Below are 113,161 nucleotides of genomic sequence, written 5' to 3' on the forward strand. Positions count from 1 at the left end.
AAGTATCTTCCGACTATTCTCCATTTTCACCTGTTCAGTGGCCAGAGAATGTGGTTCTTAAAGTGGCACGTTAGATCCCTCCTGAAAATTCTTGTTGGCATGATTAGTTTAATAACGGAAAAAATATTTCCCCTTCATAGCCTGTACCCTTGTGTGTTAAGTTTCAATCGCAAGACTTAAGACAAGAAATGTCCCCGATGACTGTTTTATTTATTTATTACTTTAGTATAAACACTAGTCTAGAGTAATGTGTATTTTGTTGCGACTGTTATTGGATAAGGTGTGGTCTACCAGCTTTTAGGTAGTATACATTTTCTTAGTTCATGTGGCTCAAAATAATCCAAAATTCATCGCTCATTATCAATTTCCCGGGGATATTTGTATCGCCAAATAACAAATGGTGATTTCAAGTCTATTAGTTGTTTTACAAGCTTTAGCAGTTGGTTTTGGCAACGACCCCTTATTTAGATCTAATTAAAAGTATCGCTTCAATTTCTGATAGCACGTTGGTATAACGAACAATGTGTTTTCAAAAGTTGTTCGTCTCGTATAAAAAGAAAACATTGTGCCTTGAAATTCCTTACTACTTCATTAGTCAGATATCTTGTATCTACCGCTCGTTTAAATCCTCGGGTGATTCGTTGACGAAACCAATTCGACCCCTCTCTTTTCTTCAACTTCTCGCTTTGGTAACAACTATGAAGTTAAGCAAATATATTTGTGAATATATAATCGTGCTAGTTTTAGTTATTTCATATATTTTTTATACACTGACGTGCATGAATGTCTCTACAATCGCTTAGTTTATGCGTACGGACTATTGTAGCGTTACAATATTACATACTTCATATTGTTACTGTCCATTATTGTATTCTTAAAATTCATAAATAAAACAATTTTTCTTATCACATTTTTCTTGTTTTCAATACCAGTAATGAATATCAAAATAAACTAGCAGTATTATTAAGGAGGGTTAGAAAGAGTCCAAACAAGCCTGTTCGTGCGACGCTCGGGTGATTTTTGGCCGGAATTAATCCAAAACTCAAACACTTCAACTATTCAAAGAATTCCCCCGAACCATTGTAAAGTTTTTTAAGGCCGAGAAAAACTTATCAAAAAATATCTTTTGGGCATAAATAACAGTTAAAGAAAGGGTGGACACCGAGTTAAAGGTTTTCAAATTAAGAGTGAGGAGGAAGCAGAGAAAATGAAAAACAGTTAACCATGATTTTGACCTAAGTAACGAATTATATAACCATTAGGCAACCAAAAGCTTACCAAAAATAATTAGAAATGAATTATAGTAAAGCCAATTTAGAAAAAGGAAAATTGCGGCAAATCAATATTAGAATTTGTGGCTATTTCGCCGACATGGATAGGTTCATATTTTGCAAAAAAGGGGAACAAAACCACTTCGTCTAGACAATTAGTTTCCGGGCTCGGAAGTTCAAAAGTAAAATTGGAATATGGTTAATTTACATACAGTTTTACAGTTATATCGAGTGTTACAAGCAAACGTCTTTAGCTTTTTTGTTAATAATTAAAAAAAATCTTTACGGTGCGTTCATCATTTAAAATCACTATTTTTCCGGTTTAGTCAGAAATCATCGTACTTTTCAATTTTTGAGTTGGGGAGGTATGTTAGAGTCCAGCCTTAATTTTCATAAAAAGGGTATACTTAAAAATTAAGGTACTAGCAACCTCTATCGTGGAAACGTGACCAGTGTTGCAGTCTAAGACCTAATTTTTCAATTTCTTTTATGAAATAATTTTCTTTTAATCGTATTAGGCTAATTAAGTATCATAAAGTGGTATAGCTGGTTGGATAGTCGAAAGGGATTTTATTATGAAAATCCCGTCGGTTTTAATCGTTTGTTCAGGCTGGACCTGAAATTGGAAACAGGATCGAATAAGTTGTATTGTGTTAATCGGGGCTGTTAGTGTGTCGGTGGAGAAAAGAAAACTGAAGAAAGAAGATTTTACTTTCTATAAGTAAATCTTTTAATTAGTGATCCCCCTGTACTTCATATTAGCCGAAGATATTCACTGCCCTGAGCAATCCATCGATGTGAGAAATCATATTTAAGAACTCCCTTATATGTATCAGTTCATGAGCAGGAGTACCATCTTGCATAAAACGAAACATTGTCTTAAGGCTAGAAGAACATTCTCTAAATACAAAAGTTTTTCACGAAGTTTAAGTACCATTCCCCATTCAGTTTTACCGGAAGTTTTCTGTGTGGGAAAAATGACTATTTTTCCAATTAAATATATCTCTCCTTACCAGTGCGCTCATCTCAATACTAGTGAAGAGTTTAGAATATCAAAATTCGTAGAAATATTGAAGTTATTGATAATGACAAAAAAAGTTAGTGGACTTTTTGTACCTTGGTACGACACAGGACCCACGTGTCCACTACAGAACAGGGAGGAACGGAGATTTTAACTGAATTTATCACACCACCACCACAAATACCCCACCTCTATAGGAGCAACTTCAAGCCAACAAATCAAAAACTGTGAGATTTGTTCCTAGAATGGAACATCTAACAATAACAATAACATAGAAGAATAGCACAGAATAATTTTAAAAAAATGTAAACATCCTTTGGAATGAAAAGATTTAACATTTTTATAAGACGTGTTTAGCTGAACCCCTCTGTTCTTCCATCCAATTAACACGTTATGCTCATTTGTCCCAATGTTTCTGGGACACCCTGTGTATATATAAGTTTGACGTAAAACAATGAAAGTTATAGCGACACATCACTGTAAAGATAAATTGAACGTTACAAAATCGTACTAGATTTCTCTTTCGATAGAAGGGGACGTTGCCGTACAGAGCAGGAAAAGGCATTATTTGGTGGGCCCTCTAGTATGTGCCTAAAATCTATATTGATGAATGGTGACCGAAACTTTAATTCTATTTTGAAAGGGTGTCCCAACAAGGAACCCCAAAGGAACTGGCTGGAATACCAATATTTTCAGAGCAAAATCGGAAAATCTGCAAAAAAGTTCAGACTGAGTACTTCTTTACAGTATTAATAATGTAAGAATTTGGCTCATCTAAAGCCGGACCCGGACAGTCTGAGATGACTGTCGGGCCTGTAATGTGAGTGTGGTAAATAAGCTGCATTCGGTTACGTGCTTTCGTCGACGCCGGTTTCGAAATTTGTATTTGTGCCTGTAGTCGAGAGGTACCGGCGAATTGTACGATCGAGATTACCAACAATTTTTCATTTAATAACGAATGGATTGATTTTTTTATAAGTTCAGTAAGTATTAGCGCAGATTTTAAAGTGTAGATGTTTTTTTGAACAATGTTTTGGTTGTTTTAATAAGCATAATTATTTTATAATAAAATATAAAATCGGACATATCAATGATACCTGAAACGAACCTTTGACAAGATCTAACTTTATAATATTACCATAAAATAGGAACAGGTTTGTTCTTTTTTTAAATTTATTTATTTCTTTTTTTCACTTTATTTATTTATATTTATACTCTATAGATAGTCGACTATTGCGCTTACGAAAGGGCTTCAAATAGCGAAATTTAAATTTTCTTCCTGAGCTTTCAGATGTGCGGTTAAAAAAAGGCAGGAGAACTGGAAATTATTGAAACTGTCATAACTTTTTCTTAATACTTCATCATGCAGTATATTATTACGTAGTGTGGCAAAAAAAATTTCAACGATGTAGAGGGCGATCCATTTAGCTTAGAACCATTTTACAGATACCGTAATACATCGGGCTCCATAAAAATCTATCAAGTTTTCTTTATCGATTATCTGTCCATGAACTTCCCTCTAGGAATTGCTTCAAACTCAATTAAAAAAAGGAAGGAAATTTTGCCATTTCTTCAATCCAGAAAGATTTCAGAGGTCGAGAGATCCACATTGATCCACACAAGAGGTTTCTAGAAGTATTAGGGTGTTTTAGATCCCGAAAATTGGCAGTCATCAGATGAACAGAAGTAAAAAAAGTTTATATGCTATACAAAAAATTTCAAGCAATGGAAGGTGCCTGTTATATGGCCGGGTATTGTCTTTCCCGTAATAAAGGTTTGAATACACCGGATGGTGCATCGAAAGAAGTGTTCGTGTTTATCTCCATTGTTTCACGTGTAATCCCATTCTTCTAACGTGCATAATTACTTGGACAAAACAAAATGTAGAAAACTGAGATATTCTTTGCTGAAATTTCTATATTTTTGTATTGAAATTGGAAAATAAATAACCTCATCAAAACTAAGAATGTCCTTTCTTCTTTGGTAAAATTCTTAAAAAATGAAATATACTCGACAGCTGCATATAACTTGACTCCTTGGCTAAAGTCTTCAATCGAATTTCGCTAAGTTTCCAACCGTATTCCCTACTTTTTCCATAAAATTTTACAAATAATAACAGCCACGAACTATGTGATACACAAAGAACGAATGATCGACCATAAGCAAATCATAACCGCAGACTTAACAATACGTACATTCGCGTCATTCGCAACATTGTATGTATGATTGGTAATCGCGTTTATGTTCGGAGTGTTCGCTACCTGAAGAGCTCTTAGTTGAGTGTAGGCTTTATACGAGATCTAATTTTTTAGGTTTGAGATTAAGATAAAGTCGCAAACATTAAAAGTCACCGTGTATATATTAATATTAATCTAAATTGGCAAATGCTTCATTTCCTAGATACGGAGCGTTGAAATACAACATAAAAATAATATTTTTGAAAATTGTCCTGTACGCCTCTGCCTTCGCGAAGTCAAAATTCATTGATTTTTTTAACATTCTGCTTTAGAACTGCAAAAACATTAAAAAATTGCACAAATTAGATTGAGGCTTCCCTACGGTGTTAAGCGTGGCCGATCCCATTGTTGATTTCATACTCATTGCTGACTTTTGTCCAAGCTTTTGCATGTTAAAGAATAATGCACGATTTACCTTAATGTTTAGATCCTCAGGTCCCATCTAATGCCCTTGACATGATATCTTAAATACACACGAATCCGTTTTTACCGGGTGAGAATCTGGGTATGCTACTCCATTGTGACCTGGATTTTACACCTTTTTTCACAATTTTATTGGCTGCATTATTTTGCGCGTTTATTGTTTTACTCCGTGCCTCGACACCATTAGGAATTTAAATATTTGCTCTAAATGCAACACTTAAGTAGCCTGTTTGTTGTTGCAGATTTCCTGTTAAAATTTAAAATATCCGTTTGGTAATGCTGTCAATTGTTCTATTGATATTATTTAAAAAAATCTAATTAATTATGAAAAACACATTCGCTTTTTAAAAAATTACTCTTTTTAATCATCTACCAGGCGACGCAGAAATAGCTATTAGACTAGCCAAGCAATTACCCCAGTTTAAAATGTTACGAATTTGAAATTTTAAGAGTTAAAACACTAATAATGTCAAGTCTATAACTTGTACCCATGAATTACCACAAAGTACGTTCAGGCCTTATTTTCTCTAAGAATGCATGAGAATCCTAACACATGGGCTTCATATAACATGGAAGGTACTGCCAAACCTCTTAAAGCTGCATTCAGGTTAGTTTTGAAATGTAGTATGTGTTCAAGAGTTTTTCGAGTGAACCACCCAGTACATCATTCTATAGTTGAATTCTACAATTAATTACGAACGTTTTGAATAAAAATATGTTATATTTCTTATAGAGAAAAATCCACTAATCTCAAAATGTATGAAACTTTAAATTTTAAAATAGTTTTGAAGTCTAAGTCGTGTTGACCCCACTCCGGTTTTTAAAGAGTAAAATGGTATGCGGCTCTAAATTGAACCTACTGTTAACTTTTTAACGAAAAACTTTTTTAAGAACTTTTTAAAAATTCAAAAGTAGCATTTAACAGAACAAAAAATGACATATTTTGACGTTTGTCTATTTTTTAAATATTGGTAGCCAAAATAGCTAATTTTTTAAAATTGCAAAATGGGTCAAGTAACACCTCAAATTGTAGGTCTTTCAAAACTATACTCAGTGGTGTATTGCGATTCAAAATCTTATCGATTAGTTTTTGAGAAAAACAGGTATAAATTTGGTAAAAAAATGCAATATAAACTAAGTTAAATAGTACGTAAACAATGAAAAACTTATATGTTGATAAGAAATTGGTTTATTTTCAATTTTGTGCTCACAAACAGTCTTTGATTATTTTTATTTATTTGTTTTTTTAAGACTAAATTGTAAGCACAAAACGCGAAACAAACCAATTTCCTATTAACAAACATGTTTTTTCATTGCTTCACATGTTATTTAACTGAGATTGTATTGGGTTTTTTAATGAAATTTATACGTGTTTTTCTCAAAAACTAATAAATAGATTTTGAATCGCATTACACGATTGAGTGCAGTTTTGAAATATCTTTAATTTGAGGTGTCACTTGATCCATTTTTCAATTTTTAAAAATCGGCCATTTTGTGCTACCGATGACGTAAGCAACAAATTTAAAAAATAAACAAATGTTAAAAAATAGTATTTGTTTTCATATTTAATGCTGCTTTTGAATTTCTTAAAAAGTAATAATATGTTAAAAAATTATCAGGGGGGACAATTTAGACCTGCACGGTATGTGCCCTGCGTTGGTTGCGTGTGTCCCAATTCTGTAACCGTTACTGAGGCCGTTACTAATGGCATCCGGACATTTACTCAATATTCGAAATTCTCTGATTTTAATACACTTTTGGAGTTCTTTATTCTTCCTTTAAAGGTCTAAAAGTTTTGCCAGTGTAAAATTTCTAACATTTGCAAGGAATTTTATATTTATATGACTTTTTTTGTGTGTTAATTTTCGTTGGTGGTCGTGGTTTTGTAAGGCTTGAATTTAGTGTTTTCTATCCTAAACACTGTGCCAACGGTGAATTTATGTCCTGTTCGTGTGATTTGGTCTGATGTAGCTGCTACGTATGGTATAAAAAGGTTTGTAATAAGTCCATTTTAATTTTTTCTCACCAGAGGTTGTTCAAACTTGTGGAAATATTTGGAGTACCACTTTTCATAGACACGCAATATACACATAATATCGCAGATTTATCCATTCGAAGCAGTATAGATAACCTAAACCCTACAAACTAATATTAGTTTCTGTTTATTAACGAATCCTTGATAACTTTTTATAGTGGAATGCCGTTAAATCGTTAAATCTTAGTTTATTGCACAGGATTCTTGCAAAACAATATATTATGCTGTTTTGAAGTCTGTGATTAACGAAACCACTACTGATTAAGTTTAATGGATAAATCATGGCTTTTAATAGATGTAAAAAAGTTAAATTACCAATTGATTCTCATACAAGAAAAATCTACAATATTTAATGTACGTTATGTTGTTGCAATTGCTCAAAAATGTAAATACCTACCTACTTACATAACAGATAAACGGACATGCATCTATCATATTACTATCAGATCCAATTTCATGAGCGATGCAGAAATCTTTAGATCGGAAGTTAAATAGACCCTATTGCAATAAATAATAATACACTTCTCAATTGAAGGGTTACATGAATAGGTTATTTCTCTGAAAATTTTAATGAAAAATTTGGCCTCCCAGTTCGCCTGACATGAATTGCATTGAGCATATTTAGACCGATATATCTAGACCTTTAAATTTGCTCCAACGGCCCCCAAACTTTAGAAGATATGTACTGTGAGCAATTTGAGCACCTCAAAAATGTATCAATAATTTGATTAGGAATCTTTCATACAGAGTCAGAGCCCTAAGAAGAAGGAGGAGAGGTTCTACATACTGCTAAGGTTTTTATAAAAATGGGACAATTGCCATCAGAAACTTTAAACTTTGTTATGTTTCAAGAATTTATAATTTATTATTTTTTAAATGTCTTTTCTGTATTTGAGATCTTATTTAATTCTTTAATTTCATTGTATTCTAACATCCATTTGTAAAAATTAATTTTTTGCAATGGATTTCATGTTTTATTTACTAAAAAAATCAATATTCTTAAATACTCACTTTAATTGTTGAGGAGTGTACATAAATATCAAGTAAAATTTAGATGAACTTTCAGTATTGGTATTATAATGCACGTTATGTACCTACCGCTCAAAAATGCGGTTCGATATCGTATCAGTTGATTATTAACAGTCAATTTGGGTCATAATCATAAACATGAATGCTTTCACAAGTGGCCGAGGATGTACACGGTGGTCCACGTAAGACGGTCCACTACTTTACCTCAAAAACTGTAAGATTTAGAAAACAAAAGGTTCTCAAAAAGGGTAGTTTCCAAAAGTTTATAAAAGTTATTCTGTTTTTCATGAATTTTTATTTTTTAACATTTTTGAAGTTACAGGATTGTCTAGAAAACCTTGTACACACGTATAATATGTATAGTTAAGAGTTCTGTTAAGTTCGGGCGCTTAATATGCAGTTTCTTTTATATTAGCCAGCAGAATTTTAATGCAAAATATTTAGCAGCTTTTTTCTCATTTTTCCCCTGAAATGGATATTGAATAAAATTACAGATAAAAACCTAAAATATGTCCTCATTTGGTGGAGCGTAGGTAATGTGAAAACGTTCAACTTATTTTGCTACATTCATCAAAGATAATAAACTTGAAACAAAACTATTCTGTTCCATATCGAGACTTATGAGAGTCTCAATTATGCAGTATAAGCTTTGCTATCGGCCTCAGTTACTACCACTGAGACCGAGACCAATATAGTCTCGAAGTTGATCGCGAAGTAAAACTTGTTATAGTCTCAATTTTGGGTTCGATTTCATACAAGATCGATACCGATACTAATCTCGTAGTCTCACGTTGCTTTAAACTGTGCATCGTGGAGCGTTGGAAAAAACTAAAGCGGAATACTGCTAACAAAAGTGACGCTGATTTTTTTTGTTTTTGGATTTTTTCGATAAAAATCTACGAATGCACAACTCTAATACGAACAGATATAACTTCTCCAGGTAAACCCCATATTACTTCATTGTTAATTGACTAACAACAACAATTATCACTATGATAATCATCCGTTTAGAACAAATAAAACTTTGATGATTTGCGGTTATCAGGTTAAGCAGTGTACAAGTTCGTTAGATCTTACAGTAGGTTATCTTGGAGGTTGGTATCTTGGAGTTAAATTGAAGTATCTCTGGATAAAACTTTAGGACAAATCCGTGGGAATATACAACATAAATTGAATTGTTTACACAGAATGATATTTTTCCTTTAGAGTTCAATTTGGTGGTGGTGGAATAATGGTATGGGCAGATATTTCTTTAGAGGTAGACAACTTGTCACAATTCGTGGTGGTAATTTAAAGACTAATTAAGCAATGTTTGGAAGGACATGTAGTGCTATTTGCGTCATTTGTCGGTAAAAATTTTTGATCAATACACAACAATACTCATCCACACGTCAACGATAACGCGAGTGTATTTGAATGAAGTTCGTATTCCGTTATTATCATGGCCTCCGAGGAGTTCAGACTTGAACCCGATAGATTGATAGCATGAGATATTTTGAGCCAACTTATTTGTCGTAATCATGCTGAGTCTCAATCCACAAATAAGTTGAAACAAGCACCTCATGACGAATGAGAACAAATGCCTCTGGAAGAATTTGTCGCGTTGATCGGTAGCATGCCCATTGCATGGACACCGTGATTAGGGCTCGCGGAAGCAATACACATTACTAAACTTCATGTTTTTCATTTAGAAAAATCTTACGTGAAAAAATGTTTTTTTTGTTAGCAGATTTGCAGACTTTCTTCTCTTTTTCATAATGTTGTTTTTTTTCTTATTGTATGAAAAATTTTAACTTCCTAATATTCATTTTTATTAAACTTTCAGCTAGTGACATTGCAAAATATTTTTTAATGCTTGTTTTCTGGAAAAAAATCGAAGTCTCCGGTTAATCTTGCATTCTAATATACTTACCAGTGGAGTTCTCTTCGGGTTTTTTCAATGTTTTGCCTGGTTTGATAAATACAAGACACTTTTTCTATTTCGTGGTCACGACAACTTTGCCGGATCGTTTTGGGGTCAAAATAGTATCGAAATGAAAGTCCTTTCTCTAACGTTTTTTTAAACCTCCAATTGCAAAACTCGTCACTTCGAGTTTCACAAACTTGGATTGGTGCGACAATGAGCTGCTTTATGAAACTTGTATCTTAATATACTATTTTCGCACAAATCAGTTTAAAATCTATGTCGCTTGACGATTTTCATCAATAATCTTTGCAGAATCGATCTCTTAGGATTACGACAATTTATTCGTGCGCTGGAAATAAGTTCTACATACATATGTTAGATGTACAGTGGCAAACAAAGACTTAAAGGTCATCAATATTTTCTTAACTAATTAGATCACCACAATATTGATCAAGTTGCTTAACTCACGTAAATTGGCTTATATTTAAAAAGGTTTTATTGATACCTTGTCATACCCAACAATATAACGAGTTTTTAAAATTAGTAATTTTTATAACGAAATGTCTATAACAAGAGTAATTTTTATAATTCAGGTTATATAGGGGTAAACAAAAAGTTTTGTCAAATCAATGAATACAGTGGATAAAAGAGTGTTTAAGCAATACCTTGTACGGAAGATTTCGAAATCTGAGGTTCATCAATTAAGCAATGACTCAAGCAAAGCCCTATATAGAGAGAGCAGTATAGAGTTCGAACACACCGCATAGATGGCGCTACCATACTAACACACCCCATCTTCAAGTAAAGGATAAAAGAAAACGAATATTGTGTTCCTTGAATAAAAATTGGTTCGCGTTTTTTTTTCTAAATACTGTGCAAAGGAAATTTTCAGCAAATCTACTTACATCGCATTTTTGTCAACCCTGCAATTATTCAATCTCAACGATTTACAGTTATTTAATTTGCCTTGTGTAGTGGTACAAAGGTTAACAAAATCAATCTATCCGAATTTGCCTTGCTCGAAAAAATTCGTTAAGTCAATTAAGGTTTTTTTTGGGTTGTTGTTGCACGATCTTGCTTGCGGGGTTGTTGGCTTATATGGTGTGAATAACGGTAGTTCGAAGGGCACAGAATCAGGTATTTTCCGTTAAAATGCAGAGAACACCTTGAATTTCCAAATAAATAGAAATTTAATGCGTTAAAAGCATCGAGGCTAGGAAACGATATCCTGCAGTGACACAAAAAAAATGCTTTAAACGGGGTTTTTCCCATCGCTTCTCTTAATTTTTTGTTACTCTTCGAACACATATACATATGCATATTTCAATTCCAGTTTCAATGAAAATTGTCACAATTCCTCATCAGGGATATTGTGTTATGTTTCGCATGGTCGTAAAAATGTTCCTTTTTCTTTTATTATTTTCCATAAAAGAAATTATTTGATTTTCGTGAAATTTGCTTACACTTATCGTGATTTCTGTTTACATTTATCATTATAGGGCCATTTATATCGATTTTATGATATTTAAACAAAATTTAATTTTTTTGTCAAAACCTATTGACCAACTGTTTGATTTCTGTTAGATAACGTTGCCAAACGCGATCTTGATTATGGGAGTTAAATGAAGTGAAATCATTTCTGTCTCCTTTAAATTATCTTATTGTAAAGGTCTTTGAAGTCCCACGCATAGTATCATGGTACACTGAAGACGCCTTACGCCTTCAAGGTGCACCATTGATTTCCTCAAAGTTAAGATTATACGCTATTACGAAGATTTACAAACCTGAATTGAGACTATTGGTATTTTAACCTTGACTATAGCCGTTCTTCCTGGTTCATCATACTGCACAGAAGTCTGACGAAAAACAATAGAAAAAGAGATAAAGCTGCGATTAAAAAAAAATACCATAAGCCGTGTTTCTTTTTCTGTACGTAGAAATCTATCTTATGGAAAGATCAAGATAAATAAACCAGGTGTGTTACCGTTAAGACGATAATAACGAGCACCTTGAAACACGGATCGTCTCGAAATCGGGGCCAGAGCGGATGCAATTGATGAACTCAGTATATATTTGATATGTCAACCGTACTTGTGACTTGATCTGAAGTGATCGGTTCAAGATATTAGGTCACCGATGATATTTTTTAATAAAAACCTAAAATTTCGACCCTCTGGTCTTAAGAAGTGTGACGTTTTATTTCGTGGTCGATAAATGGTAAACAGATAGGCGTCAAAGCTGTAAGCTAAATTTTTGACCTTTTAACTTTTGCTTCAGTACAATATTTTGTGTGCCAAACAACACTTGAACTGTGCTGCTTATCGATGTAGAGTCTGTTGGACTGATATTCTACAGAATAGTGCGGGAAAGAGTGTCAGGTAATACTTACCTGCAAATTACGTTGTGTCTATCCTTCTTGAAAGTATCTTTCCAACACTCGACAGCTTATCCGAACCCCTCTTAACATCGTTAGTGCAGCGGCAATCGCGTGCGGGAAAGTATCATTTACCGCACGTGTTAGGAAAATTCCATTTTTTAATTAAAACTTCCTTCTCATGAGTAACACTACGATAAAAATATTTCAATTTCAGTTTTGTTGATACACAGAGTATTTGTACAGGGTGTCTCAAACTCGATTATCCCTATAACTGTTTTATGAAAATGGAAAATAATATGAAAAGTTTAAACTATGGGTCTTCAATAGAGTCGGATGACCTCCGTTTCGACCTGAAGAAGTTCAGTTCTAAAATGTCAAAGGCGCGAATTATGAGGCCAGCAATGATATTTTTCCACACAATTTTTGTTAAAGAAATTGTTCCTTATGTATTATCGTTTAAAAGTTATGAGTAAAAACATTTAATTTTACAACAAGAAACAAACAAACAATAATAAATTAGATTTTATAAAACTAAATAATAAAAAGAAACAAAACAAATATTAGATTTCATTTAGCATATTTTCAATATAACTTTCCCCCGTCTGCAAGGCATATTTAAAGTTTTCGCCATTTTTGTCTCAGTAGTTTTTCTTAATATTCCTTTCGTTAATTCATTGCAAGCAGTTCTTATTTTCTTCTTTAAGCGTTCCAAATTCTTTTAAGGGCTTTTATAAACTTTATTTTTAAGAAATTCCCATAAGAAAAAAACCATGGGAGTTAAGTCAGGGGATTTTACTGGCCATTGCAGAGACCCATTAATGCCAATCCATTTTGTCCGAATCTGTTATTTGGGTATTGCTGCACAATACGAGGTCTAATAAACTAAATATGGAAATAAATCGAGACTGGTCTGATATTTCTGGATATACTCGTATATTTTTGCGATTATTTTTAAGAGGTTCTTGCTTATAACTTTTAAACGATAACACATAAAAAATTTTTGTTTTAACAAAAGTTGTGTGGAAAAATAAGATCAATATAATTTCGTCAAAATGCGGGTATGTTTCTTGACAAAAATATTGACGACGTCATAACTCGTTACTCCGACACTTTAGAATTGAATTTCTTCAGGTCGAAATGGAGGTCATCTAACCCCATTAAAGACCCATAGTTTAAATTTTTCATATCACTTTCCGTTTCTATGAAATGGATATAGGGGCGTCGAGTTTGAGACACCCTGTACAGAGACCAATTTTGTAGTTAATTTTTGTCTCGCTCTATAGCTGATTACATACATATGTGCTAGCAGATGCTATCAACGTCAGAATGCAGCCTATCCTTTTCTGAGCATATCTTTTTTCATTCTGCTCTGTAACTGCATTATTAAACGATATGCATAATTTAATGTCAAACCGTACCAGTTCACATGAAACAGATCTGAAGTTGCATGAGGCGAGATTGGCCATGGAAAATATAGGAGGAGTGTTGAATGGGCACGACACTGTCATTGTTGATGGGCTGTAATCAAGTCATTATTGATAGACTGCAATAATCTTTAGAGTGAGGTACATTAAGATACAAGTTTCATAAGACAGCACATTGGCGCACGAATCCGGGTTTGTAGAGCGTGAAGCGACGAATGGGCAATGGATGAGTGCGCCAATGGCTTTGGAAAACCTGCATCTTATATCATCTGTCCCACTGAGGTGAATAATTATAATAAAAATTCGAAAATTATTATAGATTTGAAACATTCCCACGGAAAAACACGTTTTTGGACATAGTTTTTTGAAATGTGCTATTTAATTCATAGCCAACACAACGGAGAAAAAATGATCATAGCAGTGTGGTAATATAGCTCATAAACAAACTGCTCGCAATGTGCTAAAGTAGCTAAATCCGATTCGAATAAAAAAAAAACGGATAAACGGATTTTTTCGTTAATCAAACCGAATTTGACCTTTTAAAGGAGGCACTAGTAGAGGTATAATGAATCTTGGAACAGTAAATTCAGGAATAACTTACGAAGTTACTTACTTCACTGTTAAGTAATAATGCATATCAACCAAGTTTACAGAAATGAAGAAATTTGGTTAACGAAGTGCACGTCAACGCAACAATTTGGCCAAGAGAGCTTTTTAGGTTTTACAAAGATCTTAAGTACTAAAACCGTGGGCCAATACATATAGGCGTACCAGGGATAAGAGGCAATTATCGGCTGGTTTATTATCGATATTATAAACAAAGGATTGATAAAATAAATTATTATTAATATTTTTAATTCGTAACAATTAGATGAATAACGAAATTGTTCTTTTGTTGGAGTGTTACCGTTATTCTAATTTAATGAAATTTGGATGTGCGTAAACTCTAGTTCTTACAAAGCAAAAGGTGAAAGTTTTATTATACGGGACAAGCGTTATTTGGGAATAATTGGTACTAACATTTAGTCATGCTGGATATGCACTCATCAACAGGATCTAGGGACAATGACGAAAAATCGCAAGAAATTATTTATTGCCGTATAAAAGCACTTTTTGTTAGTAAATAAACGTGCTATTATCAGTTGCATATTTAAAAGTTCAAAAAATGTTCAGACTGACAAAAAGACAAAGAATGTGTAAAAATATAAAATTTGGTATAAACAGTATTTTTGCTTTCTCTTTAAACAAATAGCGAGTTTTCACGAAGAAATGTATAGGGCTATTGGGATGCTTAAGGATGGCGCAACCCAACAACATCTTGATCTTCATTTGCAAAATTCTCAAAGTGCGATTAGTGGATTATGGAATCGGTTTCGTGAAACAAACAATGTACCTGAGAGGCACTTGGGCCTGGTAAAACTAACAACCCAGATTCAAGATCGTTTTAAAACTTTTTAAACCAGAAGAAATTGACTTCAAACAGCACCCCAGTTGGTATCTGAATTACAAGTTGCACATAATGTGACGATTAATATTCAGACGGTCAGAAGCCATTTTTCTTTGAATCTTCATGCTGGACGTCCTCTCAGAATTCCTCCCTTATCGCGTGGAAATCGAGAAACAAGAGTCGTGTGGTATGAGAAATACCTGAATTGGAGAAATGAACAATGGAGCACAATTAAATTTGTTGCGATGAATCTCGATTTGGTCTTCGTCCAGATTTAAGGCGAACTATGAGATGGCAGAGAACCTGGAATGGTAAAATGCCTCCAAACTGCTCAAGAAATATAGAGTTATCGTTGAAGAACAGTTATGGTTTGGGGTGGAATTAGCATTGGTGGTAGAATTGATCCTTTGGAGCGCTTTTTAAATATCCTTGACTATCGTGATAAGATTTTTCAGCCTGTAGTGATTCCCTATGCAGGAGCCGTTAGACCAAGTTTCATATTTATACAAGATAATGTTTGTCCACTCACTGTAGGCGTAGTTCAAAATTTCTGTACCGAAGAATTTATCGATTTTTTGTCCTGGCCAGCGCAGTCTCCGGACTTAAACCCCATCGAGCACACACAGCAGAGAGCCGCATTAAACAGTAAAGAAGGCCACACAAATTATTATTATTTTTTGCGTTGTTTATTGAATTTATGGTGAAATTTTAAATTTCAAGTGTTTCGTTGTTGCAATATTTTATGTTCACTTTGAAAGATTTAATTTTTTATTTTTGTAAAACTTAATAATTTAAATTAATTTATGAGACATGTTAGAAATACTACATATAAGAATTGTTGGACACAGAAAAATTGTTGTGATTTGTCATTATTATCCCTAGACTCTGTTGATGTGTGTATTTACGTATGACCCAAAAAATTGGTGGTTTACGGACCTAACATAAGGGTACATTAAGAAAGATGTATGACAAATTTCTCTAAGGTACGAAAGACTGTTTGATTCAAAATTAATGATAGCTTCAGGGGTATTGCCTACATGATGGAAAAATGAGATATACTGTATTTTTGAAATCATGTGACCAATAGTTATCCCTTTTGCGGACTAAGAAATTTTATGTTTTTTATTAACATAATTCTTTGTTTGTGGATCAATTAAGTGTTATGCAAAATAGTTGGTTAGTACAATAAATCGACTTATATATGTATGTTTCGTGTTACACGAATCCGTATTTTACGAGTCATTTAGATCATATAAACACGTACATAAGTCGTTTATGTATGTACTTTTTCTGAATGAAATCTGGTTTCATCCCGCAAATATTTATTTTCCTGCCTCAAATTTAAGTTGAATAAAATAAATCATACGATATAATGGTTTTATTACATAGGTTTAATGTGCATCACAACTAAAACAAACTGAGATGATCTCCTCTAAAAATGGAGTTTCCTTGTAATATGAGAAGCACAATGACGTTTAGTGTTACCAGCCAAAAGTTATATTCATTAATGGAGCTAAAACGTAATAAAATTGCAACATCTATCTCATTCTTATACCGTGTTATATGAGCTTCTTTTAGTAGGTTAGACGAACACGATCACAATTTTTCCGCCGTATTTTATGAATTCGTTTCATATGAACCCGTGTTATAGGGGGTCTACTGTATTGTTTTCATATATTTCATAGTTTTTTTTGTCAAAAGCTCCATTTCAACTGTAAGTGGACTTTAAAATGGACATATACAAATGGGCATAATTTGTTTTGCCAGCGAAATTTAAACCAGCAGATGTAACAACCTATTTTAAAAGCAATAACAAACCGAATGGGTATATTTAGGAACTGCATATCAGATATTGCCAACGGTTTAATGTCAATGGCTTCCTGAGCCTCAAAATTTATGGATTCCCTCTGGTTACCGGTCTTTGCCTCAGTCAGCTTATTATAACGAAAACATCCTGCATACGTCTTGATTCACGCTGTGCAATGCTAAATACACATTCATTACATTTAAATTTGCTTATTTTTCTGTCAATCACAAATTTCATTCTGATTTGTAGACCTGCCTCCGTTCCTAAGGTCGTTAGCAGTGCGTAACAGTATACGTGTATGTTTATTTTGGTTTACGTTACGTAACGTTGTCGTGAGTAAACAATAAAAAGGTCAGATGTTACAAATCCCTTTCAGAGTCACTTTTCACATACATAAGTGCGAGCGTTTGCATATACCTACGTATAGTTTTTGAGCATGGGGCAATATGCGACATGTTGGTAACATGCCCAAAATGATTGTAGTAGGTATGCCATGAAAAATGGTGTTAGATAAAATGTACCCAAATTATGAGATTTGAAAGCTTGCATACAGTGGAGGCCGTAGAATTAAGAAGGGCATATAAAAAATAGAAAATATAATTCATTGGAAATAAACTTTAAAAATTACAACAATTTTTAATGACTTTTATTAGGTTCTAAGAGAAATCAATCATGCAAGTTTTGAGAAAATTGCAATAATCAGAACTAAAAAATACATTTTTTCATAAAAAAGTCACCAAACCCCTCTGGCATGTAATTAAGAACAATGTATTTAAACATAACAATATGAAGAAAACAAACAAAACTTAAAATGACCAATAACGAGCCGGATAGACTTTATTCTTCTCTACTTCCAATCGATGATTTGGCATAGACTTAATTAGTGTTTAACAACATTCCTTAGAAATAGAATATCACACTTACTTAACAGCATTAAGAAAATCTGGAATATTTTCGATGTTTTGTTGTCTCAAAGCCTTCTTTACATCGTTTCACAAATTTTCAATTGGATTAAGATCCGGCTTACAGGAAGGCCGTTTTAGAAGAGACACGAAATTCTGATCGAACTAAGCAACAAACAAACACGAACACTAGCTGCCCTATGCTTCGGGTCGTTATTTGCTGAAATTTCCAAATTGCAGGCAAGTTATCTTCGGTATGCGATAGCATTACAGTTTCCATAATATTCTTATATTGAACCTGATTCATATTCCCCTCAATTTTATACATAGAGCCTATCCCGAACCAGGAAAAACAATCCCAAAACTTGAATCGATCCACCTCCATATTTCCCTGTGATTATAGTGTACTTAGGATTGTATTTCTGGTTTGGAGGATGTCGCATATACTGTCTCCCATCTGATTCTACACGATTGATTTTTGTTTCATCGGGCCAAAGAACTTATTTCCACTGGGACAAGGCTCATGCCTTATGGTCCTTCGCAAGTTCTATTCTATCAGTGTGATTTTTTTTTAATAATCAGTTTTTACGTACAACTCGTCCATATAAATTGGCTTCATTCGGACGACGTCTAATTACTCGAACGGATAACACTGAGCTTTTATTTTCACATTTTTTTGGAAAAATATTTTTTTGGATATCAACCGCCGTCACTATAGGATTTCGACGAGAAAATTTAACAATTTGTCTATCTGTTCCAGGGTCCAATTTTTGAGTTCTCTTTTTGCGTCTTTTGTTTTGTTTAGTTCCATGTTGCCTAAAATGCTTAATCACATGAAAAACCATTATTTTAGAGTAATTTAAGCTTATTACAATATTTTTATGCGACATTCTAGAAGACCACAAATTAATAATTAATTTTCTAAGTTCTGATGTGCAACTTTATAATTTTCCCATTGTTTTCTACATTTAATTAGTTCTCAAAATCTAAATTTTCTCAAAACTTTCAGAAATTATCACTAATAGATATGCTACACTGACAAATCAACAGCGTTTTTAATTTAGTGTCCACTCTCTATCAGTACTTGAAATGCGCCGATTGATTTAGTATTTTCATAAAACATGGGAATCCCCTAACTTCTCATAAAATAAAAGCTTCGGGATTCCCACAGATACCTTCAAAACATAGATTCTTACAGTGTTGCCAGATTTTCCCGACATATTCTAATTTCAAGAAAATAAATAGACATTTTTAATTCTATGCCCGTCACTGCACATAGGCTATGGGTAATTAGTTTTGATTATTCCAAGAGCTATTGACCGATTAACCATTATTTTAAACAATTGGTAATATCGAAAAAAGAGATGACCAAAAAGTGCGCATATAATGCTTAGAATGTAAAGTAATATATTCACTGCCTAAGTATTAAAAGTGACGCTACAGTCTGTTTTATGTCATGAATCACTTTGTTACTTTCACTTTTTTCATAAATAACTTTTTTATAAATTAGATAAAAACGGAACGCTCGATCCCAATTGGAGAAGACATTATGTGTTTTGTCAAGTGAAAAAGGAATATCGCTACGGCAATAAATTTCGCCTCTTTTACCTTTTAAAACAAATAACTATTATTTTTAAGCTTTTTTACATTTTTTCTTTTGAAATCTCATATTTAAGAGATTTTAGGAACGACAAACCATCATTCCTTAATTTCAAAATCTGTCAAATTAACGATTAAATTTCTTCTATAAACTTGAATAAAAATGATGGAATATGTTCTCTAAACCAAACAACTCTCCGATTGTCTATAAATCATAATTTAAATGTGTAACATCATGACCATCATGGCCAAATATATACATATATGTGTGTGTGTGTGTAACATAAACATCACTATTGAAAAATTTACAATTCTTTTAGTATAGTATTTAACATACTGGAATGTGCCTACAGAAAGGACTACTTTTTGTATTCTCGAGGTTATTGAAATTTCTCTTAGATTTCTGATTAGCTGTTGGCTGATTATGAAAATGAACAAAATCGTGATTTATAGATGGAGTAAGTTAAGTTCTAATTGACCCCTAGTTTTAACTTTACCAGTTTCGTCCTTATTGGCACTCATCAGTGATGAGATAGATGATGAGATAGATGGCCATACGCTAGTGATCTAGTTAAAACCGTCGTGTGGTGTCGCGTCGTTGTTCCCTAATTGTAAAAAATAGTGAAACTTTTGAGAGATTTGAGAAATATGCGTTTACGATGGTTTAAGAAATACTCGTACAGTGTATTCTCGGATAGGTGAAATGGTCCTTGTCTTAGACTCAAATTTTGATTTTTTAATATTGTACTTTCCTATTCAATTAATGTGTAAAAGAACTGATTCTCTTGTTGGCCCAAATAACAACACAGTTACTGAAACACTATTTTTAGTTGTTACAGTAACAATAAACTTGAATATTATTAGCCATTAAAATGTTACATGGGAGGGCCCCTGTGTGATGCATTAGACGCCATATCCATTAAAAACTCTCTGATTAGGTGCCGAGGTTGTGTAATTTATTGGTTTATTTAGATCATCTAATGATATCATTGTTTTTACATGAAAAGTTAATTTATTCTAAGTTGTCTAACGAGGAAGTGTTACTAAATGTGTTCTGAAGCTGAGCAAACCTATAGGAATGGTTTTCACTAACGATCGCACGTATGGGTTTTTTGCTAAGAAAATACACGATGTGTAGTGAAGGATGTATTTTAAAATTTAATACAAGAACTCACAGTACTCTATTTGCAGCCTAAAATAAGAACTTCATTTGTGCAAACTCTCCGCGTAATGTACCACAACATCGATTTTTTACTTCTAATTTTTGCAAAAATTTTTTTTTTGCGTTGGTAAATTGCTTTAGAGATTCAAAAATTTATATGTAGAGCGAGATTTATTTGCAAAAACAGGTGGAAATCCATGTACGAGTATTTTTGAGCAAAACTTAGTCGTATTATTCGAATAATTTGTACTCTGTGTTGCTTGGCAAATGATATAATACGATATTCGGAGATTTTACGGTTTATTAAGTGCTAAAAACTGGTTTTAGTGGCCTACATTTGCCGCCAAGCAGTAAGTACTTACCCTGAAAAAAACGTTTTTAGACATTTTTATAAGCTTTTGCAACTTAGTTGAACATTAGCTTAAACTAAATTTTAGTTTTAGCAAATTTCGCATAGAAATTCTCCCACAAGCAATGTTGTTAACAAAATGTCTCAATAAAATGAATAATACTGTCGTCCACCAGTTTAGAAGACATATTCGTATAGAAGCATGTACAGGGTGTCTCAAACTTGACCCCCATACCTATATTATGGAAACGGAAAGCAATATAAAAAATTTAAACTATAGGTCTTCAATGAGTTTGAATAGTCCCCTATTCGACCTGAAAAAGTTCATTTCTATGTTGGAGTAATGAGTTATGACGTCATCAATGATTTTTTTAAAGAAAAATACTCAAATTCTGACAAAATTATATTAATCATATTTTTCCACACAGCTTTTTTTAAAGAAATTTTTTCTTATATGTTATCGTTTAAAAGTTATAAGCAAGAACGTCTTAAAAATAATCGTAAAAATATACGAGTATATTCAAAAATATCAGACTAGTTTCGATTTATTCCCATATTTAGTTTATTAGACCTCGTATTGTGCAGCAATACCCAAATAACAGATTCGGAGAAAATGGATTGGCATTAATGGGTCTCTGCAATGGCCAGTAAAATCCCCTGACTTAATTCCCATGGATATTTTCTTATGGAGATTTCTTAAAAATAAAATTTATAAAAGCCCTTCAAGGAATTTGAAACACTTAAAGAAGAAAATTAGAACTGTTTGCAATGAGTTGGCGAAAGAAATGTTAAAAAAAACTAGTGAGACAGAAGTTGTCGAAGACTTCGAATGTGCCTTGTAGAAGGGGGAAGTCATATTGAAAATACGTTAAATCAAATATAATATTTGTTTTCTTTCTTTTTATTATTTAGTTTTATATAATCTAATTTATTGTTATTTGTTTAGTTCTTGTTGAAAAATTAACTATTTTTGCGATAACAAAAATGAATTATTTCTTTTTTAAAAAAATGACATCTTTGATATTGTAAAGCGTGATTTTTTGTAAAAAATTGTGGATTTTTTCTTTTTTTTTCATTATTTTTCGTTATTCTTCATATAAGTATCTGCAATATTTGCAAGCTTTCGGAACTGTGGAGTGAATTGGGGTGATGGGTGGGGTAAAATAAATTAAAAACATAGTTGGATAATGAATAAATCATTTAATGAAACTAACCTAACCTGCCCGTAACCAAACCCATCAACCCCTAAACTAACCTAACCAAGCTAATCTGACCCAAATAAAAATAAACTATCATAATTGAAGTATAAATAATTATTGGATATTGAATGATGATTAAAAATTTTTTAAATTTTTTATTGTTTTCATTTGTGCAAGAATGGTTTGGTTGAATTCGTTTAGGGTTTGGTGGATTTGATTACGGTTAGGTTAGTTTCATTCCATGATTTATTCATTATCCAACTGTGTTTTTGATTTATTTTACACCACCTAGCACCCCAATTCACTTCACGGTTCCAAAAACTTGCAGATACTGCAGATACTTATATGAAAAATAATGAAAAATAATTTTAAAAAAAGAAAAAAATCCGCAATTTTTTGCAAAGAATCACGCTTTACAGTATCAAAGAAATCATTTTTTCAAAAAAGAAATTATAAATTTTTGTTGGGCTAAAGTGATATGGATCCGAAAAAAAATTTTAAATGGCGATCAATAAATTTACAATACTGAATTATTTTAAAAAATCCGCCCGCTTCCAAACTTTTGGATGGTAGTGGAGGTATAGGAATGTCGACTTTGAGGCACTTTGTAAATCCAAACCAGCGAATGGCCGACGACGGTTACACGTACACATGAAATGAAAAATGTCTTGATGTTGATATTGAACCTACACCAGATACTATACAAATAAAGAACATTAAGTAAAAGAGATAGAAAGGTATTATGTAAGAAATAAATAGAACCATGAACTGCTTCGTATTTTCCAAATTCGGCAATTGTTAATACATAGATAAATACATAAATATGATCAAAAAAGGTGGTAAATATGTAGCAATATTGTTGAAATAATTCCCCGTATATTTGAAAACATTGCTTTATCGATTGCTTCACATAATCAGGAGAAGCGTTTTGATGAATTAATTTCTTTAAAAAATAGCTTGTGAAAGAAGTGAATAACACAACTTATACATAAAACACACATTTTTCGCTACTCAGGGCCCTTAGAACGGAATCATCAAAACATTTTCAACATTCAAATGTAATTTTTTTAATAAACTTTTCATTTTTTGCATAAATTCAACCATTAAATCTAGATAAATAACTTTGACATTACTTACGAAAAACGTAAATTTTGTATTAAAAAAGATATAAATTTGAATTTTTCAAATTATTTTCTCTTTAAATACAGACAAGTGAACAGAGACAGCTAAGTGAAACATGTAAATTTACTACTTTTCCAAAATAAAATTAGTTTTAATGTTAGTAACAGTTTTAACGGGATTTAAGCTATAAATTTATGTGTTGAAAACCAAAAGGGTTTATTGATTTAGAAAATTTTTATATCTTTAAAAAATAAAGCAAATTAATTCATGTTCGTGAAAAACAACTCTGTCTGAATGTAATTGATGTTTTGTCACGGACGCTCCAATAATAAAGGAATCGAGGCCGACTTTTCGAAATTTGATTCGCTTATCTGGAGCAAGCAAAAAGATGAAATACCAAAGAATATGTATTTATGGATAATTGACTTTATTAAAAAAGTAATATAAATAAATCGTTGAAAACGTACTTTCGAACCAATTTCGATCTTGGATGAAAAAACATACCTCACAATTTAATGAACCAAAATCGGTGCTTTTTGCAACCAATTGCAGTATCGAATTATACACTCGACTTGGGTCACCCAGTACACTAATTAAAACGGCACTTGTCAGTACTAATTCAATACCTCCTAAGGAAATGTATTCCTAACCATAGGACTTAAAACTGGTTTATTTTGTTTTATGTTCGTTTCAAAATCGGTCCCTATGAACTGATATTTAAAAAAATACACTATTCCTGATTTATGATTCAATTTGCAGCAAATTAGTAAGTGTCTGACAGTGTAGAATTTTATTGGTGGTACCTATTGACTGCAAAATGTGTAAATGAAAGGTGTGTTCATTACCGTATTAGGTAAACTTGAATATAGGATTGAAATTTATTTCAGTCTGAAACTGCACTATGAATAACAAGTTGAATTGCTGAAACTGTAATTTCGATAATACACCTTTGTATTTCCTATACAAGATAATGCATCGTAAATTTAAACCGCTGGGTTCCAGGGCTTTGAAGTGATTTAATGACTGAAGCGACAAAAAGCTACATAATGGTTTAGCATTTCGCAACAAACATTGAAATTCAAAGAAACACATAAAATTCTCTATATTTCATTACAATTGGATATTTTTAGTCGCATGTAGTATAAATCGGCATAAAAAATAATGTCATCAGATAAATTTAAATGAAGTTAGTAAAACGTGCGGTTGACTGAAAATATGTAGTAAATGCATCTTTATTACTTAGTAAATTAAGGATAAATTATATCCCGAGACCGCCAAGTTTTTGCAAACTAGCGCTTGAAAAATGGATTAAGACTAAATAATTGGATGATGAAATTCCAAGACCGAAGGTCGGAGAATTTTGGATCAAGAATTGATACCATGTGCCTGACATAAAAAATTTGCGAAAAATGCACCGATGTAGATTTTGCGTGGTAAAATGTTAAAGTCGAGGAGTATATGTCAAGGTTATTTCTCGAAAAATAACCATTTGTGTAACCATTTTGGAAATGCATTATTTTATGCAACAAGTAGAATCATGCAAGACGAGTAAAGTGGGGGCCCTCAATATAACATAATTTACACAAATCAGCATTCTCAAATGAGTTTTATACATGACTTCAATGTTATTTTGCTGTACGACGAAGAAATGAGCAAAAAAGAGCATACGTGCTTTTTGCAAATTTTTACTTAAAAAATGGTTGGGACTTAAAAATTTCGAAGACGAAATACCGAAGCCGCAAGTCGGGGAATTTGTCACTGAGAATCGAAACCATTTGCCTAAATTCAATTTGCCCAAAAATGTACAAAAAATTCGATGAAATCCCGAGTCGGCAAATTGGGCGATTTTTTGTTAAATATTATTTAGTCGAGTTTACTGAGCAAGCAAGGCGAGTTTCCGTAGTATGACACGAGTTACACAACATACCATTTCCTAACAATTTTCATACATGATTTTTATCAAATTTTACTATGCGATGAAGAAATAGGTACGATAAAAAGGGCAGAAATTTCAACTCATTCACGTTGTGTCCCGTATTTATACATAGTTATACAGCGTGATTTTTTTTCGATGATTAGTGAAATAATCTCGGAAACTAGCAGAGTTACGAAGTCTGTTAATAGGAAAAAATTGCAGCTTTAGGAGATCAATTTAAAGTCACCTCTGGTTTCGTGGAAAAATCAATGCCTTATTAGATATTTATAATAGCAAAAACCAAGTTTTATCGATTTCTTTTAATCGATCTAGCCTTGTAATTATAGGTTCTAGGGAAATTATGTAAATACGAATATTGTAGATAATTTTGCTCTGAAAAATTAGTAGAATTGAAGTGGTCTGGAGTTTTTTGTCACCAATTGATACTAGCTTCTTTTTGTTCTTCAGTGAACAAATGTATCCAACGGGACGCTAATTTTTTTACAGTCAATTCTTCATGCAAAATTTTTTGAATTCAAATCTTTGAAATCCCTAATGAGGCCTCAATATAGCGATATGTCACATGACGATTTTCCTTGATATGCTTGCGCTTGACATTCAGTTTTTGGATCACCATATATATTTACTTCTAATTTACTTACAAAAAAAATAAATATAGCCATGGTGGAGCGTTTTTGCTAAAAAATGTAACCTACATTTTTATTGAATTTCTACAATACTTTATGAATGTACTGTAGGTGTTTACATGTTGCTTTGGAATATCCTGTAACAGGGTATTCCAGTAAAGTTAGCGAGGTAAGACAGTCCATGGTTGATGAGGAACATACAACTAAGGTATTTAAAAAATGATGGCACTTCCGGTTAGACCGGAAGTAGATGACGCCTTTCTTATTATAAATGTCCTATATATTATTGAATTTATCTCAGCTTCAATATCAAGCTTCTAAAAATATTTGATACATTAGACGCATGACATCGGCTGTCATATTAAACCAAATTTTGAGATTTCTCCTAATTATAGTTTTCTGTAATAAATTGATGACTTAACTCGCCGACCTTAGTGGGACACCGTGTATATCTATATATTTATTTTAGATCTTCTCAACGATCGAAAATGAACGAGAACTCTCTGGCATCAAATTCGTCCTGCTTCACTTGTTGAAACACGGAAGTTTCACCCACTATTAACCATGAAAAGTAGTGTGATTTGCCATTTTGTGTGCCTTTTAAGTATTGTGGCAGGTTAGTATCTACTTTAAGGGCTCATCTATAGAAGATTTATACTGCATAACGCACAAAACAGAACACCCAGTAATATTAGTTTAATTTAAATAATTTTTGATATGCATTTTTGTTTATACAGAGTGACAATTTGAAAACTTACGATAGTTAAAACAATCGAAACAATCTTTGTATATGTAATATGGAAAAGAACCCGAATGCTGTATCAAATCCTAACTTACTCCCCCATCCATCTTAACTAAATTATCTTAAATGACGACACATTTTTAGGTTTTTTTTTATCAAATGTAACTTTCTGAGGGAGCGTTGAAAAGCATTAATTAAGAGCTTTAGGATAAAGCGTCACAAGCAAGGAACTGTCATTTAAAGTTATTTAGTTGGGGTTGCAAAAGGGAGAGTGTAGGTTTAGAATGAGTTAATTACTGCATTATGGTTTTAAAGCATATTTAATCGTGTTTCAGCACATTTCCTAATATACAAAGTAAGTGAGAATAGTATGCAATTTCACCCCTATTTGTGTATAAAGTCATATTCCGAAATAGAATAAAAGAAAAAAAAGGAGATTGTTCCATAAAAATGAGGAAAAATACATTTGATTTATAAGATAGTCATTAAACGTAATTCTTCACCTATAGCAGTGATCGCGATTCGAGCCAATGTACTTTTCAAGTTCAACTCGGAAATTGAATATTACTTTGAAGCGGTACGCGTAAACTGAAACTTTAATTATTATCAATCATGATCGCGTTTCAGAGTTATCTTAGATAAAAATACCAAAATAAGCAATTACGTTAAATCTTTCGAATTTTTTATTTTTTTTTCGACATTTCCATCGCCCCTTCCATCCAAGCTTTTAAACTTTCTGACATTTTTTCTTCTACGTTTAAAGACAGTACACAAAATAACATTTATTACTTTTAATTTAATTTATTGCTGAAATTAATTTCTCAAAAAATGGATTCCCTTTCTGTATTACAGAAACGATTTCAAGGGATTTTTATATATTTTTTTGTTCCTCAGATATCGCCATTGTAAGGTTTCAAATTGTCACACTGTAAGAATGCTAGAAACTTTCAGTTTTCCAACCATATTCACACATTTGTTTTTACGCTATCAAAGTTTTTTCAATATTTTTGATATGACATATTTTATTGCCATACCGCACCTTTAAAAGAACTTCTCTTATTTGTTCAGTATGACTATAGCCAGAAGGCAAGCAAATTTTTATCAACTAAGTGAGCTTAAACGAGACGAATTTATCGAGAAATAAATTTACGAGAGGTTGATTTATCCTTTAGAGAAATTGCTACCTAGATGATCAAAACTTTGAATACGATAATGAGTTGTTGTCGAGCATGATTCCAGGAAGTTCGAACACAAAGGAGAGATGCGAGACATCACCGAAAAACCACCGAACATCAAGATCGCAGCCCACGATTTTTGACTTTAACGGACTGATTCACTTCTACCAGACTACATGCAAATCAGTGCATTAAGGGAGACCTATTTGAATATGAATATTTACCGCCGGATAAAAGCTTTTAGATTTATTTCATTCTGTCCTCTTATTGTGCTACGTCTTACCCCTGAACATTGGTGAAATCGACTGGAGGAAGTGGTGTAGAAAGCAATTAAATGGCCCTTGAATGACACTTGAAATGAGATTCGGTGCTTTTCAGTGATGGAATCCAGATTTTCCAGAGAACAAATAAGAAAGCAACGAGGCAAAAAACGCAATTCTCAATTTTTAATATACAGTGTGTCAATTTCAAAACTTTGGATTGCTTATAACTCTGAAGAATGAAAATTTTTTTAGAACATTCCAAGACTGTTTCGGTAGAATGGAGGGGAAGCCGATTTTATATTATATATAATAATTTTATGTATAATAGTGGTTGCAAGTTTTTACGTGTACCCCTAAGGGGGTAACTAACTACCCCAGCTCTCAAATTTGAAATTGCAATAGCTGTCATGATATTTCATTTTAAAGGTCTTTGTAAACTGCGTATAAAAAACTAGTTTCAGTACAAAAATTTCAATTTTTGAGAAATTACATTATTTGTAATACAGAAACATCATATTTAAAAAATATTCACAAAAACAGTTAAAAATGTTCGTTGTTTTTTCGAAACAAAAAAATAGTCAGAGTTCAACTTCTCTCACTTTTTCAAATGTTTCAGGGGTAATGGATTGACATACTTCGGTAATTCGAGGCTATAAATCTTGGAAATTGGCTGACTTGATTTTGTAAACGACTTATTTAATGTGGCGTTAAAAAAAATTGCATGGTATTAAATCTGGTGATCGCGGTGGCTACTCTAGTTCTCCTCTACGACCAATCCGTCTTCTTGGATAATTGGTCTTGTTTGTAAGGCGTAATGCAGTAGAGCACCACCCAATCGAAGATGTAAAAGATTTTCATCTAATTACAGATCTTTATCGATAGAGTTAAGGTACCTACCCCTTTTATGGGTACACGTAAAAACTTTCAACCCCTATTAAACTGATTCTGCCAAAGCGGTTTTTCAATGTTCTAGAAAAATTTCAATCTTTGTTTGAGTTCTAAGCATTCAAAATTTTGAAATTGACACACTGTAGAATCGTGTGCACCAGAATGTTATAGAATAGTGTCGACAGCTACATGATCATGGCAGCAAATCACCTTAGATCTTCATCAGAGGCAATATGATAGGCCAGCATTATATCCACGAAGTACTGGAACTATATCTTTTACCCTATCTCAGATCATGGCCCTCCCTAATCTACTTTTCAACCGGACAGTATACAATCACATGTGGCCAGAGTTACGTTCGACTACTTTCAGCAAAATGAGATCGGTTAGTTATTTTGCCCACCCAGATTTTCAGATTTTTCACCCATGGAACATATCTGGGAGATTCTAGGCTGAAGATTGTAACATTTGACCCATCGCCTACAAACCTTAGTGGCTCTTTGTAATGTTATATAAATAGCTCGGAATAAAACCCTTCGGGACATCGATCATCGTATTAATTGGATGCCTGGAGGTATTCATGAATGAATATGAACTAGTGGATGGCCGCTTCATTATTAATTCTTAGTGGGTATTTAACACTAGAATTTTTAAAATTTCTTAATTACGTAGATACTTATTGTTTTTTAAAACGCGTCACTGAACAATAAAATGTTCATTTCCGGCAGATAATCTTCCATTTATTTATTTTCAAAACTCATCTAACTTTTAATGAAATTATTTGTGTGAAATTGATTAAATACCTAAAGCGCAGTTTTCAAAACTGACGCGTTGTTACATTTTTATTGTCTTTTGCCCCATCGTGACTATCTAAAAATTGGTTTTTCAACGTCTTAACCAATAGTTAAAGTAAAGATAGCCATCTGGAACACCTCCGCAATGAACAGAAACGCTTTGTCTGATGGTTACCATTCGCTGCAAATTTTTTCATCTTTTGTTTAGCAGGACATTGAAGATGCTGTCCTTAATGGTTCGCCTTGAACAATACCGAAATATAAGTCGAAACTTTGTTAACTGAAGGATTGCTTCTATTGTCCTAACTAGACTAACGAGTTAACTAGAGATATCTAAAAACTATAATTTTTTACTCAACTGAACCAAAAATGTATCGTCTTTACAATTTACCTGGGGGGCGGGGCGCATCAACGAGTTCTTTTATAAAATATCTTTTTGATCATTGTCACAAATTATTCACCTTATTATACAGATCGTTGCCATTCTTTTAACCTTCGGTCAGGTACCGGCTGAAAGCTTTAACAAATGCATTAGCGTTACAAATTCGGACGATAAACTTAATATTTATGTGACATTGGCTCCACCTGAATCTGACCATAATCTTTGTTTTCCGTTAAGGTAAATTTAAACGGATTCCTAAAATCGCAGGTATAAATAATAATTATGAATAAAAAATCCTGAAAGCCACAAATTTTTCCATACCGGATTAGTTACACAGGGTGTCTCAGAAGTGAGGGGTCAAATTTTTAGCTCTTTTTCTGCTAGGTGTGTCATTTAACAGTGCAACAACATAAGAGTTATTTTGATTTTATCCGGTTCAAATGATCATTTTCAATTTTTGGTATCGAAGACTGTCTGGTAGGGTCAATTGTAAGGAAAACCCACAAAACACTAGTCCGCATTTTTATCGAAAAGTTTTATTAACAAACTTTTGTTGTAAACCCTTCAAAGCTTTCAAATCCCAAGTTGGGTCAAATTTTGCAAAAATGATTTTGATGAAGATATTTTCAGCTTCAAACTTATCTTTTTTATAATACGTTATGTTTTGATTCACGGCTTTCTTTATAGTCTAGAAAGTCGTGCTTTGACACCTTTTATGTGCTCGTATATTCTATATAATTAAATTGAGAAACAATGTCACCCTTTTTTATTATAACTATCAATTATTATTTAATTATTTTTCGGTAAAATCTGAATTTATTACGATTTTATTTATTGATTTTTAATTATATTAATTATATCAATTAAGAACTTCCTACTATGATTATGCATTTTTTTCGTTGGAATTTAGCACAGTAAGTAACCGTAGGAAAAGTAGGTGGCAGCCCTCAAAAGTAATCGAGAGTTCAAGTAAAAATAGAAAAACGATGTTAGGTGACCCGGCGACCCGTGTTTCTGCTTATTGACTTCATCAGGCATGTATGCAAATTAAGGAGAGACACCATTCTGCGCATGTCTGAAGACATCTGAGCGTACGGGTGTGGCTTGTAAATGATAAAAAGAAAAACTAGAAACTACATGCAAGAATCAGCTCAGCCTTTTGTGGAAACTTCAAAAGTTTCTTCAATTTTGTGGATCATTTCGGGAGAGTCATGATATGTTCGCCATGGATACCTGCTGTGACTTACCCAGGCAAGAGCATACATCCCTGGCTGTCAAGCAAGTTTTTAAAAAAAGAGCCGAAGAAGTTTCTGGACTAACCAAGGAAATTGGTTAAAAATTTCACTCAAAATGTAATAGATATGTGTAAACAAGTGAAAAACTAAAGAAGTAAATTAAACCAGAGGCAAGAAAGCCCTTAGAAAATCAAGAAAATATAACTTAAAAGTCGCTTGTTTATGTCAAGGAATTTTGAGGTAAAATGTGAACAATAGTTTGTTCTATAGTAAAGGAATTATACAAAGTGTCCTAAAATGTCTTGCAACGTTGCGAGAAACGAACGCTATGGAGTGTTAAAGATGCTGTCATCATTCACGCTGGATGATGTTCGTTGAACTATAGAGATTAATAAACTTTAATTATGTGTTTATAAATAGATGTAAAATGACTGTATTCTTATAAATTAGTGAATAAAAATGAAAAAACTTATGAAAGTATTTAAATAATTAAATCAAGAAGGTAAAAAAATATAAACGAATGGAAATGGAAATTTCTCGTAACCAAAATGCCATGTTGTCAGACATGCCCATCAATATAGGGCAATCGTTAAAGCTATTAGTAGCTTTTTCTAATTTTGATTAATTAAGTGACACATTTTCAATTCCGTTGGCGTTTTGAAAAACATTTCACTTTCTCAGGAAATGAAAGATTTCATTTCCTAACACCGTTAACGAATTCGTCATCATTCCCCAATGCTCAAAATAATTTACCTTTAGTCAAATATTTCTTTTATTTTTAGAAAAAGTTATCAAAATTAGTAATAAATTGATATTTAACAATTGAAAGACAGACGATCTTGTGTTTCTTAGATACTCATTCGTTAAAGAAAACATCGTTTTTCCTAGCTGGTTAAATAAATAACTATTATATGATATACAGATTGGCCTTTTATTGTGAAAAAACAGATCTTATATCTCTTTTGGTATTAAAGTTGCACACAAAATTATTTTTGAGTATACAGTGGTCCAACTAAACATGCCACGAAAAGTCATTTTTCTTTATTGGACTTCCCATATATTTGAATTTCTTGTAAAATTTTGCATCTGGTGACCTAAATTTTTTTAGTGTATTGCACTGTTGCCAAATTATTTAAAAAAATTCAAATCTGAAGAAATAGAAGGTCCTATAAAATTAGCAGAAACTGTGTAGGAGTATAACAGATGAAAATAAAGCATTTGAGATCAGACTGGATAATGACTCACTTTATTGCTCTAAGACCCGATTGTAAACCAAAATTTAAATGAAATACAAACTTTAAGCTCAACATTACGATGGTGATTATATTTTCTGTTCATTTTGAAAATTTTTCATTTCGGTATAAGTTTAATAAAGAAACTTTATCGCACTAGACAAAGTCTAATTTTATGGTTCTTGGTATGCATAAACCTAATTTTAGACACGAAAAAAATGTCCTTAAAACTAGTGGAAATGTTGGAATTTCGTTGGGTTTTTAAGACCTGTAAATCTTCAAATTCAAATGTGGAAGTCTTATCGTGGACAGTTCAGATGACCTCTAAGTGACGTTTCAATGTAAAAAATTAGAATTTCCCCGTTGTTGGATTGTTTAATATTCTGTTTATTCACTGTTGTATACAAGTTATACAACAATTTATATAGAGTCAAATAGCAAACTGGAATAAATACAATATCTACATATTTCAACATATGCGAAAAAATTACCGATGTCAATTTTTTCAATTTTAGTTTCTAAAAATATATCCTGCAAGTAAATATTTCATCTCTAAATTCAACTTCCTTTGGGTGACAGTTGCACAAATTTCTCCAGTCCCAGTCTTTAAATTTTTAAATTAGAAATATGTATTTATGATACATCATTTGAAAGGTCTTTTCGTTCTCTATCCAAAATTGCTATAGTTTTAAACTTCATTGCAATGAATTATAAGAAAAAATAAATTCTCTACAATAAACTAAAAACTTAATAACTAATACCATTTCGTTATTAATAATGTAATAAAATAACAAAATAAATTAATCTCAATGTACCTCGACTTAACGTTTCCAAATCGCTGGATAAGGAGGCGGGAATTGCTAGAATGGCCAGCATGATCACTTGATCTTACTCCATTAGACTTCTTCCAATGACGATATGTGAAGAGTATGGTGCACAAAACTAAACCACGCTATCTAACTGACTTAAGAAAAATAATGCTTGCGATTAGATCGGTTACGTCTCAGATGTTGATTAACGTTAAAAGGCATTTTTATTTATGATTAAAATACTGTCAAGAGGTTCGAGGCTTGCATTTTTAACATCTCATAGTACAATGAAATTAATTCTTTTTGTTATTTTATTACATTGTCCATAACGAAATGGTATTAGTTATTAAGTTTTTTGTTTATTGTAGAGAATTTCGTCAGTTATATGCATTTTTTTCTTATTATGCAATAAATTTTACAAACTTTGCAATAAAGTTTAAACCCATAACAATTTTGAATAGACACTGAAAATACCTTTCAACTGAGACATCACAGACCAATACTTCCAATTTAAAAATTTGTAGGTTGTAACTGTCACCCAAAGGGGTTTGAATTTAGGAATAAAATTTTTACGTTACAGGATGTAATTTCAGAATCTAAAATTGACATATTTCAGTATTTTTTCGCATATCTTGAAATATACAGATATGCATTCAATTTATTCCATTTTGCTGTTCCACACTGTATGAATACTTTATAGAATAATCAGAGGTGACGGTTTTAGCGTAGGTTTTATGACATATCACAGTATAGTGCTACTCACTTCCATACCTCTCCCTAATCGAGCAGCAGACTACCAAATAAATTGAAATAATTTAATTTTGAAGCTGCTGCATTCGAAAAGCAACCAACAAAAGGGAGTTATGCATGTCCACCAAACTTCATTAGATTAAGTCACCGATGCTATTACTTCAGCACAGAAAAGGCCACTTGGCAGGATGCCTTCTTTCAGTGCCATTCAATGAACAGCAACTTAGCCATTATTAGGAACAGTAACCAAGATAAAGTTATAAAAAGGGCTTTAAGTAGAAGAACTATTGGTAAGTAGTTATTATTTGATACCTTCAGTGTTCTAACATATTGTATAATTTATTTTCGGGCTAAGCGCTTCTGAGTTTTGTTCTTTTACAAGCGTATCATGCTTTTGCTAGGTGACAAAGATTTCGTGTTTGCAAACAAAATTTATTCAATAAAACATTAGGTATAGTATATGATAAATATACAGTAGGTTTTTGTTACCTCGCATATATAATACTGTACTATCCCATCTTCAGGGGTGTTACCCCTATATTCAGTTTTAAACATGCCCTGAAATTTTAAAGCCACCTTCAACACATTGATTTGTGCAGATCTGACATTTCAAAATTGTCCCGCGTATTGTTTAAAGCTGCAAAGACAACATTTTGAGCATTTATTTTAAACTTTATTATTTTATTTTCGTTTTAAATTTTGACGTTACAAATGAAATTTTTAATTCTAATTGCGAGTGTTGCTGTATTATTATATGTGTCTATCAATGTATTGAGGTGCGTTTAAAACTGAACATAGGGAGAAACACATTGTACAGAGTGTTTGGTAAACGGTTTGAAAAAAATTTTTCGGTTTGTCAAATCATCTACCAAACACCCTGTATATTCAAAGATGAAAACCCCACTGTGTATTCGGTGATAATATCACTTTCTTAATTGAAAACGAGCTCGAGTTATCTTTGAAAATTCAACTGAATGTCCGAGATGATAAGTTCACCATTCAATGTTTCTTTAGACATGCAGTTGAATTTTCATGACAACATATCGGTGTTTGTTAATGAATGCACGTAAGCTGGAACTTTCTATTCACATACTTTTTTGTTGGTTTGCATACAGATATTACAATTATTTTTCTAAGAATCTTGCCGAATCTGGTTATTTATTGGCTTAAAATAATTTGTAACTTTGATATATAATTTAAGTACAGGAATAAGTCTTTAATATGGAAAACCGTTTAAGATCCGCTTGAAAGATGGTTGGGCGGTTTCTTTGATTGGCATCGAAAACAATGGAAATGGGCGGCTTCAGGGAAGCCGTTGAGCTACAAAGGCTTCGATAAATTTGTGAGTCAGGACGAAAAGAACCTACAGTGGAGTTGCATCGTAGTTGATCCAGCTTTAGAGTATCGGTAAATGTTCACATTTCGTAAAATTAAGTAGTTTTTAAAAGTTTGTTCTTACTAGGTGGAATGCACGCAGTTGCCTGCAAGAAAAATATTACATATGTCAAAAGAAAATTTCCCCAGTAGCTAGTAATATGTCGAGAAACAATCTGCATCAGCAGTACAACACGAAAAACCTGAACGAAATTCCTGTGCCAAATATTTCCAGTACTCTTGTTCCACTTAAAGCCAACCAGAGAATACGATACGCTTCAGACCCTTTTCACGTGAATATTTACTCTACGGCAGAGAATAGTCAGGCTGGTGTCAGTTACAAGAAAAAAAAACGGATGGATAGGAAAAAGAAGAAAAATATACACTCCTCGCCAATATCGCAGTTTTCTAATGGTACCTTATATGAGAATAATGTATCAGCTTTAGTGGCTCAAAGTGACCAGCCTTATAGGAGAAGGAGGAAGAAAGGTATGACTTTTAAATATGCTGAAAATGACTAATTTTATTAGGGTTGTATGGTGCAGAGGAAAAGCATCTGCTGCAGCAACCCGAGATTTTTACAACTTGGAATTGATTGAAAAAAAACGTAGTTTCTGTGTGTGAAAAATAGTTCAAGTTTCGAATTTTTAGCATTTTAGCGAATTTGTAGCAAAATAGGTACAATCTAGAAAAATTGCAAAATAGAAATTTGCAAGTAAATCTTCATACAAGGTTCCATGATTATTACAAATAGATGGAAAACGAAATTGGGCATAAATAGTTACAAAATAAAGCAGATATTTACAGAAATTAAGCGAAAAATTAGATTTGATTTTGAAATGTAAATAAAAATCTGCATATGAAATAAATGAATTAAAAACTTTCCCATTATTTTTGGACAGAGTGAAGGTAAAATCACTTTTTGCAGGTGAAAAAGCCTTTCATTCGGTCCCTTCTCAAACTAAATTTGATCGGAATTGATAACATACATATGAGTACCTACCAAGTGGGCGTTTAATAAGAACCATAGCCCCGTAATATTATAGGTCAGTCCAGGTGTTTCAGGTGGTGTTTTTCAATTAGTACCTATTATAACAGAAACAATCAATAGAAATGCACTTTTGAATGGAAAAGAAATTCAGATTCTTTTTGCTTGCTTGGAATCAAGAAATCAACAAGACTTCTTTTCGACAGAGTCAAACCGGGATACACCTGAACCACCTTCAATAAATAATGACCTATTACTATACCTTACGTACTTACATACTCGGGATGGAAAGCAGCAAGAGGCTTGGACGAGTTGCCTCGACAATGGTGAAGCATACTAGTAAACGAGGTAGACATTGTCTACATTGTCAGATATCAGACACTGTCTAGATAAAATCTGCCAATATCTGCTCAGATAATCAAATTTATAAATACCTTGACAAATGACTGGTATACAACACCTACATACATGCAAATGTATGTAGTTAAAATAAGATATAATTGTAGGTGATCTTTTGCTTTTTCCGTTTTGGTAGTTACCCCGATGTTAAATAATGACGCTGTTGATATTCATGACTTTCGAATCTACAGAATGTTCGATCACGAGAGGAAAATATTTCAAAAGATAATTATATAGCTCACGTTCGAATCGATAGCTGAGACGATTCAGACGTGCCAAGTACGGAGATAAAATAAACAAATTAGTTTGTTTGTTTCCTTTTTTTTCTTTATTTTCTCCTCGACTCTGTACTGTTCACAAACTACTCAACAGATCGCACTGAGACTAATCACCAAGATAAGACACCCCGAGAAACCCCTCCACAACCCATCCAAGGCGTATCTATATGAACGGATACGAACGACTATAACAACGGAAAGACTATTACAATTATAAATTAAATGGAAAGACAACCACTATAACTGGACCATAGTTAACCCTCTTTGCCTAACAAGACAAGAAAGACGATCCCTCTTCCTCTTCCCTTCCACCACATTGTTGAAGTATTTCCAGGAATTGTAACCTTTTTGATTTTTTTATGTCACGGGCAAAAATACCAATGAGGCCGATAGCCTTTTCTTAAGTGAATAAAGATGAATGTTGATTAATTAATTATATAGCTCATTTTAAGTAAGAAATGTCATATAACTAATGTCCGATTTTCAATCCTTTTAGAGATATTGAAAAATTACATTAAATATTCATAGTCTGCAGACAATTTATTGATTGTCAAAAATTTAGCAAAATACATTTTATATGTGCGTAAATAACATAAATCGAGTTTAACTAATTAATATGTTTAATGCAAAACCGATTCAAAATGTCCCGCCACCTTTCGAATACATAACGTGTTTTATCGAGAATTAAATTAAAAGCGCGGCCAATTTCCTGCGGTTTTTCACCAATAGATTCGCACGATTCCTAGAGTCGTCTTATCAATTCCTCTCTGGAATTGATAGCTTGCGAATACACTTGAGATTTTAGGTGATCCCAAGCTTAAACATCCAGAGGTATGAGGTCCGGTCTTCGCGGGGGCCGAAGGAAACGAGGAAATTGGCCAGTTTCCCTCAAAATTCGATAAACTTTTACAAATGTTCTACGATTGGGAATTTGGCGTTCTGAAAATTGACGTTATGATCTAATAGATTCAAGCGCATCGCCATTAACAAAACTCTTCGTAAAAACCATGTCCGCTTATTCTTCGCTAGTAAACATTATTGTAAATAAAAACATGCTTACTTTGCCACTCTTATTGTTTTAATTTGATGAATTAGGAGATAACGCACGTCGACTTTACCCTTTTTCAGTAGATTTGCAACAATATCGTTAAAAATCAAGAAAAATATAAAATCTGAATATCTCCAAAACAGTTGAAAATCAGACTATTAGTTATACAACATTTTGTTATTGAAATTGAACTAGATAATTGTTCCTTGAAATATTTTCTTCTCATCAGAGAACACTCTATGTATGGGTCATCCTGAAAAACGCTAATTTCCGGTCTTGCACTGTAACTAGTTTTTTCAATTGAACAAAGAATTTGTCTCGATTTTTGATGAATAATTTTTTGTTACAGTGAGACAAGACGAAGAAAACAACCATAATTTTAAAATGTACTACACGACTTACAAAGAAGATGGACATACTCATCCGTTGCATCCAAATACTATTGTGGAAGAATACAATATCGTAAAATCCGGCTAAACATCAAGAAAATATTTTTGAATAATTTATTTAAATAGTGCTACCATTCTCTAAGTTTTCAGTGTGAAAAATTTACTTATACACTAATAACTATTTATTTTTCGATCCAAAATATCTCGGTAAATGCTGTTTTAACGACACGAGATTGATGAGCACCCGTCTCATCAATTTCAACAGTTGATGATATTTTTCATGTGTGTGTCTTTTACTTGCTTGATAAATAACAATTGCTGTTTGAACACTCAAATTTGTGAGTAAATGAATGAATGATATAATTTTATATATGTATTAGTATTATTTCGTTATTAAAAATTAAGAATAATATGAATAAATCACTAACAGTAATGGTCAAAATGGCGCATTTTCAGTCATGTGGGAGAACTACTGTTTCGGAAATCTCTTTGCCGATTTTCATGAAGAAAAGGGATTTTGAAAGTCCATTACGTTATTTCAAAACTGTTTACAATCACAGTTCAGGTTACAATTCAATTACTAGCGGATTTTCAGTACACAACAATATCTTTTCAATATTTTATGGGGCGAAAAAAAATTAAATATGTAGGTATGTGTTAAATAAAATGTTGTTAAAGATAAAATATAAAAACTTTATCAAAGCCCCTGTAACTTTTCTTGCAGACTGCAAATCAAAAAAACCCTCAAATAGTTCCGAGATAACACAAAGGGCTTCTAAATGTTATAATGAAAGCTCTATTTTTAATATATGCAGTCGTGGGAACACCATTAATATAGATATTGCGGTTATGCATCATATTTTTAGTTCTTATCTATTTCAATTAACTGTTTTCAATGTAAACCAGTCTATGTCACTGATTCGACAAGAAAAATCTTGTCAACATCATTTATTTTATTAAAATAGAGTGAGGTATTTTCCAGACACAGGGGATAACTAAATAAATAACAATAACTTTTTAAAAACCCTCCCATAATTTTGTTAATTGTAAAAAAAAAATGAAATTTCATTATAGATGTCCCGAAATACCGATCAAAGCCACTAAATGACATTACTTCAACAGTGCTAAAATACCCATAGCTAACAAATTAAGTGACTTAAAACTTAATAATTTTGCATGGAACTTTTCTTCACCCTTTACCTAATTTTTTTCACAATAAGTGTTCATTAATGATTCCAGAAGAAACTGATTTTTAGAATATTTTTATTTCATGAAAATACGAACTCCCTAAAACTATTGAAAAATGTACCATTTTGACTATTTTTGTGAATAATTTACTACATTTTTTCACATTTTTACAAATAATAAATTGCCAGGTTTCGTATTATAAACCGCTAATTAATCAGATTTAATTTCGCAACTGGTTACATAATGAAAGCAGGTACATATCATAATTAAGTTAACAAATGGCACCTAGTAACATTCACGGTCGTAGTTCTATAAACATACACGCGTAGCTTGAATGTATTAAATGTGTTAAAATTTATGAGTATTTGATATGAATATGAATATTGAATATATTGATTTTATGATCTAGTAGCAAATTTAGGAAAAATCGTATATAGAAATATTATTCTATGTAAATCATCCCAAAAATATCATCATTTGTTACGCGAAACTATTCTTTTCCTAACTGATTACATAAATAGGCGTTATGAAATAATTGCGATTGAGGTTGTTAATATAATTTTTCAAATATTTGCAATAAAATCGGTTTGAAAACACCTTGTATTTTTTTGCGATGTTTGTACCTACATATATTTCGTAACAATTAGTGCTCGCTGTTCATCGAAATTTACCCATGGTAAAATACCCTTTACCTAACAACCTGAGGAATGATTTTTAGATTGTATCTATCCCCTTTGGAGGTTTGTTCTCCATCGGTACCAAACCCCAAAAATAATGCAAATTCCTAAATTGTATCATTTATGCATCCGTTTTCCTCTTATTTTGTTTGATTATCTAGGATTATTTGATTTTCTAGGATCTGTTAGTATGAGGGCAATAATCAGGCATACAGGGTGTTATTTAAATATGTTGCCAAATTTCAAGAGGTGTTTCTTTGAGAGATTTTAAAACAAGAAAATTGTATAAACATAGGTCCGGTAATGCTTCGTTTTCAAGATACTAATCTTTTTTTTTAAATCGTTTTTTCGTAAAAATCTTAATAATCCTTTGGCCGATTTTATTCAGATTTGGTAGTGTTATTTATGGCTATTATTGTTATTTATGCGCCACTGACTTATTTAAAACTTTTATATTTTTTTCGCATTAATCCATTAAAAATTCAACTTGAATATTTTTGCTGGGTTGAAAATCGTTACAGATTTTTATAGCCTTAAAACACATATTAAATAACCTGCGTCTTTGTGTACTCTCTATAATTCTTTTATGCTGCGCCACCCTGTAAAATAGCTCGCGAAATAAAAGTACAGGAAAAAGTAAATAAAGTTGCTACTAGCAGGTGCGCGAGGGAACAAATAAATATAACAAGAATAAGATCATAATTGTTTGGTGCTTTCGGCTAGTTTTTACTATAATTTTTCCTCCACTATAACGTTAAGAACTATTTTAAATTAAGTTTCGGTTGAAAAGAAATTAAAACTTCACTGGCATCGATTTTTTTTAAATTTAAATATTTTAATTTGAAAGTAGATATTTCGTTTTGTGCAAACTTAGTTGTCATTAACTTTACACGTGACATTAACAGTATCCTTTGTGAATTCAAGGTGTCCGGCATACACAAACCTTTCGGAAATTAGATGGTTGGTCGACCACATAAACTAGAAGTATTAAATAACAGTTTTCACGTACCAGATAAGGTGCAATCTAAATACAGGGTGATTCTTAACCTGTGTTTAAATTAACTGTTCGAAGTTATTTCTATAATTTTCAATGTACAGTTGGGTTAAGGCACAAAAAATTTAGGGTTCATATTATTTTAGCCCAACAAAATTTAATCATTTCTCTTTTGAAAAAATAATTTCTTTTATATTGCAATGCGTGATTCTTTGCAAAAAATTGTGGATTTTTTTCTTTTTTTTCATTATTTTTCATATAAGTATCTACAGTATCTGCAAACTTTCAGGATCATGGGGTGCTGGGTGAGGTAAAATAAATAAAAAAACATAATTGGATAATGCATAAATTATGTATGAAACTAACCTAACCTAACCTAACCGTAAACAAATCCATCAAACCTTAAACTAACCCCCAAATTCGTGTTTATTGGCGTTCTGTCGTGCCACACATTTTGAAATACGCTGTATAAACATAAGGCACATGTGATATAAGTATAAATAATTATTAAATATGAAATGATGATTAAAAATAATGTTTTTATTTTTTATTGTTTTCATTTGTGCAAGAATGGTTTGGTTGTTTAGGGTTTGGTGGGTTTGATTACGATTAGGTTAGTTCAGGTTAGTTCAGGTTAGAATTACAGAATTTATTTATTATCCAACTATGTTTTTGATATATTTTACCCCGTTCAGCACCGCAATTCACTCCATGGTCTCAAAAGCTTGCAGATGCTGCAGATAATTATATGAAAAATAATGAAAAAAAAAAATCCGCAACTTTTTGCAAAGAATCACGCATTACAATATCAAAGAAGTAATTTTTTCAAAAAAGAAATGATTAATTGTTGTTAGGCTAAAGTGATATGGACTCAACATTTATTAGGTAAAAACGACCGGTTACTGTGACAAATTAAATGCATTTTTAATTTTATGTAATTCAGGTTCTTTTATTTTTATACAGGGTATTTCAAATTCGACCCTCACCATTGGGATCTCGGAAACTAGAGGAGATACGAAGAAGTTTAAATGGGGGCAAAGTTGCGTAATCTAGCGCTTGATCGAATACCATTTTCAAAACTTTAATTTTCCGAGTACTTTCGAAGATATCCGAGAAAAACTAAAAATTGGAGAATCCATTTTTACTTTTTTTAGTGTTATTTGACAAGGAAGATTAAATCCGTAAGCACATTTTCATTGCCACTTTTTCTCAGCTACACTATAACATATTCAGATTTGCCATCCGACGTTTTGTCTTTCGGGTACCATTATCAACTTTATTTTTTCTTATGGGAGCCTTATTGGATTTTTCGACAGAAAAATAGTGCGTTTCATTCTGATTTCATTGATATAAAACTTCTTATAATTTACTTTTTTAAAGGCCGAAATATTTAAATAAAAAGAAATATTACATAGTTGGCCTTGACTTCATCGAAAGACTTTCTTTTGTTCGCATTATATGACAGAACTCCTCAAACGAGATTAGAGCGTGCGCAGATTTACAATGAAAATTAGCTTCAGAAGTGAAGAGAAACGAGATATGTTAAGACTTTATTACAAAGGGGGTGTAAGAATTTGTACGCAAAATGTGCCCCAAGAGATATCATGTTGAATTTTTCACCAAAGGTTCCTATGTTTACGAAAACCTACCTGCCAAAATTTCAATCCCCTAGGCCTCACCGTTTGGGATTGAGAAGGGGTTAAAAGCAAAAACTTTAAATTGCGATATCTCTGGAACCGCTTATCGTACAACGTGAATTCAAATATATGTTTCTAACATACCCTCTGTTAACGTTACTATTTTTTTTCAGATTTTTCAAGTAAGGGCAAAGGACTGAAAATTAAAAAAATAAAAGTTTTTTTATTATTTTTGTCTACTTATTGGTCTGGTACACCAATCATAATTTTACACCGCGTAGAGGACATTACGAAGCACCTACTCAATTTTTTTCAGATTTCTAAAAAGGGTACTTGGCACCTAAAACCGAGAAAACCCGCCAACGAACCCTTGCATTTGAGTTTGATAATTTTCATAACATTATCAATTTTATTAAAGAAGTTATAAGTTCCCCCTACAATAGGTATAATCATTATATAAGCATATAAATGAAAAAAATGACCTACACACCAGATTGAAATCAACCTATTTTTGACTTTCGAGGGAAGTCAGCGACATTCGGTTTCTGAAAGTAGAGTATGAATGAAATTAAGTCGGATGCTAAGAAATTGTCGAAGACTTTAGTTATTCTATGCTATATGGGTTATGTAGTATCTATGCCAGCTCTGAAAGGAAAACGGAAGCAATTAACCAGTGCCCCCATTTAAACTTCTTCGTATCTCCTCTAGTTTCCGAGATCCCAATGGTGAGGGTCGAATTTGAAATACCCTGTATACATTTAATAAACTGGTATCTTCAAACCAAAAAATGTTTTACTATTTTTTTTCACGATTAATCATTATATGTTCTTAGCTATAATTTCTCAAATTTATGCGTATAAGTTAAGAATCACCCTGTATATCTCTGTGAGCTTGCAATTAAATTTATTACGCAATTTGGGGAACTAAGCAATTTTTCAAGATCAATAAAATGCCGGCAATAGCGGGACGCCGCAACCTGGACTCCGAACATTCGCCATGTCAGTTGTCAACAGCAAACTATCAAACATCAAGATTCTAACCTCAAATTGTATCCTCAATCAATAACACATCGTTCAAGATCCTCAACAGAGACGCCGACCGTCAGTCTTTGGAATATTTATATTTTCTATTTTACCTTTAAATATTATTAAAAAAGTATCATGTCAGCAGATTTCTATATAAGATACTACGTAGGCCATAAAGGGAAATTTGGGCACGAGTTTTTAGAATTTGAGTTCCGACCCGATGGAAAACTCCGGTACGCCAACAATTCAAATTACAAGAACGACACAATGATCCGTAAAGAAGTGTATGTGCATCAGTGTGTTATGGAAGAGCTGAAGCGAATCATTGTTGATTCAGAAATAATGCAAGAGGACGATGCTCTGTGGCCCCAACCAGATCGCATTGGAAGACAAGAGTTGGAGATAGTGATTAATGATGAACACATCTCATTTACTACATCCAAAACAGGATCTCTGGTAGATGTAAGCCAATCCAAGGATCCAGAGGGACTACGTTGCTTTTACTACTTAGTACAAGACTTGAAGTGTCTGGTATTTTCATTGATTAGTATGCATTTTAAGATCAAGCCCATATAATTTGTATGCATTATGATCAGCAAACAATATATTTTAAGTTCTGTTTGATTTTCAATTTGAATTTAATTGTCTGTATGTATGAAAGATCTTGACAAAATATATTCATACAATTTGGCATTGATTTTAATTTAGTCCAAACCATCTGAATGAAAAATTTCCAAAAGGTTATTGTTATTTTGTATGAGGTTTCACAGATATATATGTCTAATATAATGATGCACAACATGGAAAGCTTGAAAGTCAAAAGTTATATAAAATCAACTAAATTAAAGAAAAGTTATGTTATAATAAGACCATATTCATAGTGTTTGCAAAAATCAATTGAACTCGTCATTTGAGAAAGTACTTGTTCAATTTTTGACCATTTTGATCTTATTATCAAAATCTCATAATTAAATCTAAACTCATTAATTCCTGGAAAAACAAAATTTGTGTGGTAATTTTTTAACAATTTCTTTTGTATACTACAGTTTGCAATAGAACAGTTCATATGATGCATGAACATAAATATTGTGTAATATTTGCTCATAAGAACCTTTAAAGCTTTCCTGTATTACAAAACCATCCCCTATGCATTGTCTATTGCAATATGTTGCATGTACTTTAAAGGCCTTCTTATACACTTATATAATAAAATATTGTTTTATCTATTATTTTTACCCCTGCATCCAGAAGAAGCGCATGTCAAAGGCTCTATTGTTTCTAATTACTGTTTGAAATGCATCTTGGTAATCTGTTAGAATCAGGAGCCAGTGTTATGCAGTCCATTCAGCAGTAGTATTTACCTAACTCAAGGTATTGGACAAACGATCATAGATAGAAAAAACTAAGTCAATTACTACAAGTTTGATTTTTGAGTTTACTCTAATGGGCCAAAGAAAATTGGACTATCACAATTTTTTTTTCATATACAGAGAATTTTTGAAACTATACTTAAGTTTAATTAACTTAAGTAAGTTAATAAAAAACTGAAAATGACGCTTATAGAATTGTTTTAGATATAATCTAATGGTGTACTTTTCTAGTTATTGAGTGCAAGAATAACATTTTTTTATATGTTTGTTATAGTCTCCATATACTGATAAAACGAAGAGAAATTGACGCAAAAGGGCCGCTGTGTACACAATACATATATTATATACAATACATTGGAGCATGTGTGAAGTTCTAATTATTAAACACAGTATTTTACAAAAATCATTTTTAATAGTTTTTAAACACAAACATATAAAATATCTAGATTTCTTAGATGTCATAGTCATCAGGATGGTAGACTTCAGAGAGAAGACGGTATACATATGATGGCGAATTCCCACCTCTAAAAAAATATTATGCAGACAGAATGTTAAAAACAACGATAATAGAAGTCTTGCACTATTTTCTAAATGACAAGTTTTCAGTAATAAGGCAAAGCAACAAATAAATGATATCTCTTTAAATAAAAAGAATTTTCTTTTTTCATATTTAACGCCTACTTTACTATATCTTTAACAAAATGCCTATTTACCCAATAAAATGATGTCAGAGCTCGGACAATCGTTAATAAAAATTTCTAGTCATCCTGTATATTATCACTAATAACCAAGGTGTTAAAAAAATCCCCTTTTGACCATATACATCATGGGTGACATGGGAATTACAAGCCAAGCGATTACTCCGGTTATTCTTTAAAAAAATGTTAGCAATTTTTAAATTTTTGAGGTAAAAACAGTAACTTGGTACTTCTCTACAAAAAAATACAAGACCATTCAAATTCGAGGCCTCATCCATTTTATGCGCAAGTATTTTCAAAGATTCCTTTAAGAAAACCAAACCCGAAAAACATTCTTTGCCCATTATTTTATATATTTTATATTTTTATTAATTACCATGTAATTTGTACACCCGGAATATCTTTGGTAGTTCATTAAACTTGTGTTGAAAATGAAGACATCTTTACTTAAAGGTGCGTTCAACAAGGTAAGTCTAATATATGTATTAATGTATTAATTATCTGTATAGATCGTACAGAACGAGAGATGTTTTATTCTTCTACAATTAATATTCATCATTATTGTAAAGAAAAATTTACTTTCTTTTTGGTGATATTATATTTTTCAAAAGCATCTTTTGATGGCATTTTGAATTCAAATATCAACTTATGTTACATCATTGTAAAGGAAAATTGATGCTTTTTCCGAATATACAAAAAAACCTGGAATTTATAAACTGGATTATAGAACGTTAATGACGCACAGTAAAAAGGAAATTTTCTCAAATTTGAATTATTATATAAAACAGATACAAAAAACTCTATTACTGAGTTATGCAAGACCTCTATTTAATATTGAGCTTCTTACTGATGTGTGATAAATACGGTGACCAATTCGGGAGGTACATAATCGAACACCGTATTGGCAATTTCAGCTTTATTAAGTACTTGACCTGAAGAATACGGAATAAGGCTTGCCGGGGAGGCAGTCGCATTGAACGCTTCGTGATCATTTGAACCCAAATAGACTGGGGTAAATTTATACATATGGGATAAAACCATAACCTGAAAAAGTTTGATCAGTATACATAGGTAAAGAACGAACTAGTGTAAACCTACCGGAATTGAGTAATGTTTAGCCGCTAATGCGACAACATGAATTCCACTCGCTGCTCTTAGACCACCATTAGCCAAGACTGTATGAGTTCCAATGATCACTTTATTTACTCTGGACATCATGCCAAAAACTGCGGAATCTGGTATTACTGTCGTTTGAATATTATTTTTTGCCAAGCTAACAGCTAAGGAGTGACCCTGGAAGTTTGCAATATTGCTCATACAGGGAGTTTTAATGACAAATAAACAAGGTATATTAGGGTATTTCTTACCTGCAATAAAACCCTAATCTGTAAATTTAATGGTTTCGTATGCCGAGACAAGGGAAATTATTAATGAAACAGTCGGTACTCTATCACTTATTACTAGTAATTTCTCCAGTACAGGGTTATTTAATGAGGACTAGACAAGAGCAACAATTACAAGTGAAATCAACTTAACATCAAATAAAGTGTTCAATTTTTCTCTTGTTAAAAACACACACAAAGAAAAACTGTGTCATAATTTTTAAAAATGCAATTTTTTTTTGTAAAAATAAGAAAGAATTTAATGTATTGCTAGGAAATAATATCGGTAGATGTAGATGAGCATTTTCTCGATTTAAAACCGCACAAAATCAACGTTATTTGTAACATAAAAATATATCTTTGCAGAACCAAAAAAAGTAGTAATCAAAGGATCACATTATCATAATTTTTTTAATACACACAAATGCACAAACACAAATCCAAATTAAGGTAAACAAGCGAACGAGTGTACACCGTGCATGAGTGCCTTTTTCACTTTAAGTTTCACCAATGCGAGGCTGTTAAAAATAGAGTAATTATTGTGTAATGATAATAATTTAATTTACCGAACATATTTGAGAAGAGAATTTCAACATCCAAACCCAAGAAGAATTTAAGAACGTTTTGTAAAATCTAATCAAGTGGCAAAAAGGAGCGCATATTTAAATTTTCAAGTCAATATTTTGAAAACTGATGAAGCTCTAAAGTAAAATCTTTAATAAATCTACCTATTTGATATCCTGTATTTCAAACGCATTGTTGGAATATAGTTCATATAGTAAACTAATAGATGATTTTTTTTTAATTTGAGTATGTGAGTAAAGTATATTACTTTAGTTCTATACACCTTGTATAGTGAAACCCTAAAGATGAATTTTTTGTGTTGAAACATTAATAAATGAACGCGCATGGTAGATCGATTTTTTAGGAATGAAAACTAGTTTTAAATTTTTAAATCAAAATTCCAGTTCCGTATTCAATATCATTAAGTTGGTAACGATCTCAACCATTGAAAGCCAAATAATGACACAACTGGCATGACTGGAAAACTAAATAATCTGCAGATTGGCAAATCATGCTAGTTTGCGAATATTAAAAAGTTATAAATCTGTCCAACTTTCTTTTTCTATCACAAACAGAATTTGTGAAATATGAAAAATTGAAATTTTTGTATTATGAAATATCTCACTCTTAAAAATTTGGTAATTTTGTAGGGATTTCTTAAATGAGTTCTACAAAAAGCAAGTTTTATCTTATTCAACTGGCCTTGTAACTCTCACCGTGTCGCAAATAGTGGGCACATTTGAAAAAATGGCCCGGTGTTAATTCAACCTACTTACCAGATATAACGGAGCGCCTTCCACTACAATTACGTTAAATGACCTTTTCTTTGAAGCAGACTTTAAAAACATTTTAACGGTCTTCGACGTTCCGAAAGTGAGTATAGTTTCATTGCTATGAATATGTTCTGATGCTTGGGCTGCAATATTTTCTGCACTGCAAAGCAACTCAAAATTAATAAAATTCATTTTTTGAATTACTTTATGGTTTAATTTTTTTCCCCAGAATACTCACCTGGTTTCTAGTTCAGTTTTATATTCAGATAAATGGTCTAACAAAGCTTCCTTAAGGCTCGATAAATTCTGGGTATAGTCCAGAACATTCGAAGACGCCCCTGTTACTAGTTGATGCAGTGAATGTGATTCGCCTTTTTTCTATCAAATATTGATTATTTTATATACGAAAACATAGCAAAAAATTTAGTATCTACAGAGCGTCTGTTATAAAATGGCGTCTAAGATTCTTACAATTATTTGGGGTGTCGTCAAGAGAGTTTAGTATTTGTAGAACAACCTCAGTTCGTAAAGAGGCTAAGAGAAAGGTTTAAATTTATATTACGGAATGTTATGTAATGGAGAGCTTTGAGGCATGAAGTGATATTTGTGTAAGAGCTTGTATGGCGCGTAGCATGTTTCTTAACATGAAAGCAATGAATATATTGAAGGAGATATGAGGAGTCAAGAGGAATTGAGGATTGCTCAGGAATGAGCAGGTTAATGGGTGCGTAAATATTTTTTCAGGATGACCGCATGTTACAAAAGTAGTAGCATAATTGACAGTGCTGCATTAGCACATAGAGATGTAGTCGAATATTAATTTTCGGACCTAGACATAAAAGACGAAGAATCACTGGACGGATGGTATTTTAGGAGCGGAATTGGAGATAACGCGTTAGGCTTTGGAGATGCTTTTTTTATTTCTCTTACATTTTTTGAACTTGCGAAAAACGAGAGTACCCAAAAATGCAAAAAGAAATATTACAACTCCTACGAAAAAGTGTTTTTATTTTTTCTCAGGACAGATTCTGAGAGTTTAGGTAATTTTATGCCTTGTTGATTCTGCCATGACGGTTAAATGAGAGATCCGATTTTTATTTTCAGAACTTCATTGTCTTCAATATTAGGTATAGTTTGTTAAGACCTCATCTATATCATCATTGAGCCATTTAAGTTTTCTGTTTCTTATTGACATTGATTATAGGTAATCTAAAAAATTTTGATATTTGTGCAATAAATATTAGTTCAAATAGGTAAATGTGAAGGGAAGATTACAGATAGTTATTTTGCAAATTTTATAACAGTTAATCTGTTGATGGCACTATAGACAGGTTATTTTAACTACTTTCATAGGCTTTACAGTGTGACCCCCAACAATCTATTGTATATCTTGACGTCATTTTCCATATACCCTGGATATCAGGCATACCTTTGAGGCGACTTCAAATTCTTCTCTTATAACTTTCAAAATGTGTCTCATAATGTTTGTGGCAGTCGCTTCTATTGGCAAACTTTGTGAAATACATTTAATTCTTCTTATAATTAATTCCATTAGCTCCCTAAAAATTATTTTCAGAAAATAGTAACTATTTTAAAAGTACATATGATATACAATCTGAGTCAAAATTAATTTATCAGCTGTTAGGAGTATACTACCAAAAATTAGTTAAAAATCACATACAATTGCATATGCAAACATTTACCAAATAAATCACAAAGAAAACTCAAAATTTAAGATATGAAAGTCATTTCAATGATTTTTGATGTTATGTCACTATTACCCTTATTATGAATTAGACAAGCTTGGGATAGTGTTAATTAAACACCAGTCGATATAAAAAAAAGTTTATTATATTGAACTTTTAACTATAACGATCAGCTAAAATAGACTAAACTAAAACTGATATATCTTACGATTTAGAAAGGCAATCAGCCATGCTGGCTTTTACATTTGTCGCCTAAAGAAAATAGTTCTAAGCAGAAGTAGCAAAGAATAACAAAAAATAAATCAAGCTGATTACAATTAAATGTAAGCTTAAATAAAAGTTCAAATATCATTATTATTTGAATTTAACAGATAGTTTTCAAGATTCATTGAAGAAAACATTGATTCATAATCAATGTCAAATGAACTTTAGAGTTACTATTTTTTTTATTTTTTATAAATAGAACAACTTCATTCTCATCAATTGATGTTAGGAACAAGTTGAAAAAATCACACATTTTACACACAATTACAGGGCACTTTTTACAACTGCTCTGTAAAAAATTTGATAATTTTTACTAAAACCATGCCTGAAATATTTGGCGTCTTAGGCGTCACTTGCAAAAAAGATTGTCTATAGAATACTAATCAAATTCCCTTTCATTTCATTTATAAAATTACATTTCCTTGTTTAAAGATTTCTTTTGCTTTTGCATTTCATTATTTTCATGCTTTATAGTCAATGGCTTTCATATCAGGGGAGTAGACCACTCTTTTTATGTCATAATTTTTTAAGATTTTCAAAGTCCTAAATGTTCTACTCTTGAGAATGAAGAATTTTAAAATGTATAAGTATAATATATGTATATGTAACTTACGACGCACTTGACCAATTTCCATGTGAAATTAGATTCTCTAAGAGTCTTTCTGTTCTCAGAGCTATGTCATGAGAGCTAAATATGTTCCTAAAATACATACATAATAGATTAAAATCATGTAAGAAATATTTGAATTATTGCTGAAACCATTTACAGACAAAAACAAACAACCAGTTAAAATCTACATAAGTCATATACATAGAGCTTTATATACAACAGCTTCGTCATTGCTGTTTTTAGACATTTCTAAAAACAGTAACTTAGGTATACTGATTAAAAATCAACAATTTTATTAATATAAAGAACATTGAATTGAAATGAGATTTATACAGGGTGTTTCCTAACTATGTGTAAAAAATTTAAAGGCGTAATCCTCGACTGATTTTGAGTCAAAAAAGTTTAATAAACATATGTCCGCAAATGCCTTGTTTCCAAGATACAGGGTGTTGACTGAAAGCCGTTGAAAAAGGTTTTAAAGGTTTCTAAAGGTTTGGTGGTATTTTCTAATTTGTCTATTGTTATTTTTTTTTGCTACTTCCACTACTATAAACAAGATAGTCAGTGTTATTTTGGTGTTTTACTCTCTAAAGTGAAAGAATTTAGTTCTGTGTCCCAAAAATCAGATTATACCTCAGTTTTGAAAATTTTTCAAATGCTTAATTACACTAATCAAGAAATGGCCAATATGGTTTTTGTTTACGGCCTTGCTGATGGTAAGTGTTTGGCAGCGAGGCGCATTTACATGGAAAGGTTTCCAAACCACCAAACCTTTAGAAACCTTTAAAACCTTTTTCAACGGCTTTCAGTCAACACCCTGTATCTTGGAAACAAGGCATTTGCGGACATATGTTTATTAAACTTTTTTGACTCAAAATCAGTCGAGGATTACGCCTTTAAATTTTTTACACGTAGTTAGGAAACACCCTGTATATGTCAGTTTTTGTAATTGATATTCCTAAACTTCAGTCCAAGAGGGTAGAATACCAATTCTGGATTGTCCGAATCAGTTAGAGATGTATACAAAGGGCCCCTATCAATATACCGCACATATTTCTGATGAAACTAAACAAAAATATATTGACACGTAAACCAAACTCCATTTGTGAGTTGTCAGATGTGAATGTGGGGAGTAACTTGAAAAGTTGAACAAACTGAGTTACTTAAACCATGAAAAAAAACAAAAATAATTATTCCTATTATTTTTTTTGTTTTTGTTATAATTCTGAATATAGCTTGGGGGCAAAGTATGAAATTCCTGATGACCTATTGTCCAAGTAAAGTTATGGTGTAAAACATACAGGTCTCTTAAAGATTTTCCTGTGTTCAGTAAAAATTCCAGAAATTTCCAAAATATCTACAACATCCACCAAGTAACATTTGTGAAGACTTATAGGTATCACTATAAAGTTTATATAGAGTTTACATAAAGTTTTTTTTAATATTATCTTCTGTGTGATTACCTCCAGAAGAAATATGTAGTGGTTGTAAAACATATTTTTCAAAACAAAGAAATGCTAACAATTTACATAAGATAGTAGCCAGGGTAAAATTTCATTTGTCGCTAACTGATACCAACTAAAGCTTCACAGGGACTTAAACATTTGTCGGTACAGAAAACAATACAATAAATTAAACTCCTACTAAAACACTAATTTAAAAAAACAACAAATCTATAGAATCTGCAAATGTACATCTCGCTTTACCCAAATTAGTATTTTGAGCATAGGCCTAGGTAGTTCCTTACCTATGTTTTATATCACTTATTAATTTTATTACATCTGCGAGGTCTTGAAAATTTTGGGTTCCCATTTTGTATCCAATATTTGCAACGCTATAATTTTATTAATAAATAATATTAAAAGGTAATTATTCTTGTTTGTAGAGATATTTGAATTTCATTAATTACAAAAAATTAAATAAAATGCAAATTATTAAAACTACAAAATACTAAAAATACGAAAATAACGAATAAAAATGTGAAGTTTTCAGTAAATTTCTGTTATTTGAGTCACGTGTTGTGACATAATTATCAAGCAAGCCATAAAATTAGAAATGAGGCAACGTTGAAATAGAAATTTTTTTTTCTAAATTGATTAAAAAGATATAAAGATATAAAAACATATAAGAAATGAAAAATTCCTCCTTAGATTATTTATTTATCCAACTGACTAAAAATCGGCTCATGGGAATTAATCGAGTTACAAGTAATTTCTGAAATCCGAATAAAGACGGTTTGCTGTTGCTTTTCCCTCTGTGGTGTCTGTCAAATGGCAATTGGGATTGACATTGGCAACATTGACATAATAAAAATATATATACAAAGCACTGAAATGGAGGTGGAATGTTGATGTTACGAAAATTGAAACTCTTAATTTACAGCTAAAAAATTTCGCTTTGTAAGTGCGGTCGACACGTAGTCCTAAACATCACAAGTATGGAAAACCAAGTATCAATATAGTTATAACAATGTGATTGTGTTCTGTGCATCAAAAAATAGTCCTTCAAAGCTGTGCAAAATAAGGAAACTTCGAAATATTCTCTAAAAGTAACCGGAAAATTGTTATTGGGTTAAAAAAATGTTCCTTCAGATTGACTCATCTTTCTTGTTAACATTGTGTTTGTTGTACTCAGCAGAAGGAACACTTCTTGAAGGTATTTACTGTGGAAGAGAAAATTGCTATGATATCCTTCAATTGACTAGAGATGCAACCAAAAATGAAATTGCAAAAAGTTATAGACGATTAGCTAGACAGTACCATCCTGACTTGCACCGAGATAAAGAAGCAAAGCAGAATGCAGAGGAACTGTTCAAGTCCTTAGCAAATGCATATGAGATCTTGAAAGATGAAGAGAGCAGGGCAGATTATGATTACATGTTGGATAATCCTGATGAATACTATGCACATTACTACAGATATTATAGACGGCGAGTTGCTCCAAAAGTAGATGTAAGAATAGTTCTTATAGTTACCATTTCAATCATATCAATTGTACAGTATTATTCTGCCTGGCAAAGATATGATAGTGCAATTACATACTTTAGTACTGTTCCAAAGTATAGGAATAAAGCGCAGGACATTGCCAAGCAAGAAGGACTCTTGCCTGATGGCACAAAGCGTGGTGGCAAGAAGCTAAAAGTGCCAAAAGATGAAGTAGAGCAAATTATTAAAAAAGTTATAGAAGATAAAATGGACATTAAAGGAGCTTATGCCAAACCTAAAGTTGCTGATGTCATTTGGATCCAGTTAATCATCCTACCATACACAATATTTAAATACATTTACTGGTATACTTCATGGGTCTGGAGACATACCATAATGAAGCACCCTTATATTGAAGAAGAAAAACTGCATATCATTCGCAAGTACTTAAAAATGGGGCAACATCAATTTGATTCTCAAGAGGATGAAAAGAAACAGGAATTTCTGAGTAAAGAATTATGGATTAAGGAAAAGTTTCAGGAGTGGTTTGCAGAGCAAGAAGAACTAACCAAGAAACAGTTAGCAGAAAATAATAGGTATAAACAATATAGACGGTATTTAAAAAACCATGGGGTTGGAAGGATGACTTTTGATGACTCTTAATTTTCTTATGTCATTGGGGGCTCAAATATATTTCACCTTAAGTTTTGGTGATATTTGTTGTTTTCTTTTCCATGCATTGAATTACATTGAGAAAAGTCAGAGGGCAGATTGCTCAGGTATTTTGATGTATTGAGGTAATTTCCAACATATTTTGTGATACTTTAGATCACTTTCACCAAGTTTCTAAATATTTTCAGTTTTTACAAATTTGTACCAAAAATTTCTTTGTTGACTTTTGCTTTTGTTTGTGAATTAAGATTAATGGAATAATGAAGTAGTTAGAAACAACATGTCTTAGATGTGTTGTTTCTTAGTGCTCTTTTGCTTGCAAGGATAAAAAGCAATGATAAAAAAAAATTGTCAAAAATGAACCAAAGTGTGTTGTAAAATTGTATTCAGAGAATTCTAATCCTATTTCAAAAAATGAGAAAAAACTTCATTAAACACATTGCTCCAGATATAATTTCTTTACAAACCTAAATTTTAAGATATTTGCTTCACATTTAGGGTGAATAATACTACTCTTAAGGGTATAGACAATATGACAAAACAGTTGATACTGATAATCTGCAAAGTAAAGAATTGGGCCAGGCTTCCATTTATTTTTTTGAACATTTTGTACCCCAAAATAAATATCAATTTATAAACTTTCAGTTCCGTTTGATATGTGTTTTATATATATGCTTAAGAGTAAGTAATACACGCCCCAATAGAACTAAATTTTAGAAGTTAAAAAAAAGATATTTGACTTTTCAAATTGGACGTCCTGCAAGCATTATGGCAACAAATCATTCCCGCATCTACGTATATCTATAAGATTTTTTTGGTGTTAGACTAAAATTTACTAATCAACATTTTGAAAAATCTTGTATAGGGTGCGCCAAACTAGATTGATTAAATCTATATTTATTGTGTCCAAGACAAGTTTAGCAAGGAAATCAGCAATAGGTATAGAGTTAGTAAAATGGAGAGAAATTTGCATAATTTAACAAGTTAAGGGGTATCATTTGTACCAAGCTTGATTGATATCAGGTTACCCCATATGCCTGGTCAGCCGACTTTTTTCTTGATAAATCAACAACCAAAAAAGGAAAGTCATATAATATGTTTTCTTCTGGTAGTTCTATTTGAAACCCTATTGAATTAAGTAACCAGCATTCAATATATTTATATAAATGCCAGAATTAAGAAAATTTTAAGCTTTACGTGATTCTGGTCATTTTAGAATTCGTTCTTGAAGAATTAAAAAAAAATTCTATAGAACTTTTCTTTTTTTAGTGTAGGTTTTTCTTCAAGGAAGATTTTTGAAGAAGGGGGAAAAATTGATAGACAGATAAATGATAGTTTTATTTACCTGGTAAAACATTATTTATTTAACAAAATTATTGAGGATAACAATTACAAATTTGTAGGTAGTACATAATACCCAATATTAATTTCTTGTTTTCTTCTTACGTTGGATTAAGCCTTCTTTCTTGTATTGCTAAAAATAAAACCATTATATAAGTATCTATTTAAGTGAAAGGTGTGTTACGATTTAAAATTAATAGCCATATTACACGTTTTTCGTCAAAATTTAAGAGAAAAAATAATCGATTTTCCCCACTTTCTAGTTTCTAACTACAGGTATTACTTATTTGCTGTAATACTTTATTGGTCACTTATTCAATCTATAGTTAATCTGCACTCCTTGAGGTTCAATTCAGTCCATTAAAATTTTGTAACAACTTTAATATGTAATAACTTTTTTGCTTGTTGCCAATTTTAACGATTCTTTTGTTTTTAATCTAGATAAATTTATCTTGACTATTCAAAGTAATCATTCCAGATCAAACTAAATATGTATGTAAACTTCAGCCGTGATTTAACACCTCTCGACTTAACTATCAAATTGTTACCTCAACGTTCCAGAGAAAAATATGAAAAACAAGAAAATGCCTGTAAGATTGTGTGAACTACATTCTAGTTTGTACATTTGAGAAAGTAAATAATTCAACGAAACTTTCCACTTCGTAAAGTCGATTTCCTCCACTATAAAAAATTTGCTTGTGTTAACATACCTATTGTATGTTTCTAAAATCAGCGCAAAAAAGAAATTCAAAATAGAAAAAAAATTTAAAATCCATATATAACTGAAATTTGACTTTTTTGGATTGTTTCAGTTCGACCACAAAAGTGTTAATCAAAAGGTTTACCAGAGCATTTTTGGAGCATTTTCTAACGATGTCAGTTTTTTCTACAGCAATCACAAAATGATTCAATACCAATTTTTAATGGTTTGGTTAAAGGATTAGCCAAAACAGATGCGTGACTTATTCAATGGATTACACAAGCTTTATGGAGTTAAGTAAATTGACCGTCAGAAATATGTACAGTATACCGATCGATGGATCAATCCTTGGACATATTTCGAACGATCTGGAATTGATTTCCTGCTCTTTGGAACAAAGGTATAGTTACCTCCCAAATATCCATGGTAAAACATGCAATAATTTGTGCATTCTTTCCACCACTTGCCCTAAACTCCGACAAAACTTTTTTCTTGATTGGCTTTATTACAGGAGTGCCTTTCTTATCTAAAAAACGCCATTATTATACACTACACACTATTATTATTTATCCAACAAGAAAGTAACTTAAGTGAGTGAGAATGAGAATTTTCAGACATGCATGAGATAAATAATTTTTTGTAATTTTGAGAAGTGACAATTTTCTTAATCAAAACCAGTTACTAAAAGAGTTTCATATCATTATTACTTACATAATAAAAGCAGGTACCTTCCCCAGGTAAGAGGTACCTACTTCATAACTTAATTAACAAATGTGACCGGTAACAATGATGGTTGTTGCATATACTACAGGGCACAGCTTAAATATGTTCAAATGCTTGCCGTTTTCTTAAAAATCCTTTATCGTACAGCAAAATTAGAAAAAATCTGTTTGAAATTCATTAGGAAATACTATTTTAAGTAACTTGTGTTATATTGCGGAATTTCACTTCGCGCTTCTTACAACATCCCACTCGTTACAAAAAATTATGCATTTTCTAACTGGTTACATAAATAGCTATTACATAACGACATTAATTTCACCCGGTGTATTTAAAGAGAGAAAAAAGGAGCATCAAAATTTAATGCAAACATATTATTGACTATATATTTTGGCTCAAAGTGGTATTTTCCATCATCAGTTAAATTTATAACATTTGTAAATCTGGACATCCTGTATTTAAAGAGCTATTCAATTTCATCATACCTACTTACCCAATTCTAATTGTGCTTTGCCATCTCGGATCAAAAATGAAAAATGAAACATATTTTCTATAGTGGACGAATAACTGGTTGTATCTATAATATAGTCGTAGTAGTTAATAGGCTTCATTTGATTATGAATATAGGCATCTTCAAGTATGTCATATAGAATTTTTACTGTCTGTTCTATACTTTCCACATTTTGCTTCAAATTGGTCACTTTTTCAGGCTCTTTCTTGATCAATTTTTGTTTAACGATTTTTTGCCGTTCCTTCTTTGGCTTGGGGACAGGAGGATTGTTTACATCATACGTCCCATACACATACATGTACTTCGGTACTTCCGGGATTACTGTTCTCGCTTTATTTAATAACAGAGTTATATCGATTGGGTTTTTGTCATCCTCTGTGCTAATGTAGGACACCTAAGGCAAAAATAATATATTTTTTCCACTACTACCCTTAAAAGACACCATTATTTGGAGTGGTGAATTACTTTGAAGTAAATTTCTCGCCTTGTTTCAAAAACAGGTTAATAATAACACATATATATCTCATTATTTACCTAGCGAACCTCATCGTGAATAATATTTAAATTCAACATGTGTTGTATTGTATTTTTGCGTTTCTGATTTAACTTATTCTTTTTCATTTCCGTAAGTTTATTGTAATTTTATTAAATTTAATACTGAAAAATGTTGTACATAAACATCACAAGTTAAGTAGAAACGTAGGGATTGTGCAAGAGAGAGAAGGACCACACTAGGTTTAATATGCCTCCGACAAAGACCGCGAAGGCAGTGAAAACGATATTAATCATAATTTCATGAACAAATTAATCATATTAATCAAAATAAGCATCGAAGTAGAGACACCGGCCAGACTGACTCCGCCTACTTTGTTGGTCCTGTCGGAGGCATATTAAACCTTTTGTGGTCCTTCTCCCATTTGCACAATCTGTTTCCTTTTAAATTTGCAATACCTATATGCACCCCTATTATGAAATGCTTATAATTCTCGTGTCTTAGATCCCAAGGTGCTGTGCTTTCCTTTATACATTGACGTTTGAAATATGGCTTTTTTGTTTTTTCAACAATTATATAGGTTTTTCTAACGTTGTCTAGGGTTTTATAGAATTTATTGATATTAAAGGATACACTATTTAGATCTCTGCTCACGGATAATAGTTCAGATGAGCCACTCGAACGAAAGAGGACCCTTTAGATTCGTGGCGCTCTTAAATACTAAAATTAAGGGTAATAAAACAGTATCATATCCTGGCTAGAGAGCAATTTTCGATTTATGACACCACCTGCGATATTAGCGTGATACTGATAACACTTGGTCGGTACTTTCTCATAGATGCCGACAAAGCACGACCGCGCTTCTCATCAACGCCGACAAAGGGCGGCTATCCTTTCCCACAAGTACCGAAAAAGGGTGGTTATACGTTAATCATCAAATATCAAAATCACATGAAGATAACGGTTGCAAAACCCTCTTAATTGACAAGAATACTTCTAACCAGGTTGCGACATACATGGACGTCCTATAGGGGCACATCAACCCCCTCACAGCTATTTCGTCTTAGATCTAACAGGCCTAACTTAATTAACAATATTAACACTATCACTATGTACAACTCAGAGATTTCCTGGTCGTGTCTCGACTTTGTCGTAAAAATAGAGAAGTTTCTACATATATACAAAAGGGTTAAAGCTATCTGACTTAGGAATCCCTCAGTTATAACTTTTGTACACTTTGAGTTGTGATATGTTGTAAATATCAATTTAACAACAAGTATAAAAACCAGGTTAATAAATGACCTTCACTTATTCTCCACTTTCATATAGAATTATCAATTTAAGCTGCCCTCAGAGTTAAGTTTAGCTTAAGACCTACTAAGAATATGGGGATAAATAAGCTAAAGGAAATCAAGGTTGTGTCTATCACCATGAGTGTGACAATTCTGGTTTGTTAACTCTTTGACCTTAACTTACCACATTTTGGGCAAAATCCCCCGGTTCATATGTGCAAGTGTAAACATCTAAACTTTCTACACATTGTTTTAATATTTTACCAGCTGAGGACAGTACCGTAAAATCCAACAATGTTTCATCAGCATTTCCAAGTTTTTCTTCTATTTTAACTTCACGATCAAGGGTATTTATTTCTTGCAAAATGTCACCAACTTTGCTTGCAATCTTTAGATAGGATTGATCAGCATCCTCTAAAAAATTATTGTTTCTATGAAGTCATTTAAAACTTAGAAGCTACTGAAACTTAATACTATTAGACTAACACAAAAATTAGACTTACGAATGTCTTCCACTTCATTTAATAATTTTCGATAAATTGCCTTTCTTTGTTGTGATGTCCTCAAAGATGTAGTAGTGCTGTTTTCCTGATTCTCTATTTCCATATTGGTATCTATTATAGTATCTTTTAAAAATTTGGTAAGCTCTTACTTTCCTGTGAAAATGTAAGTTCCTAGTATGTTATAATCAAGTATCTGGCCTACTACAAAACTACATTCCTTTTAATATTAAATCTATTCCAACAAAGTCATAAACCTATTCTGGACAATCAGAAATACTTATATGCACAGTATTCCTGATCTGCCTCCAAATAAAAAAATTCTAAAATACTTTTCAAACAAAAATTTATACCTAAAATACATTAATAAACGTTGAATGAATGAGCTTCAATCATGAACACTTAAGAATTATTTTTATTTGAAAGCTGCTTATTTCCAATATCAATAGTGAAATGTTATTAAGTTGATAACTTATCAGCTTAATTTTTACAAGTAAGCAGAAAATCAGAGTACCCCCCAGTACTTGTTAAAAAAGTACAAATTATTGAAATTTAATAGTTATCATAGTCAAAATCTAAAAGCATTTTCTGGAATATAGGTACAATAAAACCATAATTTAATGAATTGAAAAGGAGAAAACATGCAATAAGAATAAAAAATAAAGGGCAAAAAAGTAATATCGTACCTATGAACCTAACCACAAAAGAAATAAATGCAAATACCTTTGAAAATAATAAACATAAATAAAAAATACAAATAAATTTAGGGCCTCGACATTAAATATACAAGTCGTGATTGCGAATAAAACTGCAATGGCAACAGCGGCTGTTGCAGTGTGCGATGTAAATGGCGCCATTTTCTCCTTTGGTTTTAGACGATCTCAATATTTGTGCATTCATCCTTATTGGTATGGCAATACTTTTCATTTATTTTCTTAAAAGGAGTAACATATAATAGAGAATTGAGTTTACCTTCAAACTTGTGTTATAGATGAAATTTTTCATCCAATTATTAACAATAAACCAAGTTTGAAGTAAGCTTCTTTAAAATTCGTTGGTGCTGCAACTCCCTAATTATTCATGACAACCCTGGCTGTCCAGGTTTAATCGAGGAATACTCGATTGTCCAGGTCTGCCGGCGGAAATCCAAGACGTCCCAGTTCAACAAGGGCGCCCTAGCCATCTAGTTGCGAAGAGAGGGTTTTGGCTGTCTAGGTCCCTCTCGGGACGATGTTTTTTAAAAGTGTTGTGTCTTGGATTGTTTGAAATGCAAGTTTCCATTGTTTTAATGCATTTAGATTGATTACTAAGGTGTGTAGTTGTTGGATTCATCTATGAGATTCATATCACCACACATACTAGTTTAAAATTTATTTAAGTGTGGTAATTCAGATTAAACAAAAAATTCCTTCTGTTGTGTTACTCATTTATAAATTTCAAGAGAAATGGTACACTGTTGCCTTGCCTTGCTTCACCGCTACTTCAATACCGCTATGATGATTTCATGTAATTTGACAGTTGACAACATGAACTTTTAGACGTTATTCCCTTTTAGATTATTTATATTAGAAATTATATTACATACCTACTAGAGAATAAGTCACCGAGCCCTTTTTGATTGCCCCCTTACCTGTGATATCCTTACTACAACGGACAAGGTTGATTCCTATAATTCAAAATGCCTGGATGGTACTACGATAAGAAAGAACTGAGAAATACCCCCTCAATTGCTGCAGGACTTGACTACAAATCGGAAATGCGCTACAGAAAAGAAGGTTGGTCTCAGCTTTTAAGCCTATCATATACAGAATTCCCGCTTTTCTTTTATCTTTAAAACAGCTTGCATTACACTGTTAGTTAAATTACGAAAAGTTGAATTTCATAAAATTCATTTAAATAACCTCTGTGGGACATATATCGAAAACTATGAATATTGACAAAACCGTCAAACCTTTCTACACACAACTCCATGGCAACTTTGAAATTTATCTTAAGTTTGACATAAATTTTCTTTGGAACCCTTTACTGAATTTTATTAATTTATTCTTTTAGTTTAATGTCTAAAAAATTGCATTGTTAACTGACTGATGATAGACATTACACGTTAGAGTCTTATGCTTACAATACTCTCCAAATACAGTCACAGTTTTCAATGTTTATATTTATGTTGTTTTTCTTCTTTAGGCATTTTAGCCTTAGATGAATTATTATGATTTTATTTTCTTTAGTTAACTTGAAGTGAAATTTTTGGACATCAGATTTTAGATGCAGGAAATTTTGATTTTCTTTATTAAGAATGTAGATTTATTAACATAGTGGATTAATTGTATTTTCATCAGATTCAAAGATGTTAAAAGTAATGTTTTCTTCATTGATTTTTAGACATACTGTGAACTGAGTAGCCAATAATTAGCATTTTTTCATTAGCCCTTTTTAGCACATACTTTCTTGAAGTGCGTTCTTTTATCAAAGAGCAGTACATCTTAGCAGTACATAAGGGCTAGCACATCAAATATCATAAATATCTTCCTTGAAATCTGTAGACTCACATAATATGATATTGCATTTGCAAATTATTTTGGCAGTGATTCATTTAATTAATATAATAATATTTCAACAAACTAGGAGAAATTCTATTAGCAAAATCAACAGTTTGTTGTAGATATCCGAAGTTTACAATAATTTAAATCATATTGCATATATCAGAGTGTGTTAACTGGGCCAATTTTTCACAGCTTTAAAGATATATATGAAGTAATTTTTTGTTTTGTATGTAAAGGGACTCTTAACTGACTGATGGCTGGCAATATTTATATATTATATAATATAATTTATTGTATATATTCGTCCTTTTGGTTAAAAGCACCTGATCTAAATTACGTGCACCACATATTTATTGCAATATATTTGGCTTAATAGCAGAATAATATGATAAAAAATGATATAAATATTTTAACATATAACCACATAGACAGATATAACCCAAACATGGATATAGATCTTATGTTTGGAATGATAATCATTAGTTTACTGCATCCCTCAGTGTAGGATTAGGTGATTTATTTTAATTTTTTTTGTCTAGCTAAATCTGTTCCATCAAATTACTTTTTTTGTTATTTTTTTTATTAAGTTGCATTTCTACTACTTTCAAGTATTTGCCACTTGTATTGGTTTCTGGTAAGTACCCTTTGTGTCCATTGGACTATGCTATGAATGAGCATATGATACATGTTGATTATGTGTTACTTGTTAAGATTTTCTAGCAAACAAGTCAACTACTGCAACCAAAAATACTACTTTTTTATTGCTTGTAATAATTGTTTAATTGTAAGTCATGTTTTCGTTTTAGGTGCAAGATTTATAATAGACACTGGCATGAAAATGGATCTTGGTTACAATACTACTGCCACAGGAGTTGTATATTTCCATAGGTTTTACATGTTCCATTCATTTCAACAGTTTCCTAGATATGTGACTGCCTGTTGCTGCCTCTTCTTGGCAGGCAAAGTGGAAGAAACTCCAAAAAAATGCAAAGATATAATAAAAATTGCAAGAAATTTTCTAACTGACCAAAAATTTACTATTTTTGGAAATGATCCAAAGGAAGAGGTAAGTTTGACATGCAATATCTGTTACTTTTTTATAGTAAGGGTTTAACTACTTGTTCTACCTGCAATATTAGTACTAATACACTGTAAAAATTATATTTCAAAAAAGCTTTATTACTGAAATACTGACTGTTACAGTTTGAGAATTTAAAAAAATTTGTAGGTCATGACGTTAGAAAGAATCCTCCTTCAGACTATAAAATTTGACTTGCAAGTGGAGCACCCATATCAGTTTCTCTTGAAGTATGCAAAATGCTTAAAAGGGGATAAACCTAAACTACAGAAAATGGTTCAGATGGCTTGGACATTTGTTAATGACAGTCTTTGTACCACACTTTCACTGCAATGGGAACCAGAGATTATAGCAGTAGCTTTAATGTATTTAGCAGGGAAACTAAGTAAATTTGAAGTTGTCGATTGGGTGGGAAGGACAGCGAAACATTTGCGCTGGTGGGATATGTTTGTGGAAGATGTTACAATGGATTTATTAGAGGACATTTGTCATCAGGTGAGTTTGTCTAGCATAGAACTAATTTATAGAGGACTAGTTTCTAAACGACTGTTAAAATGACAAACGGATCATTTTTTAACAACTATACAGGGTGTCTTGTAGTGTTCCACTAAAATTTACACTCATTTACTGGTTACATAATTAATTATTAAAACATTTTCATTGTGACGCGTTGTATTTTAAGAAGCACCAATTTTTGCAGTAGAGCTTTGTAAAGTTAAGGATACCTTGTACCTCTATGCCATTTGTGACAATAGAGTGTTGGAACCAGAGAAAGAAATAAATGCTTTTAACATTTTTTATTTTGTAGATAAGAAGATTTGTTTACTTTGTGTATTATTCTTTAGGGCTAGTATTTTTGTTTACTCTGTACAAAGTTTTTTAGGCAGTTATATAAAAGCAAAAGTTTCTTAGCTGAAAAATATTTCCAAAAATCTACAAAAATAATAGCTATTTATGTAACATCGGTTCAATATTAAATCGATGTAGTAATTGCGAAAAAAATTAAATACCTGTGTTTTGAGTCTGTTCTTTTAAAACTATTTTCAGGTGTTGGATCTGTATTCACAACCTGCGACGAAGTCACCTTCTCAAAGTCCACCGCCAAAACCGGGCAGTAGGCCTCCATCTCCGCCACCACAGTCGGCTGGTCGTCAATCCAATGGAAGCGAAAAGCATGTGCAAAAATCTCCCGAAACTCCTGTACCATCTGCCCCTCCACCATTAAATACGCGCATTCCTCCACCTTCGGACGTGCCGCAATTTCCGTATCAAACATTCACTCACGCTCCTCCGCCATTAAGTACTTTCGCTCCAGCTCCGGTGTCATTTGCCGCGCATCCAGTTAATACGCCTCCGCCTTTGACCGGTCCACCTCCTGGGCCTCCTCCTCTGATGGGAGGCCCTCCTCCTAGTGTGTTCGCAACGTACAGTCATCCTCCCCCGTTTACATCCGTCCTTCCTCCACCAAGCGGACCGCCTCCGTTTTACAGTAACGGGCTACCGCCTCCCAGTCAGCCCCCACCGCATAGACCTCCTTTTTATCCGCCTCCTTAATTTTTAGCTCATTGCAAACTATGGGTGTAATTTGCTTTTTTTTAAATACATATTTAATTGGATATTAATATTTGTTTCAGTTGTTTGCCACAGGTTAGAGTATCAAATAGTGGGTAACAGAGTAAAACGTATAAAAATGTAAAGAATCAGAGTACTGCGTAAATTCTATGTGCGCGTGCGCGGTAACTATGGACTATGATACTTTCAATGTTAAACTTAATCTTTATCTATGTGGCCTTAGTATAATTTTCACTTCATCCAAAATAACTATAAAACTGTGAGCTTAACAATACTATAAATTCATTAAAAGAAAAAAAAATCATCATATCAGTAAAGCGCGTTTTCAACTTAGGAAAGTCGGTAAAATATTATTTTAGAATATTACTGCAGACCGTTTAAGGTGTTGCAGACCAACGAATACTTTATTTTGATCGTAACGTAGTTACCTATTTTTATTGAATCACTGAACGTGTATATTGGAACATTTGATCTTATTCATCCTATATATCTTATATGAAGAGAGATTAATAAAAAAAAACATCATTAAACTTGTATATACGTATAAACAGGGCATCCATTTAATAGTATGTCGGACTCATAAGTTTGTTTTTAATTCTAATTTCATAAAAAAAAAACAATTATGGGGATGTATATGAGGCTAATGTAGGGAAATTTTAAAATTTCTAACAACCTTATAGAATGTCCCAAAAAGGCGGGGCGTCATAAAGTGTAATTTTTGTAGTGAGACTTTTAGTCATGTGATAGAATCCTCTCTTGAGCCTGTGTTAGTTCGTAAGTTTTTTCCCCTGGGATGCAGCGATTCGAAGCTATGACGTTTGAAAAAAATTTTTAGACATTTGCAGTGCCTCATAAAAAATTAATATCGCAGTTAGTTTAAGTTAAAATTGGATAATTTTTGGATGGATTTTCATATAAGATCACCTTAGTAAGCACAAATACTCATTTAGCCAAAAATACATACACAGTGTTCACAATAACAACTTTAATTTTCACCTTTTTAGTTTCAATTTTCTTCATTTTGGTATAAAATGTCATATTTATCTTAAATATTAATGGAATTGTTAAGCGTTTCAGAAAAACTTACATTATGGCTAATTGCCTGATATAGTAAAAAGAACGTTGAAAAAAAAATTAATCCTTGCAAAATAAAAATTTTACATAAGTTCATATTTTTTACAAATGGAAAAGTAAAAAGATGAAATGTTTGGTATTTGAGTAGTATAAACTCATATTTATTTTACGAAGGACGTACAGAACATTCGCAATAATTAAACGTGTGGGCAAAGATCCTGGGAAATCGCGTTGTGGGGGCCGTTATTTTAGGAAGAGAATTTAGACGGAAACCAGTATTTGAATCTCCTGCCTAATCTAATTACTGCTCTAATTATTAAAATTGTGAAAAATAATCCCCACGAGTTTAATGAAAATGATGTAATTATATTTCAATAAGGTGGTGCTCCTCATTATGCTTCTTCTGTAGGTAATTTTTAGAATGAACATTTTATCGAGAACTGAATTAAACGATGTGGCCCAAAGATTTTCTATTTTAACACCTCCGGACATTTTTTTATGAGGGTTACATTAAATTAAAGGATTTTGTTATGACGATGAATTGCGACATCGACAAATGGCTTGGATTAGGAAGGAGTTCTAGGGCTTGTCTTGCTTCAATGACGAGCCATTTTACAGAGTTGGCAGTTTGCTTATAACATCCCCCTTGACAGCACTGCTATTGTGGTCACTCGATTTTTAATATGTCCATGGAACATCCCCGGTTTCTGCTGCATCTGCAGTTACAACAGCACTTCATGCAGAGTTGATACTTATTGTTCTCCAGAGACACTATCTCGTTCTGATCCACTAAACATCTTCCTCTCTTCAGCTTTCCATTTGACTTTGGAGAACCTATTGTCCATTTTATAACTCACAGGATTGCCTCATTAACATTATAGCTTTATTTCTCTTATCTCTTTTCTTTCTCAATTTTTTGCTTTGATACAATAAATTCTCGCTCTGCTTTAAATAGCAGGTGGGAGGTTTTTTAAGTCCTTATTAGGGCAATTCTTTCATTCTCTCGTTGTGACTCCTTGTGCGGTTTTTTTTTGTAAATTAGCTCCAAATTGAACATTTTTCCCCTCAGCGTAGATTCGGAGGTTGTTAGTGGTGATTGCGGAAAGGAGGAGGCAATATAAGTGATGCTGTAGCATTTTTTAGCATTATTGAGGTGAGCGAGAGTAAATTCTCGGTGTTCGGTTTTGGGGGAGTTGGGCTGGGGCAGGGAAATAAGCGTTGCGAAGGAGTATTGGGAGAATGAGGCGGTGGGGATTAACAATGCGTATTGGAAGTGTCAGGATTATAACATAAATATTATATCTGAAATTTGTGCCGACGCCAACCGATAAGGTTTGTCTTAACTATTTTATGAACTGTAAGTTTGACAATAACCATATATGATTGCTTGGCCAGCACTATGTTAACCGAAATTGGATAAAAATCAAGGATAACTCTGCAGCAAAACGTCTAATAAAAAAAATTTGCCCGCAAAATGGCCTTAAAATGACGTTTTTACTAAAAGTCACTATCTTCATGACATGCTCCCCTCTTTATCGAATAACTTTTATTTGAAACTTTTTTTTATACAACGTATTGTTTGAGTAATCTTTAATCACAGCTTTAAATGAGACACCCTGTATACAACAGGTGGGTTACTGAGTGGACAGTTTCAAATTAACGATTGATGTGTTTTCAGGAAAATCATAAATTGGGCAACAATTTTTCTTGAGTCCAAAAGAGGTGCTTCGCTTTTGAAAATAAACTACATAAAAATCCTAAACCATTTGTCCAGTATAGTTTAACGACAAATATCCCAGATTGAGGTATGCTAGAGGGATACTTATTCAGCTGAAAAATGAAAAGTTTAAAGTAAAATATCTTCTATTTCAGTACGTTACACGCGAATAAAGCCTAATAACAAAATTATGGGTGATTTCTAGCGCTTCTCTGAAGGTAACAAGTTGTTCTGTTAATGATATCCTGTCTAAAGGTAGAACGATTCAGTCCGAACTTTATAAGCACATTACGAATTCATGGCGAAAAATTTCAATATTTATTTCAAATATTGACTAAAAATTGGAAGAAGAACCATTTTGTAGAAACATCCAGTATATTATTGGATTTTTCGAATCGTATCAACAAATCAAAAACAATGTTTAAAAGAGTGAAAATATTTTTTAAAAATTGCATTTTCACAATTTTACCTTATTTTTTAAGCTATTGATAAAGTAATTCGAAATATTTAATAATGTACAAGGTGTTAAAAAAGAACGCAAAATATTTAAAGAGATAATAGTATGGACCAAAATAAACAAAAAAGTTTTGATAAACATGAGTCCACAGAATAACGGTTTTGGAGATATAGAAGGTTATTCTTTTTTGAAACATTTATTTGCAATTATTTATTACTTATTTATAATGAACAAACAAAAATTGTTCTTTTTTTAAGTCTTTTTTGTTTTGCAAAAATTTGCAATTAACTGATACGCATTTCATGTATGAAGCTTATCCAAATTGCTAGATTTTTTGACATTGTATGTTCATAAGAATTCACCAAAGATTGCATGATACCAGTTAATTGAGCAAACAATACTAATTATACTAATTATAGGTCGGTATCTACTCGTAGAGCAGAAGAACAGATTATGCCCTATCATATAGGCATAGGATAGGGCATAATCCAAAGACGAGTGTACAGAAAATATCAGTCGCTGTAGGAATTAATGGTCCCCTTGTTTAGAGAATTCTCCACGAGCAAATGCCTTATGTTTTCTATGTGAGAGAGTACAGGTCTTAAATCCACTTGATCATCAAGCACGTTTGGTTTTTTGCCACTGGTTTCTACACAATAATGCTGAAGACCCCGTTTTTTCGTCAATATTCTTTTTACTGAGTTGCTGATGAGTGCGGGTACACACGAAATGGAATTATTAATTTTCACAATATTTATGCTTGGACCTACGCAAATGGCTCTCATGGAATCTGGACATCAGATATGTTAAACATTTGGATGGGTATTGTAGGCGACAAGTATTTAGGTCCTATTGTTTTACCAAACCGATTAACAGACACTGCTTACCTAAACTTTCTGCAGAACACAATGTGTGATCTGTTGGACGACATTCCTTTAGACTAAAAGTAATAAATCTGATTCCAGTATGGTGGTACTCTAGCTCATTTATCGATTGCCATTAGAGTGCATTTACGCCAATCTTTTCCACTTACATGTGTATGAAGGGACGAACCTGTATTATGGCCTGCAAGATCACCTGATTTAAACTCCCTAGATTCTTTTTTGGGGGATATTTGAAAACGTTAGTCTATGGTGCCCCTCTAAATAGCCTCGAGGAGCTGCAGCTACGAATTAGTAAAAAAAAAGACAACAAATCGAAGCTAATGACTGGGGTTTTAGAAAGAGTTTGAATAGTCTTTAGACTAAGATACAAAAAAAATGTAGCAAAAATGTCGTCTGCACGAAAATTGAAAGAGGAGGCTCTGAATGTCTTATGAAACTTTATTTTTTATTTTTGCTAGAAGCTTTTTTTGTTTGTTTGTACATAATAAACACGTAATACATTTTTGTAAATAAGTGTTTCAAAAAAGAATAACCTTCCATATCTCCGAAACTGTTACTTGGGGACTCATGTTTACCAAGATTTTTCGTTTATTTTAGTCTACACTATTACCTCTTTAAATATTGTATACTCTCAGGACACCCTGTATAGAAGGATATCTTCTGAAAAAAAATCATAGTTATAGTTAATTGCGGATACACCATCTAATTTACGAAAAACGAATGACGCCACTGGATTCTACAGCAAAAACTATTTCAGAATCTGTTTTTAGTTTCTTCATATTTTATTGGATGAATGAGATACAAAGTTTGTAAATATACGTTGGTTCTGTAAAAAGTATTTAATCGAAAACAAAAAATGCGGAAATGATTAAATGTGATACATTAATGAATGTATAATAAAATGTGGTTTTTAAATCCATAAAATACTTGCAAGGATCATATTTAGAAAAAAAAAATTATGAGGATTTTTGATAATCAGAACGATAAAGAATGAAACCAGAACCATTTTATTGAAGATTAGTAAAATGAACATTGGAAAAGTAGTTTTAGTTTTTAATTAACTCTCACCACAAACAAAATTCAAAGCATGCTGGCTGCCCTTACATAAACTATACAGTTTGTGTATACATGTATAGTACATTCAGCTAACCATATGTGATAAATGTTGTTAAAAGCACCGTTTTAGACATCATTGTGATAGAATAATAGCTACTAGCGTAACAAGTTAGGAAATGCGTAGTTTTATGTAATCATTGATACTCTATCAGTATGACACGAGTCGCGTAAAATCGCATTTCCTATCAAAGTAAATAAGTACAGGGTGAGTCATGAGGAACTGTACATACCTTGGAATAGGATTACTATGAGAAATATTGAATGAGTATTAAAAAGTTGCTCCCATTTTTTATTGTTATTATACAGGGAGTTTTACACATTTTATCGAAAAATGGTTTTGTCTATAACTTTGTAATGCCAGTTTACCTTTTTTTAAATTTTCTAGTAAAAAAGTACACTGTTGTTTGTATATGAGTAAGATTATGTATTCAGAGTTTAAATAATCCAGAGCAGTGTTCAAAAAATTAAGTAAACTTTTTCCAGACAAAAAAAATAACCTTGTATACGAATTTTCGAAAAAGCGCTGTATATATTTGCTAAAGATTAGATAGACTAATAGTTATACATAATCAACAAATTTATCACACTTTATTGCTTTGTAAAAAAATGAAGTTTACGAAAATGCTACAGATTTGGATATACTTACCATGCTTATCTTGAATACATTGTATTTTAAAATCAAATATTACAATTCGTAACAAAATGCAAGACTGCTATATTTAATTAAATCATAATGAAAAAAATTTTTACACATAACATTTTAAAATTAAAATAACGAAAGAAAAAAAAGCTTATTTTTTTCTATTGTTAAAAAGTGACTCAAAAAACTTACATAAAAAATGAAATGAAATGAAATGAAAAAAATGAAAAATTTACTATTTATTATTACCAATTGTTACTTAAAGATATTTTTAAAATAAAAACTTCTAGATTCTATGTATTTAGCTCAATCAATCCAACTACAGTAAAAATAGGTTTTCTTTTTATGCCTCAAATAGATGCTTCCATTATGATGCTATTAAATATTGTAGAGTCTTGCGTTTTGTTATTAATTGTAATATTTGATTTTGAAATATAATATATTCAAGGATGGTAGGTATATCCAATTCTGTAGCGTTTTCGTATACATCGTTTTTTTTTTCAAAGCAATGAAGAGTGTGACAAATTTGTTGACTGAGTATAACTATTAATTCATCTAACTCTTAGTAAATATGCATAGCGCTTTTTCGTATACAGTGCGATTTTTTGGTCTGGAAAAAAAAAATAAATCTTTTAAAGACGGTACTGAATTTTTGAATTCTGACTACATTATCTTAATCATATACAATAATGTGCTTTTTCACCAGAAAATGAATAAAAAGCAAACTGACATTACAAAAATATAGCCAAAACCATTTTTCGACGAAATATGTAAAACTCCTTGTATAATAACATTAAAAATACAAGTAACTTTTCAATGCTCATTCAATATTGCTCTTGGTAATCTTGTTCTATGGTAAAAGTATGTACAGTTCCTCATGACTCATCCTGTACAAATGACTTATTAATTCTGCTGTGCGGTAAAGAAATTGTAAGAAAATATTATGAACTTGAATATATGCAAGTTTCACCCTTTATCTGCAGAAGGAGAGGGACCATTGTTACTGGTCCATTTGTTAGCAGAGTTGTGAAATGAAGCTGCTTGCTTTTACTGGTTTTGTTGACAAAATTAATTTCTAATTGATAGAATCTATTAAATCACAATTTAAGTAGAGACAAGGGATTGTAAGTTGCTAAGTTTTCATCAATTTTGGGAATATCTCTATGATCGCTTGTACGTTGATGATTATTTGCGTACCCACGCTACTATTTTGTAATGAAATTTCAGAGAAGTCACTTATCAATGAAAGAGTTATCTTATCAGGTAAGGTGATAGATAACAGCTGTCGGCACGTCTAAAATATGAATTATTTTAGTTAAAATTAAGAGCGATTTTTACATTTAAGGAAAAGTGTACACACATTTGTGGTTCGGGGTAGTGTTGAGGAGAGATACAATTAAGTACTATTAAAGGTAAGTATTCGCTTTGATCCATGAAGGTGTTTGCAAAGACGATTTAAATGACACGAGTCGTAAAACAAGAATAATAAATAAATGACATCATTGTTGGCGTGTTAGTGTGTTCTCGCTAATTAGGTGTGTAAAAAATTATTTTTTGGAAAAAAATTTAATTGCCATTTTTTCTGTTCTTTGCCTATCTGAAAAGATCCTTTCTTGCAAAAACTATTTGTTTTTTTAGGAAAATTAGGTGTTGGAGATGATGTGAAAATGTCAAGAAAATCACAAAGGGGAAAAGGTGGATCCGCTTCCGATAGGATAATTAGAATTACAGTCGTTGGAGACGGAGATACAGGGAAAACTTGCCTTCTTATTGTATATAAAGATAAAAAATTTGACGACAGATATATACCAACGATGTAAGAACCAAAAGGTTTATTATGTAACATTGCACGTTTCTTCAATCAGATTGACTTAGGAGTTTCCTCTAATACGTTATACAGGGTTAGCTAATCAACCCGTTGATTAAAATTGTTTTTACTTCCCACTATTGTAGACCAATAAAATTTGGTTTCAGACTAAAATCGATCATTTTGAGTAAAATGTTTCCAAAATGGCGACACTTCCGTTTAGTAGCTACCAGAAGTAGTACTAATTTCGCTATTTTAAACAGATTCTGCAATTGTTTTGTAATGTTCGCATTTTTCGTTAAATTTTAAGGCGGGTTTATGTAAAGTGTTTTATGTTTAAAATTCACCGTTTCCGAGTTATACCGAAAATGTTGAAAATTTTAACAGGTGCAAGATCCTACGGAAATCGGTATTGTACGCTAACGGCTGCACATTTTGAAATCGATGTTCTGGATTTCTTTGAGAAGAGAACCTAAGAAGCTATGTTCTGACATATTTCGATTTGAGAAAAAGCTTTCTAAAACCACCGAAACGAGCCTCCGAAATTGGACGACTTCAAATCTTTAATAACTTGTTTATTTCAAATGGGACACCGTGTACAGAATCGGTCAAGGGAACCTTAATAATATTTGGCACAGACTTTAAAGTGCTTTAAGGTGCCGGGTATCCCATTTTGAAATAAGCAAGTCACCAAGATTTGCAGTAATGAAACTTCGGAAGCATGTTTCGGGGGTTATGGAAGACTTTTTGTCAACTTGAAATATATTAAAACGCATATTATTAGGTGCTCTTTAAGTTCCAAAACAACAATTCCAAAATTCGCAGCGGTTAGGGAACAATACGGATTTCCACGGGATCTTGCAGCTGTGAAAATTTTCTTGTACAACTCAGAAAGGGTCAATTTTAGATATGACACTTTATACACGTGACTCTAAATTCCCCCCCTCTTAACGTTTTAACAAATAATTATTTTAAAAAATTCAAAAGCAGTATCAAATAGGCCAAAAAATTTTAGTATCTTTAGATGTTGGTTTTTTTTAATGTTACTTACGTCACCGGTAGCACAAAATTAAAGATTTTTTAAAACGGAAATATGGGTCAAGTGACTTCTCAAATTGAAGGTATTTAAAAATTACATTCAATGGTGTATTGTGATTCAAAATCTATCGATTAGTTTTTGAGAAAAAACAACTATAAATTTGTCAAAAAATTCAATATAAACTCCGTTAAATAGTACGTAAAAAATGACAAAACTTATTTGTTGATAGGAAATTGGTTTGTTTCCGATTTTGTGCTCACAAATAGTTTTCGGTTATTTTTATTTACTTCTTTTTTTTGCCACAAATTACTTGTGAGAACAAAATTGAAAACAAACTAATTTCTTATCAACAAATAAGTATTTTTTCAATGTTTAAGTACTATTTATCTGAACTTGTATTGCATTTTTTTATCAAATTTATAACTGCTTTTCTCAAAAACTAATAGATAAATTTTGAATCACAATACATCATTGAATGTAGTTTTGAAATACCTTTAATTTGAGGTGTCATTTGACCTAGGTTTCAATTTAAAAAAATTGGCCACTTTGCGTAACCGGTGACCTAAGCAATATTTAAAAAATAGACAAACGTCAAAAGATAGAATTTTTGTCCTATTTAATGCTACTTTTGAATTAAAAAAAAATTATTTGTTAAAAAGTTAACAAGGGAAGGGGGGACAATTTAGAACCGCATAGTATAAACTGGACTTAAAATTTAATGAGAAATTCGAAAATGATAAAAAATCAAGGGATTTCATTTAAAATAACGAAGTTACTTAATATTTGACAAATTGACATTTTGCTTGTTTATAGCTACTTTTGGTATAATCGGAAACGTCACCATTTTCAAAATATTTCACTTGGATTCAGAATGGCCGATTCTAGCCTGAAAATAAATTTCATCGGGCTACAATAGTGAGAAGTCAAAAAATTTCTATTGAACGGATTGCGTGGCTAACCCCGTAGAGTAACACCGATAATGTACTCAAGAAGGGTCATTCAACTCGGTTCAAGGGTTTTTAGCACTGGCAAAACAACACTAATTGGGAATCTAAGGATCGAACCTAAGTAATTTAAAACGTTTTTAGATTTGATGAATATTCTATGACCATACCTATAAATTATGAACCATATACGATTATTCTCTCCGACACTGCTGGTCAAGAGGAGTTCGACAAGTTACGAAGACTAGCTTATAGATTCGTAAGCAAATACGAATATCATCTAGTTAAAAATCGGCGTTTTGTCATCTTCCGCCTCTAAATTATGAGAAGTAATTGTGCACTAACATTGAAATTTCAGGCAGACGTATTCCTCCTTTGTTACTCAATAGCCGAAAGAAGTTCTTTCGAGAACATCTCACTGACATGGGCGCCTGAATTGAAGAAATGTCGTTCATCCGCAAAAATCATCTTAGTGGGTGAGATTTTTGTATTAAATTTTTTATCTTAAAATATCAGTCATCTTGTTTCAGCGACAAAAATCGATTTGCTCGCTAAAAGGAAGGTGACTACGGAAGAAGGAGAGGCACTTGCCAAAGATATTGGTGCCGCTGGTTTCATTGAAACTTCTGCCAAGAACCTATGGAACATCGACGCTGCTTTTCAGATGGCACTAATGGCTGTGCTTCAAAGTAGGAATCAAGTTCAGCGGTCTACAAGAACATTATGTTGTTTATTATGATATTCGAGTTCTAGTGATATGAGGCAATGGACAGATTGTCTGTAGCACTGCTTATTGCACCTATTTGTCTTTTGAATTTTACGGCAATGTTATTTAAACTATCCATTAATTCTGTATGAAGTACGTTTAAAAAAGTGAATTTAATACGGTAGTTTTTCACATTTTTCTTTTTATATATCCCTGCTAGCGGAGCGAGGTCCGTTGCAGGTACCTGTATGATTAGTGGGTACCTACATATAATATATAAACCAATAGGTCAATAGAAATATTCCGAATTATAAACAAATTAAACGTTTAGTGCTATCCGACAATGACTTACAAGGCGGTTTTCCTCGCAATAAGTGAAAAACAAGTAAACATGAAATTAAAATTAAAAAGAAAAATAGGCGAATATAAAATAAAAATATAAAAATGGTTGAAAAATTACATAAAAGTCTGCTATTTAGTATAATGTAAGAAAAACATAGGGTTTAGTGTTTAGTTTTTTCATTTCGTATATGAGCGCAAATGATAAATCCATGCGAATGCGGTTGTTCTCAGTATTGGGTGTATCTTCAGTTACATTACCTTATTACTTAAGATTGAAGATATATATTTTATATACATAAATAAAGCAATGAGCTCAAAACATTTTGTTTTAAGTTGACCCAAACAGTATCCTTGCAAATAGTTCTTCAGCGTGGTATTGCTGTTCGATCCTCATTCCTCACCATTACATCAGCTGCAAGCGGACGGTATCAATTTAACTCAGCGGTTTAATTTGGACTTTTGTCCAAGTAATAGCGACGTTTGTGAGTCGTTTAGCATGTGGATCGATTCGAATTACTATCTTTTGCTGAGTTTTGTATTTTTGCTCAAACAATTAACCTGTTTTGCCCTTAAGACATATTTCTACACGTCTAGCGGTCCACTGAGAAAAATATTTTTTATTTTGAGGTTTTCTGTCACACCTGATATTAATTATACAAAATGTTTCATAATTAAGTGCCAACCCTCAAACAGGGTAATCTATGTGCAAAAATAATACCAAATTGGTAAATAAACATACGTCCTGAAGCGCCCCGTAACGGAGAGACGGCCCCTTGAAGGGGGTCCCAATTAAATTGTTTTTGCTAAATAACTCCTAAATTACTTAACATGAATGTAAGAAATTTTGGTATTTTCACAATTTCGACGTGCTCTATTCAAATATCTTATCAAAGTGGTTTAATCTGAATCATAGACCTGTCATTGAGACAGTTTGGGTTACAAAAACAGTATTTTTTTAAGTGGGTGCGAATTTTACATTTTTTTGCTAAATAAATGTAAACCTAAATTTCTGTTCTCAAAAAATATTCACTTGAATAATAATTCTATCTATCACCATTTTTGGAAAACATGTAATTTAATGTTCTGCCTTCATTTCATATTATTTTCTGTAAAATACTAAAGTGGGATTTGAAACAAATACTAGTTGCTTAATAGTCGGCAGTTTAATATTTTTATGTTTTAATCTAATGTACTAAAAAAATGATACATTTTTATCAAATCTTTTTATTAAACCATAGTTACGAAACATAAAATAAAGCTAAACAGAATACTAATTAAACCACTTATGTAAATAAATGTTAAAATTCGAATTTTCTTGATTGCAAAACCTGGCTTGTTTTCTAATGTTTAAAGACGCATAAAGAATTTCAAACAGATTGTCCTTAATATTGTTGGCAGTATCATTTATTCGTCTTAAAAGTTCTTCTTCGGTATTTTATTTCGGTGGAATGAATAATACTTTACATTTTACCCGATAGGTAATAATCTGGGAGATTTAAATCAGGTGATCGAGCTGGCTAGTTTATGGGTCCGTCTCTCTCTATCCACTTGTTATAATTTTGATTTAACCACTCTCGAACGACTGAGCTAAAATGAGTTGGCCTAACATACTAGCCCATACACCAATAGTAAATTTGTTTTGGAAGTTGGTTCTTCTTATGACTCTCGGGTTTTCGAGAGCCCAATAATGAATATTTTGGCTATTAAAAGCTTCATTTTTTGTAAATGTTGCTTCATAGGACTGTAATGTTAGGTCTATCTACCATAAAGTTCGGTCTGATATTTTTGTTTCAAGCTAGAAAAAGAATGCGCATGCTCTTTTGACCACACGTGGCTGTCTCTATTACTGCGTTTATACACATGCATTCTTTGACATTGACTACAGTAAAGAAGTCATAAGCAATCTTGGAAATTGTATTGTACAGTAAATTGTTAAATATATTAAAAACAGCATTATTTTCTTCTTCTTCATCACTGAACAGAACTTTCCGGTAAACTTAATATTTTGTTACAGGTATGCTGGTAATTCAAAATCCAGTGGCGAAACTCCACACAAGGAGAAAAATTCTCAGATTTTAAATCTTACACCCTCTGATAATGAAAAGGATGAAGTCCTTGCATTTGAGTCATTCTTCCAAACGAAATTTGGTTTTATTTTAACTACATAAGACGTATTAAAAACTTACACTTGATTTATGAATATTAGCAATATTGTCTAGTGATCTTAATACTATCTGGGGATATTCTTCAACATTTAATGCCTGTTCGAAATTGTGGTTTTTAAGAGGTTTTCCTTATCGTCGAGACCGCCTAAATGTACCGTTTTCCACTAAATTTCTGAATGCAGTGACAAATAATTTTCGATAGGGTACTATCCTGGTAGGATATTGCATTTGGTACTATCGTACAGCAGTACTTGTGTTACCATAGAAGAAACCATAAATAAAGTGAATATCAACTAGTTCAGTATTTGTAAAATGCTCCATAATTCACAATAAATTAAATTTCGATGATTAAAAGTTACATAACTAATTAATAAAAATGTCAAATTGTCACATATATAATTAACTTGCTTTTGTTTCAAAGCCTACTTCAGTGTTTCACTGAAAATAATGCGAAACGTTTGCAGAAAATTAAATTGTATTTTTCTCAAAAACAGCGAAAGTTCAATTCTATTGCCGGACCCTATAGTTTACGAATTACTTAGTCAAAACAATTTTATTGAAGCCCTCTTCAAAGGGCCACATCTTTGTTAGGAGGTACTTCAGGACATATGTTTATTTTACTAATTTGATATTATTTTTGCACGTAGATTACGCTGTTTAAGAGTTTATTATGGGACACCCCGTAGTTTACTGAGAATTTCAAAGCCACAAGGTCGATTTCCATGATTTATTGCAACAGCATATCCTTCTCTCCTTGTTACTATGCTTAATAGAATTGTCAAAATTTCTGATTGTTCTTTTATCATCATACAGGGTGTTGGATCGCTGGACCGACCATAGGAAAACTCATGTAAATTTCAATATCATCTAATATTATCTTCCCTTTTCATTTAAGGGCAAAATTGTATTAAACTTTTTTGAAGGTCCTTTTATGAGAAACTCGCATGTAAATTATGATAAATGTTCTTTGCCCCATTTGCGAGACATTTTGAAAAAAGCTTTTCTAAAATCCGCAAACTTATAATGTTGCCCTAATATATTCCTCAATTAAACCATCAGCAACTATCATCTTATTATCTATTGTTACATTATGTAAATGAGTTTTATCAAAACGATTCTATCTTTATTAAATTTTCTTAAAAAATGTCCTACACAATAGCAGAGAAACTAATAATGGCATTGCATTGGAAATAATTTTCTAACAGTAGTTGATATCTTCGCCGTGAATTAACCAGATAGATTCGTCTCTAGCCATACAACAGTGAGAGGTGTGGTCAAGCTTTTCGGGGAATAGGGCACCTTTAAGGATAATTGCAACTGTTCCAGGCCCATTGCTGGAGCTGACAGGCAGAATAATAGTTCCGATTTGGAGATTCCTTATATCGAAGCAAATCTTGGTCTTAGTACCAGAAGTTTCGATGAAGTCAGCATCATGCCACAGCATGGCACAAACTAAGAAAATATAAATATCACCCCTATAAATATCAAAAACATTAAGAATTGTGAGAGGGTGATGAGATTCGAAGAGCTGAGTTTTGTTTCAATGTAACGGAGCGAGTCAATGATCGAATTTTTTTTGAAAAACGTCTGTTTTACGAACGAGTCTACGTTAACGTTAAATAAAGAACCAAATTGCCAAAACCTCAGATACTGGAGCAAAGAAAATCAACATCGGTTTATTGAGGCAACGACACAATACTCTCAAAAGGTCAATGTGTGGGCTGGAATCCTTGGGCACAACATTATCGGACCGATTTTCTTGCAATAAAACCTAACTGGAAAGTATCTTTTGGAGTTATTAGGTGTACAACTTTGCTTCCGCCGTTTTTGAATAGATGTATGTAGCGGTAAGTAATGATCGAAATAAATAACCCCATGTGGGCATGCAGGAGCCTTGGGCACCTGTTAACATAACCTCATAAAAATATTAGTCTATTTGTGTCTTCATCATAAAGTTATTCGCAATTGAAAATGTCAGTGTACGAGCCAAATTCTCGTCATTTGCGGGAGGTTTTACTTTTCTGCTTCAATATGAAGAAATCTGCTGCTGAGGCTCATCGAATGCTCTCAGATACTTATGGGGAAGCCACTATTAGTGAAAGGACATGTCGTGAGTGGTTTCAGCGCTTCAAGAACGGTGATTTTCACGTCGAAGACCAACATAGCGGTGGAAGAAAGAAGGTTTTCCAAGATGCGAACTTGGAAGCATTACTTGACGAAGACTCGTGTCAAAGTCAACAAGAATTGGCACAATCATTGGGAGTGACTCAACAAACAATCTCAAAACGCCTCAAAGACATGGGAATGATTCAGAAGCAAGGATATTGGGTGCCGTACGAGTTGAAACCAAGAGATATTGACAGGCGTCTGTTCGCTTGTGAACAGTTGCTTGCAAGGCAAAGACGGAAGGGATTTCTGCATCGTATTGTGACTGGGGGCGAGAAATGGGTTCATTACGATAATCCCAAACGCAAAAAGACTTGGGGATATCCCGGCCATGCTTCCACGTCGACGGCCAAACCGTCTATTCATGGTTCCAAAATCATGCTCTGTATTTGGTGGGATCAACTCGGCGTAATATATTATGAGCTGTTACAACCAACTGAAACAATCACAGGTGCTCTTTATCGAACCCAATTAATGCGTTTGAGCCGAGCATTGAAAAAGAAACGGCTGCAATACAACGAGAGACATGATAAAGTGATTTTGCAGCACGATAATGCTCGACCCCATGTTGCGCAAGTGGTCAAGAAATACTTGGAAACATTGAAATGGGAAGTCCTACCCCACCCGCCATATTCTCCTGACCTAGCTCCTTCTGATTATCACTTGTTTCGATCCATGGCACATGGGCTAGCTGACCAACACTTCCGGTCTTATGAAGAAATAAGAAATTGGATAGAATCGTGGATCGCTTCAAAAGATGTCCAATTTTTTCAACACGGGATTCGTATGCTGCCCGAAAGATGGGAGAAAGTAGTGGCCAGCGATGGACAATACTTTGGATCCTAAAGGTATAATTAGTTTTTTACAATAAAATCGCGAAATTCGGAAAAAAAACGGCGGAAGCAAAGTTGTACACCTAATACTTCAAAATGAAATTGGGACGGCACTAGCGGAGGTTGTTCCAGAAAACGAAGAGGTCTGGTTTCAAATGGATGATTGTCCGGCACACAGTACATTCCGGTTCGAGAACATCTGCAAAACGCATTTAATGGGCACGTAATCGGACCAAATCACACAATTCCCTTGCCAGCCCGATCCCCTGACTTTTCAATAAATGATTTTTGTGAGATCACCTGGATAGCATTTGCAAAGATATCCGGTACCGAAACCTGAGGAATTAAAAAAGGCGATATTGGCCGCTTGTGCTCTTTCGCCTCAAGAGCTTAGCCACACAAGGAGAGGATTTTTCGACCACTTAGGGCGCTGCTGTTTAACAGTAAATGGGGAATTGTTTGAATATTTACTAATTTAAAAAAATAATTAGGAATTTATTGTTTGCTAATACTATTAAATATAGTTCAAATTACGTAACTTTTTATGTCGGACACAAAATGTATCAGTTGAGAGGTGCCTTACGTAAATTTATAAATTGGATATGCTAAAAAAGAATAAAGATATATTTGAATGTTTAAACATAACTCTATTTTTTTACACGGTTGCCACTTAATTTAATTAATTATAATTTATTTAATTATAATTAATTTTTTTATTTTAAAATTTTATTATTCATTCGTATAATTATTTGCTCTGGATCTAACAATACTGTCAAATACTGCTAAATACTGATAGCGTTGCACCAATACCTGACAAATCCCTGCTACATATTAATTTTGAAAAATGTGGCACCGCTACTGATATGAAGCCTATGGCGTGCATAAAAAGTTACGTGATTCAAACCATACATTATTTTGTTGCTGGTGGTTTAATTGAGAAAAACGTCAGGGCAGCATTATAGGTTTGCAGATTTTAGAAAAGCTTTTTTCAAAATGTCTCGCAAATGCGGCAAAAAACGTTTTCCATGTTTTATATGCGAGTCCCTCATAAAAGAACTTTCAAAAAAGTCTAATACAAGCCCTTAAACGAACAGGGAAGATAACAGTAGATGGTCCTGAAATTTACATGGGGGTTTCTTGTGGACAGTCCGGCGATACATCACCCTGTATATCGCATTTTCACCACCGAGCTAAGAGGAACTTTGCACGTTTTCCTTTTTGCGTATAACTAATATCTATTGGCCATTAAAGCCAAGGGATGCGTTCCTAGACGCACAACATTATTCTAACGAGCTTCGGCTTCAAACAAGCTTCGACAAAAAACAAAAAAAAAATCGTTTTATTTTCACCCAACTAAATCAGGAAACACCTTTCAATGGCCTGTCAAGCGACCATCGAAAAAGGCCCTTCAGCTCCTCCATCGTCACATTTAATCATGTTTCTCATTCAGCTTTACGAGCTAAACTGGATTGCCCTCATCCCAATGCCCTGCGTAGTGAGTTGCGCACAAGAACTTAATAAGAAGAACTGGCAGGATGAACGAATATCTGGAAATTTGGGCCACAGTCTCGTGTGGTTGCAGGCATTATTGTTTACAAATTACGCTCCTTTGTTCCTAATATCAATTATGTAATATAACTGACATTTAATCTTCATAATAAGGGATTTGAGGTGATACCTTAAGTAAGCAGCATGCTTGTAGAAGTGAGTTCCTAATACGTAGGTAGTGAATGGATATAGAATCGTATTAGTTAGCCTGTCAGTGCATAAGCATGACAATGTTGTTATACATACTTCAGAGTCATTTTAAAAAATAAATTATGCTTAAGCATGAATTAGCACCTATTCAATAAGGAATTAAGTTATATGTTAAATTATTAAATGTGACTGTACTTCGAATTTTGAAATCTCGATAGGGCCATTTCGACGTCATAATTTCGATTTCGATTCCAGCAGCAAATAATTGAAACGTGGAACGGTCCTGTTACCGCGAATCAAAATTCTCTTCTGTTATCCGCATCTCGAATTTTTTTGCCAAATTCCTCTTTAATATCGAGTCGAGGTTTCAAGGATCGGCATAGAGAGATCTTGAGTACAAGCAAAAGAACAAGAATAGCCAGAACACTCTTTCAGATTCTGTTGTTGGTGTTTTTTTACAAAATACTGGAATACTTAAAAGTAAATGGGTAAAGCGAAATATAAAGCTCAGTAAATCAATAAAATAAAATAATAATTAGCGTGTAATCGTCGTCCGCAATTTCTCTTACAAGAACGCTCCATTAACATGAAGCAAAAATGGCTATATTTAAACAGATTTATATTTTTAAAACATGTTTTTCGTTAATGCTGACGATGACGTTGCTAATTTGCCGACCAAAGAACAACGCATGCTAGAATAGGCGGAGTAAAAAACTTTCTAATGAAACAAAAATAGAAGATATTAAGAAAGTAATTCAGTACGTTTGTTAACAGAGAGCAAAGATTTTTTATAGTATCGTCAGGCCCAAAAATATTCAGATGCTGGCTAAACGTTTACAAAGCATATTTCAGGCTTAAAAGTTGAAAAATAAAAACTGATTTTTTTTATAATGATGTATAAGATCATTTACAATAAATGCGTGCATTTGATGATTAAAAAAAATCGAACAGCAAAAAAATTCCCTGAATAATACATAAAATGGTTACAAGAAACCAGAAATATTCGGACAATTCAATAAGAGTTTTCTAAGAACGAGTCATGCGATTGTTGGTGCCACCCCTTATGTATATGTATGTGAGCTTTCATAAAGAAAGTCATATGGGGTTGCTTATCAACTCATTTAATGTAAATGCAAAAAACATGTCTCATAATATTGTAACTTATCCTTGGGCATGTGCGGAATGTCACAGGCACCTGCTGGTGCCCCATTGTAAATTAGAAATGGACTAAACTTGTATTAGTCAAAATAGATCATTTGTGGTAAAAGATAAAAGTCTGTTTATCATCTCGCCTAAAAACATATGGAGGTGCGAATAAGATGATTAAGGGATGTGAGCGTGGGAAGAATGAGGAAGGTATGGTGACAGGCTTTTTGGAAGAAAAGCAGATGCACCTGGGGTGACTCTCACGCATCAAAAAGGGATTCATTAGATTCCCGATTTTAGAGAAATAAAGAAGTATCGCCTAAACTTGTGTTTTTGTTTCTCTACGAGTTAGGAATCTTCTGACATGTATATTTATTTACACTTCTGTGCTCAGTACCACTTAAAATTATTACAATACGGCTAGTAGTAAAAATACAAGTTTCGATTTAAGAAAATTCATGATATTTCATTATGAAAAAGGTTGCTCTACAATAAAATTGCCTCCATGCTGAAATTAAACAAAGGACAGTTGGAGATATTATTTCGCGATATAGAAACGAAAACAGACTCGATTTTACTGCACAAACAGGCCATCAAAATCTGCTGAATATAAGGGACTAACGTCTTATTATGCGATAAGTTAAAAAGATCCCATAATTAGTGCTCCGAAACTGCAAATCTACTTAGAACAACATAGTAAGGAAAACATAATAATACAATGCTGCATCCATTCCAATGACCATCATAGTAGAATAGCAAGAAAAAACCGTGACTTCCGCAAAAGAATAAAAACATTCGGCTAGAATTTGCCTCCAGCTATGTATGTATTAAAAGAAGATAATTACTGGTCAGATGTAATTTTCTGCGACGAGTTCAAATTTAACATATTTGGTTCAGATGGACGTCTAAGAGTTTGGAGCAGACTAAGCTTTAAAAAGCGAAAACTTACGTTCAAGAGTCAAGCATGGTGGAGGGTCTGCTATGGTATTAATTTGTATGTCAAGTGTAGGAGTTGGGCAAATAGTATTTATCGAAAGAAATATGGATAAAGTATATTATTTAAATCTTTTAAAAGAAAACCTTCGATCCAGTGCCGACAACATGGACATTTAAAATATATTTAAACTTTATCAGAATGACGCTCTCAAACATAGCAGAAGAATAGTAAAAGAATGGCTAGCCTATAATTGTCTAAGTGATCAAAAGTCCAGCCTACTCTCCAGATCCCAACCCTATTGAGAATGTGTGGCGTTTCTTGGAAACGCAGGTCAGAAAGCAAGAAATGACTAATAAGGTATCTTTGAAGCTAATGTTAAAAGAAATATGGTCTAAAATTGATACGGAGTTTAACAAAAAAAATTTCGAAGCCTAATCGTTTCAGAAGTTTCATTAAGCAAAATGAAGGATATTCAAAGTAGTAAAATTTATTTGCATTTTACTTAAAACATATAATAATAAAACCGTCTGAATATTTTTAACTCCTTGTATTGTAACCATTTTATTCATTATTTAAAACATTTTTGCTGTTCGATTTATTTAAGACATTAAATGTATATTAAGTGACATAGAAACCCGAACACTCAGTAAACATTTTCCGATTACGATAATATTTTTTACAAATATTTTATGTTACAAAAAAGATGGAACTACATTTTTAATCTTATCGCCCTGCATGCTTTAGATATTTCTTTTTTTTAGTATTTTTATTAAGGATAGAAAAACTAACTTTTGATGCAAGCTACTGGACCAGTTTACAAGACGACACCACTACAAGATCGTCATCCAAGATTATTGGTTATACGGGATCGATTCTCTACCACCAAAGCAATTATCAATCAGTGGTTTGCAGAACACGGTAAAGTTATTGGAATGCGAAATTTATACCGACGAATCAGAAGCTTTGGTCTATTTTCATACCAAGCACAATTCGTCTTACGTTTAACTTCGGAGCACAAACGAAATCGACTTGGGTGGAATAGGTAACGATTAGCCTGGAATGAGAAGTGGAAAGCAATAGTCTTCAGCCAAGAATTCAGGTCCTGTTTGGACATGCATGACGGTTGAGTAAAAGTTGGAAGGCGGTGTGGGGAACGACGAGATCCACAATTTTTTGTTGAGAGGCATTTTCATCTTGGTGTTGAGTACCATTGTCTATAATTCTAGGTCACTCCTAGTTTTTATTAGAGACAATATGACCGCACAGCGGTACATTCCATAAATAGTGGAACCTGATTTGGTTCCATACTTAAAAACACTCCAAACACCCATCTTTCCGCAGGATAATGCTCAATCACACGTAGCAAGGGTAGTGTTGGAGTACTTTCAACAAGCTCAAACTGAACTGTTGCCTTGGCCTCCAAGATCCTCAGATTTGTCTTCAGTTGAACACCTGTGGGACATTGTCGGTAGAGAATTACGAACTTTACAGCAGCTCTCTTAAAGACTCGCAGCGTTTCGACATGAGATAGAAATTGCCTGGAATGAAATACCACAGGAGGACATTAACCACCTCATTAGGAGTGTGCCTACACACGTTAATAAATGTGTAAAAATTCGTAGCGCATCAACGCATTATTAATTATAAACATTCTAATTAATTGATTAAAATTATCCAATTTACTTGGTATTTTAATCATTTACTTACTTTGGCCCTTTTGACATTTGTACGAAATATTGAAAATAGAACATTTTTACTGGGTGTTCGGTTTTCTATGTGACTTAGTATATGCCTCTATTGTAAATAATTTTATACATCATTATAAAAAAAATCGTTTTTATTCTTCACCTTTTACACCTGAAATATTATGTATTGTAAAGGTTTGAACAGTGTCCGAATATTTTTACTCCTGACTGTATATTGGTACTACATAGAACGTTGCTAGCAAACTACAAAATAATAATTTGCTACGCTTACTCGTTACAATCTCGATTATTGATTGCCGTCGTTAATAAACTCATTTGTTAAATAACTATTAATATGGGCATACGAGTATGTTGTTAATTAGATAATATTTTAAACTTAGCCCAGATTTTAACGCAGAAATGGCACACCCTTGTATCATCCGTTAATTTTATGTCTTGAGGGAAACCCAGAAAAGTTTCATAAAGTTTGTTGAAATAACGGAATAGTTATAGGTTCCAATTTTAAAAATATAATACCCGAACGCCTAAAAATAGGATTAGAATAATATATCAATGAAGATAAAATAAAAAAGACTTCTAAAAAAAAGTGAGAAATCCTGGTCAAAACTCGAGAAAAAGTTGATATTGATTTGATTATGAAACCAGTAATAATTTGGCAAGTCTAATTATATTTTCAATAATCACAAAAAATTACAATTTTTCTCTTATTTGACCGACTTTATTTCTCTTACAATTACCATGAACGCAAGAATAGTATAACTTAACCACCATATTTATTTAAAAAAGTTGAAAATTGCAATTTTGTGTGTATTATGTAAGTTAAAAATGTTGTTCAGAAAATAATTTGATGCAAAATAATAGAGCTATGACATAAAATATCGATTTTTGTATTCGAATACTATACATATACGTATATATTAGTTAATAGATCAATTTCTTGTCGATTGTGAAAAATATAAAGTTCTCTTAATCTTATCTCTTAATTGTTTTCATGTCATCGAAATACCTATTTGCTTTTCGTAAAAATCGTGTGTAGACAAACAAATAACTTGAATTTCAATAGGTAAAAAGTGTGAAATTAAGGAGCTTTGTTTTTCTTACGCATTATCTTGAACGAAATACAAATAATTTAATTGGGGGAAAATGATTAGAGATAAGGTCACAAAATCTTATCTTTGTGAAATCAGCAATAACAAGCGGATTTAATAACATAATATACAGAATGTTCCTTACAAAAGTCGAAATTTTATATTAAAACTTTTTTGTTTTATACCGGATCATATTTTTGATCACATTTTAAAATTCGACAAGCAGAGAAATATAAACTGGCTATTTTCGATTTTTTAAATAAATATGGGTTGACTCGAAAAGAGTCCCAAATATTCTACTCCTATATTAAAAATATGAATACCGTTTTTTTAGAGTTGAAGCTATATGTTTACTTCTAGGGCACCGCTTCGAATAACGAAAGATGAAAATTCCATTATGGGTATTTGCCATTATGCAACTTTTTTCAGGTAAGTATGATTTATCTGTTTTTATGTCAGTATCAATCAAGAAAAAGAATAATAGTTTTTTATGTAATCAGTAAGGAAAAGTATAATTTTGTCTAACGAGTGGAGGGCATTCTACGGACGAAAAAAGCGAGATCCCGAAATATGGCTCGACTTATATAAAATAGCATTTCCTAATTACCTTTATATAAGATCTATATTTGTACTTACAATTATTACCATAACCACTGTTTTTACTGGTTGCATTTATTAACTGAGTTACAAAATGAAGGCTTTCCCCGTTTTGCCCCTTTTTTGAATTTGAAAACTGTTAATTCAATTTTAAAAATTAAAAAATGGCTCTTTATACAGGGTGATTCTTGTAGCTGGTTCGTTAGAAAATTTTGGACGACTAAAAGAGATAGACATTCTATTTTCTAAAAATAATTCCTCTGGCACAAAGTTGTTAGCTGTGCCTAACACATCACAATGATACTTGAAAAGTGGCCTTTTCCATTCTTTTGGGAATTGTAACTTTTGCATTTAATTTTTCAAAACGAGGCTAAATCTTTAATTTTGTACATGTAACATTTTTTAGACGTGGCAGTGTTCTCTATTCATTAGCCTCATTTTTTGTGACAAGTCATTTTAATGTAGCCTTTGAATGAGAAATAAAAGTCAAAATTTAACGTTTAACCTTGCAAAGAATATTTACATACAATTACTTTTAAAAACGTTCAAAATTTTGACCCTTTTGTTTGATGGACACAATTCACTTTGATGGACATAGCGGTGAAATTGAGGGATTTTCGTACAAACAAGCGATAAAGTGCGGGAAAGTGGTACGTTACCGCACGTACGCTATAAAAAAAATTCCGCACAAAAATCAAAGTAGTATTCGTCAGAGTCCAGACTTTTTATGGACATTTGACATTGGGATGCCTGCGGTAAAACTCCTTACCGCACTTGTAGGCGTAAAGATTTCTCCATATGCTACTGTTTATTACAACTTATAGAAGACACTACACTTAACACACATACGTTTGTAGGAAAAATATTGTGTTTAATTCATGCGATATACTTTCACTACACTCGATTACTTACCGAACAACGCGAAGCGGAATTCACCCTGTAATTGCAATCAACGTATGGTAAAGTATTACTTTTCACACTTGTTAGGTAAATAACTACATTTATTTTTTAATTTTTACGAATTTAAGTCATATATAAAAAAATAAATAAGAAAATAAAGTGTTTCCTTTTCTTTATCGTTAACGGTAAAAATCATTTAAAGCCAATCTCCACTATTTTTTTTGTGAAATGCTACGCAACATCCTATAAAGTATTCGTCTTCCAACACTCGTTAGGCTAAATTTTTCTCGATTGCCCAACTTTCGTTTTAATGGGGGATTTCTGTTTTTATTAATTTTTTTTCAAACTAACACCCTGTAATATTTGCCATTGTTAAAAAGTATTTGGGAATAAAGCCTCTCCCTCTTTATTTGCAACGGAACGGTTGATTATTGCCAAAACTGCATGAAGCAAAACATTTTTATTACACAAATTTTAACATATTTTATTAAGTTTAAAACCGAAGCATCCTCGAATGAACAGTGTTTGAGGCGTACAGTTAAATACCAATTTTTTTTTTGAGTCACACTGTATTTATCTGAAAGAAAAACAAAATAATTATTTTGTATTTTGCATGTAAGTCTAACTGTAAAAATTAAAGATGCTATTAAAAAGGTGTTTCAATGTAAAACGAAAGAGTTACGATATACAATTTTAATTTTTGTAATTGAACACCCTATATATTCACTTTATCGTTACTCAATACTGATCGATAGATTCTTATACTTCTTTTTCAATTTTAGGAATTTCTGGAAATCCACATGCAAAGCGATTATACGATGACTTACTTTCAAACTACAACAAATTGGTCAGACCTGTAGTTAATGTTAGCGATGCATTGTCCGTTAAAATAAAACTTAAGCTATCTCAGTTGATTGATGTGGTAAGTTTTGTTATTGCGGCTAGTAGTACATATTATTAATATAGACTTACATTAACCTTTAGCGAACGAATACTGCTATAGTTGCGGCATTATAAACATTCATATGTATACATTAGGGTAACTTTAACTGGAATAAATTTGGTATCTACGTGGCATTTGATTTTTGCCATAATTACCTAAACACGTCAATTTTCGTTTTACCCGATATACTTTTTTGTAGTGTTTCGATGCTACAAATGTTAAACCCTTAGCTAGGATGATAATTAGCCTTAAAAGTTTAAATGGAAAGTGATATATCATTTTAAAAATCTTTTCAACTTGATTTTACGTGACATTATTTTTTTCCATAGGATTAAATAACACCAGAAAATGAACAGAATTATAAACAAACAAATTATTATTTTCTTTAACTTAGCAATTCTTTGAAATGTTGAGTTCTAGGCATAGCATTAAACAATGATAAAACTCATCCCTCACATATCTAAAGTATTTGGCGTGATTCGCCTACTTTAATTTCTCATGCGTTCTTTGAGTTCGTTTATATCATGTGGTTTTGTATTGTAAACCTTAGATTTCAGGTATCTCCATAAAAAGAAATCGAAAGGAGTGAGATCAGGAGATCTCGGCGGCCATTCTATTGAGGCTCTTCTTCCTATCCATTCATTTGGAAACGTTCCATCTAGGTATAAGCGAACAGTCCGAGCAAAATGTGGTGTTACTCCATCTTGTTATAACCAAATCCTGTCGTTCGACATACTTGAATTTATTTCACAAGGGAACGAATTAGATAATATAGGGACTAGTTCGTCTTGAAGAAATTTTAAATATCATTAGTCATTTAAATTTTGATAAAAAAATATTAGTCCTATTATTCGGTTTACTGTGATACCCGCCCAAACATTTGTCTTTAAAGGGTACTGCGTGTGACCTCCTGTCATCCAATGAGTATTTATTGCAGACCAATATTAAAAATTTTGTCCATTAATATGTCCATTTAAAATAAAAGGTGACTCATCAGTAAGCAAAATCCATTTCATGGATGTTTCTAATTGATGAAAAGGATACATTGTTCTTTCGCAAAATTCAATTCGTCGATTTCTGTCATCATCAAACTTTTTTTAACGTATTTGTCCTTTATAAGGTTCAATATGTAGATTTTTAAAATATGTTCAGAAAGGATGTATGACTGATTAAATTTTCATGACTTCTCTGCCGAGCTGGTGTTATCAGGTTTTCTTCAAATGCCAAAAGTGCATTCATTTTTTTTCGGTCTATTCCTAGAACTATTTCTCACATGAACATGATTTTGAATTTTTTTTACAATTTTACTTAAGATACCTTGATTAATGGGTGGCAAATCAGAATACTTTGGGTGAAATAATTGAACAACTTCTTTTTGTATTTATTTGAAGTTTATCTCCACATCCAATTATTATTCAAATTTAATTTTTACTCTTAATAAAATATAAATAATTTAATAAAAATTAATTCATTAAATATAAATAAGACATTATTCGCAATTTTTATAGCTTATGTGAAGTATTTCTTTTCTGTATTAAACGAAATGAATTAAATTTTGTACTGATGGAATATTCAGATTATTGGGGTATTTCACAAATTTAATTAAAAAAAATTATAAATAAACAAAATTCAAGTAGGAAAAAATTTACTTTTAGTATTATTTGGTCCTATAAAGATAAGTAATATGTTAGATAAAATCAGGTTGAAAAGATCTTTAAAGTGATGTATCACTTGAACCCCATTTCCATTTAAAACTCTAAACAGTAACTGTCACCATAGCTAAGGAGTTGATCGAAGTAAAGGTAGCATCGTAACACTATCATAAAATATATCAGATACTGGTTATTGTTCTAGAAAAATACGCTTGTTCGTTAAAGGTCTAATTTATTATTAAAAAAAATAGTTTTGGCCAAATTTGTCACAAGCTTGCTTACTAATTTAAGTTGTAATCTCAAAAATGGTAGTAGGCATCTCTATAAATAGCTATTTATGTAATTAATTGGGTTGGTTTTGTGTAAGTTTAAAAAAATGCTACAGTTTTGAATATTTGAATATACCTACCATAGAATCTAGAAGTTTCTATTTTAAAGATATTTTTAATTAATAATTGATAATAGTATATGTATAGTGAATTTTTCATTTCATATGTAAGGTTTTTGAGTCACTTTACAAAAATAGTAAAAATAAGTTTTCTTTATTTTTCTCATTGTTTTAATTTTAAAATGTTATGTATGTTTCAAATAATTTTTCCCATTATGATTCCATTAAATATTGCAATCTTACGTTTTGTTATTAATTGTAATATTTGATTTTGAAATGCAGTGTATTCAAGATAATGATGGCAGGTGCATCAAAATATCCAAAACTGTAACATTTTCGTAAACTTCGTTTTTTTATAAAGCAATGAAGAGTGTGGCAAATTTGTTGACTAAATATAACTATTAGTTCATCTAATCTTTAGTAAATATCCATAGCGCTTTTGCGAAAATTCGTATACAGGGAGTTTTTTTTGGTCTGAAAGGAACCTATTCAGTTTTACTACTGTCCTGGATTTTTTGAACTCTGAATATATTATCTTACCCATACGCAACATTGTACTCTTTTGCCAGAACATGAAAAAAAAGCAAATTGGCAGTACAAAGTCAGAGCCAAAACCATTTTTCGACAAAATGTATAAAACTCCCTATATATAATAACAATAAAAAATACGAGAATCTTTTTAATGCTCACTTGTCTTAGTAATCTTATTTCATGGTAGAAGTATGTATAGTTCCTCATGACTCACCCTGTTTAGTATAGAAATAGCTGCTTTTTAATACTAAAATGCTTCCTAAATTAGAATTTAATTTTAAACTTTATGCGGATAATCACGCAATTTTAATTATTATTAAACATTATAAGTTTAAGTGAGTTAAGAAAACTTTACCGGAAAAGCTTTAAAAAAGGATCTTCGAAGGTTGTATCTCCGAAATCATTCATTGCAGAGAATTGGACAAAAATTGGTGCAAATCAAAATTGTTCTCGTATGTGCAGGTGCCCCCCATTAACGGGCGTAAAATGACAGTTTTTACACTGTGGGGCTTAAAAAACCATCTGAATTTATTTTTATTTATTTAGCCTTAATTTTAGCAAAGTAATTTTTTCCTATGGCTCATTTGAAAAGAAAATAGCGAAATACGTTGTACGGAAATTCCTCTGGCCTATAAAAATACTATATATACAGGATATTACAAAAATTAGTATCTTAATTTCAAGAGTTGAATTTTTTTAGAATGATGTGTCCTCAGCTTATTTGATTTTTGAGAAATTGGAAGTCAAATTTTAATCATTTTTGTTTACTTAATTAACGACGAGAGTATTTTTCTTACCTCAAAGGCCCAAATTTTACAATTAAAATGCCAGTAAACCTTTGTTATCGTTTATTGAAATACATATTGAATAGTTATGTATGTAATAAGTACAAAATATACTCAGGATTTTATGAGATAAATAAAACCGCATATTAAGTACTTATTACATAAAGGACTATTATTTTTCCCCCAAGATCGATTTAATTTTTTGCTCAGTGCTCAATGAAGAGTGATTTTTGAGATACGGCGGGCGATCCTTCTTGGCCACTCAACCCGTACCTACGTAATATATATATTTTTTCCAGAATTTGAAGAATCAAATTATGACAACTAATGTTTGGGTTGAACAGGTAAGCAATTGTATTACTTTTGCTTGCACCGTATTATAATTTATTTTTATCCTGTTATTATGTAGGTACCTACTTATTTTAAGCTGCACTTAGACCTTTGTATTTGTTGTAAAGGTCGCTTGAAAAACGATTAGTTCGGTACTAACACCAATTAACAATAGGTCAACCTTGGTTTAAAAGACCTATTAGGTTACTTTTAATGTCGCTCCACATTTCTGTCCATCCTCTGCATCTCTGTATCAACCATCCCATTTCTGAAAAACAAAGTTTTTCCACTATTAGCTTTAAAAGCCACCATTATCGGGTCTGTCGAATAACTATAATGTACGTAGTTTCATAATAAAATGCATATGACTCATTATTTACCTAGCAGGCTAATCGGTCAATGTCGTTATCTTCATCCCCATTGCTTTATTTATAGTCGCCCTGGAAAAAGTTGATGTTATCATCATTCATGTTATGATTCAAGCGTTACTCTTGATACGTTTATTGTGGTTTTATAATATCTAATTAACCCTAGCAATGGAAAAAATCGTATGCACACCGCAGCTGTTCTTATGACCCTTACGTTTTGAACTCCTCAAGATTCCGCATTTCCGGCTTTAATCTTGATGTTCTAGTCATATTAATGTACTTCACAACCTTGGTGTATAATACACTATTATTACTAGGAATACGCACAGATTATAGTATTTTTTATTAGTATCTTCAATAATTACATAGTGTCACATGTGAGTACAGGACAATAGATATAGGATATAGATAGGATTCCCACCCCATTATTCCAAAGTCTAGCAGAATAAATAAAATGAAAATAGTTAAAGACAAAAATTGTGGAGTCTCTTTCATTTTAGGACAATTTTTCTACATGGTCAAAGTGTCCCGTTTTTGATGTTTTGCCGGGTAACTCGTTTATTAATAAATATAGGGGGATGCGGCTTAACTAACCACTACCTTGTGGCCCTCCCATGTTAACATTTTTTTTATTTAGGCAGTAGTTTTTACTTCAATTTAAATTAAATAAAACAACACAGATTCCTTTGGTTGTATGGCTTACCATATTATTACAATAGGCTCATCAATTGCTTACACCATAAAGGCAAGTGAAGAGATCCCAACATATCTGTTGTGACATAAGAACGAGCATGTTATCTATTTGCCTATTTAAGGTGTAGTGATATAGTATTGTCGCTAGATGGGAAAAGGTAGACGCTTTGCGATCCAGTTATACACACAACTTTTTTTACAATCATTCAAGTGAATATTGAGTTAGAAAGAAGGTATTTGTTCATTTGAGTAATGGTACAAATAATAATCTGTAGCTAAATAGAATTTCAAAATATGTCACTAATACGCTTTTTATATAGGGTGTCAATTTGAAAGTTTCCCACCCCCATTATCTCGAAATGGGTTAGATTTTTAAAAAATCGCTGGAACACGTCGATTTTGTTATTAAAATGGAACAATTTTTATGTTGAATTCACTGTGCCTCTTTCAACTCCCTATCCCGCTCTATCCCTTCATTTTCTATATTTTGGTACCTCATTTGTTACATTCGACTGTTGTGTTATCAAGTTGGGCGTTTTCGATAATTCTAAACTCATTTTTCCTATTAGTGTTTTGATAGGATTAAACTAAGATTTTCTTATTCATACATGTATTATGATTAAAAAGTTGTACTAAATCAATTTATTAACCTAGTGACTTATTGTTTATTGAGACAACAATTACAAAAAAGATACATTAATCACTGAAGCAAATATTTATTTTTGTTTGCCGTTTCGAAACTTTGATCTTATTTTGCACGGAAAATATTATTTACCTGTGGTACTGATCGATACTAATAGGTATTCAAATCAGTTAAAATTTATTACCATAGTTTTTAGGTTATTGTAAGTAATTTTAAAAATAGTATACGTAATTCAGCAATGAACTGAAATTATTTTTATTTATAGAGAGAAAGAAAAATGCGTAAGGACAGCGAAAATTTTTTATGCTAGAAATCCTAATTCTAATGTGAGTCACAAATGCGTTTTGGACTCACCACACAGTTGAGCCCTGAAGCACAAAAAAATTCAATATTTGTTCCTAAAAAAAAGTTTTGGAAATCTTCGAAACAATTAGTTTCGAATTAATATCAACTAGAAACAGAGGCGTACACAGCTGAAACCTGAAACACAAGAAAATTAATTATTAATTAATTAAAAAAAAAACAATTTTAGTTCCAGAAAAAAATTCAATATTAATTCTGGAAAAAAAATCTTCAAAATAGTTAGAGTTTCAAGTTAATTTTGACTTGAAGCAGAGGCGTACATAGTTGAGATCTGAAACCAAAAAAAATGTTTAATCTTCGAAATAGCTCAAATTGCAATATCATTTTTCGGCCATGTCCAAAGATAGTCTTAAATACCTTCCAGAAGAGCCAAAATTGCACATAATTTTGACTTTCAACAAAAATTGTAATTATATCGTTTTCATTGACTTAACGAAACTTAAGTGTAAACCACAAGAAACAATAATCAGAACTCACCCCCGAGTACTAAAAGCGTGAGCCAGAATCACGTAAGCAACATTCACTCTCACTCACTAAATCATGGATATACTAACGACGTACCTCACGAGTCTTTAGAATAAAAGAAAACCTGATTATATCTTGATTATTAGCACAGTGTGCATTACGAACATCTCGTTCATCGCGGCGCTAACATTCGAGTGAATCATCTACGAAGTGATGTCGGTACTACCTGCCTTTTGTAAAGGTACAGCTGATTGATCTTAGAAACGATACATGCGATGTTTCCAGATTTAGTAAAATAGGAGAAAAGTTGCGAATTCAAAACAGTATTTTTATTATGGAAATATACCCCAACAGAGTAAAATATCAATTTCCTATTGCAAGGAGAACTTGATCAAAAAAGAAACCAGAGGGGAGAGACATCCTGCAGGAAGAATGTGTTCGCCACCAAATTTTCTGAAATTCGTAATTTTTAATAATAACACGAGTTATATTGTCATATGTAAAGGGCCATCTACTTCATTAGAGGGCCTTGTGTATTTTCATGTGGTGATCTATATTTCTTCCAATTTTATCTTGTCCCACATATTATTCTACATGTGGGCGCTTGGCGCCATGGACTACTGGAGTCCATACGAACCCAAGAATGAAGGATAGTATGTGTATAACCGCTCTTCATCAAGAGACATCATTCTTCAACATAATTTTCTCCAAGCACTTATGCTGAAAGTTTGATCCTCGTATATTTGGTGTTAAGTAAAAGACAATAGTATGTTTGTAAAAAAACCATTGTGTGAAGAACCACAATTTGGAAACGATACGCGCAACGAAATAATATACAGCGTGGATATGCTTGAGGAAGAACATTTAAACAGTGAAAAAAGCCACTCTCAGCGGTTTTTGTCAAATAGCAAATAAAATTAAGCGAGAGGTACAATGATCAAACACCGACCAATTACCGCAAATAAATCTTCTGTAATTATTTTTATTTCGATTCAATTTTAGCACAATCCAAGCAAAATAGTATCAAAACTTCTGGAAACGGCATTCCATTGAAAATAAAAATAATCAACAAAAAAATTCATGTTCGAGATAGATATTTTTTTTCGACGGCATTTATTAGATTGATAAATATTGGATATGGGGTTTAAATATAATCTCACACAAGATACTTCAATTCTGCTTTTATTAATTACAGTCAGAAGGCACCTCCGTGTGTTCGTTCTAAAAGCTCCTTAAGAACTAACTATACAAAAGATTAGTAAGTTTGCCACCACTCTGTAATTAGGGACCAATATTGCAGGCGCCCTTTAATTTATCACCTCGACCATCTGGTTTTCACATAAGGAAAAGATGTACTTTCGAGTAGTCAAAAGTAATAGAAAAGATCGTTTTACACTTCTTTCTGTACAATAGAGAAAGAGCCATAAATTTAATAAACTTGACTCTTTTAGCTAGTAAATTAAAAAAAGACATAAAGATTGTTGAATTTTGGACATGATTGATTTTTACCAGAAATCCAACAATAAATGTTTGCTTCAGTGATTAATACATCTTTTCTTTTAATGGTAAATTGATTTGTTGCAGCAATTTTTTAATCATAGGACATGTTTGAGAGTCACCTAATTTGATAACGCAACAGTTGAATATAGTAAATGAGGAGCCAAAATGTAGAGAATGAAAAGCTCTTTAAAATGAGGTATCACTTAACCCCCTTTGTCATTTAAGATACTTAAGAGGGTGGCTCTGCAGGGTAGAGAGTTGAAAAAGGTGCAGCGAGTTTGATATTAAAATAGTGTGTCGATAACAAAATCGATGTGTTCCGGCGGCATTGTAAAAATTTATACCGTTTCGAGATAATAGAGATAGGAAGTTTTTAAATTGACACCCTGTATAGTATCTGTAATGTCACTTCTATGATCCACTCAACCACAGTTCTTACATGTAGTTCAACCTAAATAGACTTTTGTGACCACAAACCCAAATTCACAGTCTTTCTGGCTTCACTTTTGTTTATAAAACTTTTTTCTATCAGGCCACCTAAAAGATCTAAAAAAAATAGTTGAATGTATTAGACACAAATATGTATATGAGAAGTCGCTGTTACATTTATTTTACCAGCGTTACACAATTTCAAAGTTGTAAAATTGCAAAATTTTTCGTACAATAAGTAGGTACCTATTTTGCGCTCTCTTTTGGAAGAGCAAAGGTATGTTTTATGGTTGATTGCAGAAAAAAAATGGTAATTTTCATGCCGATTGCAGTCATGGTATGATTACAAACTCAAATGGAATCCAAGAGACTACGGAAATGTTGATATGCTCCATGTGCCCTCTGACAATATTTGGAGACCTGATATAGTCCTGTATAACAAGTAAGTAACTGAATATCAAAAAGTACTAGGTGCTAATGGATATTAACATTAAATTCTAAATATACACTCTGTACGATTGGGAAATTAGTTATGAGAGTTTGATCGAGCGATTGAGCCTCTGAATATCGATTCAACAGGTGCTGTTTTATTAATTCATATCTAATTCACAAGATTTTTAACTTTAAGCAAATTGCCGTGATTCTAAAACAATACAAGATTAATTTTTTCGACATTTAGTGAAGGGATCTCAGAAATTAGCAGAGTGCAACTTTTGTTTTTAGGTTGTTTCCATTGTTCCTAGAACCAATAGTAATTTGGCTAGGTTGCCTCAACGAAATCAATAAAATTTATTTTAGCTACGTTTTCCGAAGAGTAATGGAATTGTATATATTTTTTTTGAAACTAAGGCTTTCAGTATGCCTATTCACAGTAAACCGATTTAATCTACAGTTTAAAAAAGTTGTGGGCTATTCGGTAAAAATTGTACACTCTATTCGCATGCATGAGAGTTTACTTTTCTGCACGTGTTTGAGTGCAGAAAATTTTCTGTGTGTAGTGTGGAAAATGTACTATTCCACAGTAACGCAGAAAATACTTTTTACATTGTTGTGAACCTTTTTTGATTCACCCTGGAGGAAAAAAAATTATGAATCTTAATCAATTTTGATAGTTACTTTATCATAAGAAAACGTACTTTTATACATATTTTATTTTTAATAAACTAAAAACCAAATAAAATGATATTGTTCAGACTACTAAATAATATGAAAGTTGAATTTTTTTAACTCAACTTCTTCTGCTTCAGGTGTCAACCTCAGAATTTAAAAAATAACTCTGTATTTGTTTGCATTTTTAGAGAAAAAGTATTTTTCTGAATGTGGTAGTGTACGACTAATTAATATTAAAATGATTTTTAACTGCAAAAATTGAAAAATTTGAACAATATATCACAATAAGCGTTCAAAATAGTTGTTATTATTATCATCAATATGACGGGTCAAAAGTTTTGTAATGATTTTTTTGGCTTTTTAAAAGATCCATAGTGTCGTAAGTTGCGTTCTAAATGTTTAAATTTATTACTATTATGTACTTCTCTATTAGGAAAACAGGTAGAACAAAAACGTATCGCTTTACCGAAATTTTTATTGCTTTGGAAATTTGCCTCAAGCATGGCTGTAAATTTCCTAATCACTTTTTAATATTTTCAACTGAAATTGACACTTGATAATTGTCGCTTATAACAACATTAATAACAATCAATAATCTGTACTGCGTTGTAAACAAAAAAACAATACCCATTTTGAGCACTTGTTGTGACATATTGTTCAAATTTTAAAATTTTTTTCACATTAACTTGTCATACATCATCAAATTAAGAAAAATACTTTCTATCAAAAAGTGTAAAAAAATGCATAATTCTATTCAAAATTCTAATGACACTTGAAGCAGAAGTTGAGTCAAGAAAAATCAACTTTGACGTATTTATTAGTGTGAAAAATATAATTTTATTTGGTTTTCAGTTCATCAAAATCTATTCATAAATAATTGAGTTATATTTCGCCCATTTTTTATGAGACAGCCAGTATAGAACATAACAAATGGAGATTATATCCTTCTCAAAGAGATTATAATTGTTTAAATTTGGATGCTGATTTCGAATATTTTTAAAGATTTTCCTTGCGTGTTCTTCAAATTTTATTGTTGTGAAAATTGCAAAATTTTCCTATTTAGCAGATATTGGGAAACTAAAATTTTGAAAGTAAGAACCGCTTATTATACATAGTTTGCAAAGTATTCTGAACATATAGGGAGTATCAAAAATGTTCATACTTTTTGGACATCCCGTATGTTTCCTATGATTTTAATGTGCATAATCCTTCTTCTTCAACTCTAATACTTATTAAAATTTTGGTTCTACCTCTAACATCAAAAGAAATATCGATCGATTTCACACATTACTATTTTGCATTATAAAATTTTGGTATTTGTACACATTTTACATGAGCTCACCTACTTATTCGAGTATCGTACGTTCTCCAATAGCGCTTGATGATGCCCATATGGGCGAAACTTGGGTACCATTCCCAACTAATAATATCTTGTTGAGACTTCGTGAGTTTTCATTAATCCAAAAATCCATCTACCCTCTCTTATGTGCAGCGCTGATGGAAATTTCGAAATGACTTTAGCTACAAAGGCAACATTAAATTACACAGGAAGAGTGGAGTGGAAGCCACCGGCCATTTATAAATCTTCTTGCGAGATTGACGTAGAATATTTTCCATTTGATGAACAAACCTGCGTAATGAAATTTGGTTCTTGGACCTACGACGGTTTTCAAGTAAACCGATTTTTCAGGTGTGGTCACGGTCCATGGTTAACAATTTATTATTTCTAGGTCGATCTTCGACATATAGATGAATCAAAGGGATCTACAACTGTGGAAATTGGGATAGATCTTACTGAATTCTATACCTCGGTAGAATGGGATATTTTGGAAGTCCCAGCAATCAGGTGAGTGCAAATATGGACGGTTGTGTTACAGATCAAAAAAACTGTTAATAATTGCAGAAGTGAAAAGTTCTATACTTGCTGTGATGAACCGTACTTGGATATCACCTTTAATATAACTATGAGACGTAAAACACTGTTTTATACGGTTAACCTGATTATTCCTTGCATGGGTATATCGTTCCTCACAATACTAGTTTTCTACTTACCTTCTGATAGTGGGGAAAAGGTCGTTACTAACCAAAACAACTAACAATGTAAATTTAAAAATATTTCTTTCAGGTCAGTCTTTCTATCTCAATTTTACTGTCGTTGACTGTATTCTTCCTCCTGTTGGCTGAGATTATTCCTCCAACGTCGTTGGTGGTACCACTTTTAGGAAAATTTGTGCTCTTTACAATGATTTTAGATACCTTTAGGTTGGTATTTCAGTGAAATGTAATGTAATATGTATAAAAAAATTCGTTTTTTTTAAGCATATGCGTTACAGTTATAGTATTAAACGTACATTTTCGATGCCCTCAAACGCATGTAATGGCACCTTGGGTCAAGCGGGTTTTCATACACATTCTTCCGCGGCTTCTAATGATGAGAAGGCCGCATTATATGTTGGATCGCCGAGGGTTTGTTTTTAAAGATATTTATTTTTCTTAAAAATTGATTATTCTTTAACTTTTAGATACAACCCATTTGACCCCCATGCAGCGCTGATTCAAGGTTGCAATGGGTTAAGAGGCTCCAGATTTTGTCACGGTTCTGGAGTAATACATCAAGAATACCAAGAGCTGACTTCCACCACTAGCATTTGCGATACGTTGATGAATAGGTTAGTAATACTCAAAACTTGTTTTTGGGTTATTCTATGGGATATTTGTAGGGAAATAGAATCAGCGAGGTTGTTGGCTTGTCGCATTCATGGAACCACTTCACCAATTATTCGTATGTCCGTGGATGGTGAATACGAAGCCTTTATTGATCCTCTTCTGGCAGATTTAGCTTGGCACCAATGTCCAGAATTTCATAAAGCCATGGACGGAGTCAAGTTCATTGCCAGCCACATTAAAAGGGAACAAGATTCCACAAGGGTATTTTTTATTTAAATTTATGTTCGAGATGACACACGTAAAAATTCATTAAATTGATGAAATTTTTAAAAATTGAAAAAATTCAAATTAATGTTTTGAACCTGAATGATTATTGTGACTGAATGTAATTCTTTTTCCAGGTGAAAGAAGATTGGAAGTATGTTGCTATGGTTTTAGACCGATTGTTCCTCTGGATTTTCACCTTAGCAGTCGTAGTTGGAACAGCTGGGATAATTTTACAAGCTCCAACGTTGTATGACGATAGGCGACCGATTGATGTACACATATCGGAGATTGCCTCTTCCACAGTGAAACCGTATATTTCTTCCACTTTGTAGCACTTTGTTTAATAGAAAACAATATTATTCAATTATAGTATTTAACTTATGTATTTGAGAGAACGATCGGATTACGTGCTAAAAACGTTTTACATTTCTTGATACCTGCATTTAACCAGGATATTTTTTTATGAAAAAAAGTATACAAGGTGTTTTAGAATTGTACGGCGTTATTTGAGGTACGTATTCTCCAGTACAAAGTAAAGAAAAAAGTTTGAATAAACAGGTGTCCGATTTCGATCAGTAGGGGACAAGATGTTAAAAGTTAAGAAAAAGGTAGGTTTTTATTTTAATGGGTCTGATTTATTGCAAATTGAGCTTTCAAATTTGGTATGCGTATTAGATAATAGGTGCTGTTTAATACGAGAGTAGGTTGTCTCCAACCATTATATCGGATAGTGCATTTCCTGAGACCTTGGTCCATAAATTCCTTTAGAAAAAATTGCTTGTACGTCAGTAATGAATTTTAATATTTTCCTTAAGTTCCTCAACCTATTACCTAAATTTTATTGTTCTTGATTTGTGATAGAATTTTGTTCAGTTTTCTCATAAATGAATTAAGTTATAAATTCAATCGAATTCAAGGACCGGAGGGTTTTCGGATTTTTTAAATACAAACAGTCTTTAATATTAATTGACAGGGTTGATAAATAAGCGTTATGCAATTGTTACGGACTTTAAAGGGCACATGCGCACTAAGCAGGTATCCGTATGTGGCCAGCCGTCCGATTAAACGCATGCAATAAAGTCGTATGTTAACTTACGGAAAAACTTTATTTCTATTCGGGGTTAATAGTGCGAGAAACAAAGTGATAATAGCAAATTTTTCGAAGGATCAAGTGAAATTTCAAAATACTATTATTAACACCTTTTTTGTGCATTTTATTTATCGACTAAATAATGCGAGGAAGATCCTGTTACAATGGGACTTTAATTTCCTTTTAAATAAGATATTATTCGCTTTTCCTTTAAATTTCAGATTTTAAGGGTGTCAGACACCCCTTCGTGGGGGTTAGAATAAAGAGGATACAAATATGTAAAAAATGTGTCTCCCTGAAAACTAAGATTTAAGTAACCGAGCAAATTTTCATTTATTTGTTTACAAAAAAATACCTGAGTGCAAACTTTTCTGTGCGTCACCCTGTATGTCTCCACGATTACTTGTTTTTTCATGTTAGACAAATTACACATTCGTATGCCCGAATACTGTAAAATTCGTCCAATTCTTAAAAAATGGTGTGAAAAGAATCATTAAAATTGGGAGTGTGAGTGAATAGAAACCTGTTCTATTTACTAATTACTTGTATGTACCTTCTCCACGACTTTCTCTCAACTTGCGGCAACATTTTCAGCTTGAGGTGGTAAAAAGAAACAAGTAGCCGTACAAATTGTGGACATCTTGGATATTACGGTATCTATGCATAATAATTTTGAATATTACAGTGTCCATTGAAGTTTGCCAATATTATAGAAGCAAGACAATGGTTGAATTTGGACAAAAAGCGATTGAAGGAAAAACATTCAGAAGTATTTTCTAACTGATTAAAAAATGAGGATCTTTATGAAAAAAACAATTTTTTTTTGGTTTTTTCATTTTGTTCCTCTAAGCTACAAACCAAGTATTTCTATTGTGAATTTTCAAAATACTTAAAATTTTTAGGGCCACTTTCTTACAAATAGGTAGAGTACTAGTAATGATGCCCATAGAGGTTAAATGCTGATTACACACAAAATAATTTTATTTTAGGATATTGAATTTTAACAAAAATGAGGTTGAAATTTTCAAAATGTCCCCTCCTAAAGATATATAAAAATGTTTGCTTGCTGTATCATTTTTCATAGATGCGACGTTTTCCATAAAGCTGGTGTCTTTATGATGAAATATTTATTAGGTGTGCGACATCGATAATATATGTAGCCATCCAAACAGTCCTTTCCCAAATGATGTATTTTATAGTTACTACTGCCACTAATTAATCTGTTATGTTATTACACAGATTTACTTTTTAATTCGCTGGGATGACCAGCTTTTTGTTCTCCCTTACATATTTTACTTATAGCGGTATTTCAAACTTCAGACTTAAAAGTGCACAAAATTGTGTGTGTATTAAAGTTAAAAGATCTTTTAACTTTACTTAAATTATATACCGGCTGGTCTATTTAACCTGATAGATCGGGATATCTCGAAAATTACGCATCGGATTAAGAAAAGTTCTAAATCAGATTTGTTTGTTTCAAAGGAGCCCATTCAATAACACCAAACACGACTCCCCAACCTTAAGAAAATGTATTGATGAAGGTAGTGGACATTTTGAATATTTGCTTCATCATTAATTTAATATTTGATTTGTTGTGTTTATCGGAAAAAAAATTTAGTTTTAAAGTTTTTTTAAAAACGTAATAATAAGTGAAATTAAATTTATTTTTTACAAACGGTTTTCTTTTTTTAAACTTTATCGAATGCATCAAAAAAAAGAACAGGTTGCCGTTTAAAAAACAAAAGATAAGATGCTTTCTTCCGTAATCAGGACAAAACATGTTTTTCTAATTATAGTGTAATTTGTAGCGAATCGAAAAGAGTTTCAGGCAAACCCCACAAAATTTTCGTTGTAGAATCCGAATGTGCAATAACAAATGGAAGTTACCATTTAAGATTTCAAAGTTACCCCCTCCCTACTCACAGATAGTAGGGTTGCGGAGTCGTATTTGGTGTCATTAAATGGGCCCCTTTGAGACAAATAAATCTCACTGGGAACTTTTTTCAATACGATGCGTAATTTTCGACACATTCCGATTTACCTGGTTAAATGGACCACCCGTTATACTGTTACATTTATGAAATAAACAACAGTTAGTAAACAAATTTTAAAGCCTACTAACAATAAGACAAACTTAATTTCTGAAAAAAAAGTAAATCGGATGTTTATTTCCGAACGGAGGAAGTATTGCAGTATTAGTGTTATCAGCATAATTCCTCGTTTGGCATAATTCCCGATTACTTTAAGTTCAATTAAATTATTAATACATATAAAGAATAAACAACAGTGGACATTTTTTCATTCCGACAGCTCTCTGTTTCACTCCCTCATCCAGGGCAACAACCTGTTTTATTTCGGTCCGAAAGAAAACAAGTTGTTGAACTTAAAGTAATCAGGAATTATGCCAAATGACGAATTATGTCGTTAACTCTAATGATTTAATATAAAATTAAACAAGACGAAAAAGAAATTATGGCAAATGCTAGAAATTGCTTTACAAAAAATAGGCTTACGTTAAACGAAGCAAAGGCCAACAACATACTATCCAAAACATTAAAAGATGTGCATAGAATCAGTAATTAATTCACGATGTTGTTTCGTGTTATGTATCGTTTTCTTCATACGATCTATGAGCCATACCTTTGTAAAAGCCTGGTTGTAAAGTTTTTTGCATGTTTCCACGGGATATCGCTTCTAGAAAGAGTCAGTCGAGTGTAAGCGCGGCGGCGCATTAGGTGTTTGTCATGCCGAATATAACAATAATCGGGATAATCGGGTGTTCTTTTGTTTCTAAGACGCGTGAGATAGGTCAGTAGTGCAGCTGACCTTCAATGAGTGAATGTGCGTGTCGCCAAAAACTGTTTTCCCGTTCGGGTGGGACGAAAGTGGAAGTTGTGGTGCTTGTGCCTTTTTGTTGTTTACATGGAAGTTTTGGCGCGTAAACGAGGACAACGTGAAAAAAGCTGAAGTCTGTTTATTTGAGAGTAACAATTGAGGTAGGGTTTGCAGTGCTATTTGGTTTTCGATGTTAATTTTGTTGAGTTTGCTTCTACAGCGAAAAGGTATTTTACAAAAAAACTTGGATCCCTGTTTTCGGGATACGTTCAATTGAGAGATGCCGTGCATTTTTAATCATTTGATCTTTTTTTTTCTTGGTCCATCTCTCCCGCCATTTTTAGTTCGCTTAAAAATATATTTTACTGTTATTTGATGAATTCAAGTTCATAATATACTTGAACACAAACCAGGTATCTGTAGTTAATCTGCACTTCATTTAATGAAATCAGTAATATCCTTAGTTCAACTAGCAGCCTTACATACATCTTGAAAATTACAAAGAATTTCCTATAGGAAATTTTCAAAATGTCGACCGCCTACATTAGTACGTTTTTCACCTCTTAAATCAAACTTTGTTGCTCGTTGAACTTATACTAAATCATAAAAATACATCGACAACGCTCAGAAATACGAGTTTTTTTGTAGAATATCTATAATAGAAAAGTTCATACTTTCAGAATTCATAAAAATATTAAAATTATCGGAACTGATAAAAGATAGGTTGATTTTTTGTATATCGGTAAGACACACGTGGTGCCATCTATCAGTTAGGTTGGAAGAGAGATCTAAAATGAATTTATCCTATCCTAATATCCTCCTAGGAGCATTTTCAAAATCGAAAACTTTAAATGATTTTACGGAATAAAAAATACTTAAACATCCTGTATATATTTTAGCTATACATATGTATGTGTCTACTTAAGTTGAAATCATGGAAAACTTTTATTATTAAGTTTACGAAAAAAAGTTATTCTTCATAAAAAGTTCTGCATTATCTTAAACCTAAAATGAAATAATCAGACATCAAGTTTTTAGAGTCCTATATAAGCTTTCTTATGCAGCAATATGAATTTTGCTCAAAAAAATTTTATTATTATTAGATTTAATAATACACATTTATCACTTGCATATAGAAAACATGACAACTTTTCGTCTCTTAGTATATTTCCATAACAATTTCACGATTTAAATATGTAATTAATGCATAACAATCACTTATTTTGTTAATAGGAAAAGACAAATAGTTAATAATTTGTATAACTATATAGGATATTTTAATTTTTAAGTTCTTCCACTAGGGCTTCGACATAGCCACCCTCTTTTTCAATACATTTAATCGTTCTTTTGTCAAATTACCTTAATGCACTCATTATCATATTTGGAGTAATTTCCTGACATGTTTCTGAAATAATCCTCTACAAATGATTAACATTTTGACACGGTCCGTACTGGTAGACTTTCTGCTTTAAGTAACCTCATAAGAAATAATCCATAGAAATTAAGTCAGGAGGTCTAGCAGACCAAAAAATATTTGAATGTTTGTGAATTACTTTTTCATTAAAAATATTTTGAAGGTATTCTGTAACGACTAACATACTTAGGATGAGGCACTGTCTTGTTAGAACTAAATTTGCTGACGTTCTTGTAAGGGTTAAATGTTCTAAGACGTATCAAACTATACTGTCAAAGAACAATCAAATGTTTTGAAAGACAAATGGCTATATTGTGGCACAAGCCCAACGACTGAAAACTAAAATAATCCTACAAAGTTGCAAAAAATATTAGCTCTTTGTCTTGTCCTATTAGCAAAATAAATTATTGTTATAATATTAAGACACGAAAAGCTATGATACTTTCAATAAATAAAAAATATATATACATTATTGAAACTAACAATAATAATATTTTTTGAACAAAATTTATATTTTCCAGAAAGTTGGTATATGAGTCCAAAAATTTAATGTCTGATTATTTCATTTTGGGTTTAAACCCATGTAGAATTTTATATGAAGAATAACTTTTTTTTGTAAACTTAATATAAAAAAGTTTCCCATATGATTCCACCTTAAGTAGACACATTATATATATTTGACCGAATCGCTCTATTCTTTTATCAGGAAGTACGCCATATTCATTTGTATCAATGTTTTTGAGACATAAGTTCTGAACGTAATGTACACTTTCTGTCCTAAATTTGAATGTATTTCTTAATCGTGTTCGATTTGATTTCATATACTTACTATGTATGGTACAAAAAAAAATTGTAATTAATAAAATTTGATTTTACGAATGCAACATTAAAACTGAAAATGTAAATTTGTCATCAATTAATTATTATTGCCTGCCTCAATTATTATCTTATCAAAATGTCATTAAAGTATTTGTTATTTTCTAGTACGATGTCTAAAGAAAACCTTACCAGACCTTATTTTCAATTGAATTCACTTAACGATTTGACTTTTAATATCTCCAATATGTAGTTCCAAATATAGAGTGTCCAAGATAAAGATATATAGTATGGAAATGAAATGAAATTATCATTTATCGAATTAACTTTCTATATCTCTAATATATAGAAATATTTAAATTCGAATATAACATATTCATATGTACAGATATTGTATCGTGTCGTGCATTGTTATCATGATTCGACTGGTAAATTGTACGTCTGCAAAAAAACTGTAGAAGTTCTTTGAATATTTGGAAACTATTGTATCGTTGTTATCATTTGACTTATAACTGATACCTTTGCAAAAGGTAAATTGTAGTTTTTTTTTGTATATTTTTGTACTGATATCGTTTCTTAGATCGTTCAGTCATCTGTATGTTAGCGCAACGACAAATAAGATGTTCGTTCAACTGCTAATGGGCATAATAGAGTGTTCTTTTCTTCCAAAAACTTATGAGATATGTCACTAATGTAACTGATATTTGTTAACTAAACGTAGATGTGGTGTAGTTGGCATTTACTGAATAAAAATAATTGTCGTATAACTGTCATTTAGTGAGCGAAAGTTTGAAAGATTCCTGGAAAATGTTCGATATCTGGTATGTCCTTATATTGGATACACTGTATATTGCTTACACCCGATGTAAAGTTTTGTAAATTTCTGCAAGCCATTGTATAGTCGTTATCGTTCGACCCTGTCGTGTAATAGACATTTAGTGCGTGAAAGTGCGTGTCGTGTAACTGCCATTAGTGTCGTGCGTCGTAATGAGTGTTGCTAAAAACTTTTTTCTCCTTTTATGGTAAAAGCCGAAGTTGTGGTGGTCATACTATTGATGCTCGAAGGTGTCTTCCTCCCTCAAGGTGACATGGAGAAGTGTGATAGGATGTAAGGGTTAAGGCCATGCAGGGGGAGGAGGATTCGTCTGAGTAAAGAGAGAAGTAGTTGAATGGTCCTGTGCAGAGGATGGGGCGATGGGAGCAGAAAATAGGGGTAAGATGGGGCTCACTGTTAAATAGGGAAATTCTGATTATTGTTTTTTTTTGTTATTTACAGGTAAGTTTTGGCAGATCAACGAGAATGACATAAAAGAAAGGCAAATTTGGTTCACTTTGGAATAACATTTGAGACAAGGTTTGAAGTGGTGTTCGGCTTTTGATATTAATTTTATCCACTACTTCCCAATAGTTCGATTAGGTCTGATATACCTGCTATGTGTGATACAAAACGATTTTATAATGTATAAAAGGTGATTTTATGAATGAAGTCTCAAAAGTGGAAATTGCTGACAATGTATATTTGTCAACAATTACGTTCGAAAATTTTACTTTCCAGTCTGGTGATTTCATAACGTATTGTAAAAAAAAATTAATGACTATGATTTCGATTCATTATTCTCTATGATCTCGTAACCTCAGTTATTGTCTTATTAGGGTGTCATTAACGTATTTATTACTTCTTAGCAGGGCGTTCAAAGAAGGCGTTACCAAATTTTTGTTTTTTGTTTCTTTCCAAGTTTAATTTCATTTACCTAATTAACTTTCCACACCTCCAATATTCCAATAGTCCATATCCAAATTCAAATATATATTTTCACACCTTTGAGCTATGCTTTTGATAAAGGTATATCAAGATATATCGTCCCAGACGATTTACTCGAGTCTCAGCACGGTATCCAACGACATGCGTGGATGTCGTCAAATACTTTTTTTCCTTTTATATGAAAAAAGTATAACAAATTACGAGGTTAGTTGTCATTTAGTAGGAGAAAATGGATGGTACTGATAAGGTTGTTTTGAGGGTTTACGGTAAATTTTGGCATAAGTTATCATACGAACGACATAATTGGACATTCTGAAGATAATGACAAATTTATCACCGTTGGCGATAGCTTGTCACTGAAATGTTTTCATCCGAGCCCCTAGAAAGGAATACATGTTAATCTCAGTTAATTTTAATCGAGAAGAGTGTGGAATTCATTAATAGGAAATGCGGATAAGTTATCTCGCCTCCTTTGAATTCCTATGGTATTGCTAGAGAGGTTAATAAAGGGTGTTATTATTAATAAAGAATGAAAAAATATACTCATTTTTGGTTCTAGCATGTAATTGATGAAGATTTGAAACCATATTTTAAGTAACGTAATGAGCGGTCGCTAGAGCAGACCTGCAATATGCTGAGAAATAAAGTTATCATTTTCAAATGTGCCTTTTTAAAAAGTTGTTTTAGATTTGTTTCTTGTCCAGCACAATGGTACTTTCTAAAGCTAATGGCATGAAGTCAATAAACTCTGCACCACATCATGCACAAAGTAATGGGACAGTGAAGTAAAGCATTCAAAAACTAGAGAAAAGTATAAAAAAAGGGTCTAGAAAAAAAGTTGTTTGTGTTAGTGAGGAAGGAAAGAATATTGCCGAAAGCGCAATTTTCAAAATATTACAACATTTTTTGTTTATTATAGAATTATGCCTCTTTCACCCACATAAATATTCACCTGCTGAAAATGTCTTCAAAATAAACCTATAAATCAGATTCGACTCGTTGAAGCTTCCTTTCTTGGTTTTAAAAACGAACTTAAAACATATAAAACTACTCTAGTATTTTGTAAAGTAATCAGTTTTTGGTAGACACTAAACAAACAAAATTAAAAAAAAGGGCAATAATGAAATTTTTAAGTATACATATGTTCTAAAGTCAACAGCAAAAAAAGCAATACACCAACAAGTTTTTTTTCGGCTATGTATTGGGAACAATTAAATTTGTTATCCAAAATGGAAAGTTTTAATGATTTTTAATTAAAAAATGATACGAAATTTAAAATTTTAAATGTGTATGAAAAAATGAAATTTTATTCAAAAAAAACGTGAACATTTTAACAAAATAGCAAAACGAATTTCCCCTTTCTTTTTAATGTATACAAGCGAAAACAAAAAACAAAAAGTAAACAGGTTTATCCAAAGAAATCAAATTGCCTCCCCATAGGTTTAAAAATAAAATGCTGCAAAGTACATAAAAATTATTATCGCTATTTTATGAGAAAAAGAAAGGAAATAAACACCGTGGAAATATTTTTTGACAACATTAAATCTGAATGAAAAACTAATCTTATCTGTAGTAAATATAGATTTTCAATACATATTTTTTCCACATTAACTAGTGCGCCAGTTTTTTGTAGTTCAATTTATTTGGATCAAGTACGCAATAATATTAAGTTTGTGCATGTCAGTGATTTGAGGCGTAGAGTGCAATTGAGAATTGTTTGACAATAGTGAGCTGGTTCTAGTTAAATACAAGTGAAGACACTGTTACTTAGTAAGAAATGTGGACCTTCACTTAGTTATATCGCAGAAAATTCCAGGTGCTCTTGATCTTAATGTAACAGAAACTGATATTAGATCAGATAATAAAAATGTCTTCATAAAAGCAGGATTTAAATCAAAACGGTGATTTTTGTGAATAATATCAGTTAATTAACTAAGAGCACAAATAGTATCGAAATCTGAAGGAGTAGTTGAACAACTCTTTGAATTAGATCTTAAAGAACAGTGGAGAAAATGGAGCGTAAATTATCAATAAAGCCAGCCCTAGTGTTTAATAAAAGTTGTAGCTATCCTGTAAAATATTAGTGGTGGAAATAGCGGTAAAGTGGCTCTGGTTGGGATTAGTTATGGATGTACCAACAAACAACTTCAGGGTACGTATAATAACAAATAACTTTCTACAATATATATTCAGTCTTACACATAAAAACAACCAAACAAGAAAATATATTATAGGAACCGTTTAATAAATATCCTAAAATTAGGGTCTAATGGTTCACAACAGTCAGAAGTCACAG

General features: G+C 32.2%; 9 protein-coding genes across 11 annotated transcripts; 6 read left to right on the plus strand and 3 right to left on the minus strand.

The window, feature by feature from the left end:
- Positions 1 to 3,069: 3,069 nt before the first annotated feature.
- On the plus strand, positions 3,070 to 40,354 carry LOC136416759 (uncharacterized). The gene is made up of 6 exons (XM_066402105.1): positions 3,070 to 3,275; positions 26,342 to 26,488; positions 34,220 to 34,432; positions 35,381 to 35,549; positions 35,605 to 36,005; positions 38,579 to 40,354. The coding sequence occupies exons 2-6, from the start codon at positions 26,437 to 26,439 to the stop codon at positions 38,704 to 38,706; spliced, it is 963 nt and encodes a 320-aa protein (XP_066258202.1). The 5' UTR covers positions 3,070 to 3,275; positions 26,342 to 26,436; the 3' UTR covers positions 38,707 to 40,354.
- Positions 18,343 to 19,099, minus strand: LOC136416746 (uncharacterized). The gene is made up of 3 exons (XM_066402079.1): positions 19,017 to 19,099; positions 18,473 to 18,695; positions 18,343 to 18,426 (listed from the first exon to the last, which is right to left on the minus strand). The coding sequence occupies exons 1-3, from the start codon at positions 19,097 to 19,099 to the stop codon at positions 18,343 to 18,345; spliced, it is 390 nt and encodes a 129-aa protein (XP_066258176.1).
- Positions 40,355 to 44,178: 3,824 nt separating the features above from the next.
- On the plus strand, positions 44,179 to 44,830 carry mago (mago, exon junction complex subunit). Its single transcript, XM_066401929.1, has one exon. The coding sequence runs from the start codon at positions 44,275 to 44,277 to the stop codon at positions 44,713 to 44,715; it is 441 nt and encodes a 146-aa protein (XP_066258026.1). The 5' UTR covers positions 44,179 to 44,274; the 3' UTR covers positions 44,716 to 44,830.
- Positions 44,831 to 45,901: 1,071 nt separating this feature from the next.
- Positions 45,902 to 53,451, minus strand: eIF2Bbeta (eukaryotic translation initiation factor 2B subunit beta). Of its 2 annotated transcripts, XM_066402055.1 has the most exons (8): positions 53,254 to 53,451; positions 51,510 to 51,596; positions 50,356 to 50,485; positions 49,165 to 49,304; positions 48,930 to 49,086; positions 47,306 to 47,500; positions 47,055 to 47,251; positions 45,902 to 46,033 (listed from the first exon to the last, which is right to left on the minus strand). In XM_066402055.1, the coding sequence occupies exons 1-8, from the start codon at positions 53,316 to 53,318 to the stop codon at positions 45,961 to 45,963; spliced, it is 1,044 nt and encodes a 347-aa protein (XP_066258152.1). In that variant the 5' UTR covers positions 53,319 to 53,451; the 3' UTR covers positions 45,902 to 45,960. The 2 variants fall into 2 exon arrangements, with proteins under 2 accessions (XP_066258152.1, XP_066258153.1); XM_066402056.1 differs by lacking the exon at positions 53,254 to 53,451 and having other exon boundaries at positions 50,356 to 50,481; positions 51,506 to 51,596.
- A 375-nt stretch (positions 53,452 to 53,826) lies between these two features.
- Positions 53,827 to 55,146, plus strand: LOC136416728 (dnaJ homolog subfamily C member 25 homolog). The gene has a single exon (XM_066402057.1). It carries the CDS (start codon positions 54,086 to 54,088, stop codon positions 55,091 to 55,093), a length of 1,008 nt encoding a protein of 335 aa, XP_066258154.1. The 5' UTR covers positions 53,827 to 54,085; the 3' UTR covers positions 55,094 to 55,146.
- A 1,291-nt stretch (positions 55,147 to 56,437) lies between these two features.
- On the minus strand, positions 56,438 to 61,059 carry LOC136416760 (non-structural maintenance of chromosomes element 4 homolog A-like). The gene is made up of 5 exons (XM_066402106.1): positions 60,663 to 61,059; positions 60,344 to 60,573; positions 58,357 to 58,768; positions 57,554 to 57,669; positions 56,438 to 56,576 (listed from the first exon to the last, which is right to left on the minus strand). Exons 1-5 carry the CDS (start codon positions 60,763 to 60,765, stop codon positions 56,526 to 56,528), a joined length of 912 nt encoding a protein of 303 aa, XP_066258203.1. The 5' UTR covers positions 60,766 to 61,059; the 3' UTR covers positions 56,438 to 56,525.
- Positions 61,060 to 62,223: 1,164 nt separating this feature from the next.
- CycK (cyclin K) lies at positions 62,224 to 65,875 on the plus strand. Its single transcript, XM_066402054.1, has 4 exons — positions 62,224 to 62,434; positions 64,009 to 64,268; positions 64,431 to 64,775; positions 65,328 to 65,875. The coding sequence occupies exons 1-4, from the start codon at positions 62,338 to 62,340 to the stop codon at positions 65,832 to 65,834; spliced, it is 1,209 nt and encodes a 402-aa protein (XP_066258151.1). The 5' UTR covers positions 62,224 to 62,337; the 3' UTR covers positions 65,835 to 65,875.
- Positions 65,876 to 73,027: 7,152 nt separating this feature from the next.
- LOC136416684 (ras-like GTP-binding protein RhoL) lies at positions 73,028 to 76,345 on the plus strand. 2 transcript variants are annotated; one of them, XM_066401981.1, is made up of 5 exons: positions 73,028 to 73,152; positions 73,379 to 73,556; positions 75,675 to 75,789; positions 75,889 to 76,006; positions 76,061 to 76,345. In XM_066401981.1, the coding sequence occupies exons 2-5, from the start codon at positions 73,408 to 73,410 to the stop codon at positions 76,267 to 76,269; spliced, it is 591 nt and encodes a 196-aa protein (XP_066258078.1). In that variant the 5' UTR covers positions 73,028 to 73,152; positions 73,379 to 73,407; the 3' UTR covers positions 76,270 to 76,345. The 2 variants fall into 2 exon arrangements, with proteins under 2 accessions (XP_066258078.1, XP_066258079.1); XM_066401982.1 differs by lacking the exon at positions 73,028 to 73,152 and adding an exon at positions 73,174 to 73,275.
- A 6,977-nt stretch (positions 76,346 to 83,322) lies between these two features.
- Positions 83,323 to 103,306, plus strand: LOC136416724 (acetylcholine receptor subunit alpha-like). Its single transcript, XM_066402053.1, has 13 exons — positions 83,323 to 83,446; positions 88,678 to 88,746; positions 90,597 to 90,736; positions 94,413 to 94,457; positions 99,237 to 99,346; positions 101,507 to 101,687; positions 101,745 to 101,860; positions 101,918 to 102,086; positions 102,140 to 102,276; positions 102,334 to 102,480; positions 102,537 to 102,683; positions 102,735 to 102,942; positions 103,083 to 103,306. Exons 2-13 carry the CDS (start codon positions 88,701 to 88,703, stop codon positions 103,278 to 103,280), a joined length of 1,644 nt encoding a protein of 547 aa, XP_066258150.1. The 5' UTR covers positions 83,323 to 83,446; positions 88,678 to 88,700; the 3' UTR covers positions 103,281 to 103,306.
- The last annotated feature ends 9,855 nt before the right edge of the window (positions 103,307 to 113,161 follow it).

Source organism: Euwallacea similis, chromosome 24 (assembly GCF_039881205.1).
Source record: "Euwallacea similis isolate ESF13 chromosome 24, ESF131.1, whole genome shotgun sequence".
Classification (NCBI taxonomy): Eukaryota; Metazoa; Arthropoda; class Insecta; order Coleoptera; family Curculionidae; genus Euwallacea; species Euwallacea similis.

Coding starts and splice junctions, on each gene's coding strand:
- LOC136416728 (XM_066402057.1), top strand. CDS start 54,086: ATGTTCCTTCAGATTGACTCATCTTTCTTGTTAACATTGTGTTTGTTG.
- LOC136416724 (XM_066402053.1), top strand. CDS start 88,701: ATGAAAATTCCATTATGGGTATTTGCCATTATGCAACTTTTTTCAG. Junction 90,737..94,412: donor TATCTCAGTTGATTGATGTG/GTAAGTTTTGTT, acceptor TATTTTTTCCAG/AATTTGAAGAATCAAATTAT. Junction 102,277..102,333: donor ATGATTTTAGATACCTTTAG/GTTGGTATTTCA, acceptor GTTTTTTTTAAG/CATATGCGTTACAGTTATAG.
- mago (XM_066401929.1), top strand. CDS start 44,275: ATGTCAGCAGATTTCTATATAAGATACTACGTAGGCCATAAAGGGAAA.
- CycK (XM_066402054.1), top strand. CDS start 62,338: ATGCCTGGATGGTACTACGATAAGAAAGAACTGAGAAATACCCCCTCA. Junction 64,269..64,430: donor GAAATGATCCAAAGGAAGAG/GTAAGTTTGACA, acceptor AAAAATTTGTAG/GTCATGACGTTAGAAAGAAT. Junction 64,776..65,327: donor TAGAGGACATTTGTCATCAG/GTGAGTTTGTCT, acceptor AACTATTTTCAG/GTGTTGGATCTGTATTCACA.
- LOC136416759 (XM_066402105.1), top strand. CDS start 26,437: ATGAAAAGTAGTGTGATTTGCCATTTTGTGTGCCTTTTAAGTATTGTG. Junction 35,550..35,604: donor GATCCAGCTTTAGAGTATCG/GTAAATGTTCAC, acceptor TGTTCTTACTAG/GTGGAATGCACGCAGTTGCC. Junction 36,006..38,578: donor TAGGAGAAGGAGGAAGAAAG/GTATGACTTTTA, acceptor TTTTTGTTACAG/TGAGACAAGACGAAGAAAAC.
- eIF2Bbeta (XM_066402055.1), bottom strand. CDS start 53,318: ATGGGAACCCAAAATTTTCAAGACCTCGCAGATGTAATAAAATTAATA. Junction 49,087..49,164: donor AAAACTGAACTAGAAACCAG/GTGAGTATTCTG, acceptor GTTGCTTTGCAG/TGCAGAAAATATTGCAGCCC. Junction 47,501..48,929: donor AAGGCGCTCCGTTATATCTG/GTAAGTAGGTTG, acceptor GCAAACTTCCAG/GGTCACTCCTTAGCTGTTAG.
- LOC136416760 (XM_066402106.1), bottom strand. CDS start 60,765: ATGGAAATAGAGAATCAGGAAAACAGCACTACTACATCTTTGAGGACA. Junction 57,670..58,356: donor CAAAGCACAATTAGAATTGG/GTAAGTAGGTAT, acceptor GGCGTTTTTTAG/ATAAGAAAGGCACTCCTGTA. Junction 56,577..57,553: donor TTACCATGGATATTTGGGAG/GTAACTATACCT, acceptor TTTTATTTTTAG/CAATACAAGAAAGAAGGCTT.
- LOC136416684 (XM_066401981.1), top strand. CDS start 73,408: ATGTCAAGAAAATCACAAAGGGGAAAAGGTGGATCCGCTTCCGATAGG. Junction 75,790..75,888: donor GAAGACTAGCTTATAGATTC/GTAAGCAAATAC, acceptor TTGAAATTTCAG/GCAGACGTATTCCTCCTTTG. Junction 76,007..76,060: donor CGCAAAAATCATCTTAGTGG/GTGAGATTTTTG, acceptor ATCTTGTTTCAG/CGACAAAAATCGATTTGCTC.
- LOC136416746 (XM_066402079.1), bottom strand. CDS start 19,099: ATGTCGGGAAAATCTGGCAACACTGTAAGAATCTATGTTTTGAAGGTA. Junction 18,696..19,016: donor AAGCTTTTATTTTATGAGAA/GTTAGGGGATTC, acceptor TAAGCATTTTAG/GCAACATGGAACTAAACAAA. Junction 18,427..18,472: donor CCAATTTATATGGACGAGTT/GTACGTAAAAAC, acceptor CTGATAGAATAG/AACTTGCGAAGGACCATAAG.